We start from the raw sequence: 144,179 nt of genomic DNA, 5'->3' as shown, positions 1-144,179 counted from the left end.
CTGGACTCTCTTTAAAAGATAGTTCTTTAAAAGCTTCGCCACCGTCGTGCGAAAAAAACTAGCCACACTTTTGTTGGAAACTTGCATGCAACATCCAAACGAAAGGGTCGTGGCCTTCGTTGAGGAGATGAAGCAGCTATTTCCCCGCACGGACCCCGACATGACGGAAGAAAAGAAGCTCAGGTTTCTGATACGAGGAGAGAAGCAAAAACTCCTTGCTTGCCTTGACCACAACTCCCCTAAAACGGTAGCCGAATCCCCGTCTGATGCTCCCTCATTGGAGAAGACACCTGAAATTCCTACGAGGCAGTACGACAGCCCCATCACTGTACTAGCTTCGGAGACGATCCGTGCCGGGGCTATTAGCTCCGATACACTACGCGAAAGAATCCACGTAATCGTCAGGGACGAGCTTCGCGAATTTTTTTCAATGACGCCACAACCTCAAGTCACTTCCCTGACTGACGACATCCGAGAAAAGGTTCAAGAGACACTGGAGACTTCTACGCCATCCGTAGAACCCTTGAGCCACAAACTATGACCTACTCTGCAGCTCTTCGTCGACCCCGCCCTACTCCGACCCGTCGTCAAGAGGCCCCGCGGTACCGTCGTCCACAGTCGGCCACCCGAACCCCTGTAGTCCAATACCAGACGCCAAAGAAGACCGACGTGTGGGGAACTCCCGATAATCGACCGCTTTGCTGCCACTGCGGAGAGGCCGACCACATCTATCGCCGTTGCCCATACAAGATGCCCGGACTGCGTGGTTGCTTCGTCGACGCACCTCGCCCGCTCCCTGGCAAACGACCACGTGAGAGACCTACGAGTATCTATCTAAAACCAGCCGTGGCCCAGCCGATTTCAACCGTTCGCCGTCACCCTACGTACACCAGTCGCCGAACCGCCGTAGCAATGCTGAAAGCACGTGAAAGGTCCCCCAGCCCACACGGAGGAAAATAAAAGCAGCATATTCTGGTGGTGAAGTTGCTCATGGCGGAAAAAGGGAAAGCCTCCAACGAAGCAAGGACGCACCGAACACCGTGTCCACAGCCCGACGACCTGATCTAACCCTGACGTGACTCCCGAACATGACGGCAGTCCAACGGTGCGACGTGTACCCGACATTACCGGGCCTTCTGGTGAGAAGACGACGACAACGACGACGCATAGTGCCCCATCTTCAACACCCACAAGCCGAGATACGACATCCCGACGCACCCGGAACTCTAGGAAGGCGGCATCCGATGTCCAGTTGTCCATTAACGGCTTTGATGTATTCGCCCTCATAGACACGGGAGCCGACTACTCAGCAATAGAATAGGCGGATAATTTGTGTCGAAGCTGAAGAAAGTTACGACCGGATGTCCGCACACACGCACAGCAGGAGGCCGTCTCGTAGCGTCAAATAGAGCTTGCACATCACACGTCACCATAGACGGCACCACGTACCTTGCCGCGTTCGTCATTTTTCCAAACTGCTCCCGCGGCATAATTCTCCAAATGGAATTTTTGTAACGGCAACGGCGCACTAATTGACCTGCCGACCATCTCGGTAACATTTTCCTCCTACCTCTCAATGACGCCCGAACCGAACCCTGAAAACCATGCAGCTGTAAGCATCGCCAATGATCATGTCACCTTGCCACCCCCCGCAAGCTTGATGATCACTGTGTACTGTGAAGATGACGCTCCTGACGTCGACGCTACAATACGTTGTGACGAAAGGTTGCTTCTCGACCATGGTGTCTCTGTCGCCAGAGGCATTGCGCGTTTTCAGCAACGCAAATCCCTCCTTTTGGTCACTAATTTCACAGGGTTGTACCAGCGTTTAAACAAGCGCCATGCAATTGCGTTCCTCGAAGAAACGCAAGAAGCAAGGGACGTGATCGCGGTCGCCGACATTTAACACGTACCCCAAGATACCTTCAAGGTTCCGCATCCCTTCGACGTTCCGCATCCCTTCCGCATCCCTGAAATAACGTTTTATCATGTATTACTATGTTTTCTTTTAAGTTTCCTTAACACTTCGCCGAATTTATGCTCAAATGTCCGTAGTCGTGTTCCCGCAAGCCACAAGGATCAGAGACCGTTTCCAATACTGTTCATACAACAGGAGTGAGCATAGAGGGAAGAACACTTCATGAGGAAGAGCAATTAAAGCGTGAAGCGGAGGCGGCTGAAGCCTGTTCACATGGAATCCTGCGCACCCTACGAATTGGATGTGCCTTAGTTCGCGTGTTCGCAATCAACAAGAGATGGCGCCAGAGTACCAGCGCTGAGCTAAAATGGCCTGGATTACCCAACAATGTCTCGTTTTTTTTCATACGGCCAGTTATTTCGATCTCTGGCATGAAAAAAGAAGCATGCTGTTTAAACAAAACCGTGAAATACATAGCCAAAGGCTGGTGAGTGGCAGATGTAGTGAAATTTAGTTCACGCTGAAACTTTCATTCTCTGAACGGCGTTTGCGTCCGGAAGGCTACGTAAAGTAGGCGTAGGTGCCACTGGCTAACGCGGAAAACCGAATAGAAATACACGTAAATATCCTTCAGTTGAAGAAAGGAAACCCAGGGAATTTTGCAGGGAATTCTTGAGAAACCTTCTGGGAAAATATGCTAAAAATAGAGAATTTCTGAACCGAGTAATTGGAATTTTTCGCCCCGTTCCACCGCTGCCGGCGTGCCGGGGCCGGGCGGCGGTAACGTATTTGGGTACAACCTAAAGGCTCGGGTTCAAATCTCACGTTACCTAAAACAAGCTTTGCATTCCATCTTTCCGCGGCACCCATTTTGCGTACCGAGCAAGAAATGCAACGATTAATTACGATAGTCTTTCTAGGGCTACTTCGAGGCAGAAATTGATTGATTGATTGATTGTAGGGTTTAACGCGCCGACGCAACGCAGGCGATGAGGCGCGCCGTAGTGGAGGGCTCGGGATTAATTTTGACCACCTGTGGATCTTTATCGTGCGCCGAAATCTCGTACACACGGGCGTTTTCGCTTTTCGCCTCCATCAGAAAGGAGCCACCGTGGCCGGGAATCGAACCCGCGACCTCGTGCTCAGCATCGCAACGCCTTAGCCACTGAGCCACCGCGGCGGGTTTCGAGGCAGAAATTTTGGTCTGTCTGTATGCGTGTCTCCCTGCCTGTCCCTCTATTAGGCACCCGACCAAAGGTAACGCAGTTGTTGACCGAACCGTTTAGACCGGGCGGCCGTTGTATGGCACCTCCGTCACTTCAGTCAACAGCGTCACCAGTGGCGAACCGCTCGTCAGTGGCATGCCGGTGGCGGTCAGCGCCGCGTAGTTTTGCGTAGCTTTCTGTCGTTCTGCTGGGGTGCGGTTTGCAAACCGTGGAAAATCACAAGGACTTTTTTCCAGATCCGTAAATTTTGAAAGTAAAGGCGACCTTTACGAGGCATGCCATGTGTTTGATTTACCCCCATGCTCAGGAATTAGAAATAGCAGACGATGTAAGTCGAGCTGGAAGTGCAAGTTCGTTTGTTCGTTCTAAGGTTTCATGCCTGCATGCAGTCTGGCGTATCGAGGAATATATGGCAGTTAAATGCTCCTACAAAGCCGGTGTGTGAAGCCGATTCAGGAATACTGCGGCGCTGGCCTTTGGCAGCTGATGACGAAACGGCATCGTGCACAAGAGAAAGACAAAGTTGGTGGGTGCCTGCTAAGAGTTACCCCGAAACAGAAATTGCTATGTACGATGCTCCGTAACTTCAATAACTACGGTATAAACATGTCTAATTTCACAAAACTGCGTTTACTACAGCCACCGGAAATCATTTACAGAATAGATATCGCATGATATTAGAACGTCATTGCTTGTCGTCGAAAAGCATTGCTTTATAAGACTTGCAGTGGTTGGTGTCTAGTTGGTTAATGGTTTTTCAAAAAAAATACCTGCGTGGCTGAAGGACGAGAGACAAGAGGGAGCCAAAAACCTGCCCTCAGTTTCACAACTGAATGCTGCCGTTGGTTTACAATCTGCCGCCTACGCTTGAAAAATCATGCACTCCTCCGTCTAACTACGATGATGGTTTATCGCAAAGCTTTCGCGTGTGGGTTTTTTTGTTTGCCTTCTGGATTTAAACTTGACTAGTTGAGCTTTGCACTTGACCAGCACGCAATTTGGTCTTTTGATCACAGCGTCTTTGACCTTATCCCTTCTATTTCGCACGAAGAAAGCTTCGCGTTCAACCATTGTCGTCTCTAAAGGGAGGGCTGGATGATTTTTCTGTTTAATTTTGCACTTCCATGGCCCCTCCACAAATGCTAATTGCTTGAAGCTTGTCGGAAATGCGTCTATGCTGGAGGACTCCGGTGATGCGCCCATTTGAACCGACTAATCACGCGTTTTTCGTTCCTTTACAAGGTATTATACAATTTTTTCAGTACTCGGCCAAGAATACTTAAATAAAAATCACCGGCTGTAGTTAACACTGCCACACTTTTTAACTATCGGTGAAGGCCTTTATTCCACTAAGGGGGTAAAATGTGAAGGGGAGGGGGATGGTTTGTATCTTGTGCTGTTGGGAAGTTGAAAAATTGGCCGCGTATCTGCTCTTTTTGTTGCAAATGTCGTCAAAAGACGATAGTCTTTGTAGACATTTTCCAAGGAAATGCCCCCCCCCTTTGCTTTCCCGTTCACCTCTCATGCTGTTCCTGTTCCGTCGCGCTCATCCCAAGGTAAACACACTAAAGGTTTGATCAAGGCGATTTGAATTTACCGCGTTCAACTGCCACAGGCCGGGTTCCTCGATGCCAGCGCTGCAGTACGGCGGAGACGCGCCTGAATCGAGGTGGTGGACTTTAAGGTTTATAGAACCGCGTTGCCGTGCTCCACGTGCGTTCCAAGCAGAACGTGGAACCTAGCTAGTAGAACCTTTCGTTGCTGTTTCCGCGTGATTTTTCATATGCCGCCAGGAGGTTGCGCGGGCAACAGCAGGCGGTGGTTTTCTGCAGTAGATGTAGAATATTATTTGCTATCGCAAAGCCATGCATCCATAAATTTTTTAATAAAGGAATACTGTAAATGTCTCTTGTGTAATAATTTTCGGTCTTATATTTGCGTAATGTCTTGTTCATGTTCAACAAAGTTGACAAGTATGAACATATAAACCGGGCTTAGGCGCTCACATTCGGTGGTGAGTATATAAGACTATTGCGCAGTATACATTTTACTTTGGCTGGGTGGCTGAATCGAGTCACAGACAGACGGACAGAGAGACAGACAGACAAAAAATTCTGGGTTCAAGTAGCCTAAGAAAGACTATCGTCTTTAATAACTTTGTCTTAATAAAACGACCACTGCAACAGTGACAAAAGTGAGAGTACCGCTTCGGTCTGCAGGCTCACATGCTGTCACTGAAGAAAACCGAGGGTACAAAGCGTACGGCAACAGGAGGAAAGTGCAAACTGCCGCAACGTTTCACGGCCACACAATCAATCTCGTACGTAAGTGCCTTTCTCTAAGAGCACACGTATTGAGGTATCCCAGCGTTAAGGCTGGCATAACAACCCTAGTCATTGAAACCAGTGAAAATAATTTAAAGTGGTAGAAATGAACACTAATAAAAAAAGTTTAATTCCTACTCAGATAGCGCGGGCCAGGAACAGAGCGCTGCAAAAAGCACTCATATAAAGTGGGCCCATTCCAAACAATAAAAGCGTGCAATTAGTTTACGTAGCCGTTAGTGCATTTGAGAATAAATGAATACTAATATTAGTAGTTTAATTTGTACTCAGATCAGGTGGAGCCAAGCGTGGATTGCTGAAAAAAGCGCTCATGTCATTGTAGCCCATACCCAACTTCAGAAGCGTCCGACAAGTTTACGTAGCCGTTACTGCATGAACGCAACACATCTGTCTAGACTTCGTTTCACCGCGCATATCCGCTCATAATACCATTAAAACATTTGCGAAGCCCCGAAGCAAACACTGCAAGAACAGCGGACGGCTGCGTAGACCAATGCAACGGCTCATTCCACTAACGAGGGTAGCGCCGAGTGGTGGCGCCGCCCTTACAGATGCGCGGTCCCCATACGCAGAGCCATATCTGAACATTTAATTTGCTGCCAGTGGCCGTACTTGTCAACCGCGTTGAGCCAAAACAAAACATTACGCATATCTGATGCCAAACATCAACACATAAGTCTTATTTGCCGTCTAGGCAAAAACAGCTCAAAAAAAGACAAGGACAGAGAAAGATACACGACAGGAACTGTGTATATAAACGTCTCGGTCAACAACTGCGTTACCTGTGGCCGGGTGCCTAACAGAAGGGCTCAGCGCAGTCCCTGTCATTTTTTTTTTCTCTGTCCTTGTCTTTTTTTGCGCTGTTTTGCCTAGATTATGTGCCAACACGCCCAGTTTTCCACCTTATTTGCAGTGTACCTTTATTACGAATACATGGATGCTTGATTTTGGCGATAGAACATGAAGTACTACAGAAACTCTAGAAAAACACGTAGCGCACCACCGAGATACTCTTGGCGCAAAAACCATTTTCGGTGGTAAGCTCCACGGTTCGTATTTACTTTCTCTCTGGCTCTACGCAGCGGCGATACTGTTCCCACTCGCGTATATGTACTGTCGGTCCCAAAATAAATCGTACCAAGGCGGCAGTGAGCGATAACTATCGGCGCGACGCCTTCCGGCCGAGTGCCTGCTGTCGCTACAGCCTGCTATCGCTATATTGCAAAAATGAGCGGCGCACGCGTTCCGCGCGTAAGCGCATGCCACATGCTGCCAAAAGTTCTGCCGCTCTTTCGGAGCAGCCCGCACAGCGCCGCCGGGTGCCACGTTCAAAAGAAACGAAGCGTTGCGGACGAAATAGAACTAGCGGAGCTTTCGAAGTTAATCATTAAGCGTAAGACAGCTGACATATGGAAATATAATATAGAGAGGTTCGAATACGCTGTAAAGAACAGAAATACCCTGAAAGCAGTGAACAGGTGTGTTCACGTGGGGAAAAATCAGATGTATGCACTTAAAGACAAGCAAGGCAATGTCATCACAAATAGGAATAAAACAGTCACAGTAGCCGAGGAGTTCTATAGGTAGCTTGGACATTTAGGATAATGCCGAACGAGAAGGTAGTGCAGAGGAGACCTACATCCCACCATTAGCGAAAGAAGAAGTAAGGAAGGCTTTGAGAGAAATGAAAGGTGGCAAAGACCCTCATGAGGATTAGATAACAGCACACCTCTTCAAGGATGGCGGAGAAATTGTACTTGAAAAACTGGCAAACCTGTATGCACAATAAATAATAACCACAAGTGCACCGCAATCTTGGAAGAACACGAACACTATCCTAATCCATAAGAAAGGTGACATGAAGGCCTTGAAAAATTAGAGGCCGATCAGCATACTATCAGTCGTCTACGAGGTATTTACCAAGATAATCGCAATCAGAATTTCTGTAAAAGGGTTGAGAGTTACGCGAGTTGGTAATCATGCATCTCGAAAAACGAACTGCGCGCAAATTAACGGGCACAAGAACACATGAAGACGGCACCTGCGCTTGTGCCGTCTTCACGTGTTCTTGTCCCCGTTAATTTGCGCGCAGTTTGTTTTTTGAGATGCGACAGAATTTCTGCACCCTTAGATTTCAGTCAACCTAATGAACAAACAGGGTTCCGCGAAGGCTATTCAACAATGGGCCATATTCACGCGACCAATCAGCTGATGGAAGAGTGCGCTGAGTATACTGAACCCCTTTAAATTATGAGAAAGCATTTGACTCGGTCGAAATCTTAGCAGTCATTCAAGCACTATGGAACCTGGGTGCAGATGAGCATTATGTAAGAATACTAGAGGATATTTAAAGTGGGTCCACACCTACCATCATCCTCCATAATATCATCATCCTCCATCATCCTCTATCCTCCATCTTCCAAAATACCTAATAGGAAGGGCGTCAGGTAAGGAGACAAAATCTCTCCGATGTTATTCACAGCATGTTTACAATAGCATTCAGAACATTGGATTGGAAACAGGTGGGAGTAAGGATTAATGGAGAATACCTGAGTAACCTTAGATTTGCTGATGACGTTGCCTTGCTAAGGAACTCGGGGCACGAATTGCTAAGCATGCTTTCCACACTGGGCAAACAAAGTGAACCGTAGACTTGAAAATATTATGCAGAAAACCAAAGTAATGATCAATAAACTCGGGACAGCACAGCGGTTTGAGGTAGGTGGCGAGGCAGTGGAAGTGGTAAGGGAATATATCTACTTAGGGCTAATTGTGACCCCGCATCCCAACCATGAAGCCGAGATAATTAGAAAGATATGAATGAGGTGGAGTGCATACGGCAGACATTCTCAGATAATGAATGGCAGCCTACCATTGTCCCTGAAAAAGAAAGTGCATGACAGCTGCATCTTACCGGTACTCACCTACAAGGCAGAAACTTGGAGGCTCACTAAGAGGGTTCAACTTAAGTTGAGAATGACTGAACTGGCCATGGAACGGAAGATGATAGGTGTAACATTACGGGACAAGAAGAAAGCGGAGTGGGTTAGGGATTAAACGCGTGTTAAGGACATATTAGTAGAAATTAAGAAGAAGAAATGGAGGTGCGCAGGGTATGTAATTCGAAGGCAAGATAACCGTTGCTCATTAAGGGTAACAGAGTGGATCCCTAGAGAAGGCAAGCGTTGCAGGGGGCGGCAGAAAATCAGATAGGCAGATGAGATCAAGAAGTTTGCTGTGATACATTGGTCGCAGGTAGCACAGGACCGGGGCAATTGGAGAATAACGGTAAAGGCCTTTGCCCTGCAGGGGGTCTAGATAGGCTGGTGATGATGATGACCACAACGTCGTCGAGGTATACGAGACAGGTGTGCCACTTCAGGCCAGCTAGCACGGAATAAGGTAGCGAAATGGGCAAGTTGAAGTGCGTTCATGATGGTCAGCGCAGACAAAAAACCGGACGAGAAGAGTAAGGATGACACACGCGCTGTCTAGCAAGTGGACTTTCATTAGAATAAACACGTATTGTATGGGGAAAAAGGGAGATAAAAACACAAACGGCTCAAAAATATTAAGTCCCGCAACCCCTTAAACACCCGACTTGTCTGGGAAGACAACCTCATCACCTGTAAGCGTAATTGACGGGTGGCTCACGCACGTGTCTCCGTTCTTTATAATCTGATAAGCTTCAGCTATTTCCCGCATTCGCTGGCTCTTGCTTCTCATCATCACGATTGTCCGATTAAACTGCGCAGCGCAGCCGCACTCTTTGCAGTGACGGGACAAGTGCGAGGATGGCACGCCCTTCAGTGAAGCGGCATGTTCTCTTAGGCGGACGTTTAGGCATCGTCCCGTCTGGCCGATATACTTGCCACCGCAGGGTACCAGCGGAATATAATAAACGACTCCAGAAGAGCAGTTGGTGAAACGTTTTGCGTGCTTTGTGGCGCACATTTTACCACCACTAGCTGCTCCTCCTTCCGGCAACTTTCTGTCAATACCAGCACACACGCTCACTAGCTTCTTGCCTGCACGAAAGACGACATTGATGTCATATTTGCTGGCTATCTTTTTCATGCGGTGCGAGACCGAATGCAGATAAGGAATAACGGCGACATTTCTTCGCCTGTGCGGGAGCGTTTCCGCTGCATCCTGGCCAGAGCATTGTTCTTGCTTCCATCGATTCAGCAATAGTTGCGACACGGAAGCAAGAACCAAGCGCGGGAAACCTGCAGCATCCAATCCGGCAGTTTGGCGCGAAAAACATTAGTGCACAACACGGGCCCATAGCGCTGAGCCGACACACTACGTGGGCAACCTTTTTTTACAATCTTGGAATGTGCGGAATGAAAATTTAACAAGTGTTTTACAGATCGGGGGAAATATGACCAGCAAACATGATCCTTCTGAAACTGAAGAGACAAGTATAGGAATTGTAGTACATCATTTCTTGGAAGTTCACATGTGAAAGTCAAGCCTTTGCCCCTTTGTTTCAACATTTTCAAAACCTCGATCATTGACCGGGTAAAATGCAAATTGTCAACAAACACAAAATAGTCATCTACATATCTTGTGAGGGGAGCGCGCCTAGGCGCGATGCCTTCTGGACTGGAAGGTGTGGCTCGGAACGCTTCGGCGCCCCTGGCCGCGAGCTCTGCCCTCGGACCTTCTCCACCGCCAAACGCCCACCGGCCGCGCATGGCCTCCGAGATTCCCCCCCGCGCACGCTTTGCTGGGCCGCGGGACCTGGGGACGTAGGCACCCGAGAGATGGCGCGAGGGGACGTAGAGGAGCGGGCGGTGGAGTGAGAGAAGCGGGGGGTGGCGGGACTCGGACTCGGGAGGCCGGGGGTTTTCTGGTGTGTGCCTGTGTGTAGCCGGACGGGTGACAGCGAGGTGATGTGAGTAGAGTTTCTCTTGTACTCAACCGCAGTGTGCCTCGTTTCTTGGCATACCGTAGACAGCAGGCCCACATCTGGGGAGGAAAGGGCTGGACGGAGGAGTCGAGGAGTCGAGCCGCAAAGAGGCATCTCGCAGCGGCGCTTTATCACGCCCTAAGAACGGAGGCAGAAAGGAATCTGTCTTGGGGGGAGGTAGTAAGTAAGGAAGAGCTCATTGAGGCCCAGAAAGCAGACGGTCTGTGTCAGTGGGTGCTCAAAAGGCTAGCGAGCGGCGTAGCTTGCACCGGTAACGCTGAGGGGTTTAACGCGTATCTGCTGGGCTACGATGGCTTATTACTTCGCTACATTCCCCAACTGTGAGACGAACAGGCGGTTTTATCACCCTTTCGAGTCGTGGTCCCAAGGAAGTTGCGGAAACGGTACATGCGGCACTTCCATGACTCAGCGCTGGCAGGACATGGCAGTGGCAGTAAGACTTACGACAAGTTATGCCGTGTCGCGACCTGGCCAGGCATGAGGAGAGACGTGTTGAGCTATTCCCGCGCTTGCCCACTTGGTCAGGTAGCGAAGCCGCGCGCTGGGAAGCCTGTAGGTTTCATGAAGCCGGTGGAAAGGAGCTACCCGTGGCAGATTGTAGCGTGTGACGTAATGGGACCCTCCCCAAGATCCGCGTGAGGGAACCAGTTCATTCTGGTTGTAACAAACCACTTTTCTAAGTGGGTGGAGTTGTTTTCCCTTAGAAAGCTAGCGTCGGAGCGGATCGTAGAGAAGCTGTTGGAGACATTCACTCGTTTCGGCTTCCCCTCCGACCTGATCACTGACAATGCTTCGTATTTCACAAGCAAAGTCTTTTGTGACTGTTGTCGAGCGCTGCACATTCGGCACAGGAAAACGAATCCTTATCATGCTCACAGCAACATCACTGAGAGGGTGAACAGGAACCTGAAGTGCATGCTGGTTGCGACAACCAAGGAGCATAAGGACTGGGACGCGCGTTTGCCTGAGCTGGCTTTCGCGACTAGGACTACCGTAAATAGGTCAACGGGTTTGACACCAGGTTACCTAAACTTTGGTAAAGAGATCGCTTTCCCACTGGGAAACGCGCTGCTGTACGCGGCGGCGGGTAACGCCCCTTCTCTGTCGCAGTACGCGGCTAGGATCCGGGAACGTCTTTTGGCAGCGCAACGCACGGCTCGGGAGAATCTCGACGTGGCGCGCATGGAGCAAGCCGAGCAGTATAACAAAGGCCGTCGTCACCTTGTTTACAACATCGGTGACCTAGTGCTGAAGAGAACACACCCACTAAGCAACGCTGCACGCGGTTTCACCGCGCCGCTCGCACACAAATGGTAAGGGCCATACCGAATTACGGCGCAGACAACTCTGCTCACGTATGAGATGCAGTCGCTCGAAAGCGACGAGGTAGTGGGTCGTGTGTACGTTAGCGATCTCAAGGCCTATCACGTTCGCACTGGCGATGACGAACGGGTGGTAGCGGAATCAGAAGGCGGGAGTCCCTCTTCTGACGACAGAACGGCCGGCGATAGGGTTCGCAGCCATCGCTACGACCTGAGGGTGCGGTAGTGTCTACCCTCCACGGGTCGGGTCTAACGGGGTTCTACCACGGAGCAACCCGCAGCGCAGCACAGTTACCGCTTCAAGTTTCATCGCGCCACCTGTGTGGTGGTGCGAGGCGTGGTTTGTGACTGGCCGTTGCGATGCGAGCCTGGGCCTGCCGACAGCGGGCCTCCCGGCGCGACCCGGTAGCTTTGCGCCACCGGCCTGGTGGTGTAAGGCGGTACGTTTGTGCCTGGACGTTGCGAGTCCGGCTCGGGCCTGCCGAGCAGAGGGCCTTCCTGGTTCGACCCGGGAGCTGTTGGCACGGTCCGGGGGTCCTGGTGCCCTTCGAAAATGTGAGGCAGCTGCGGCTCGCCTCCTGATCCACGGCAGAGTCGTGTTCATGGGTTGGAGACCTGCTGAGCTCCTCGCGGAGCTGTAACCCCATGGCGTGGAGGCGCAGTGGGCGCAGAGCCTACAGCTCGTTCGGGGGCTTCGAGCCGCTACGAGCGCCCGTCAACCGGGTTTGCCCCGGGCTCATCGCGGCGCCTCCGGCTCTGGCGTCGGGCAGCCGAGAATGCGATTCTGCGGATGCCTACATGGTGGCGTTTGCGGCCGAGCGGGATGCTGCCGCACCTTGGCAGTTCCCGGCCCACAACGCGGCCGCACAGGGCTGCCTCAGACGCGGACCAGCGGTTCCACGTGCAATGAGACCCCGAGAACAATCTTTCCTGATGCACCCGTGCCCCGTGTTTGAGGGGGGATTGATGTCAATGTAGGGCGGCAGTAGACACCGAAATCAGAGCGGGAAAAGCGCTTGGACTCGTACATTCAGGCCGTTCAAAGAGACGTCCTGCGGGCTGATAACGCTCGCAAACCAGGGGCCCAGAACCTTTCTAAAGAGGAGCGCGAGGCACTTAAGGCACTGGGTGATCGAACAGACATTGTCATAAAACCGGCCGATAAGGGTGGAGGTATTGTAATACTTAGTAAACCAGACTACATTTAAGAAGGCCACCGTCAGTTAAATAATGAATTTTTCTACCAAACACTTGACGCAGATCCAACTGTTGAACATCAGGAAATAATAACAACAACACTAAATAATCTTGTCAAAATTGGGGAAATAGAGCCACGCCTCTGTAAAGCACTTACAGCAGCACACGCAACGCCAGGAAGGTTTTACATGCTGTCTAAAGTTCATAAAGAAGGGAACCCTGGTAGACCAATAATTTTGGGAAGAGGCACTCTCACCGAACCAATATCAAGCTACATAGACTCCCTGATTAAGAAAATACCCGGTACCCATTCGGCATATCTTCGTGATACTAACCACTTCCTACGGGAAATCGACAACATAAAAATCCCTGATGGCGCCTTCCTTGTAACTCTAGATGTAACTTCTCTGTACACAAATATACCTCACCGAGATGGGATTGAAGCCCTGGTTGAATCCTATAGCATACATCGGGATCACGAGTCGCCAAGCCCACAAGTCATTGAAACTTTGACCAAGCTAGTGCTGGAATTAAATAGCTTTCAATTCCACAATCAGTATTACCTACAAATAAACGGCACTGCGATGGGTACTCGAATGGCACCCAACTACGCTAATATATTCATGAACGATCTCGAAACAAAATTCCTATCAACCCGTAAAATTAAGCCATTTTTTACAAACGCTTTCTGGACGGTGTATTCCTTATTTGGACCGGTACGGAGGAAGACTTAATCGACTTCATCGAATGTTTCAACAAGGCCCATCCAAGCATCGCATTCACTGATACCTATTCAACCACTTAAATCAACTTCTTTGACGTGCATATAAATACAGACAAAGGAGAACTGAACCTACGGATAGGCAGCAGTATCTGCACTTCAACAGTTTTCATCCGCGCAACTGCAAAACGAGTATCCCGTACTAGCAGGCCCACCGATTTCGGAGAATTTGTTCCCGCAACGAGTACTTCGAGGCAAACGCAGAAAACTTGCGCAATGTACTCGCGAAGCAACAATACCCACCACCCATAGTCAACGACGCCATTTGCAAAGCGGCCAACCTTGATCGCCAAGAGTTGCTGCACCATTAAAAAAAACTAAACCAGAAAGGGAGAGGCACCCTGCTTCTGACGATCGAGGACAATTCCGAGAACATAAACAAAATCTTGAAAAAGCACTTCAACATGCTACAACAGAGTGAACGGCTTTCGAAAATCTTCCCCACACCTCCTCGGGTCGTATACAGGCGCCCCAAAAATAATAAAGATTTCCTTGTACACGCCAAAACTGAGAGGGCACCCAAGGGTGGGTGTCGACCATGCGGAAAGTCAAGGTGCCGCGTATATAAACACATGCAGACAACCACGGTGGCAGAAAGCACCAACTCCCATTTCAAGCATTTAATGGCGAATTCCAATGGGCGAACAGGAGCAAGTGGAGCGAGCAGCCAGAGCAGCACACGGGAGTAACGGGGACGTGTGCTTTCGTTCCGCGAATGAAACATTCGCCCTGCTCCAGGAGCAGTGAAAAGAGGGGGAGGGCGGGATGTCAAGAGACATGTGACCAAACGTTCCCCGCGCTCACGTCCCGGAGCATTTCGCGCGCTCGTGATGTCCGCACGCAGTTATTTCTCGCCAGTTTTGCCAGATACGTGCCGGAGGTTTTGTGTCTGCCTTCCGCATGGCGACGAATGAAGAAGCCGAGCGGATGTTCATATTCATGATAAAGGGGTCACCATCGTGTCTCCCAAAAATTAGCTGCGAACGATAACAGCGTCCGCCGTCTTTTCCAGATACGACTCTACCTTCGGTCGCTGCTCCGGCGGGGTGAACATGCAATGTCAAATCGTCGTCGTCGTCGCTGCTGCTGCTGTCCGATGATGAGCTTGCTCTTGAATCTGTGGTATTTTCATCATCTAAAAGTAGCAGCAATTCCTTGTCCAGACGGCCGCGCTTAGCTGCTGCCGTACGCACTGAGCGACTACCGCGACATCTGGATTCCGCCATTTTTCCTCCGCCACCCGGGGATAAAACCAGAAGTGATGCAAAAGAGGTCATGTGACTTCCTCGGCGTTCCCTGTTACTCCGCCGCTGGCGATGGAGTACCGAGAACTGCTCTCGGCTGCTCTCGGCGCCAAAAAAGTGCTCCTCATAGACCAATGAAACACAACGCCCCTGCTCCTGCCCGACCACTGGAAGACGCCAGAACTCGCGAGAGCACTTTGGGTGCAGTTAGAAGTGCTCCTGTTCGCCCAATGGAAAGCGCTATAATTCACGCGACACTCGACTGCGACTCTTCTAATGTGGTGTACCTTCTGGAGTGCGGTGTTTGTGGCATCCAATACATTGGCCAGATGGACACGGCAATCCGCATGCGCTTCAACAACAATCGCGCACACGTTCGTTCACTCCCGGATCTACCATTATCACGATATGTTAACTCCGAAAACCACCCGTTCGAATCCATCAGGGTCACACTTTAAAGAGTGGATTTTCTACTACAAGAGAACGCGAACAACGTGAATCTTACATTATTTACAAATTGAATACAGTAAAAGCAGGAATGAATGTTAGCCCGGGCATTATGTCGTCTATACATGCTATTGATAATCTGGCTGCAGAATAATCCCCTATCTAAATTGTAAGTCTCTGTGTTGTTTAAACAAGTAATCAAGCTATTCTTATTTTATTTATTCCCTTCCTGGGGTTTCCGCACAGGCGGCATATGCCACAAACAACATCGAGGCGCCCGCCGCTGTTTACTCCAACAAAGGACCCGCGCGACTACCGCGTGCGGTTAGAGGATTAGTTAAGCTCCTTTTCCCTGGTTAATGGTCAGGGACAACCCTGTCGGCTGCCCGGACAGGGCAGAAGAATAGAGCTAAGAATGATGAATGACGCTCGCCCGTCCTGCCGGTAGGCAGAATCGTGCATGCTTTGAGCCACAGTGCGGAGATCGTACCTACACTCTTAACGAGCCTTCCTGTTTGTTTGTAGGGTTGGCGTCAGTGACACATGTGTGCGGCTGCGACCGCTTCCTGTCAACTCTTCCCGTAATGTCAGTGACCATTGGAATTCTGTACCCCCAGTGATGGTGTGAGAGCGTCCCTGTTGTTAAGAAAGGGGCGGGCGAAGAGAAGCAGAGAGGCAGGAGGCCACCGTTCCGAGCAGTTTCTTCTTATTCTCTTTATTCCTCTACCTCTTTTTCTACATTCTCACCCCACCAGAAGATGGAGGTCCCATTTCTAGGAAATGAAGTGTCTGCACCGGTCTCTTAATTATCTTCCCATCCTGCGTCTTCAAGCTACAGGCCCGAGTGAGCCCGTCTCGTCCAGGAAAAACTTCTGTAACACGGCCCAGCAACCAAAGGCTCCTGGGGGTGCCAGTTGCCTCCACCAAGACCACGTCCCCAACTTGTAAACTTCGGTTGGACGCACTTGGATGATGATGAAAGGACCTCAGCTCAAGGATATACTCTCTTCTCCAGCGATTTCACAAGTGGTCCAAAAGCTTCTGCCGGTACCGAAGCTTGCTAATTGTGGTTTCACGTGTCACCTGGTTGATGTAGGAGTCGTCCTCATTGCCTGGGCCAGGTATGCTCAGCCAGGAAGTTCCAATGAGAAAGTGCGCAGGGCATATAGGCGAGGGCTCCTCCGCACTGGTGTACGTATAAGTAAGAGGCCTTGAATTGATGACAGCTTCTACTTCTGTAAGAAGCGTGGTCAGCTCCTCTGCGCTCAGGCTCGTCTTTCCAAGCACCTTCCGCAAGGCTGACTTTACGGAGCGAATCAGCCTCTCCCACCAACCTCCCCACCACGGCGCTGCTGGGACTATGAATTTCCACTTAATCCGGTTGGTGGCGAGAAATGAGGATAATGGAGAGGTGCCCATTATCCTCCGTGCCTCTTTGATATCTCTTGAAGCTCTTCTGAATGCGAGCGCGTTGTCGGAGTACAAAGTGCACGGTACCCCTCGGCGTGCCAGGAACCGAAGAAAAGCGAGAAGGAAAGCGTCCGAAGAGAGTCCGGTTGTTAACTCCAGGTGCACAGCTCTTGTGGTAGAGCACGTGAACAGCAATACATAAGTCTTTGAAGTAGTTGCGCCCGGGGTGTTTTTCACGTAAAGTGGACCGGCGAAGTCGAGTCCAGTTACCTCAAATGGTTTGGAAGCCAGTAGTCTGTCCTCAGGCAGCGGAGCATGTTGTACGTTAACAGGTCTGCTGCTGAATCGTTTACAGAGGAAGCAAGCACGAATCACCTTCTTCGCCTCCTGCCGAGCATGAATAACCCAAAAACGTTGACGTAACTGGGCCATAGTGCTCGCTACGCCACCATGAAATACACGACAGTGGGCTTCAACAACCATTAACCTTGTGAAGGCATGCCGCTTGGGTAGTACGACCGGATGCTTTTCCTCGTAGGCAGCTTTCATTCCCTGAAGACGACCACTTAGACGAAGAACTCGGTTGTTGTCGAAAAATGGGTGGAGGTTATGCAGGACAGATTGTTTGTCGACACAATGGCCACATCGAAGTTGCCCGATCTCTCGGTCGAAAACTTCATTTTGGGTATGCCGTATCCAGAAAATCTCGGCCCTGTCCATCTCCTCGGCGGTGATCGACGCAGGAAACGACCTTTGCATACGTCGACAACGTTCCATGAACCTGAAGACCTGTGCTGTGATACGCAGCAGCTTTTGCAGACTGCTAAATCTCTCGAGGCATAAAATGGGCTCTGAATTTCCCTGTGTCTGAAGAAGCACCCCTGCAAACTGAGAGACCTTATCACCCGGCTGTGGGGGCACCATCTGCTCCCCGCAAGCGTCTTTCAATCTGCTTGGGTCAGTAGGCCAGTCAGAACGCGGTTTCGGCAGCCATTATGGGCCTCTCCACCATATTCGACTCTCACGCAGAGTAGTCGCCGACACACCTCTCGTCAACAAATCTGCAGGGTTATCTTCACCTGGGCAATATATCCAGTCCTCTGGTTTGGTTACAGTTGTAATTTCAAGTATTCGGTTCCGGACAAACTGGTCTTGTTTGTTCAGATGCCCTCGGATCCAGTTGAGTACGGTTGTAGAATCCGTCCACATGACAACGCTCAGCGACAACGTATCCCACGATGTTCGCAGGTATTTCACCATTCTCGTTCCTACCACTGCGCCCATCAGTTCCAGTTCCGGAAGAGTCAAGGCTTTCATCGGTGCCACTCGAGATTTGGCCATAATCAAGGAAGTGACAACATGATCATTGGTGTCTGAAGCCTTGAGGTATGCGCACGCTCCATATGCTTTCAAGCTGGCGTCTACGAAAACATGAATGTCAGCAGCTTTCACTACTGTGTCAAGCCCATGTCTCACGCACCGTGGGATCCTAATCGAAACCAGCTGGAGTAAATCGGCGCACCAGGCTTTCCACAACATAGCTACATCGGTGGGTAGCTCAGCATCCCATGACACCTGCCTCATCCACAATTGTTGAAACAGGATCTTAGCTGTGACAGTAAATGGCGCGAGAACTCCAAGTGGATCGAAGATCCTGGCCGCCGTCTTCAGCAAAGAACGCTTCGAGTTAGATGTGACCGAAGCCAAGTACTGGGTTACTGCTTTGGGCGATAAGTCAAAACAATCATGCTCTGTATTCCAAAGCATTCCCAGCACGGTCCCAGAAGTTGATGCTCCGTCAACGTTTTCCTCTTTCTGGTCAAAAACCTTCTGAAGCTGCTTGTTATTAGTTTTCCATTTACGAAGATTCATAGCAGCTTTACTCATTATAGATTTCGATCCCTCGTAAACGTCCAATCCTTCGTTGTATGTGTCCGCTCCTATGAGTAAGTCATCCACGTAAAACGACTTCTTCAGTTTTCTGGCGAAGTCATGGTCGTCCTCGCTCACCGTATCCAGATGATGGTGGATAGTGGCCATGAGCCGAAAGGGACTTGAGGTTGAGCCGAATGGCACTCTCGTCATTCTCCATTCGACCATCTTTTCCGTGGAACTGGTGGGAATTTTCTCAAACCAGAGAAATCTGAAAGCGTCCCGATCCGTTTCTTGCACTTCGATTTGAAGGAATGCCTTTTCTATGTCCGAGTTTATAGCTATGGGATACCACCTGAACCGCAGCAGAACCTGACGTAACTCTGGGTTGAGGTTCGTTCCTTTGTCGAGACAGTCATTGAGGGATGGTACACCTTGTGAATGCGAGGACGCGTCAAAAACAACTCGCAGCTTGGTTGTCAGTGACTCCTCGCGCACGACCTCGCGATGCGGCATGTAGTAAACCACCCGATCGTCAGGAACTACTTTGGGTACGACTTCAGCATGGTTGAGCAACAAGTACTGCCTGATCACTGTGTCGTACCTCTGTAGCAGCCCTTCTTGGTGAGAAAGTCGCTTTACTAATCTCTGCAGCCGGTTCAGTGCGATGTCACGATTGTCCATCAAGGAATTCTTCCAGCCTTCTTTCCAGGGGAGTGCAACAGTGTACCTTCCGTTGTTCTTCTGAATTGCTTGTTTAAACTGTACCAGGCAATCAGTAGATTGTTCGTTCGAGTCCGCTATGCCCATTGATTCCAGTTGCCAGAAAGCCTGCAAGAGCTCTGACGCGGATTCGTCCTCCGTGACGCTGCTCACCCTCAGAACGCAGACCATGAGGTCAGTTCCCCCATCTAGGAATGCCTTCTGCCGAGACGGACCTTGAAGCGTCCACCCAAAAATAGTGTTTATCGCCGCCAGGCCTTCGATATCCGGGCTCCGAATAACTTCTCCCGTTAGCAAACGCCAAAGGTAGTCGGATCCAATGAGCAGACCGAGGCCGGGCTCTGAATATACTCCTATGAACATCTGCTGGTCAGCAAAGACCTTGCCCTGCCTTCGCAGATCTTCTACGAAAGAGATATCAGCTGATGGTGCTGATACATCTTGGCAGATGACAGGTACCACTATCGCTTCGATGGAGTGGACATCTGTAGCGTGTTGGCTCCGAAGGGGAACTTGAACGACTTTTCGCTTCTGCGCACACGGCGTAGAAGCATTGCCGAACGTGTTGAATGCGACCGTCGTCTCGTTCACAACCTTCAAACGCAGCTTGGTTGCGAGGTCTTCGGTGATGAACGACCTCTGGCTTCCGCCGTCGAGTATACCTCGAACGAGTCGGCTCCTCCCGTCGTGGCTCAACCATGCTCGGAACGTCTGAAGGTACACCCCATTGTCTTTAGAACGATCGTTCGACTGTTCGTTGCTGCTCTCTCCAGACGCTTGAACCGGGGCCGATACGCAGACCGTTGTTCCCGGTGCACCCTCGGTTGCATTATTGCCTTTGAACGAAGGGTCGCACATGGTGGTTGCATGCCTCCCGTGGCACGATGCGCAACTCAATCTGGCCCTGCAGTTTCTCGCTTGGTGACCCTTGGTCATGCACCTAAAACATCTTCTGTCCCTTGCGAGATGCTCTTTCTTAGTAGCCAGCGAGAGGTCGGCGGTGCATGAACGCGTGCTGTGCTTCTGGGAATGGCAAAAGAAGCACTCCTCCTTTCGGTCTTTGCGGGCAGTGACGTGTAATGCCGACGCCGTGAAGGGGCAACTTCGCTGCTTCTCTGGTCGGTTGCCAGCAACTTGTCGCTGGGGCAACTCGCAGCACTGCTCGCGGCTCTCTAGCTCCATCCTCACAAAGGTGAGCAGCTCTTTCAATTCATCGTCCGCTTCAGCTGACACTGCCAATGAGCGGGCTGGGAGTGCCTCGTCTGCTGGGGAAGGGTTCAGCTCTCCCGATGAATTGGCCGGAGGAGGGCCGTACCCTGGGGAGGAGGTCAGCTCTCGATGCCGCTTCTCTTTAGTAAAATTCAGCACAATATCGTGTGGGAGCGCGTGCTGCAATATATCTACGAGCATGGCAGAGAAGCTGCAGGTGGGCACCTTCAGAGAGTTTAAGCAGCGGCTATGCAGCTGCACCGCATCGTAGAGCTGCCTGAGCCCCCGTATGTCAGCAGACGATTTTACAGGCGACAGATTCCTCAGTGCGGAAAGATGATGCTGCTGAATCCTTCGCTTGTTCCAGTATCGCTGCTTGAGGATTTCTATAGCATCCGCATAACAGGCGTCCGTGGTCGGTAAGCCTGCGATTGCTGCAGCCGCCTCCCCCATCACGTAACGGCGCAGATAATAAAACTTCGACGTGGGCGTCAGAGCGTTGTTGTTGTGGATGGTTTGCTCGAACTGCTCCCAGAAACCCGTCCAAAGCTGAAGCTCACCTCGAAAGACCGGTACATCCAGCGGCGGAAGCCGAGGTCCCGAGGTCGTGGCCGCACTTTTCTGCCTGAACGGGACCATTTCGTTAACAGCCGGCGAATGTGGGGCGTTCTGAGCGGCTCGTTCAAGAAAGTCGATCTTGCATCAAATTTCCGCCAACGTGTCGAGGGTCCTATCATTGTATTCCTCGGCCGCTTGATACTCGATGTCTTGTTCCTCCGCCGTAAGGAAGGCCTCGAGCTCCTCGCTGATCTTCAAGAGCTCGGCGTGGTTGGCCATGAGTCGATCTTGCAAGCCCGTGAGCTTGGCGATGTCTTGACATCCAGCGTCGAGCAACGAGCGAGCTTCCTTTAAAAGCCTCGTATTCTTGGCTCTTCGCGGAGAAATCTTGCTCTTCAGTCGCTCCATTACGCGGTAGGCTGCACCTAATCGTCCCCCCAGCCGTGACGTTCCAGGACCACTTCGTTAAACGATTCCTCCCCCACTCGCAGCGCGAAGGGGCGGAGCAGATGAAAGACGGGCCCTTGAGGTCGTGCGTTGAAGTCAATCGTTGCCGCACGGGGTTTTCGGCACCAAATTTTAAGAAAGGGGCGGGCGAAGAGAAGCAGAGAGGCAGGAGGCCACCGTTCCGAGCAGTTTCTTCTTCTTCTCTTTATTCCTCTACCTCTTTTTCTACACCTGTTACTGCTTTGGGCTTTCGCTTCTTGAGCAAAGCGGCCCCCTCTGAAGCGGGCGCTACCTGTCGCTCTTTCTACAAGCTGACGAACGATGGAGGACAGCGTTTTGAAAGAGTTGTGTACTCCTCTCTCTTTTCTGCATGTTTAGGTTTGTTTTGGTTTTGTGTTTTCTTTCGTTTGCTCTTTTTGTTCTCTCTTCTCTCTCTCTCTTTTTTGCAAACCTTCACCTCACCTCGCCGGGAGTGTGCGTTTGTTGCTGCTTTTAAGTACAATGCACTTCTTAAGTGACCCTGAACCTGCGTCGACCGGCGATGTCCGCGCACGTGGAGATGGGCGCGCGCAGCCTGGCCGCTGACATGGCACATACCCACGTGGGGGATTGGCCAGGAATCTCCTCGTCTTCCTTGGCAACGGGGGGAGATGGGCGCGCGCTGCCTGGCCGCTGACATGGCACATACCCACGTGGGGGATTGGCCAAGAATCGGGCGTGAGAAGGCTAATGCACCTGCTTAAAGGAGTACTGACACGAAATTTCAAAGCTGAGATCCGCTCTAGCAATCAAGTACAACGACAACACAAATAGGTGTCTGTGAATAAATGCATCTTTCTTTCTTTGTAGTTGTGTGTGTGTGTGTGATCTCTCTTTCACGAACATTACCGAACCGCGCAAATCCAACTCGTGCATTCGCACTTTCACATTCTTCCCCTCGGGGAAATGCGGGGAATTTTTTCTCCCCAAATCCCCCCTCTCTCTTTTTTCGGTGTCGTTGGACGACGAGCTTATAAATACGTTCACAGAAATACGAAATGTTGTCTTGAGAAAGATCGGCATCCGATCGAAACGTCGACCAATAAACAGTTTTGTTAGAAGCTATACCCATTTTTTACTTTTTGCTACGGCAACCAAAGACAGACCTTCTCCAAAGTATATATATATATATATATATATATATATATATATATATATATATATATATATATATATATATATATATATATATATATATATATATATATATATATATATATAGCCACGATGACATGGTATACGGCGGCTCACGCTTTTATCAATCTGCTGCCGCCGCCAAGCGGCTGCATCGCTTTATGAGCGAGGGGATCGGCCTGGTTGTTCTGTGTTCTTCTCTCTTCTGCCCTGCGGCTGCGGGCTGTTCTGATCGCCGCTCTTCAATCATTAAAACCCCCTTCCACCTGGACTCGGCTTTGGGACGTGACATTTTGGTAGAGGTGCTGGGTAGCTGTCCATGCACTTTGATCCGGACGATTGCTTCGCTACTGGTTCGGCCTCGGTGGACACAACACCCGTCCACAAGACCAGCCGGCGCCTGCGTGGCCTTCATCCTGAGTTCGGCCGCCTTGCAACGCCAACCAGGGCCGCGCCGAGCAGGGTCGCGATGGTTTCAACGGCGAGCCAGACAAGTATGCAAGCCCCGCCAGTGGTGCTCCATACCTCGCGCACTCCGAGACCATTCTACTGTGAGAGGTTTGAGGACGCCGAAGATTGGCTGGACCGCTTCGAACGTGTGGCGGCGTTCAACGAGTGGGACGAGGTGCGGAAGCTCAAGCATGTGTATTACGCTCTCGAAGAGAACGCCAGGACGTGGTTCAAAAACAATGAAGCTTCTAAGAAAACGTGGCCAGAATTTCGGCGGAAGCTGCTCGCCACCTACGGTGACAGCGAGCGGAAGGACAAGGCTGAGCTCGCTCTCCAGGTGAGAGTGCAGAAGCTGAATAAGTCGGTTGCCATGTTCGTTGAGGACATGTGTTGGCTATTTAGGCGAGCCGATCCAAACAAGCCCGAAGAAAAAAGGTTGCGCCATTTATTGCGCGGCATAAAGGTACAGCTATTTGCGGGGCTTCTGCGTGATCCCCCTGCCGACGGAGCTGACTTCGCCAGGGAAGCGACCACGATGGAGCACGCACTGGAGCAGCGCTTTTGCCAATACGTTCGGCAGACTGACCCGGCAACTTCGAACTGCCATTCGCTGTCCACGGGTAATTACGGCACAGCAGATCTCCGGAGAGATTATCAGAAGCATCGTGCGGGAGGAGCTGCAGAAGCTTCACGTCGCCGGTCACCAGCCAAACGTCGACGCCATTTCCGACGTTGTCCGCGACGAAATTCGCCAGGCGATGCAAACCTCTACTTCATCGCAGAGCACTCCTGCTCCGTATTATGAAGCAGCCCCTGCCGTCATAGCGTACACGGACATGCCACGACCAACTACCCCCACGGTCCGGCACATACAACCCCAGCCTAGGCCGCTATTTCAGCGGTATTCCGACGGTGCTCCGCGAACTGAACCAGGCCATTACGCAAGGAAGGCTACCATTTGGCGCACGGCGGACAACAGGCCTCTATGTTATCACAGCCGAGAAGCCGGACATGTTCTTCGCCATGCCCATATCGCAAGATGGGCCTACGGGGGTTCTCGCCAGATGCTCCACGACCGCGCTACGGTGAACGTCCCCACAACATCCAAGAGTACCTGGCCGCCCACCTGCGCCCTTCTCCGCCCGCACAACGCCGTGAGTCTCGGTCGCCCTCGCCCCGACGCTTCATGTCACCTAGACGTCCATTCTCTTCGGGGACGACCAGCGGCCGGACCCCCAATCCTAACCGGGGAAACGAAAGACGGCGTCCTCCGGAGGTGGGACCGCCGCCGCTCAGAAAGGTCAACATCTTCCACGTATCCCACGAACCCGCTCACCCGACTTGACACCAACGATCCATACCGACGACTTCACCGGAGCCTGTTCAGAACCCGACTCGACCTCAGCGGTCCCCACCGACGACTTGACCGCACCAGCTCCGTCGGCGCGCCATCACGACAGTAAAATAGTTTCGGCCGATATTGCAGTTATGGTCGATAGTCATCACGTGACGGCTTTGGTGGATACCGGCGTCGATTTTTACGTGATGAGTAGCGAGCTAGCCACCAAACTGAAGAAGGTAACAACACCATGGGACGGTCCACAGATCCCTACGGCTGGTGGTCATCTGGTAACGCCGATCGGTGTATGTACCGCCAGGATCCAGATATGTGGCGTATATTTCCCTGGCTGCTTCCTAGTGCTGCGGGAATGTTCCAAGCAGCTAATATTGGGATTGGACTTCCTCCATGAGTACGGTGCGATTATGGACCTTCGAGAGCTACTCGTGACGTTCTCGACACAGGGAGCTGTCCGAAGCGAAGGGGAACTACCCAAGGCGGCGTTACGCGTTTGCGACGAGTACGTAACAGTACCGCCCCGAGCTAGCCTGTTCGTCACGGTAGAATGTGAAAGCGACGCCACCTGCGGGATCGCTGAAGGCAACGTGTCCCTCTCACTAGACCGGCAAGTTTTCGTAGTTTGAGGACTTGTGCAGCTTCGCGACCACCGGACCGAAGTTCTGATAACCAACTTCGGTAACGCACACCAACGCCTAGTGAAGAAGACTGCCGTAGCCCACCTGGACGAAGAGTATGACTGTACCGGACAACCTTCGTTCTTTGCGATCGAGGAAAATGTTCAGCAGCACACGTCGACAACAGCAGCCCCTCAGGCCGCTTCCAACTTAGGCATTAATGTTGAGGTTAACCCGGACCTATCGGAAGACCAAAAGCGCCGACTCCACAGCGTCATCTCTTCTTTTGCTGACTGTTTTGCTTCTTCGTCGAAGGTCCGACAGACAGCGGTCGCTAAGCACGCATAGTGACAGAGGAAGGGGAAAGACCTGTTCGTCAACATCCGTACAGGGTCTCCCCAAAAGAGCGAGATGCAATACGTCGCCAGGTCAAAGAAATGTTGCAAGACGACGTTATACAACCGTTGACGAGTCCATGGGCGTCACCCGTGGTCCTGGTGGGAAAAAAAGACGGCACTCTTCGATTTTGCATGGAGGTTGAACAAAATTACGAAGAAAGACGTTTACCCTCTCCCTCGGATTGACGACTCCTTAGACCGACTACGCCATGCCAGGTACTTCTCCACCGACTTACGCAGCGGGTATTGGCAGATCGAAGTGGATGAGCGCGACCGCAAAAAGACTACATTTATCACCCCAGATGGGTTATACGAGTTCAAGGTGCTCCCGTTCGGTCTCTGCTCTGCCCCTGCGACTTTCCAAAGAATGATGGACAGTGTGCTGTCGGACCTGAAATGGCAGTCCGGCCTAGTTTACCTGGATGATGTCATTTTTTCCCGGACCTTCGCCGAACATCTCGATCGCCTGCATGCCGTGTTGAACGCGATCCGTTCAGTGGGACTGTCGCTCAAACCGGAAAAATGTCACTTCGCATTTCAACAGCTCAAGTTTCTCGGTCACGTGGTTAGTCCTGCGGGTGTCAGCCCCGACTCTGACAAGACGGCGGTGGTTAGTGCATTCCCGACGCCCGCTGACAAGCGCGCCGTGCTCCGATTTCTGGGCCTCTGCGCTTACTACCGGCGCTTCGTGGCCTATTTCTCCAAGATAGCCGAGCCCCTCACTCATCTGACAAAGGACGACGTGCCATTTGTTTGGGGCCCTGAGCAGACCAATGCTTTCGATGAGCTGAAGGCGCGCCTGCATTTTAGGACATTTTGACGAAGACGCCGACACCGAACTTCACACCGACGCGAGTAACATCGGCCTCGGTGCAGTCCTAGTCCAGTGGCAGGATGGTGCTGAACGCGTCATTGCTTACGCAAGTCGCACGTTATCACGCGCTGAGGCAAACTACTCCACGACCGAAAAGGAGTGCTTGGCCGTGATATGGGCAGTCACGAAATTCCGCCCGTACTTATACGGCACGGCGTTTCGAGTGGTCAGCGACCACCACTGTCTGTGTTGGCTTGCCAACCTAAAATATCCCTCAGGACGTCTCGCGAGGTGGAGCCTGCGGCTCTAAGAGTTTGACGTGAAGTTCGTATATAAGCCCGGGGAACGCCACACCGACGCTGATTGCCTATCACGAGCCCCCTAGGAGCGAGTTACTGCTGACCAGGAAGATGATACACCCTTTCTCGGAGCGTGGGGACCATCAGCCCTCCCCGAAGAACAGAAGAAGGACCCAGAACTTCTGCCGCTCGTTGAGTACCTCGAAGGTCACAACTCGCGTTCTCCACGGCTCTTCCAGCGCTCGCTCTCATCATTTTTGCTGCACAACGGAGTCCTTTACAAAAAGGATTTGACCCTACAGGAGCCACCCACTTTCTTGTTGTGCCAGCAGCGCTACGCGACGACATCCTTAACGTCTCCCACGACGACCCTTCGTCGGGGCATCTGGGTTTCACCAGCACAACACACTCGCAAGGCTTCGTCAGAAGTACTACTGGCCAAAGTTGGCTCCGACAGTCAAGCGCTACGTCAAAACATGCCGTGACTGTCAGCGGCGAAAGACACCGCCCACTAAACCAGCTGGTTTCCTTCAGCCTGTTGATCCACCAAGCAGGCTATTTAAGCACGTCGGCATGGATTTACTGGGGCCATTCCCTACGTCATCAGCTGGGAATCGGTGGATTGTAGTCGCTACTGATTATCTTACCCGTTATTGCGAAACCAAGGCATTGCCCAAAGGAACGTCGGCTGAAGTTGCCCGATTTTTCGTCCATAACAATGTGCTCCGTCACGGCGCCCCATCAGTCATCATAACCGATAGAGGCAAAGCGTTCACCGCAGCACTTACTCAAGAGGTAATGAAACTGTGTCATACCGACCATCGCAAAACCACTTCAAATCACCCCCAGACAAACGGGCTGACCAAAAGGCTGAACAAGACCATCGCCTACATGATTTCGATGTACGTTGATGTTGACCACAAAAACTCGGATGACATACTGCCGTACGTGACCTTTGCATACAATACGGCAGTTCAAGAAACGACTAACTTTACTCCTTTCCGGTTGGTCCACGGCCGCAAAGTGACAACTATGCTGGATGCGATGCTGCTTCCGGATGAAATTCATGTGGTTACTCCAGACGCCACGGAATACGCTAAGCACGCCAAAGCTGCCCGACAACTTGCGCAACAACGCATCCGTCACCAACAAACGATTCATGCCCGCCGCTACAACTTACGGCACCGACAAGTAACTTTCCAACCTGGTGACCAAGTCTGGGTGTGGAGCCCTGTGCGACTCCGAGGACGCTCGGAAAACCTTTTACGCCGCTACTTTGGGCTCTACAAAGTGATACGCCAAGTAAGCGCAGTGAACTATGAAGTTCTTCCCGAAGGAACACTACGGTCAGTGCGTAGTAGGACACTCCGTGAAGTGGTTCATGTTGCCCGGATGAAGCCGTATCACTCACGTTGACAGTGGCCGCGAACTTTTTGCGTGTTGCGTCGTGCTGTTTTGCTGTGTGTGTGTTTTTTTTTCATTCTATCTACACGAGGTAAGCATCGAGACGATGCTTTGAAAAAGCGGGGGGGTATTGCCACGATGACATGGTATACGGGGGCTCACGCTTTAAGCAAGCTGCTGCCGCCGCCAAGCGGCTGCACGGCTTTATGAGCGAGGAGGTCGGCCTGGTTGCTCTGTGTTCTTCTGCTTCTCGCTTCTGGCCTGCGGCTGCTGGCTGTTCTGATCACCGCTCTTCAATCATTAAAACCCCCTTCCACCTGGACTCGGCTTTGGGACGTAACCATATATATATATATATATATATATATATATATATATATATATATATATATATATATATATATCAAGGTTGCAGTCGTCATTGCCAGTGCTATTCGGCTTTTTTCGAAATATATAATAGGGCCGAATGACGTGTGCTTGTCACGTTTCTTTGATTCATTGATAAATAAGCGAAAATATAAGTCGAGAAAAAATCCGCCGTTTTCCGGGAGCGGGACTCGAACCCACATCTCCGCATAACCGGTGCGGTGCGTTCGCCATTACGCTATCCCCACAGCGGCTTCTCTCTCGACTTTAAAGCGGGGGTTTATATTTACAAGAGCTCTGAGGCCGGTCAACTAGCGCCGCCCCTCGACTACCGCGGGAGACGTAGAACGTCTTCTTTTCCCAGCGGCCGCCACGTTGAACGTGGTCGGAGGTCGGGGTTAGCAATTGGCATATCCGAACTGCTGGAGCCAGTGCCTCGTAATGCATGTAGCAGAACAGAGAGATACGGGACGAGGGACTCGGTAAAGATACATATCAAGGTTGCAGTCGTCATTGCCAGTGCTATTCGGCTTTTTTCGAAATATATAATAGGGCCGAATGACGTGTGCTTTTCACGTTTCTTTGATTCATTGATAAATAAGCGAAAATATAAGTCGAGAAAAAATCCGCCGTTTTCCGGGAGCGGGACTCGAACCCACATCTCCGCATAACCGGTGCGGTGCGGAGATATATATATATATATATATATATATATATATATAGTGAAAGAAGTCGACCGACACATTTCTGTCTCTCACAGAAGTTTTTGTATAAAGGCGTAATGTGAGAAATTAAAATACAGCCCTGAAGAAGGAGTTTCTAACTCCGAAACTGTTGGCAACAAAAACGGGAAACGTGTCAGTCGACTTCTTTCACTATTTTTATACTGGCCCATCGAACCTCATGATCTCTCTCTCTCTCTCTCTCTCTCTCTATACATATATATATATATATATATATATATATATATATATATATATATATATATATATATATATATATATATATATATATATATATATATATATATATATATATATATCTGATCCTGTCACGCTAACGACATATGGAACTCAGCTAACTGCGTTAACTGTCTGCGGCATGATATCTACCTAGCCCCAACCTCAATAAAATTCCTGGGTTACTCCACCTTCGTACACCCTAATTATTGGTATTGTAATGTTAATTTCGACCCTTACAAAGTCTACTTGAAATAAACGTAGAACGTATTCAGAATTGCCTCACAGCCCAATAAATAAAGCCTTCTCAATAAATGGCTGCGTAATGAAGATAAATAAAGCACTTAGTCTTCCCTGCCGTCGGCATCGCCGCAAAATAAACTTACTCTGTGTTTGCTACAAATTATTTCACTCGCGGTGTTTCAGGAATCTCTCCGTGTGAACAGTTGACCGCAATTCCCGCTCTAGTCAACCTAGCGTACATTTCGGAGAATGCCAGAATAGCAACTTAATTCTTGATGCTGAGCTAGTCGGATACGGAAACGTCTTCCAAAACACTGCGCAGGCTAGGAACAAACCTGTGACAAACAGGAGGATTGTTTGTTTATTTTATTTAGTTTGTTTGCTTGTTAGTGTTTCTAGCTTTTTGGTGCTACTTTTGCGGAGTTATAGAAGGAGTTGTAATAAAACACATAAACAGACTATTTCTGCGCAAATAATGAAATAGATTCTCCTGCGTACTGGAGTTGACATTACCTTCGAACAATTTTGCTTTGAGCACGCTATTGAATTAATTTACCTGAAATAGCTATTTTGTTAAATCTTGATTTTTTGGTAATATTATTAACGCTGCCCCCTATTTTCAAGCCCTTTTTTGGGAGCTGCCCTCATGTAACACCCATACAGGAACTTCCTTGAGAAAACATATAGGCATATAAATAAACTTCAAATTAATTAATTAATCAATTAAGTAATTAATTAATAATGAATGAATGAATGAATGAATGAATGAATGAATGAATGAATGAAACAAATAATTATTCCAATGGCGTCTCCGAAACTAAGATGGTATATGCGATTTTCTGGGGCCATTGCAGATGCATTGACGCCAGGGACTGTAGCCGTACTTTGTTTCAATGCGACATTGAAACCACTACACCGCATGCACAAAACCAAATAAAAATGCCCCAGCTGCACCGTCAAACAGCACCTGTGCCGACAACCCAGATTTTCTATGAATGAGTCGCTGACCCAAGCCAGCGGAAACAGCAGTAACGAACGCCGTCCATTGCGCACATGTGTGTTGCGCGGATGTCCGTAGCCCATTTTCGAGAACAATACCTGGGAAATGCATGAGTCCCGTTAGAAAAGACACACGCCGAAGACAACTGCTTTGGAATGACAAGCAGCGAATATTGATTTTTGTGCGAACCGTGAGGAGGCCGCAGTGACCGCAGGGATGCTACTTCAGGTAAGAAACTTCCCGTCTATTTAGTTTTCATGACATTGTGGTTTAAATGAGTGGTAGACTTACCGTTCTAAAATATAACGCATTCTTAAATCTCAATAGGCATGCCATGAATCACTTTGGACAGGCTAAGCAGTGAAAAAGCCTTAGGTTATAATCGAAGGAGTTTATCGGAGTACAAGTCCCAGAAACGTTCTTTTTTTTCTTTCTGCCTGCTTTCCACTAAGTTGCTCTACAGCTCAAACACACGGCATACAAAGCACAGTCGCGGCACTGCACAATGTTTTACACTGCGAAGTCAACTATCCCACCCGCCGCGGTGGCTCAGTGGCTAAGGCGTTGTGCTGCTGAGCGCGAGGTCGCGGGTTCTACTCCCCGCCGTGGCGGTCGCTTTTCTGATGGAGGCGAAAAGCAAAAACGCCCGTGTGTACGAGATTTCGACGCACGATAAAGATCCCCAGGTGGTCAAAATTAATCCGGAGCCCTCCACTACGGCGCGCCTCATTGCCTGCGTTGCGTCGGCGCGTTAAACCCCACAATCAATCAATCAATCAATCAACTGGCCCTGCAAATACGTCGTCGCAAGTGTATAATATAGACCACGCCACTTTTCAGGGATTCATAAAATGTAGGCGGAATTTCGATAGCAACCAAATCATTGAGCTGTTCAACCGTACAGCAGAAAACGTGTCTTTTGCAGGTGTGCTAGAAATTCTATTAGCAAAAGTACGTCATCTGCAAGCCTCAAACGGCTCACGTATTCTCACTTTACCCGTACTCCTATATTTTTCCAGTCAAGCTCCAGACATACTGTGAACAATTTGGGACACCGTATCTCCTCGTCGTACGCCCTTTCAAAATCAGGAATTTGTAGCTTCGCTTGTAAGGGATCCTGCCCGTATATTCGATATATACGTGCCTTCTAGAAGACTTCTCTAGGTGTCCTGTATTGCCTGGTGTTTTAATGCTTCTAGCACTGCTGCGGTGTGCACTGATACAAACGTTATTTGAACCCACCGCGGTGGCTCAGTGGCTAAGGCGTTGTGAAGCTGAGCACGAGGTCGCGGGTTCGATTCCCGGCCGCGGCGGTCGCTTTTCTGATGGAGGCGAAAAGCAAAAACACCCGTGTGTACGAGATTTCGGCGCACGTTAAAGATCCCCAGGTGGTCAAAATTAATCCGGAGCCCTCCACTACGGCGCGCCTCATCGTCTGTGTTGCGTCGGCGTATTAAACCCTACATTCATCATCATCAAACGTTATTTGATAGTCTATAAATGTCATGGAAAGGTGTTTAGTGTACTTTGCGGATTTTCCTATTACTTGACTGACGGCATAGATGTGATCCCTTGCTTAGTAGCCTTTCTAAACCCAGCCTGCTCATTGGGTTGTTGGTAATCTAGCCTGTCACTTACGCGGTTAACCATTACTTTGGTAAGTAGCTTATATACAACTGAGAGAAGCCTACTGGGTCTGTAGTTCTTAAACTCTTTGGAGTCCCCTTTCTTGTTTTAGCGTTTTCTAGTCTATGGGCGCTTTTAGAGACCGTAAGCATTCTGAAAATAAATCCGCAAGTTTTTTCAGTGCCGTATATCCATTTTCCTTTAAACCATCCACGGATATGCCGTAGTCAACTGCAGCTTTTCCTCTTGATGATGATGATTATGACTCTCTCAAAGGTTTTGGCACGTACCCACAAGGGGAGATTGGCCAGGGCTCAATCAGTGTTTGAAATACGTGAGGCCCTCAAAATACTAATTTATTTCAGGAAAGATGCCGTAAAAGGAAACTTCCTTATGAATAAAACACGAATTACTCATTGATTACTAGCCTTCAGCAATTTTAACGACCTGAAGTACAAAGAAAATCTTGAATTCAGTTACATATGTTCCTTTTTGCATACCCCAAATTTCTTGCGAAAATAGATAATAAAAGTGGGATCGATAAAGTCAACCCCAAGCGCTCAATTGGGTTCTTAAAAAGCAGTTGTCTAGCTTTTCAGAAACGGCGACAGTCGACAAAAAAAAAATTTTGGTTGTTTCAGGGACCTGGCACCGCACACATAGTTCCGTAGGTGAAACCCCTGATCTGAACAGACAGAAATTTAGCCTTGCAATTCTGCATCGCCGCTCGGTGAAGGTCACTTCGCATTGCCGAGAACCACAAAAATGAAAATTAAATGTTGATACTCTTCAAATGATTGAAGTGAGTCTGAACGAGTAACTTCTGAAAGACAATATCGTCTTAATCTTGAAGATGCAAAAAGAGCCAGATTAGGTATGCCGAATTGAACGCGAGCTGTGACAGCGAGATTAGCTAAATTGTCCGCTAGCTCGTTGCCCCTGATGTCCGTATGGCCAGGGACCCAAGACAAACGTACCTCATACACGTGTCTTGGAACAAAAAGCAGTAGTGTGCGGTACAATGGAGATTCGGAATAGGAGGTTAATGCCGATATAACTGATATCCAATCGGTTGATATGATGATTTCTGATACATGCTGCAGTACTTTGCATAGAGTGAGAGCTATTGCTGAAAATTCTGCCATAGAAATGGGTGTGTAGTCCGGGATTCGTAGCGAATAACTCCAATCTAGAGATTGTGAAGGAATACCAATTCCAGCTTTCTCGCCATTTTTGGATGCATCAGTATTAATCACAGAAGAAGCCGGATACACGAATAAATATTCATTTAAAATAGCGGGTAATTGAGAGAATGAGAGAAGTTTTGCAGCCGAAGGGAAGGGGTTTTGAAAGAAAAACACAGTTATTAACTCAATAGTGGATGCCCGAATAACTTCGTGTAGTTTACCCGAAATACAATCCAGGCATGTTTGAACGAATAGCACTTGGGGCAAATATCTTAGTGATATCTTAGTTTAAATAAAGCAAACAAACGGGCTTGATCTGGTGATCTGGTGAGGCGGAAGGACACCCAGTGCACCACCAGGGTGACAGAGTGGGCACCGTGAGGCGGGCCTAGAGATAGGGAAGGCAAGACCTCGATGGAGAGGCTGACAAAGGAAGTTCGAACGCAAACTTTGGATTCGACCAGCGCAGGCTACGGGCGGTGGAGCTTAATGCGAGAAGCCTTCGTCCTTCGTCCTAAGAAAGCTGTTGTGGATCACAATGTTCAAAAACGCCCGGCACCCTCTAGTAGACGACAAACCCCATGAAGATGGAGTCCTCCTTATATCACCAGGAGCCAAAATTCCTTCGGTTCGTCAGCACTTACGTTTTACTAAAGGTCGTTCTACTAAGGACACTCCGCCAACCCATCCGTGTTTATTCCGACTTGTCTGATGCTAAAACTGCAATGGCGTTAAAAATAATCGGAAAAAGCAGACGTGGTACCAAACCCAAGATTATGCTAAAGTTTTATGTAGCACTGTGCGACTTTAGACCACTGAAACGCGCCCACAACGACTTCCTCTGGATTTCCGTGACTTCTTTCCTCAACGCTATTTCTTAATGTCATATACCGAAGCTCAAGTCGCGGGGCTATCAGACATATGAGTGTCTCTAATTTTCCGGCGCATTCGAGATTCCCCATACCGACTGCAGGATAGTAAACGAAGACTCAACCGATAACGTGGCTGCTCAAATTGATTCTTGCGTACTGTTTGCATCGCCACTTTCCAAGCCAGAGCTGGCTTAGGTAATACATGACTGGTGCAAAATAGGCCGAACCGTCTTGTCACGGCGCTGTCAGTAATTTCGGTTTTCTGTTAATGCACATAATTATGAGTGTTTTCTTCCTTGTGAAACATTTTAAAAATGACACTTTTGCACGCACAAAAATGTCGACTGCTTCAACCATACCTTCCTTGGGTGTATTGACTGATGGATTGCCCACCTATGTATTGTCCATGGGTGCTTTTCCCCGTTATGATGAGCTGCGAATTCCGAGGGATGCTTTTCTAGCCGTTTTCATGCCAACCAGGATACGAATATTTTCCTCCAGGCTCTTGCCACTGTTGCCAACCGCAGGGAATTCAGGCAGCCGTATGCATGATCGTCAGTGCTGGCTTTCAGCAGTATTTCAGCAGTGTTCAGCAGTATTTCCCGGGAAATAGAATGCATTGTATTTGGACTCATTTCACTTTTTTGCCACCACCGCAGAGGTCGAAGGATTGAGAAATCACAGATACAATAGATGAGACTTATACTAGACTGTCCAATTATGCATACACAGGATGCAAAAGTAGAAGACGCCTGTAAAAAAAAGAATAAATACTTCGTTATATAAAAAGGCGTGAAACGAAATGACTCAATCCTACGTTTAAATCTTGGTGTGCCATCTAGCGGAACTAATCTCAATCATGACGGTTGCATCCCCCGAAGAAGCACAGCCTAGAACCACCTTTCCGCCGCCATCGCCTCCATCACGGACATATATAACTGCAAGGCCATCAGCCATCAAGAAGTGCTGTAAATGTATTGTTTCCACACGTTCAGTTGTTGTCAAACCCCGCTTCTACTAAGAAGCGGGGTTTGACAAGAACTGAACATGAGGAAACAATACATTTACAGCACTTCTTGATGGCTGATGGCCTTGCAGTTATATATGTCCGTGATATATGTCTGTAACACCCTCGGGCCCTGAACGAAGGTAAATGAAATAAATGAAATGAATTATTATTTACCGAGCGTCTATCGAGGGTATTCGGCGAGCATAATTAGGGAGAAGAGGATTACGAATTATTTGGGAATGCGTAGACATTCTAAGGGGTCCAGATGACATTGTATGAGTATGTAGTAAACAATTGTATAAACAAAAGAAGGCGTAGGTTTGGTCCCCAGTATGGAAGCGTGTTTTTCTCCACTTTTTTGTGCTTTCCTAAGATTGAATAGAAACCTTTAACTACAGCAATACCAATATTATTAAAAATAAAAAATTCAACTATTCTTGGCATTCTTAACTTAGTTTTTTGTATTAATCAACAAGCCTATCATTCCTATTTGTATTACAATTCAAGCATAGAGCGGGGCTCGATTCTGGCATCCTTTATGGCAAAGGTTGCATAGCATAAGAGAGATTGCGTCCATTCTACTGCTCCGGGCAGGCGGCAGACGCTGTAGTCACGGCCCGCGGCAAAAGGGAGGTCGCCTTTACCCTGAGTTGTTAAAGGAGCCATGAACAGAAAATGCAAGTTGGTTTTATTCGAAAGATTTCGTGTTTTATAGTGCCCCCAGCGCTTGTCCGGATACAAACGGTGCTTTATTCACTAACAAAGTAAACAATTTAGGTCAAAATTTTGATTTTCCCGCTCAATCGTGCGTTTTCGTGGTCCCAAGTGACATCACGGGAACTGACCGCTCTGCAGCCTAGAGTACCTTCATTCACGCATCCGCCGTACAGGGTAGAGACACGTAACGCTGGCGCCGCCATGTTCGGTTGCTCGCTCACCGCCGAAGCAAGTCATTGTGTCAAAACCGCGCTAAAATTATCGCCGTAACGCGGTTTACTGAAGAAGTTTGAATCATATTGTCTGTTTCGCGTTGCTAGGTCTCGTGGGAAACTAAAAGAATAACGCGTTGAGCCCGTTGGCCCAATTGCGGCGGCACGGGACCGTTCAAAAATTGTCTCCACCCTGTACAGCGTGTTGGTTTGTTCCCGCGTTTCTTTACGTTCCGTAACCTAGATGGCGCCACCATACCGTGGCAAGCGTTTGGTTTGTTTTTGCCCGCATTTAAACCTGGCTTGTTTTTGTTCTGGGAGAAAATATTCGTTCCCTGAAACAGTGCTCGCTCGACAAATGGGGTCACGTAAGACACCGTTGCTTGCGTCAATCGGCCAGTGTCGTCTGAGACAACCCCAAGCCCCGTAGTGCTGTGCAGCTAAACCAAAGCATGCTGTCCGCAGTACGAACAGCAGAACGCATCAGTAGTTCTATGTTTACAAGTGCTTTGGTAACTTCCACTGTTTGTCCCATCATTCTTATTGCTTTGTAAAGAATGTGCCCTAAATTTAAGCGCAAATCGCTCGTTCGTCTAGTTTGTAAGCTCTACCTAATTTGCGTCTGCTTCTGCCAGCCTCCGCCAATCGCAGAGCTTAGCCCATGTGACATCACAGGTTCTGTTGCGGGAAATGAGCTGGTGGGTCGCATGACCATTCCCGTTTTTCCTAATTATGTAGCTTATTTGAGCGAAGTTTACGTTAAAAGTGGTGTCAGTATGATTCTAACGAGACAATCTTTTGAATGAACCAAACTTGTGTTTTCTCTTCAGGGCTCCTTTAAAGTGGCACAGGCTACCACCCTCAAGAATAGGATACAGCGCACTTAATAGAAGTGGCCAAAGGCGGCAAGAAACACAGTCGCCCAGATAGCCCAATTCGTAAGGCATCTTATATACAACGAATATAAATCGGGATTTCATAGTTCGGGGTAATTTGTGCGTACATTCCACTTCGAATTTATTGTGTGAATTACAACAGCGCTGTTTTGTCGACAAAACCTCTCTTGCCCTCTCTTCTTCAGATGCCTGTCCGAACGATATATCTAGTATATGCACTTCTCGGTGCGGTGAATTCGGCCGCAGCTGGAAAATACTACGCCAAGCCGCCTCACATTGTCTTCGTCCTTGCCGATGACCTGGTGAGCGACAGAAAATGTATCGTTCAAAACTAACTAAGTAGCCCTTTGAACGAAGTGAACTTGTTAAAATGACAGACATTGCATACCTTGAAAAGTATCATAGGCGTCAACTTCGTGGGGGCAACAGGGCGCGTGCCTCCACCGAGCTTCCCCGGTGGGGGCGTCGCCCCCACCGGGGAAGTTCGTGTGGAACTCTCTCCGTCCGGCCAGCCGGGGCCATCCTATTGATAGTTGGTGAAACCTGTAATGACCTCGCAGCTAGTGTCACTATACCGACCAGTACGCACCCGCTCTTTGCACGCTCTAAAGCGGTAACTACCCCTGACAACTGACATTTCGCCGGCGTTACAAGAGAAACATCGACGTCTCTCAGGCCCCTTCGACGCAGTGGCACAGGAAAACGCGTCTTTCAATACTCCCATACAAATTATCGGCCTTTCTGCTGGCAAGACCGCAAAGGTGCGGCTCTCCGCCCGTTGTGCGCTTAATTAAATTTGCGACATCTCGGTTTTCCCAGAAAAACAATAAAAGCGTGAACGTCTTCCACACAACCCTGGCTGGGTGCATAAGCGGTCCCAGAGACTGTTTTTTTTTTTCTCTCTTTTTTTTTTGGGGGGGGGGGGGGTGCGAATTTCGATACCGAAAAAACAGTAAAAAAAAGGACAGTAAAAACAGTAAAAAAGCAGTAAAGTCGAAATAAGAGGGCGATGCTCCGCATCATGCAGGTGTAGCGGTCCCCTTTTCCGAAATCAGTTAGGGGCGAAGAGGCTTTATTGCACCTCTGAGGATCTTTGACTTGTTCCCAAGCCTGCGCTCCGCGCATAAACGTGACGTCAAAGGTCGCACCCCCACTACAAATCAGTCGATGGCCTAAAACCGTTCGTCGTGACGCACGCGGAACGTCCCGAAATGCCGCATGCTGACAGGACCCTCCGATACCCAAACGGCAAACGAACACGCACCCGTGATGCCTCGGAAGCTGCCGGCGAACTGTTCTCGGAATGCGTCCTGAGCCGTGCGCGCACGCACACACACGGTTCGTAGAAACGGTGAGGAAGCTGGAAAGGAGGCGGCCGGTGGGGAAGCGTGCGGCCTTCAATCCAGTGGGACACAGGGAAGCCGCAGTAACCCAACGATCCAGCCTCCACGCAGTGTAGGCATCGGCAAAGGCGGAAAATGGGGCCGGCCGGCTGTTCTGCGGACCCCCCATCAACTAGTAAAGGAAGCGACTTCTTCGAAACAAGTGCACGTGGTTCGGCGGCCACGGTTGCAGCCTCGATAAAGAACCGCTCCCCTCCTTGCGCCACTTCTGCGGAGGAGGCGATAACCATGCCGGCGTGTGCGCGTATGCGGTGTAACCTTACGCGAGGGCTGCTAACCTCGCAACTACGAGGTTAGCGGCCCTCGTCTTAGAACTAAATTCATTTGAATTCAACAATGAGTACTTTCGGCAAGTTAGTGGAACCGCCATTGGAACCAAGATGGCACCAAGCTACGCCAACCTGTTTATGGGGAAGTTAGAGGCCACATTCCTGTCTGAACCCACTTAAAACCCCTCCTGTACAAAAGGTACATTGACGATATCTTTTTTATTTGGACCTACAACGAGGACGAGCTCCTCCACTTCATCGACTGTTACAATTCTGCACACCTGAACATCAATTTTACTCACACCTACTCTCAAGAGAGCATAAACTTCCTGGATGTGACCGTGTAAATTGAAGACGGTGAACTCACGACAAAGCTGTATCGGAAGCCAACGGATCGCCAGCAATATCTGTATTACCAAAGCGACCACCCACGTCACTGTAAAAATAGCATTCCTTATAGCCAGGCCCACTGTTTCAAACGAATCTGCTCAAAATCGGAAGATTTCACTACCAACGCCAAAAATTTAAAAACCATGCTGGAGGGGCAGGGGTACCCAGCGCGTGTAACTGATGACGCCATAAAAAAGGCCAAAGCACTCAACCGCGTGGACCTAATTGCGAACCGTCCCCCACAACGCGACTTACAACGAACAGACATATGCTTAACGTACAGCACCAACTTTCCTAACGTAAAAAACATCTTGAAGCGGCACTACAACATTCTCGAACAAAGTGAACGCCTCAAACGGGCGTTTCCGTCCGTTCCAGGCGTCGTCTACCGACGATCCCGGAACCTCAAAGACACACTCGTGAACGCATATATGTCCGCGTATAATGTCCGCGTATAATGAATGCCGGCCATGCCTGAAACCGCGGTGCCTTGTCTGCAAGACAATTTGCAACAGACAAGCACTGCTCAAAGCTCTAACTCAGGGTACTCTTTAAAAATTCGCGGGAACATGACGTGTGACACTTCCAATGTGATTTATTTGATTGAATGCAATGTGTGTCGAATGCAATATATAGGGCAAACAGGGACCTCTTTCAGGCTCCCGTTCAATAATCACAAAGCGCACGCCAAAACGCGCCCGACCCTGCCCCTCTCCAGACACCTCACCCTTCCAGATCATTCTTTCGATAAACTAAGCGTCACGCTCTTAGAGACGGGGTTCAGGTCGAACCGGGAACGAAAAAAACGTGAATCATACCTCATATACCGATTCACTATAATCAAAAAAGGTATAAATGAGGACCCAGGCACACTTGCAGCGATTAAAACATTGTCATCTACCTAACCGTATCAGTGGCGCTGTGTATGTAGCCGGAGCCGGACTCTCGAAATCACATGCACGTGAGCGTTTGTTCAGTGGATTTTTCCCACATTGCTGATGACTTTCCGTTTTGTTTTCATTTTTCTTCCTTCTCTCCTTTTCCGCTCTCGTGTTCACTCCTATCCTTTTCTCGTTTTTTTTAATTTCTCTTTTATAATATTGTGTTATAACTTTGGAAACCTTTTCTAAATCTCCATCACAATCTTACAATTAAGTAATGTTGCTTAGTACCGGTGCTGTTTCAGCAATAACTTCTGTTTACCTTCTCCCCAAAACACGTGTTCAAAAATTGGTTGTGAGATTTGAAACGTTCAATTGGATATGGCGCATAACATGGAAAATAAGCAATACAATTCTCTCGAGCGCACATATCTTTGCCGCTGTTATCACTATTCGCCCCCGCGGACTGGTTACATTTTTGACGGCTTGCAAATCTATTTTTCCCTCCCTTGCACCTACAGTCGTCTTCTAAGCCGGGCTACCCAAGGAGGTTGTATACCTCCTTGGGGCTACCGAACCACGGCCGCTGGATGAGAGCGCACGCAGTGCGCCTTTCATCCAGCGGCCGTGACCGAACCATCGCTTATGGTCAAAAGATCCAAAGAGTCAAAAGATCCAACGAGTCAAAAGATCCAACGCGTCAAAAGATCCAATATTGGACCTTTTGACTCTTTGGATCTTTTGACTCTTTGGATCTCTTGACTCGGAATCCCGAACCATCGGGGTTTATTTTCTCCGTTTTCCCCTCCATCCCGTCGAGCAGCTTGCGTTCTGGTTTGGCTGTTCCCCCGCACCCCCCCCCCCCCCCCGCATCCCCCACTCAACGGAGGGGAGACACCGACGACGCACGGGTTGTCGCTGAGCTGCAAAGTGGCAGCTCTTAACAAAGACCTGAAAACTCGGCCTAGCGCCCCGTTCTCGGAAGGCGTCCGTCCGGCGAGGGAACGGTGGAATGGTGGCGGACCGTTTCCTTCTGCACGACCACAAAACGTCCTTTAATTGTATCAGCTCCGGGAAAGGGCCCATAAACGGGGTGTAAAATGCCTTGTTTGCACTTTCCGAACATATGGCAGGACACTCGCTTTCAATCAACGGAAACGCGATCCCTCCGAGCGTCTGGGCGTTTGCATGGTGACGGCTAGCGGCGGAAAATATATTGCCTTCTCTCCTTTGTTCTACAACCCCACTTTCGGGCGCTGTTGATCTTTTCGCGTTTCCGCCACCACTCGAATTCCTGTTCAGTGCTCTTTCGTCTCCCTTCCTTACTTTTTTTTTTCAACTATCTTGGCGTCTCTCTCTTCATTGTTTATTTTTTGTTCATTTTTTGTTCATTCTTATAATAAGGAAGATTCCCGCTTCGTGTTTGTGTTATTCACGTATGTTTGTGTGTGGTATCGTTTTCCATTCGTAAACCCGGTTTCCACTCTCGACATATATGCTCTGTTCCGAAGCGACCGAAGCCATCATTCCCGTAGAAGACTTGTCTAGATGTCGAAACGTCGAAATAAACCCTCCGCTGTTGCTGTTACCGAGGTTTCTTACTTTGTGTTCACCACGCCTTCGGCCCCATCGCCAGCATGCCAGTTATATATATATATATATATATATATATATATATATATATATATATATATATATATACTCAAGATGAAGACTGGTCCCGCAGTCGAAACGTCAGTAAACCACTGTTTTTGTTTTTAATCGTGCGTCTACCATTTTCTCAAGTATTTTTTCTGGCTCCTCGAGAAGTTTTCTTTTACTGCTTATATATATATATATATATATATATATATATATATATATATATATATATATATATATATACACCTGTGTATTTGCCCCCACCGGGAAATTGAAAACGCTACGCCTATGAAAAGTATGCCGGCTCCCTTGAGGGTAACGAAATGGCTTCCCCACTTTAGGGCATTTAAAGTTTGCTGTAATCAAATACGTAAAAGCGACGAAACTGAGTAGAAATTACATGAAACTTGGATGCCTCGTGGACTTACCGATATCGGCCATAATCAAGGGAACCAGAATTTCAGCCGTTGCATGCAACTATGGGAATTGCAACTTGACGATGAAATACCTTGAGCACGATGCCTCTCGCGTCCACATAAACTACTAGGAAGCCCAAGCACTTCTTATTGGTTGTGAAAAAGAGAAAAGGTTTTAAGGGGGACTCACCTGATGACGCTCCCACGGGACTAACAAATTCGTGACACACGGCCTTAAAGGGACACTGAGGTGAATTTGTCAAGCTCCGGTTTGTCCTGCACTGCGTACTCTGGTTCAAATTACCACACTTTTTATCGTTTATCCGGTTTACAATTCGGCAATTATTTTATAAAGCTGCAAAGAAAAAAAACTACCATGCGAGGCCTGTGCCGGCCAACGACAAGAGGAGATGCACCTTGATTGGACGATGTCCAAGGTTAGCATTCAAACAAGCTTCGGTTTCGGTTTCGGTATGTAGAACAACATGTTTGACATCCGACGGCATTGTTGTATGGGCATTCTCGATATCTTAGTAATCATCGTAACGCGCTTCTGCCATGTTTTCAGTTCTAAAATGCCTACGATAAGCCTCTTAGGACAGCTTGGAATCGCAGCAATCACTAGCCGAGGCCTACGCGGTGTATGAACGCCCTCCGCGTCACCGCAGACGCTCAAATGTTATGCGCTTTTCCCGCATATTCGGAGCTTGCCTCACTCATGCCTGTATCGTAAAAAGCGTGCTCGCACCAGGTCAAGAATCTGCTTATTCTGGCCTGTGCCCACTTCCCACAAGTAGTCGGTGCTTGTGGCAAGAGCACGCCAACGAGAACCCGCTAGTGGGTCAGAGTCGGTCTGCGTGCGTTCTGCGTACTCGCTCGTGGGGCAGTGAACGTTACAGCCCAAAAATGGTGAACTCAATTTAGAAAACATCGGCCGCAAACTAAAAAATCAGCTTACAAAAAAAAACATATACCCTCGGGGATTAGAACTCGCAACTTCCAAAACAATATCCCTAGCGCTTCGGACCACTCGGCCACGCGCCAGCGCTGCCGAGGTTGGATATATAAGGCACATAATGTACAACTAGTTTACACTTTTATTTAGTTTTAGCTTTTCAAGTATCTTAGGTGACTATTTTCTGTTAGCGCCCGTGCAGTAAGCGTCCCCCAAACTTCCACAATATCGCACGTCTAGCCATTGCATTTCTTAGACGGAAAAGCGTTCGCAGATGTCAGGCCATGCTGCTCACCGCTGTGCTTGTTCACCCAGCGCAAAAAAGTGCTTCCTGCTCTCTAGTTTTGCGCTGTACGGTAAACGTTTCAGTTGATTTTTTTCCTTTGTACCTATACTGACTTCGCTGACTCTTCTCCCGCCTTCAAGTGGCCTTCGATTTTCCTACTAGCGTACTGCAGTCAGCGAAGCGTCGCATGTGAATTTGTGCAGCGCTTGTTTGGAGCGACCCGGACTCGGAGCTTGATACAGTGTACAAACTAACAAAGCAAAGAAAGGCACATTTTTCCATTCAAAAACGTGATGTGGCTTAGTTTCAATTGAGCGAGCGAATTGCGACGACCCGTCGGCCGCCAGCGGACTAAACGCTGGGCCGACCGACTCTGTCGGAAGGTCGGCGAGCAGTGCAGTAGCGCAGCCGATTGCCAGCTTATCTCCTCCTGACGTCACACCAAAGCGCCACAGAAAATGGGCGAGGGTGCTGAGAGGCGGACAGCATTTTCGAATTGTTTTTTATACTAAAACTTGGCCGCGTATCTGCTCCTTTCGTTTCAAATGTCGACAAAAGACAATAGTCTTTATCGACTTTTGCAAAGTAAATGCCTGCCTTCGCTTTCCCGCTCACCTCCCACGTTGTTCCTCTTGCGTAGCGCTCCTGCCAAGCTAAAGACCTAAAAACGACAAAGGTTTGCTTAACTCATTTTAAATTTACCGCGTTCCACTGCTTCAGGCCGGGTGTCTCGATGCCGACGCAGCCGTACGGCGAAGACGCGCGTGAATCAAGGCGCCCTACTTCAACGTTTATAGAACCATGTTTCCCTACTCCACGTGCGTTGCAACCAGAACGTGGAACCTATCTAGTGGAACATTTCGTAACTTTTGCCGGTTGATTTCTTGAAATGGCGCCTGAAGCTATAGTGGCGCGGGTGACAGCGCGCGACAGCAGAGTGAATTCTTTTTCTGCAGTTCGTGAAGTATTTAATTTCGCAAAAATCAAGCATGTATGATTTGTATAAAGAAACATTGCAAATATCGTTTCTGTATTAATTTTTTGTGATATATTTGCTTAAATTCTTGTTCTTCTTCAACAATGTTGACAAGTATGAACATTACACCGGATTTAGAGGGGTAGATTTAGCTGTGACTATATAAGACTATTGCGCAGGCATTGTTTTACTTTAGCCGTGTGGCTAAATCGAGCCACAGACAAACAGACAGACAGACAGACAAACAGACATACAGATAGACCAAAATTTGTGGGTTTAAGAAGCCCAAGAGAGACTATCGTCTTTAATAAATTCGCGTAAACCATCTTACAGTGGTCGAAACATGGCCTAGGGACTCCGGATTGCAGTTTGCGCTAGTAATGCCGCAATGTTTACAAATCACTTCACTGTCCCTTTAAAAAGCGTCGTGTGTCAATAGGAGAAGGTATGCAATTCTATTGTAATGTTCCAAACGGTGTAGTTTGCTTCTTTTCGAGATTTACCACTTATATAATGAAATGAAAAATAATCAACAATCACATTGTGGTACCTGAACTTTTTACTAGATGGCGCTAGCAGTCTGGCTAGTGAGATTTTTAAGTACAGAGCACTTAAAGGGGTCCTGAAATACCTTCCGCCGATGCATGGATCTACATGTAACCAAATAAGACAATGTATCAGCAATCTCCTCCCGCAAGAATTTTGTTAAAGCGATGAGTATTAGCTGAGAAATCGTAAATCAAAAACCGCGCATTATCGTCGCGCCGCGTTTCCTCCTCTTTTCAACTGTTGACGGCGCGCGAGCACTGCCTCCCATGATGCTGCGCTAGTCAGCGGTGACGTACTTCCGCATTACGCTCCTCCGACTGCCGTCTGCTACGGGCAAGTTTTGTTGACACCATGAATTCCGCACTCCGCTCAAGGATGGATAAGCGAACGAAAAATCTGGCCGCATGTGTGCGGTGGCCTGGCCTTGCCCTTTCGCGGTGTGCGTTGTTGCAGTGCAGCACGTGACTTTTAATCGGCGGCGAACTCGCAGCCGCTGGGGAGGATCTTGCGCTCGGTCCCTTTCATGCACCGCGCACTGTTTATCCAAAAAGCGCTGTATCAGATGTGGCCCCGCTGGTGCCGGGTCTTATTTTGCGGTGGTGGTAATTCCTGCCGGCGCCATGTGAAAAAGACATTTTAAGCCGATACAGAACCCGTGCACAAAACGCTTCAATCATGTGACCAGTTCAGCTTGGGGCGACGCGTGGTGGAGAGCAGCAACGTTGGCTTACATGCTCCGGCGCGGCTCTGAGCTTTCTAGCGCTGGAGCGAGCGCCTTTCTTTGACGATCTCAAACATCGGTTGCCTTGGCAACAAGGCACAAACCGCCCCAGAGGTCAATTACGGTTGCGTGATCCCGGTTCAGCTTGGGGCCCCACCTCGCGGCATATGGGCACTGCAGGCATACTACTCACTCTCATTTGGAAGTGCGAGATGCGTTTGGCATTACAGGAGGCGATGGTGTGTGTGTTGTGGACGCCTTTGTTTCGCGATTGAAATGCGACGTTGTGCTTCTGCGGGTGGATAGTGCTTCCCATGGCCTGGATTATCTTTCTCGAGCGACGTACGACTCAACCTCGCATGGGGTATGTGCAGTGTGCGTGGCTAAAAGCCATCTCGGCTTGCGCGCAAGAGTTGAGTGACTTGCTGTTCGTCCCCGCAAACCGCGCGCGAGGTGAGTGCCGAATTTACGACGGGCAGGAGGAGGCAACCCATCGTCTGTCAATCGCGGTTCAGACTTGCAACGCATGTTGTGACGTTGTGTTCGTTCGAAACGCATCTCTGGATTGTTTTGAAGTGGAATAAAATGTATCCGTCAAACCCGGGCATTCGGCTCAGGGCGTTCTCTGCGATTTCACGAAAGAAGTGCCACGGGGCTGCAACTCTTTCTTTATGGGACGTACTCCGGTAAGAGAATATCCATGTCGTGTTATGGCCGTGTTGCATTCAATAAGAACGGTTAAGCGTTTGTTTACACTTGTTTTGTTTGTTGTAAAATGTCCAAGCACTCCGGCACTACGCTGGCTGATCAGCCGGCGAGTCGACGCTGAGCAGACGACTCATCTCTTTGCCGGAAGTGCGTGAAAAAGCCGCCCAATAGCAGGATGTCTAGCTCATGACGAACATCGGGGAATCGATGATGTAGACATGTGAAGATGGCGGCGTCCAAAAACACGAAGGAAAGGGTGAGAAAAAAGCGACAAACTTTGCAACAAAAGTGTGAGCTTTCCGCTGCGCGTAAAAGAGTAATACTTGGCCCAGATGACCTTGACGACCCAATCTAACGATTGCGCTACTTCATTTAGTGTGCTCAAAATGCCTTTCAGGGCCCCTTTAATGGGCTCCCCTTGTGGTCGTAGCTCGCTAACGGTCGATAACGGACCCAAATAGAGCCTGGTGTACCGTCGTCAGGAAGTCACGCCGAGGCTTCGAAAATCACGCGGTTTAAATAGTCATAATCGTTCTAACCTCGTGAACCGCTGGCGCTTGTCATACATCTCCACGTTGTTTAGCGCAAAGAAAACTGCAGGTGCATTTCAGGCAAACCCGGTGTATATAACTGGCCGCCCCGCGTTCATTTAGTTGGAAATGCTCGTTGCCTTGGTTTTACGATAGTAAGCGAAAAAAGCGGCTGCGCAAGTAAACATTACGCGTTCGAAATGACACAAAAAAGCTCCACCACACGAAATTAAACCAGCACAAAATGAACAGAACTCCCGCCGGAGCAGTTTCAGGCAGGGGGCGCGCGAGCACTGCGAAGGCGGTAAATTTGAATTTCATATTAGATACAACGCATCTTTTTAACTCGCCTTGTCCCGTGTCGTTGTCGCGGCGTAGTCCGCATCCCTCCCCCATTCTCCTCGCCGAGGCAGCTGCGCGCTCCGCCGCTCTCACCGCAGCGCCATCTGTGCGTCAGCACAGTCAGCGCGCAGCTTGCGCTCGGTTAAAAATTTACATCTTCCCGTGAGGGGAACCATGGGGTAGATGCGACGCATCGGGGGTGAACATGCTGCGTAAATAGGATACACAACAACAGCAATCCACACGCTGACATAGCTAACATAACGGAAACGCAACGGCAACCCCCGATGCGTTGCATCTACGCCATGGTTCCCCTCGCCGGAAGATGGTGTAAATTTTCATCAAGAGAGGAATGAGACGGGGCGGCGAAAGGCGTGTTGGGTGGCAGCAGTGAGCGGATAACGGCGCCACCACCCATTATGCCGAATCACTGCTCTGCACTTCTGACGGCTTTCACATTTAGTGGAACAGCTGTAATTTTTGTGCATTTGTTTCAGAGCAGGAGACAAATTTTCCTAAAATAAGCAACTATGGCGTTGTGAACATCTGTATATATCTGCAAAACCTTTCGTATTCGTGCACGAAGGTTTTTAAGCCCGTGGGTCATGAAGTACTGAGCCGGATAGGAATGTTAACAAATGAACGCCCTTATTACAAAACGAAGTTAATTCCAAATCCAACAACGGCCATTTCAACACTAGAGACGCTTGGTGTCGGCCTAGCCTTGACGAAGGGCTTCGCGAAAGGGCTGTTTTACGGCCTTTACTTCGCCATAAGCCGAAGAAATTGTGGCCTTGGCGCCTTCGAATGGTTTCAGCCAGACCCTGCATGTTGCCCCCCTGCTCGTTCCTACGGCCATGTAACAAAAGAGTTCACAATGTTGGACTTCGCTGCCTGTCTGTTCCCATTTGACCGCACTTTTCTTCTACCTTATTTTAACAACGGTGCAAGTGCGTTGACGGCCACTTTGGTACGGCCGAATCCGGCCTCCCTGTTTAGAAAGCCTCGCGCTATGAAACACTTCCAGGACACGTGCATAATACCCCTGTCACACGGGCACTTTCAATCGCGATTGAAGTGAATCGCGATCGAGTTTTCGAGCGCGCTCGAAGCACTGCCGCTGCTACACGGCCCGTTTCAATCGAGATCGAAAAGTTGCACGGGTTGCATTCGTGTACGCCAGATGGCGCTAACAATGTACTTTTGGCCGGCGTCTGGTAACTTCGCGCGGTCATAGGTATACGTAACTATGTAGATATTACCTCACGCTTATTTGGGTCAAGTTATTTGACACAATTTGTGGCGTTAGTTGAAGTTGTCACATTCTGTGCAATTACTGAGCGGGGACGAGAGTATCGCTGCTTTCGTTCGATCGCGCTTGGAAGCCTCGATCGCGCTTGAGAAACCAGGATTGAGTTCGAGCGGGATCGAGCTCGATCGCGATTGAAACTGCCGTGTAGCAGAGGCCCGATCCGGATTGAGCTCGATCCGGATCGACTCAATCGCGATTGAAAGTGCCCGTGTGACAGGGGTATAAGGCGCTGTTTCATGGTTTCCACCGGTGACGTCAGCACGTACGTTCACGCTTCGTCGTTTGTTTCTAACTGGGGCCCCTTATGTGTTACCTCTAAAAATGGCACTAGCAGAACATAGGTGGATTCACAGGAAAACGCAACAGGTAAAACCCGGAACAGTAATTGGTTTATGCGCATTGCACCAACTCAGCGTAAGAGCAATGCGGGCGTGTCGAAAACCGCAGGTCTAGCACTGTATGTGAAAGCAACCAATCTTTTGTACAAATGTTAACGCTTTGTATAGGCGCAATACTTAAATGTCATGGAAACCGCACCAGACGTAATTGATCTTTTGTTATAGTTTTGCGAGTAAGCTCAAAATATTAGGTACTGGTGAGTAGCTATTTTAATTCAATGATATAAAAGTTTTTAGGTGAACCGCTGCGGGTAGCAAAATCAACAGAACGGCTGATGTAATGACGTTGAACAACGGTCATAGCCTATCACCGAGAGAGCCTCGCATGTTTACTTTTCAGTATAGTAGAAACTATGAGTCGACCTTACGGTACGGTTCGAAACTTCAGTGTTGCTTAGCGTCCTCTTTAGCGAACAGCTTCCAAGCCTCCCTGTGAATTGGAGGCAGGTTTTGCCAACCCAGTAGCCCGAAGTTTTCCATGACGGCCCGGTCTTTCAAGTGATGCGCGGGCAGCGCAAAATGGCGATTGGGGCTTTTGTCCTCTCCCATCATAACTGCCCATGGCCCTTCGTCGAAAGACCGCCCTGCTCCTGTACGACTACAAACGCTACAATATCAACTTGGAAAGGCCGTTTTTCTCAATAAAATTGCAGAGTCAGCATTGAAAGCCGCACACGACGAAGAGTTATAGTTGAACTCGTAAAAATGACGATGAAAAAAGAGTCAACACAAACACACATCAACGCACCTCAACAGCACAACAAAATCACACAACACAAAACACATCACAACGACATAGCCACAACAACAACGCTAGTATTGCGTGCACCAACTCTGCTTGCCTTGCTTCGTTTTCGATGTTTCAACTCTAAGTACATTACAACTCTATTCAAGCAAGTTATTTTCTCTGACGACAGAATAGTAAACACGGCTACGTTTTAAAATACCTACCTATTGAAACTGACTGAAAATTATCGTTCGTGGTCTACCATCTGCTATACATTGCGGGGCATAAATTTCTTATGTGCGCGGTTGTTTTACAATCACCGAATAATCAGAGAATTATTTACAAGAACTCCCCCGTTATCCTGTGCCGAGCTGCAGCCACCTCTTGCGTTAATGCAACTGATACAACAGCCAAAATGCAGCTCTTCGTGGTAAAAGCTACCTCCGCCCATAGCAGACACCCCCTAACCGTTATCATACGAGTTTTGACAAGCCAGACATATATCCTTTTACTACGAAGACTGGCCGCCCAGGTGAAGACACAATCACGTCACACATACGATTTGATTAGAGGATCGCTAGGCTTGAAAGAAAACGTAATGCCTTCGTATGTCGCGCCTTGTCCGCCGTCTCAATCACTACTCTGAATTATTTCTATTGAAAGCTGGTATGAGAGGAATGCGGCTACATTCCTTGGTCGTTTTTGCAGGGCGCACATACGCGCCAATACTGAGGTGCCATTCTACTGCGGCGTGTTCGTACGCACTCAGCGGAAGACGTTTCACCAGAAAACTGCATTTTTCCCTATTAGGTATGCATTAGGCCTACCTTAAAACCACTTTGCAAACTAGTTACGTGGCTGATTTGGTAAAGTCAGAATAAAAAAAAAACGCAACTGAAGGCACCTCAACAGGAACAAAAACGCAAAAATTCTATTTTGGCTCAGAGAATACACAAGAATTCACATAATTCTTGTACACATAATGCTTTGTACAGAGACAAATGCACTACACATAGGAACTGCCGAACGATCATGAAGGAGGTTTTCTGCTTCCTTTTACTGCGATGAAACTTGTCGGAATCGAAGAGAGCCGCGATCCCCGGCCGGTGCGCGCTTCCGGGAGATGCGCAGCACTCGAAAGCCGGTCCGCCGCACCGCTAGTTCGGCAGCACCCCGGGAGATGGCACCAACGGTCCGCGCGCTGGCTGCACGACCTTGTGCGCGAGGAAGACAGAGAGAGAGAGAGGAGATCTGAGGTACGGTATGGGTGAGATCGGCGGAACAGCACAGCGACGGTGGACCATGTGCCTGTCTCCCGTTCGCGATCAGGGCCAGGATGGCGTGATTCGTGAACGCCGTCGAGCTTTGTGCTTGCATGTTTTGGAAGTTCCCAAATAAGCGGCTGGGTTTCGGTACTACTGTCTACTATGTTCTTGTACGCGGCGAACATTGTTGGGCTGCCGTAGGCGCGGGAGCACACGTGGTTGACACGCCGGGAGCTAGCGTGGTGGCCTACGACGGAGAACAGGCCTCAAGAACCCCACAAACTTGTCGCCTGAATTATTCCGCATGAACAATGAAAACTTCCGCAATCTGCTGGAAGAGTACATTGTTACGAATCTAGAGCGTCAACTTCCTCGTTGTGTGAATTGTTCTGATCACCGGTTTTGCTTGCAAACAGGGCCGGGCCGACGTGAGCACTTACGGGTCGCCTCAGATCCCCACGCCCAACATGGATGCACTGGCCAGGGCGGGGGTGGTTCTTAACAACTACTACGCACAGCCTATGTGCACGCCTTCGAGAGCCAGCCTCATGACGGGCCTGTATGCAATACACACAGGTTAGGAATGACTTGATGCTCTCTTACAGTTTAGAGTGGGGGATGATGCCCCAAGTTGAAGAAGGGCCTATAGTGTGTGGCTATGGGAGAGCCACCACTGCCCGTATCAGCGCAGTTGGTGGGTGACGTGGCATCGTATGTCATAAGCTGCGCTCAAGCTGTAACTGCTTTGATCGCGTGTTTGAAGAGTGCAACTTGTCCGCTGACTTCTTCACAATAGCATAGGTACAAAAGCGTGTGTATTATAAATCATATTCCGACCCCGGGGCCCTGTGCACAAAATAGACAAACGAGGAGCGGTGATAGTGTATTCGATTGTCGACATCCCTATGAAAAACCAGGTTAGTGATTGTAAGATACGGTGAAAAAGTATTTCCCAACATCCTGCAACTTCGTGATTTATCTTGATGCTCACTCTAAAAATTGGACCATAAAAGTCCATACACACTTTTTTTTACTGAGACCTTTAGCATTTGATCGGTTCAAACAACCGTTTGAGAACTAAATTCAGAGATATTTGGCGAAGTCAGTGCTTATAAATTTTAGAAGGCTATTTGAAATGCTTGTTTTGAAACAAATATCAAGTGGGGATGCATGTTGTTACCCGGGCGGATATCGAAGAGTACATCCGCCTTCGTGTTCATCATATAGTAAGGCTGAAGAGAGCATGACGGAGTCTCGGCTGGCCGGGAGGGTGCATTTGGAACAAAAAAGAGATGCCGACGAGTTCAAACAAAAACCTTCTTGACGTTTCGGCTTCGATCATGCAAACCCTGTTAGCAACACTGCATTATGAACCAGCATTGGGAACAAGGCCTCGGTGCTGGAAGCCGGAATCTCAAGAACACTTTTGTTTAAACCGGTTTACCGCCATTTTTTTGTTTCTAACATAACCAAGCTCCGAACTACTTTCAGTAATAATCGCCATCAAGCAGTTTTGTATGCACAAGAGCGGTGGCGCTACTGGCCCGATTATCTGCAAACCACTGTACAGACCCAGCGACTAACAGAGTTTGCACTAGCTTAAGCGCAGCCCTCAGCATAGCGTTTCATGGTACTATGTACAGAAACAAAAATTTGGTGCACTGTCTAGGCGAGCCGCGCTTGGAGCCGCACAAAGTGTTGTTTTCCTCCTCTGCATGGCATTCAAAGACAAACAAAAGCTGCCAGTAGCCGCAAAAACCTTAATACTGTCTAACCTCGTTACAGCGAACACTGATATAGCAAATTATCGGATATAGCGCACTAAAAAGAAGTTTGTTTGGTGACGCTTCACTTCAATGACACATATTCCTTTATAACGAAACCGAAACCTCGAGAGCCGCACGACATCGGCTGTAACGAAGAAATGTTTGCTTCCCGCGAGGCTCCAAACTTGACAGCTAGCTTAATAAAACAAAACAATAAAACAAAGTGGCCTTGGCCACCAGGCCAAGGCCACATCCTTCGTCAAGTAAATAAGAAGGTCAGCCTGTTTTGCCGAACGCACTTTGTTGTGTTGTAATTGCACGTTCTCACGTACCGGTCTGTTAAGTTAGAAATGCCACAAGGAGACAGATAATGAGTACCTCAGCAGGATGGGAAGTTGGGCGAGTTGGTAGGTCATGCTAAAGAAGTGGTTTATCTAGCATGTAAAGAGGCTACTTTACATGCTAAAGAAGTGGGTTATTTTACTTGTGGATGACATTATGAAGTAGCAGACTAGTTTCTCCCTTTTTTTATCGCTATCAGTGTTGGTATGGCACAGATGTTAGCGCATGCGTCGTTTTAATGTTTTTTATGTATATATGTCTTTCCGGTCAAATAACATTTTCAGTTCTGTTTTTACATCATATTGAGTACCTCGTTTAAGTGGGTTCGAAGCATAAAACAATGTGTTTTTTTATCTAGGATTGTTGCGCGAGCCAGATAGCCGAATAATTAGATCCTCTATTTACCTCGACGATTATAACAAATATCGGACATAACGCACTAATTTATTGCCCCTATAATACTTTGTTATAACGAGGTTCGACTGTATTTTTATTGAGGAACTTTTTTTGAAGCCAGGTCACGTGACCATGAAGCACTGCGGCTGCTATGGCGGCTACCATAAATTTTCGTGACTGCATCGGCAGGTCTCTTGACTGTAGTATGTAAAACTGCCCATATTTAGTTAGCCGACCGCCCGTTTCATGAAATGAGAAACGCTATCTTAAGGAAACAATAAATTATATAATAACGGACCTTCTGCCGGTAGACTACACTTGTGTAATGCAAATATTCAACTCGTGGCAACAGCAGGAGCTCGTTATTGCAGCAAACAGTTCTCACACCACCATATACCCATTCCTGCTCTAGGATTTGGGGCTTTTGAAATCGTGAAGGTTGAACTGGGGTTTGTAGAGTTTGTTTCTGTGGTTTCCTGGAACGAACGTGGAAGAAAGTACGTGCTAATTTCTAGTAAATGTGGGCGAGGACTCCTGCTTGGGACGTATTTAAAAATGCATCAACTTCCCCCCGTAAAAATTATTAGGCCGGTTCCTTTGCTGCGCTTCCCGTAACATTTGTTTCAGTCTTGATTTCGGGACATTGTTTGGCGAATTTGTAAGTACCGCCAGATGACATACGCGCGTGAACGCAGAAGCTCTTGCCCTTTTTACTGTGCGCGGTTATTAATATACAAGAATGAGAGGCATAACTTCGACGTCACTGGAGTGTCCGATCATTAGCTTCCCTGCTCGGAAATCACACCATCAGTTGCTTCTCCTTCTCCTAGGTGGCAGCCTCTGCCTTGGTAGAAGCTTTTGACGTACTTTGTTGGCCGTTCCTATTTACCATAAGCGACTGCATCATCTGCGTTATGCGAAATTGCAAAACCTCGAAGAGAGTTACGAAAAACAATTCGAAGCGCCCATAAAAAATTCTTAAAAGGCGTTACCGTGGTACGCATAATTGGTCAAACTCACCTCCGTCCCCTGCGTTATACAATCTGGACAATCCGCTTAGGCATATTTGAATGGTTGAAATACAAGCATTGATTGATTGATTGATTGATTGATTGATTGATTGATTGATTGATTGATTGATTGATTGATTGATTGATTGATTGATTGATTGATTGATTGATTGATTGATTGATTGATTGATTGATAACGCTCATTCACCCAATCCGGCTTTATAAAGGTCTGCAACACCTTACTCTCATGCCCGGAGAGCCGTCTGGCCTGCCACTCCACTTGAAAATACTCCCGGAGCACCTGAGAGACTTGGGCTATGAAACTCACTGCGTGGGAAAGGTCAGCATTCTTTTAAATTATCTTTAAATAGTTTACACGCTTTCCTTGTGCTGTGTCTACGGCCGACTGATACTTGTTAAGGGCGGATGCGATCAGCAAGAATTGCCCAATGTACCGGGCACTGTTCATTGGAGCTACCATAGGTCCGACGCGTCCGTCAGGTACATATGTTTAACGATAATTTAAATAAAAACACACGTTATAAACACCTATTTTTATTTGCTAATCCGTCTAGACATCGTAATGAAAAAAAGGAAGCCGTGTCCCCAAACGCGGGGGTGCTTTGCAATGCACTGCGTGTACAGCGGATCGGAATACCTTTGTGCATTCCAATGCCGGGCATTTGAAATGCCTTTCAGCTATCAAAGCACAGAACACAACTGTAGGAACAAGTGCCAAGAAAGGTATTGTAAGCAGGATAGTAAAAGCAGCTGCCCTGGGAACGCAGATTTTTTTTTGTTTATTCCATTATTATGCACACGTCCTCTACGCGGCAGGAGAGAGTGGATGCCGACCGTGGTTAATAACGTGGGTTAGTTCATCGACTCCTCCTACCTAGTATCTCCAATCCTGTTGCCGCGAAGCACTGGAGAGATAGCGAATGTACAAGGTAGCGAAGCGAAGCCAAAAACAGTGCGAAAGCTGGCATTATGATCCACCACGCGGCAGCAAACATCCTCTTATCCTCGTATTTGTCTCTTTCATCAATTAGCTCATAGTGGCAGGCCAGTCATCATTGCGGTTCCGTATATCACTGCGCAGAACCAGTCGCGCCATCATAATCATCATCATCATCACCACCACCACCACCAGCCTATGTACGCCCACTGCAGGGCAAAGGCCTCTTCCATTATTCTCAAATTGCCCCGGTCCTGTGCAACCTGCGACCAATTGATCCCACCAAAATTCTTGATCTCATCAGCCCATCTAACTTTCTGCCGCCCCCTGCAACGCTTGCCTTCTCTAGGGATCCACTCTGTTACCCTTAACGACCAATGGTTATACTGCATTTGCATTACATGCCCTGCCCACATCCATTTCTTCTTAATTTCTCCCAACACGTTCTTAACACGCGTTTCTTCCCTGATCCACTCCGCTCTCTTCTTGTCCCTTAATGTTACACGTATCATTTTCCGCTGCACTGCCCTCTGAGTCATTCTCAGTTTAAGTTGAACCCTCTTAGTGAGCCTCCAAGTTTCTGCCCCGTAGGTGAGTACCGGTAAAATGCAGCTGACATACACTTTCTTCTTCGGGGAAAATGGTAGGCTGCCATTCATTATCTGAGACTGCCTGCCGAACGCACTCCACCCCATTTTTATCCTTCTAATTATCTCCGCCTCATTGTTGGGATACGGGGTCACAACTTGGCCTAAGTAGATATATTCGCTTACAACTTCCACTGCCTCGCCACCTATCTGAAACCGCTGTGTGTCCCGAGGTTCTTGATCATTACTTCAGTTTTCCGCATATTAATTTTCAGGCTCACGGTTCTACTCTGTTTGTCCAGTGCGGTAAGCATGCTTTTCACTAGAGTATTGTTGCTCAAGACTCGCAACGTGCGCAATGCCTTAAGACGGCCGAGCAAACAAGTAATGCACCGGTACGATTTCATACGCTACGTGCTGAGCTTTCGACGACGCTTGAATATGGCCATTGTAGCTCGTAGGGAACCGAGTTTACACCCCGCGGTAGGCATGGCTGCCTATAAAATCACTACGAATTCATTACGAAACCGGAGCAGCGGTGGCGCCTCTTGGGTAGCCGTTCTTTAAGAAGATTATGCCGTTTTTCGGGTGAACGAAATTTTACGTTCTACATCGGCCCTTACAGTGTTGGTGCAGGCGTATCACTCCTCAGCTGGGACTCAAGTGCGCTACGGTAAAGTGGCGCAAGCGTGATTCAGAAGTTAAGGTTGTCAGCCGACAGTGTTGAGGCAAGAAGTGTGGGCGCTTTTCACATATTGAGAAACAAATCAAAAGAAACCGCGCAGGGAGGGAAAGTCTGTGAGGGTCTGGTACAATTTTGCGGTTTTGAAATGGCTTTCTGGGGCCAGTAAGACGTCTAAACCTTGCCTTTATTGTGGCGCAAAGACAAAATGCAAGTACGGTTCATTCATAAGAGTTTTTGTCCCGACGACAACAATTACAATAACAAGAGTAGCAACTCCCTAGCCGTTTCTTGGAAAACTTTTTATGACGTCACAGAATATTGTTTTTGCGACTGCCAGTCGCTGACTTTAGCCACTGTCAAAAAGATGACTGCTAGAAGATAGCATGGCTTCATGTTTCATTTGACGATATCACTTGAAACCATTTCGATCATTCATCATCTTGGCCATTGATCATGTAACCATATTTCTCTGAAAAAACGGGCTCTGATTTGAGTTATATTTATCTTCGCAAGCAATATTGTTCCAGGACCTGTTTGTTATAAAAGCATTCGTATGGAGTGTATGTGACGGCTCAACAGGTTTTCCGCAATAACTACGGAATCTTTAAAAGATAAAATATTGCAAATGCAACTTGTCTCTTTCCAGTGGGGAATAGGATATGCAAGCCTAGATTCCACACCAACCTATCGTGGTTTCGACAGCTTTTATGGAATGTACAGCGGACCAGTTGATTACTATTCACATTACATTGAGTGGGTACGTATACAGGCGTCTCATATTTCTACTTATTGATTGCTTCAGATATCGTTTACTGAGGGCTTCGTGGAAGTCTAGTGAAAGTAGTCCTAGCGTATCGCGACATGCTGCTGCCTTTGTAACACGGATGCCAGCAGACACACAAGATTCAGCTTCTGCGTGGATAGAAACACTGCGGGCGCAATCTTTATGTTCATGCGGCTAGCAAATGTGCATATCAGAATCGAACATGGGCACGCTTTTCGGAAACAGAATCGGAGCTGGGCACGACCCAGGGTTACAAGAACGCTGAATTTATATATTCAATATGCTTCCTTTACAAGTCTTCCATACGTGCATTTGTGTATTTGGTTTATATTTAACGTATATATAATACTACGGGAGATTTTCACTCTTGATTGATTGATTGTAGGGTTTAACGAGCCGACGCAACGTAGACGATGAGGCGCGCCGTAGTGGAGGGCTCCGGATTAATTTCGACCACCTGGGGATCTTTAACGTGCGCCGAAATCTCATACACACGGACGTTTTTAGCTTTTCGCCTCCATCAGCGAAGCGGCCGCCACGGCCGGGAATCGATCCCACGTCCTCGCGCTCAGCAGCATAACGCCCTGTCCACTGAGCCAACACGGCGAGTAATTTTTACTCTTGTGGTGAAAATGGTGTTCTTCGTTTTGTGCACAGAAAGGTCACCGGGGGTTGGACCTGTGGCACAATACGGAGCCACTCAAAAATGAAACGGGCCAATACCTGACAACCCTCTTCCAAGAACGCGCGGAACACATCATAGCGAACAGAAACAAGACAAAGGTACGGCAAATGTCTTTGATTTCTAACAACGTAGTTCAAATAATTTGGGGTTTGCGGTATCAAAACATGATTCATTTCCATGTGCATTCATACCTAGCCCAATAGAAACAAACCATCGGAATGTCTCGAGCTGTGTTGAGCTAGAAGCGTAAAAGCCTGCTTTCTTTGCGGATGGAAACGTCGTGCCACTTCTAGGAAACAGATTCAAGCGTTCTAGCAATCAATTGCAACATAAAGCAAAGCAAAAAGAAGTTTTTTTAATATTTATATACTTTGAGGGTTAAACGTGTGGTATCGTTTTATAACGCCCACCTGCATTGCAGGGGCTTGGGAAATTTCTCTTCTTCCTACACAAACACAAGCGACACGTTTTAAGAATCATTATAATGACAACACGCTGGCTGATTCCCCGCCCACCCAATTGTGCATATTTTGTGTACACGTGCCCCAAAAAGTAAACGGAGCACGGGTTGGGGGTTTTGGGGGGATTCCTCCGCCATGTGCCGAGGCAGCAACCTGTAAGTGACTTTTCAAGAAAGTCATTCTAGAGTGAATCTGGCCGCACTTGCTGGCAGCCGCATTCTGGCAGCTGCATAAAATAGAAATTATTCGAATTTCACGAAGCCGTTCTCCGTTTATTTTTAAGGGCACCTGCACTTCATTGCACACTCGATTGAAATCTATGTTACCAATTTCCGGCTGTTGTTGGCCCCCACTGCTCCTTCCCCGATTAAGAAGTGATAATACCTGCAATCACTTAGGTTGGTACCAGTTGCGACCGCACACCTAGCCTACTGTGGTGGGTTCACTCTGAAGTTAGGCAGCGCAGTCTCTCAGGCTAACTTCAGCCTATTTATAACGAGACGTTGGCATCCACATGTCGTCGTCTTCATTAATCTTTTATTTATTAGGCGCTTAAAATTTTCTACTGATCAGAGCTAGGCAGGTAAGAGAACATCGTTCTAAATAGTTTTTTTATGACTTGCATATTACTGTAACCCAACTAGAAGAGATCCCTACGATGAGGGTTCAAGGTTTGCGAACCGTACACCTAATAAGCTACGTAAAGACCTACCCGGAAGCATCGTTAGCCTTTCTAAATAGAGGCCTTCGTAATACCAACGGCATTCTTTTATTTTTCCCAAGATTCAATCGTTTCCGCATCTTTGCCCTAGGCGGAAGTTATAATATATATAGTGCAACTGCGCCACCACGCAGTTACCCCAACCACGGAGTTACGGGTTGTGACTGACCAGAACTGGCATTCAGCAGAGTATCGACTTGGAAACATACAATGTCGGCCAACTGGATGAGGAAAGGCATTAGTTCGTAGCCTGCGGAGTATTTATTCTTCTTCTTTGCAGGGTGCAGGGTGAGAGGGAGGAAAGTGTAGTCTGTCGAACCGGTTGTGCTATGTTAAGAGAGAGATGGACTATGTGCATCTTAAAAATCAAACTGCGCGCAAATTAACGAGGACGTGAACACACTGAAGACACCACAAGCGCAGACTCACAACTGGTTTATTGTTACAAAAATCAGAACATTAAATACCCAGGCGCCCCACATACGTCACATTCTCAGCGCTATCGGCTGTACACACAAATAAAAATAAAAAACTCAGAAGCACATGAATGACAGATAAAGCTGGTTCAGATTGTATTAGTCACCCATCTATTGCCTTGCTTAGTCGCGAAGTCGCCTACATAGATGGGCACTAAACATGAATTTGAAGCCTCTTCAGGGCATGCGTGGTGAAGAGGCGGAGGATATTTCATGTGTGATGGTGTTATCGTCGCGGAATTATCTGTCATTCATGTGCTTCTGAGTTTTTTATTTTTATTTGTGTGTACAGCCGATAGCGCTGAGATTGTGACGTATGTGGGGCGCCTGGGTATTTAATGTTCTGATTTTTGTAACAATAAACCAGTTGTGAGTCTGCGCTTGTGGTGTCTTCAGTGTGTTCACGTCCTCGTTAATTTGCGCGCAGTTTGATTTTTAAGATGCGTCAATACCAACTCGCCCAACTTTCGACTCTTTTATGGACTATGTGGTCTCCTCGGAAGCTTGTAAAAAGAGGGCAAAGTCTTGCTGGTGAGCAAAGTTATTGCCCGTCAGTGAGTGTGAGCACAATCCCAAACTTCCGCCTCTCCGATCCCCTCTTCCCACCCCTGAGTTGTGGGAGAACCTGGTGACCAGCTGCCATCTGGACGTCCAGCAACTCTTGGTATCCATAGCGAAGGCTTTCTGCTCACCTCGTGAATTCCCGTACTAGGGAACTGCCCCCACTTCTGAGAGCTCAAATAAACGTCTCTCGCTCTCTCCCTCTTTCTCGCTCTCACTCTCCCACCCCAAAACGTCGACACGTCACGACATGAGAAGCGGCTTTCGGCCATTTTTTTTGGACACGACACCAACGCGCCCAATGAAGGTTGCAGCCACTTTTCACTGTACGGCGATAGCCTTGCTTGGCGTTATCTTCACAAAGCTTGATGCCACCACAATAACAAAGGCACTTGCTCTGACGGAAAGGAACCGTTTAGGGTCCTTGCCGCAGTATCATCACGGTTTTTTACATTGCATAGACCCATATATCGGAATGCGGCTGCCAGAACGTCTACCACGCCACTTGGAGACGTTGTTACATATGCTTCGTGTTAATGCAGCATTAACAAATTCCTATCTACATCGGATCGGCCAGACGTCAAGCCCATATTGCGATAATTGTAGTTCTCTTGAAACTCATGAACAATTATTGCTGGATTTCACTGCTTATGCTGACTGATGGTGTCGTTCTCAACATAAAATTGATTTCTTCCACCCTGGAGCATTGACACAGAGATTGGTACTTCGACCATGGTTCTCTCCCTCCGCTCAGCGCAAAACCCTGTCCGCCTTATTCGAATTTCTCTAGCACATTTGTGTGAACGAAATTGTAGCCGTCCCTCCATTTCAAGAAACTTTAAAGTCAAGGCCATGGAAAAGGACCGCCTTTTATTTTATTTTTTTCTCTGCTACTACTCTTCCCTCCTTCACTACACCTACTACCTTTTCCCCCGCCTCTTTTCCCCGCAGAGTAGCGTGCCGGCGAACTGATCTCGGCAAACCTCTCTGCATTTTCCTCTTTAATAAAGAGTTTCTCTCTCACCTTGTGACGAAGAAATATTGCTGTAACTGTCTGGCGCTGGATTCACATCGCGCTACAAAAAAATGAAAGAATCGCTGCTGCTACGCGACGTACACATAGTCAAGGCAGTTTAGAACCAAGGAAACTACTACGTATCAATTATATCGTCCACACTGTTCAGCGCAAACAAAACTTAAGGCATGTTATGCGCCAAATAGAAGTGCATAAGCTAGAGTACCAGGGTTATGCTATACATAAATACATGTTGGATTTCGTTTTAAGAGAGCAAATAAAAATGCAACTCGTTAAAAGCGGTGTCGAAGTGACACAAGAAAAACTAAACAGTGCAACAAAAGATGCTGGCTCAAGCTGTTCAAGAATGGCCAAATCTGAACGTCTAGAACGCCACTGCGAATGCCAGATAATTGAAATCTCAAACGTTCATGGTATTCATCATCAAAAGTACATAAGAGCTGGGAGGTAGTAGGGTAACGGGGTTTTTCTCGCAGGGACAGCAGAAGTCTGCCGTCTTTTGAAATAGTTGTAGCGAAGCAATTAGATGATGATGATAGTGGATTTTTATGGCGCAAGGCCAACTGGGGCAAAAAGCGTCAAATCAGTGGTTTTATATGAGTGGCGAAGTATAAAACACTAAAATCGGTCAATGAGAACGAAAGATCAGTTGGACAATGGTGGAGGCTGGTGTATAGGGCCAGTGTTGATTATGCATGATAGGAAATGAGGTTTAAAAACTTAAAATCTGACAAATACTTAAAGTTCAGGAGAGTATTGGTTTGGGCGAGTTGGTACATCTGGCGTACTGAAGCACAGCAAAGACGAGGACAGGAACACAGACGACGACTGTCGTCTGTGTTCCTGTCCTCGTATTTGCTGCGTTTCAATACGCCAAATACTTAAAACACTTTTAACGGAAACCCGTAGCATCGTCACCCAAAAACAACGATGGGTTGAGCGGAATGTGTTGTCTGTAGAGTTGGGAAAGTGTTTGTGTCGTGTTGTGTCCAGTTCCTTGCATTGAATGAGTATATGAACTACGGATAGAGCCTCTCCGCGCCTGCTACACAGAAGTCTTGAAGATACCGTGAGCGAATCAGTTAGATTCATGGCCTCTTTTTTCTCAAGCAATCGTACACCCGGCAGCGGCGGTGTAAATCCGAGCGTAGCTGTTTCCCGCGTTCCAAGCATCATCCCCAGGCCGTGTATTTTGTATTTTTACAAGCGAGACCTTCTGTGGCTTGGCGATAAAGACGTCCAGCGGTACAGTGCACACAGAAAACTCCGTGGGCGCAACCCACTGCGCATGCGGAAGAAGTCCAGGTTGGAGACGAGTTAGAAATAAGGAGGGCGAAATTGGCCTGGTTAGCAGATGACGTAGCTGCACCTTCGCAACTACCTACACTGGAAATTGTGAACGGTGCAGCAGAAGGTACACACCGTTAAACACTGGCCGCACGTTACGTCTGCGCTGGTAAACCATCTGTACAGAGTGCATGGGCTCAATTTTATGGTTGTGCTTCTCTTCGCTGTAGCTGAATATATTTTATTTCTATTCGGTTTTTATCGCGCTTCACTTCGAGGCCGTTGGTTCACTCATGTCTTATAGTCACTTCTCTCAGGACCTCCCCACATTTCTAATTAAAAGATCCCTTGTTTTTCTGTTATATGCGGAGGTTTTTCCTCAAATATGGCAAAGATTTTCTTTGCACTCATGGATATTTCAAGACCTCCCACCTCATTTCTAACTTGAAGAGCCGTTGTTTTTCTTTTGTGTAGTGGGTTTTTCCTCAAATTTGGCAAAGATTTTCATTGCGCTGAACCCTGCAGCCAGTTATGCGCCGTGTCACGATGGTTGATATATATTTAAGGGAGGTGTTACACCTACACCCTCACGTTCACGCTCTTTGTGCTGGCAGAAATGCTTGTCACAAAACGTGAAAACAGCTCCTGACGTCGAAGAGGGAGGAGTGTACAAAGCCTTAAAGTCGGTGCAGAAATCCTCTTCTGATGTCATGCGATGAGTGCCGGTGCGGTAGCACGGTTACTTCTATGAGTCAAACGATCAGCTCTGAGATGCTTAGGCGCCAGGAGAGCTCAGAGTGCACACGTCTTCATCTTCGGTTGATCTTTATCGGCCGCCCAGAAAGGTGAATGGGTGGTAAATTCAGTTCTCCCGGAACGCTGATTGCGTCTTTCCTGCTGACATGACACCCTTTGTATCCCCGCATGGTGTTATAATGGACAGATATATTATAATGGACACCATTTATATAATTATAGATTATAGATTATAATGGACATCATTTCTGAAGCAAGCGGCGGGATACACCCTTGAGTAATGCGGGATGCGTTTACATGGATTCCTGCGCTTGACCTAAATTCAAACAGACACCGTCAAGTGCTTTCGCCAACTTTCCCTCATAAAGAATAGCCTTAAATGGAAAAAATTAAAAAAAGAAGCCGGTGCCTCCCTCTTCAAGAATTCTCTTGCCTTCCCCAGAAAAACTAACGGCCCGTGATGACAGCTAGTGCTGTGAAAGAAACTGGTCACACATGCCAGCCTTCGCCACCCCGCGACGACCCCAATAGGGAGATACCTACGTAAACGCTGATGCCGGTAGATGCACTCTTCTAAACTGCGCACAAGTTTTGACGGATTGCAGCGCTTACCCTTTCATCAAGCATACACAAGCAGATTAAAATGGCGCCCCCAGGTTTCATCAAAAGAAGCGCCGCGGCAAATGAATTCCCTTTCTTTTTGCCTGGTGTTGTCCCCGGCAGCCTTACTCTGTTACCTACTTGATTTTTCAATCGCTCTTCGCATTGTCCTGACATGACAGTGGCCTCGGTGGTTGCGATTAATTCACCAAAGTGAAATATTATTCTGCAACACCCCCCTCACCATTTTCTAATTCCCAATTGCTCGTTCAGATTGCAGTCCGACGTCCAGTGTGTTGGCAGCGCAAGCCAGGCTACTGAGGATAGACTGAACCTCTTAACACTTTTTGTGCAATTAGGCTCCCTTTTTACGCCAAATTCCTTCAGGGCCCTTGGGCACGTGCTTCGTTGTCTGAGTATTTGCTGGAATGTGTGCGCAAGCAAGGTTTGCTAACGCTTTTCTGTCTGCTTTGATGCGCACTTTTCACGCTTCGTACATACCATTTCTGCCCATTCGAAACCTAAACACAATATAATGCGAGTGGTTCACAAAACGTGCCCTCATGACAACCTACATTATACAGAGGGTACTTACCAGATTCCGGAATTATCATCTGAGGCCCCAGGTCAAACCGTTGGCGGTGAAGCACAGTCACTGTTTATTCTGATTATGGTAAATACTAAACGTCGTTTTTAATATGCGATAACCTTGCTTCAACATCTAGGCACCATAAACTGCCAGTAGTTTCGCCGATATGGTACTCGGTAATAACTTTTTTTCAGAAGACACGCCAATTATATAACTGCGATGGCCGTTCTATTGAATAATATTTGTTCAGAAGGTACGCCAATTACTATTACTGGATAGGTCGTTTTAGAAATTAGGCGCGATACTTAGCTTCTTTTTATGAGGGCAGCACCAACGTGTTCTTTTTGCAACAGAAATATTAGGACATGTGACCAATCATCTGACCCTGCATTCACAAGGAGCGAATTTTTCATCATATCTACTAATTTTATTCGGAATATTTGACTGCTTGTCTTTATCTTGTTTCTACACAGCCCCTGTTCCTGTTTTTAGCACATCAAGCCCCGCATAAAACGTTTGGAATACCACCAATGCAAGCTCCAAAGAAAAATGTTGAGAAGTTTTTGTACATCGGAAAGGAGCAGCGGATGCTGCACGCCGGTGAGCAGTCTCCAAAGATTGGTAGTGAGGTGCGGCAATTCGTGTGGCGCCAACTTTCTCACACGTGTTCTCCGAATCAAACTCCTCCTTCGCCATCCCTAGGGATTTTGTACGCCTTGAAATCGACCTGCTAAATTTTCCAAAACTGCGCGGCACGAAAGAAAACAGAGTTCGCTTTTTTTAGAGAATTACAGGTAACCGTATTGGATTTAAAAATTGAAAATGTTTTCTAACATTTCCCATGGTAATAATAGATTGATTACAGGTAACCGTATTGGATTTAAAAATTGAAAATGTTTTCTAACATTTCCCATGGTAATACTGGATTGCAGAACGAAAGCAAGCTTCTTGAAATCTATGCTTGAGGGACACCGCTAAAAAACAGCACCTAAGAAAGCTACGTTGTACAAATCAACAACACAAGACCTATATCTCGTCGGAGAAAGTTGTAATAGAGTTTGAATTCGCATAGAATCTGTCATTCCTTTAGGTAAATACACCCGAGGTAGTGGGCACAGGAACGCGCTTAAGTTGGCACCACCCATATTGCCTTGTTGCAGAGTAATTTCATATGTGCCTCCTATCTGCGCACTTTTATTTTCAAATCGTTGAAACATTCGTTAAATAAGACAAGAATGGCATGAAACACAAGAGCTTCCTTTTAAAGAGAACTTTAGAGGGCAAGGCGAAAGCGCTCCTATTTGCTGAAAAACCTTCCGTGGCAACCCCATAAGCCTGCATGAATGAACCACGTTGAAGATGAGTGAGAAGTAAGGGAATAGAGTTTGGTTGACTTTATCTCGCTCGTAGAAGAGCGGGCGCTCAATGAGCTTTCGCCTGAAGCTCAGATCAAGCCAGGGCTGCGTGCCCGGGCGCTTGGTAATTCCAGCGGAGCAACGTCAACGTGGCAAGTCGAAGTTGCCGGCAGCTCACCTGAAATCAGCGCGCAGTATTTTTTCCTCCCTGGTGCGCACCTTTTATGATGCATAGTCTGCCAACTTTTTAAATGCCGATAACGAAGCCATTACAGAGGAAAACACAAAACAAAGAAGTCCAGAATGACCCCATACCAACTTGCCCTGCTCACCACTCTGCTTAAAAGTAGCACACGTGTAAACACCATCCGCACGTTGCAGGTCCACTGGTTATCCACACGCACTGGTACGCACTGCGTGGGGACTGTTTTTTATCTGACAGGCAACGAAACGGACACGACGCAAGTTGAAATCCTGGTTAGAACCTAACAAATGGTTACATTTTAGGTCACTTCGTAAAGGTAATGTGCCTAGGCCATTACCAATGGTTTGGAACTGGTGTTATGTGCATGCAACTTAAATGTTGAAATGAACATACTCGTGCACGAAAGACGCAGAAAAAGGTGTTTAAAATTTTAGTCACAAGTTTACCTACTTAAGTTACAAATGGTTCATAGTCTTTACGCTGTTGGTATTACGCCTGTCTCACGCCCGGGTTATTAACGCACATGTCTCATAATTTGTTCACCCTCCTGCTCTGCGACGTATATTCCACCTAGAGCAAGGCTTGCATTTCATGGCTGCCATGCTTCTGCTCTTCCAAAATTCCGTCCTATTGGTAATTTTTGCAATAAACCCATCGCGAACTAAACATTCTGAAAATGAAATAAGCAGATAGTTAAACAATGGTACTGGCCCCAAGGTCTGGACTGTTCTCGCTGATGGTAAATATTAGTTCTTTTATTAAAAACACACTTATTGATGCCGCACAGCATTTTAATCGAAACTATAAATATTTAAATCAGAATACGAATTGTGTTACAGCCAGGATCTGTCATGTATATCAATACATGTTACGCAATTACTCAACGAGATATTTGCCATGTATGCGACCAAACCCTGCCAAACAACGAGATTTGGGTACCAAAGTGAGAAACTCCGAAGCGGCTTGAGATTTTCGTCGAAAGGATAATATTTAAGCCCTTTGTTCTGCGTAAAAAAATTGCGGTGGGGCGGAAAGAGAAAGCACGAAGTATTCAACGAGACAACTGTAACCACACGTGTCTACAACTCGCGCAAAGTTGCATCCAGCCACAGTTTTTCAAGTGTTTCCTGTATTACGACCATAAATTGTGGAAATGTGCCTATTCTTGAAACAAAAAAATGGCTGCGGCTTCGCTCACCTAACCATAGATATGCAAAGAAAAAGCTCGGCTTAGCCGGGTTGAGTCTTGGTTTCGCTTGGTTAACCTTTGATGCAGCTGTGTTGCCGACCACGGCTCAAAGCAGTTCGGTCCCGCGCAACGCTCACAGGAGGAGGCCAGCCCGAGCTCTCATTGAGGCCTAACGCGGCGTTCCTCTTTCACGGCGAACGCGGCGCAAGACGATTCACGTAGCCCGAGACGACCCAGTGACGCATGCGTGGGAGGCTGTGGGGTTGGTCCGCTGCCGATCACCTGAGCGGCCGCTCCCGTCGCGGCCGCCGCCGCTACTTGATCAGAACGACTGAAAACGGGGCCTTGTGCGCAGCGCTGACAGCGGGCCCGGCGAGTCACGTGACGCGCATCAAGGGTTGGGTCGCAGGGGATGTGTCTGCGGTCAAAAGGTGAACTTGCGCTTGTGCGGCGAAACAGCTGGACGAAAGTAGTAAACGCGCTTCTTTAAAAACGCGCTTGATCACGTCGAAGTCAAAGAAAGAAATGCGCCCGCGCACTCCGACCACATGGCTAACCATGCGAACCTCAACGTGCGGCCAATGTTTCGTCGCTCCCTCCGATGCGCCCTTCCCACTTACCATTGTCGGTCGACGCGAGAGTATAGCTACGTCATCTATGAACCCAGCCAATCTATGTTCCTTTGCTTCTCACTCACCCACAACCTGGCGTTTTCGCGCATGCGCATGGAGTTCGCTCCGGTAATACTCACGGTACCGCCGCATTTTCTTTTCGCCGAGCCATTTCAAGCTCCGCTTTAAAAAGACACTTCTACGCTTTTTGAGCAGTGCAAATAAGCCTGCGCGATGTTTAGAATACACTGCCAGGAATGCTTGAGCCAAATATTACACGGGCACATGAAGCCGTGAGCGTGCAAATCGCTCTGAAAGACGCAGTAAAGATCGCTTCCCCGAAGTCCGGTGTCGATCAGGAACCCAACGCCCGGGCTCCGGTTGATTTGGCAGGAGCCTGGCTGGGCTATGGTGTTGAAGTTCTGGGAGACGGCGGTCGAATTGACGAACTCAAGGCGTTGGGGTTGATTAAATGAAACGAAGGGTTTATACACAGCTTTTTATAGTAGGAAAACTGGGTACATAAGTAACGAAAAGAAAAACTTCAAACTTCAGCTAAACGCTAGCTCCGAGTGCGCACAAATCACTCGAGTTCCACAACTTCGTCTAACTCTCCTATTCTCGGAGCGTACACAAACCGCTCGAGAAACAACGGCCGAGACCCTGTCTCGCCGCAAGATCCGTCTAGTTGCCCGGTGCGGCGCTGCACCCTAAACCTCCGACGCGATCTTAACCTCAACGGGGGGGCTCACAAATCCCAACCTAGCGTTAACGGTCAAGACTCCTTGTCCCGCCGGGAACTGCCAGCTCACCGCTCAGACAAGAACGGTTTTCAACGGCCAAGTTCGGCCTTATAAAATCTCGAGATCACCTTCTCTCGGGAACGCCCCTGTAGCGTTCGTACACGCGCAAGGGAGTGCCTAAATTCACGTAGACAGCTGTCACTCAGCACTCCACGGAGTATTCAATCAGGCGCCGCTATCTTCAGGTCAACGGCACGCCCACGGACGAGCAAGTTCGCGCGACCCCGCGGGGTGAAAGCGAAAGACGGCGACAGTGCGTCATGCTGACCAGGGCGCAACAACAATAGAGACACGCCGGTAATCCCACCACCTCCGCGCGTCGAGCGGACATTCCTGGAACCCGGCGGCGCTATTTGCTTTCTCAATGGAGGATTATCCTTTAGGTATGCGGTGGGCCAGACGATCCGTCTCCCGTGCACGCCGTGACGAATTAGCGGCAGTTGCAGCGCAGTGTCGGCAGTGCTACGTCGCTAGACAGAGCGGCGGGTTCTCACGCGCAGCCCGGGTGCCTGGCTCCTAATCTCATAAGTGGACCTTACAACTCCCCCCTTTAAGAAAGTGAAACGGAAGTTAATGTACAGCTATTTACAGTAGGATAACTGGGTACATGAGTAATAGAGAAAAAAAACTTCCAAGTGCAGCTAGACGCTAGCTCCGAGTGCGCACAAATCACTCGAGCTCCTGAACTTCGTCTAACTCTTCCTATTCTCGGAGTGTACACAAACCGCTCGAGAAACAACGGCCGAGACCCTGCCTCGCCGCAAGATCCGTCTAGTTGCCCGGTACGGCGCTGCACCCTAAACGTCCGACGCGATCTTAACCTCGACTAGGGGGCTCACAGCTCCCAACCTAGCGTTAACGGTCGAGACACCTTGTCCCGCCGGGAAATGCCAGCTCAGCGCTCAGGTAAGTACGATTTCAAACGGCCAAGTTCAGTCTTATAAAACCTCGAGATCACCCTCTCTCGGGAACGCCCCTGTAGCGCTCGTACACGCGTATGGGAGTGCCCGAATTCACGTAGACAGCTGTCACTCAGCGCGCCACGGAATATTCAATGAGGCGCCGCTATCTTTGGGTCAACGGCACGCTCGCAGACGAGCAAGTTCGGGCGACCCCGCGGGGTGAAAGCGAAAGACGGCGACAGTGCGTCATGCTGACCAGGGCGCGACAACAATAGAGACACGCCAGTAATCCCACCACCACCGCACGTCGAGCGGACGTTCCTGGAATCCGGCGGCGCTATTTGCTTTCTCAATGGGGGGTTATCCTTGAGGTATGCGGTGGGCCAGACGATCGGTCTCCCGTGCACGCCGTGACGAATTAGAGGCGGTTGCAGCGCAGTGTCGGCAGTGCCACGTCGCTAGACAGAGCGGCGGGTTCTCACGCGCAGCCTGGGCGCCCGGCCGCTAATCTCATAAGTGGACGTTACAACTCCCCCCTTTAAGAGGGTTACTGGACCTCTTGGTTCAGTCAATCCGAAACGAATTTAAAAGGGCCACTCGTTTCATCTCTCCTTCCGCAATAACAGCGGAATAAACAAACAAAAAAAACACGTGGAAGGGGCTAGGTATAATCACAAATGAGCCCCCTTCTATTTCTGCAGCTGACCCGAACTCTCTCTCGCCTAAACTACAAACACAGCCTATTCACTAGCCGTTCAACAGGGACGGAATACTCTTGCAAACCGGGAACACCAAAAAAATGCTAAAAACGCTAAGTGCGAGTAAAAAGAAATTGGGTCGTGTCTCCGGGGCGCGTAAACGCCACGAACAACGAGACAGCTCAACCTATAACACTGATGCGCGCTATTACTGCAAACACGCACACACATTCCGGCACTCGACAACAAGAACAAAAGGAATAAGGACTGGCAAACCACACGGGCAATTTTGCAGTCAACCAAAATGAAACGTTAAGAAAGTTTGCACTGGCAATATGCGCCCGCGCGCAAATGTCCTCCTTGACGGCGTAGCCTGATAACGTTCCTTCAAGAATGTTCGGCTGCGCTTTCGCTCACTTGCGGTGCACAGAAAGTTCAGTTCAGTGCGCGGATCGGTCAATTCGGTGCACGGATCGAGCACTGAAGGCCTTTCGTCGCGCACAACCGCGGCACACACACACACACGCACCACCAACGAAAAAAATCAAAACATCCCCCTCGCGAGGGGCACGATCAAATGCAGAGCATTTCCGCGGGGGGCGTGCCTGCCAGTCTTATGGATTACGTATTGGTTGTTGTTGTTGTTGTAATTGTTGTCTTCCAGCGTAGACATTGTCGATGAAGTCGATGGTGAAACGTGAAACGTGCCGTGAACCCCCTGCCGCGGCTATTACGCAACGTGGAGAGGCTACGACGCAACGTGGCGCGGCTATGACGCAACACAATCCAACACAACCCACTTTAATCCAACCCAATCCAAATCCAAGCCAAGCCAAGCCAATCCAATCCAATCCAATGCCCTTCGCGAGAGAGTGTTATAGCGGCGAAATCGCGCCACCACATGAACGCGAACCGAACGCGGCGAGAGAGGGTGTTGCGAGCGGAGAGAAGGCGAGCAGGACGCGGGGGAGAGGGCGCACGTGTGGCCGACGGTTGAATGAGTCGCGTGCGTAACCTTCCATTCTGTGTCGGCTCCGTGGAGCAGTCGGTAAAGTGCCGTGTACCTTTCGTTCCGCCCGCAGAGTCGTGGGATCGAAACCTGGCGCCGGAAGGTATTATTTCTTTATATAGTGTAGGGTGCGGACTACGTAGTGATGCGGACTACGGACGCCAACGCGGGTGACATCGTGAGTTACTAAAATGCTCTGCATTTAAAAGGACGGGTGAACGGGAACGTTCACGTCCGTCGTGGCGGTGTTAAGGCCCGGAGGCAATTCAATACTAGCCTCCCTAAGCAACAATCTAAAAGGAGGGGAGTGCATTTGCGTACTTCCAGCCCCCTCTGCAGATGATCCAGACCGCGTAGCGTTGCCATGTCAACGCAAGTCTCGACAATTTAGCCCCATGAAGCGAACACAACTTCGGGGAAGACGGAGTGGTATTTCGGCAGCACGGAGTGGCTGTTCGGCAGCAGTGCACCACCGGCACAAGCGTAATCGCTGTTCTCTGCTCTTGCGGTCTGCCGATAACGGAGCGAGCCACCGAAATCGGGCCTTCTTCGGCCACCGACGCTGCCACCGCAACCACGGACAAGCACGCCTGCGCGTAAATCTTTCCGTAACCTCGGAGCCAGCGGACCAAACGAAGTGGCAAGGCATAAAAGCTCGGCTACGAAGACGACAACCGGCTGTTAGGCAGCAGTGCACCACCGGCACAAGCGTAATCGCTGTTCTCTGCTCTTGCGGTCTGCCGATAACGGAGCGAGCGAGCCACCGAAATCGGGCCTTCTTCGGCCACCGAAGCTGCCACCGCAACCACGGACAAGCACGCCTGCGCGTAAATCTTTCCGTAACCTCGGAGCCAGCGGACCAAACGAAGTGGCAAGGCATAAAAGCTCGGCTACGAAGACGACAACCGGCTGTTCGGCAGCAGTGCACCACCGGCACAAGCGTAATCGCTGTTCTCTGCTCTTGCAGGTAAGAGGGTTCACTCTCCTTGCAATCGACATAGCCATCATAATTTGTGCACTGCTGCCGAACACAGCCAACAAGTGTTGTTTATTCTGTGCATGAGGTGTGTTCATGATGGTGGGAAAAAACGGAAAAGATGCGAGAGATGCGACTGAAGTTAAAGACCTGAAAGACCTAGCTAAGCAGCTGGATAGCTTCAAGCGGGACGCCGGAGCTGAACTACGCGACTTGAAAGAGAGCATGGACTTCTTCTCCAAAGCTTGTGACGGGGTTCAGGGTCTAATGGCGGAGATAGCCGCGTTACGCAAAGAAGTTAAGAAACTAACAAAATCTAAATACTCACTGGAGGCTGAAAACGCGAGACTGTCCCTCAAAGTCAACGAAATAGAGCAGTACCAGCGTATGAACAACCTAGAAATCAAGTGCAACCCTGATGAGAGCGAACCGGTAGAAATAATCAAACAGCTTGGTGAGGTAATTGGCGAGACAATTCAGGAGTATGACGTTGACACGTGCCACTGGGTGCCAACAGCGAAGCAAGGGGAGCGGAACATCATTGTTCGCTTTGTACGAAGAAGCAAGCGCAATGCTGTTCTTGCAAAATTGAGGAAAACGAAGGTAAGCAGCACCGCTCTCGGCTTTCATCCTGGCAAACCAGTGTTCGTGAACGAGCACCTAATACAGCAGAACAAGAGACTGCTTGGCCTGACAGTACGGAAAAAGAAAGAGGCACAATGGAAGTTTGTCTGGACGGCTGATTGCAAAATATTTGCTCGCAAACACGAAAAATCGCCGGCTATCCGAATTGTAGTCCTTGCTGACTTGGAAAAAATTCAGTCAGATATGGCCTAGCGCTCTTCCTTATCGCCTTAGAACCACCATGTAAAACGCTGACTGAGTAGCAAGATGACGTACTTCCAAGACGAAGTCCCATATTACAGTGTCTCGACCTTCAATCAAAAGTTTCCTTCAGGAAACAGCCTATCGCTTCTTCACATAAACTGCAGAAGCATAAGAAACAAGCAAGACGAAGTAAACACACTACTTCAAATGCTAAGTGTAAAATTTGACCTTATCCTACTCACAGAAACCTGGCTAACCGTAGATGACCTACCCCACCTATTGCCTGGATATCAGTTTGAGCACCTGTGTCGCGAAAATAAACGAGGCGGAGGTGTGGCAGTTTACATAAAAAATTCAATCAATTACGCCATTGTTGAAGAATTTTCCACGGTAAACAGCTATATTGAGTGCTTCACGTTCTGCATGACAAGCACCGCAATCTCTGTACCCTACAGACCACCGACCGTAGATAAAAAAGAGTTTTCCGATTTCATGGAACAGTTACTTACATCTAGTTGTTTCAATAATATTGCTTTTATCCTCATGGGTGACATTAACATTGACATGAGCTCTTCTGACTTTTGGTCTTCAGAGCTTAACAATTTATTCGCAACCTATGGTTGCGCAAATTATATTAGCATGCCGACCAGGCTCACAGCAAACTGTGAATCACTTCTCGATATATGCGTATCTAACTTAAACCAAAACGATATTACATCCAGCATACTTTCGGCCGATATTAGTGACCACCTTCCCATTTTCTGCTTCGCCACATCAAAAGCCCAACGAACACCAAAAAATACTAGCGTTCTGCGCCGGCAAATAAAAGATGACACACTCAACCAGTTCAAGATGCTTGTTGAAGCCATTAACTGGTCAGATATATATAACTCAAAAGACCCGAACGAAGCGTACAACAAATTTCTTCAGTATATTCGGGAATGCTATGATCTGGCGTTTCCCCTGGGAGCCATAAGAAAAAATGAAAAACTACGCAAGCCATGGATTGACGCAAATTTGTACAAGCAAATCAAGAAAAAACATTCAATGTATCACGACTATGTGCGCACGAGAGAGCCTGATCTCTTATCTAAATTTAAAAAATACCGAAACGCCTTGAACAAAACCCTAAAAGCGACTAAAGCCGAATACCACACGCGCATGTTCCAGGACATTCAAAACGAGCCGAAAAAGGTTTGGGACGCTATCAATCGGATAACAAACAGAAAGCCAACTAAAAAAATCCCACAGGCGATAACAGTGAATGGCTGCCTTTTGCAAGGTGCCGACCTAGCAAATAGTATGAATGAGCACTTTATAAAAGCTGGTGCCTACCCAGCTGAAACATCATTAGAAAACAGAGAACTGGTAACGCTTACACAAGAAATAAGTGAATCAATTTTCTTGCGTCCAACCAATGCAGTTGAAGTAGATACATCGATAAGGAAACTAAAAAACCACACTGCCCCAGGAGCAGACGGAATCAGTGCGCGCCCAATTAAGCATGTTAGTGATTTAATTAACGATGTCATAGCTTATATAATAAACTTGTCCCTTACCACTGGGATATTTCCGGATGAACTAAAACTGGCCCGTGTAACGGCAGTTTTTAAAGGGGGAAACAAAGAAAAGTTCTCAAATTACCGTCCAATTTCAGTACTACCCATCTTTTCAAAAATATTCGAGGACATAATACTTGACAGGCTGCAAACTTTCTTCTCCAAGCATTCTGTAATCGAGGAAAACCAGTTCGGATTCCAGAAACAAAAATCAACCGAGAAAGCTCTCCTGCGTATAAAAGACCAAATAATTGAGAATATTGAACAACGACAGTTCACTTTAGGGCTTTTCTTGGATATAAGAAAGGCTTTTGACTCGATAAGTCACAGAATCCTAATCAGTAAACTGCAGAGGTAGGGAATACGGGGAACTGCGGATGACTTGATTGACAGTTATTTGAACGGTAGACGACAGTTCTTGCAGACCAGATCCATCTATTCTACGACCCTGACACTTCAACAAGGCGTACCACAGGGGTCAAAATTAGGCCCATTGCTATTTTTGATTTATGTGAATGACATTGTAAACCTACCTAATTCTTCGCAAATAATCATGTACGCGGACGATACCGATGTGTTTTTTAGGTCAGACAGAATAGACGACCTTGAAGTTGAAGTAAATAGGTACTCGAATTCGCTATCAGTCTGGTTAAAACAGAGCCAACTACAACTAAATACTTCCAAAACCACGTACATTGTATTCCACCCCATCAATAAAGTAATAAAAAGGCCTCTTACGATTAAATTTGGAGAATCTGTGATCAGTAGGGTCAAGATGCAAAACGTTTTAGGCGTATGGTTTCAAGAGGATCTAAAATGGAATACACATGTAAACCAACTTTGTAGTGAATTACCTAAAACCACTGGAATAATGCACAAAATTGCGCACCTTATTCCTACTTGGTTGAAAATACAACTTTACCATGCTTTGTTCTATTCTAATCTATGCTATGGTGCAGTGGTATGGGGCACAACAAGTGCCCACAACTATACCAGGATAATTAATTTGCAGAAAAAAGTTCTCCGAATCTATATGAATTACAACGGTCCTATGATCAACTTAAGAGCAGAGCCCCTCTTTTTAAAATATAGCATGCTCAGATCAGGTTTATTCTATTCAGAGCAGATCAGGTTTATTCTCTAAAACTACTACAAATTGTGTACAACGACAAGTTGGCCTTGACAACAGACCCTGCATCAGCTACGTAGTACTCACTCCGATGCATAACAAGGCATGCGCCCAAAGCGAGGACAAACTACGGCAGGCAAACCTTCTTGTTTCAGAGCGTCAGCATAATTAATAAAACTATAGGAATAATAAATTTCTCTTGCGCTCCCGGTGTGTCTAAGAAACAAAAAAAATCCATATTAGAAAATAACCTATGTTATACGTTGTAGAATACTAATTTGTGTGAATTTACACTGTTACCGTAACAGTGGATATTGTGGTTTTTATTTCTTTTTATATTTGACTTACGCATGTTATTCCGGATCTTGTATGTCATGATGATTATCCAAATTATTTTATCAACCTGTGTAGAAACAAATTTAGTGCTGTATAAGTGGGTGTATATTGAACTCGTAAGTGGTTATGTATGGCACAAGATTTATTTTTTCTGAGTGATTTGTGTTTCATTATATGTGTACTTTATGGCTGATGGGAGGCAATGTGACGCACGCGATATCTCGCGAGTGCTTTTTCAATTGTCTTATATCAAGGTATGTAACCATGCTCCTGTGTCCGGGGCAGTTGCCTCGTCAAGCCGCCTTAACCAGCGGCTTCTTGCGGCTGCCCCCTTCTTTGTAAAAAAAAGGAAAAAAAATAAAGATAAAGATATTTGAAAAAAAAAATGCGACTTCGCTTCCTGTCCCATAGGCCAAGTGGCCATGCCTCTCCAATGCCCCAACGTAACAACGGTGCTACCCTTTGACTCCGCGCTCGCTGGAACACTTTTCACGCTCGCTTCCATATCCATGCAGCTGTTCCCGGCTGAGCCGCTCGGCACTTGTGCGCAGCCACGCCCGCTTATCTCGTTCTCGCGCTGCTTCAAGTTGAAAAACGAGCTGGCTTCATTCAACTCTGCTGCCAGTGCATAACCGGGCCCGCCCGACGGGTTCTGCCCTATGCGCTGCAGCTCCATCCCCAAACTTTGCCTGTGAGGCTGCTCGTCATGTTCGAGCATCACTTCATTACACCGCTCTACGGTATCACCGGCCGCGCCTACCTCGTCGCTCCTCATCCCAATGTCCATCTCCGCGCGTTCGACATCGGCGGAAATGCTAGCCTCGTGTAGGGAGTCACGGCTGCTTGCTTTGTCATCGCAACGTACAACCTCCAAACACTGGCCGGAATTATTCAACTTCGCTGTTGCTATACAACCAGCTGGGTCTGTGCCCAATTGTTTCTGCTCGCGGGTGTCCGAGCGCAAGGGCGTCTGCCTTCTCCGCTCTAGCTCCAACTCATACCTTCGCAACCGCTGTTCAGATTCGAGCTCCAGCTTTTGCATGCGCTCCTTCGATTCTCGCGCCTCTCTTCTTTTTCGCTCCGCCGCCTCTCGCGCTCTTTCCTTCGCTTCGCGCACTTCTTTTTTCTCTCGCTCCGCCGCCTCTCGCGCTCTCTCCTCCGCTTCGCGCGCTACTTTTCTCTATCGCTCCTGAAACTCCAATTCCATTCGTCTAATATTCATTGCTTCGGACTCCACTTGGGGAGATCCTCCTGCTGCCGAGCCTCCTTGAGGTGCCACCTCGTCTGTCTGACCATTTCCGTCTCCTTCTGCCATGCTCGCCAGCATGCTCCGCGTGACTACCATGCAACCCCAGACCCAGCCTACACCGCCACAATGAAGCGCAACAAGAAATCCCACTCACACCTCCGGTGGTCGGCTGCTGCGTCGTTGGCCCCGTGCGCTGGTTGGCTCTGCCGCTAAACTCCGTGCGGAGCTCGGCTGCCGCCGATGAAGGCGGGCTTGCGTCTGCTTGCTGCCGCTGGTTGTGGCCTGGTGATTTCTTCTGCGAAATCCTGTCGACTGCGCCAGTAAAGATCGTTTCCCCGAAGTCCGGTGTCGATCAGGAACCAAATCGCCCGGGCTCCGGTTGATTTGGCAGGAGGCTGGCTGGGCGATGGTGTTGAAGTTCTGAGAGACGGCGGTCGAATTGAGGAACTCAAGGCGTTGGGGTTGATTAAATGAAACGAAGGGTTTATATACAGCTATTTATAGTACGAAAACTGGGTACATGAGTAACGAAAAGAAAAACTTCAAACTTCAGCTAGACGCTAGCTCCGAGTGCGCACAAATCACTCGAGTTCCACAACTTCGTCTAACTCTCCTATTCTCGGAGCGTACACAAACCGCTCGAGAAACAACGGCCGAGACCCTGTCTCGCCGCAAGATCCGTCTAGTTGCCCGGTGCTGCGCTGCACCCTAAACCTCCGACGCGATCTTAACCTCAACTAGGGGGCTCAAAAAGCCCAACCTAGCGTTAACGGTCGAGACTCCTTGTCCCGCCGGGAACTGCAAGTTCACCGCTCAGACAAGAACGATTTTCAACGGCCAAGTTCGGCCTTGTAAAATCTCGAGATCACCTTCTCTCGGGAACGCCCCTGTAGCGTTCGTACACGCGCAAGGGAGTGCCTAAATTCACGTAGACAGCTGTCACTCAGCACGCCACGGAGTGTATTCAATGAGGCGCCGCTATCTTCAGGTCAACAGCACGCCCGCGGACGAGCAAGTTCGGGTGATCCGGCGGGGTGAAAGCGAAAGACGGCGACAGTGCGTCATGCTTACCAGAGCGCGACAACAATAGAGACAGGCCGGTAATCCCACCACCTCCGCGCGTCGAGCGGACGTTCCTGGAACCCGGCGGCGCTATTTGCTTTCTCAATAGGGGATTATCCTTGAGGTATGCGGTGGTCCAGACGATCCGTCTCGCGTGCACGCCGTGACGAATTAACGGCAGTTGCAGCGCAGTGTCGGCAGTGCTATGTCGCTAGACAGAGCGGCGAGTTCTCTCGCGCAGCCCGGGCGCCCGCCTGCTAATCTCATAAGTGGAGCTTACCAACTCCGCTCTATTCAATTTCCCTGATTATGCACCACTGGCACCGCCGAAATGACGTCATTTGTTTCGTCGCTGTCTTATTGGCTGTCGTGGGTCACCTTCACGGCTTATTTGTCGAATTTCCTGTGTCGATCTGCCGCCGTAGGCGCTGGGCACCAACCTCCTCTATGCTTGAACCTGTACCAACAGTTTTGGCGCTTATTTGGTTTTGAGTGTTCGCTGAGTTTCAGTGACGAACTCAATACTTCCCTTTCAACCCTATCACTCGACGACAAACGGTTATTGTTTCCAAAACACCCTACCAGCCTGAATGCACGCTGGCGAGCAGGCGGCCATGCCTGCTTTTTTGTTGCTACAGACTGGAAATGGACCCCTCCACGTTGCAGAGAAGAGGAGAAAACTCCCCGGCATGTCATATATATCGAAGGCCACTGAAGAAAACGCCACGACCCGCCGCTCCCTCCGGAAGAGAGCACGCAGCAGCTTTCCTCGCGTTGCATCCGGTCGAGTTGAGAGGGACCATTAATGGCGACTTCTCATCTGGTGTAGTTTCGGTTTCAGTTTCAGTTTCATCTTCAGTTTATTTTTTGTGTAATAAACATTACACAAGGTTATCAGGAAAAAAGCTGGGAACAGCGTGACGGGTAAGTAAGTAAATATTGTTGAATAAGGCGGACTTAGCCTTGCATAGCTGCTGGCAATTGCTCCGCCTAATCGTCCCCAATACCATATCAAAACTCTCAAAGTCATCACACCTCACTCAGTCATAAAATAACAGACACACAATGTCACCACACCTCACTTAGTCCTGTGGACTGCAAGAGTCCGAGTAGGAGATGAGACACCTCTCTTCGCACAATCCAGTGGTTCCTAGGAAAAATAATGTCCTCCGATGTAGCATGGGGCACTCCTAACTTCTGGAGATCACGAAAAAAGTTCGTCCGCTCAGGGTTGGTTTTGGAGCAGTTCATAATGATGTGATCAATGTCACCAGACACACTGCACGAGGGGCACAAAGGGGAAGAAAAAATGTTGATTTTATGTAGCCAAGCTGGTGTACGGGATGAGTATGTTCTTACTCGGTGGAGCAGACAGGCTCCGGTTCTTTTCAAGCCTTTCGTCACGACTGGTTGATGTACTGGTCGCCACAGCTGCCTAAAGTGCTCGCGAACGGTCTGTTTCTGTATGCGTTGGAAATCGCACCGCGTTTGCGATTGTAGAAGATAAGGCGTCCTTGTCTAAGCTGTCAGCATGTTCGTTTCCCACTACACCGACGTGCGACGGGATCCACTGGAATTGCACGGTGAAGCCTTCATGCTTAGGCCGCTTTAGTTGAACTAGGGATCGCTGACAGGTCTTTTCAACAGGTATACCCTGCTACAACAGGTGAAGGGCTGACTTTGAATCACTAAATATTGTGACTTTTTGCCTTTCAAACGATGACAGTTGGCGCAACGCAGTTTCTATGGCAACACACTCACTCGCTGTAGATGAAACCAAAGGCGTTACCCTTGCAGCCCACGAAATATTCAAACTGGGTATGAAAAAAGCCGCCGCGCACACCCCACTTTTTGCGTCAACCTATCCATCAGTGTATATGTGCAGAGAGTACCCGTATTCCGGTTCCAGATTCTCCAGCACCAGCGATCGTGCTTCAGCAATAGATGTACAACGCTTCGAGCGCGAATGATGGATGGTCAATGCACAATCCACACTCTCGTGGGAGAAAGGCGGGTCCAAAGTAGCCCTTTTTCCATGCTATTTGGGACACAGCTCTCCAAGAGTGTTTAGGGTTGCATGAGCACGAGACTCTACCCTTAATCGTAGATGCCGCAGTAATGCTAAGCCAGCACTTGTTTCGCCGAGGCACAGCACTTGCATAAGCAAACGTTGAGAAGCCTGCAGACGAAGAGGTGTTGACTGCGCCTCATGGAGCATCTTGTTGTTTCCAGCTGCTTGAGGGACGCCAAGAGACAGCCTAGGCCCTTTCCTGTGTGAGGATTCCAACCGCTCGTATTCTTGTCTCTGAAGGCGATATGAGAGGCAGCTGATGAAGCATGCCAATCAAGATCAAGGCTTCGTGCAACTAGACCATAGAGGCTGGGTGATTTCCCCACCTCACACTGGCAATTCTCCGCCGTACATTAAGTCTGGGCGCCACAGCGGAAACCATAGAGTCGACGGCCTTTCGCCAATTTAACCTATGGTCGAAAACAATTCCTAGAAATCGAACATGAGTAGCTTGGCGGGTGGGGATGCCATTCATTTCTATCCTGAGACGCGCAGACCGGCGTCGTACGCCAGAAAATAGAACAAAACACGATTTCTCTTCTGATATAGTCAGCCCTACTGTTGAAAGATACGCCTGAACAGATCAAAAAGCATGTTGTGCTATTACACGCAATCGCTGTGTCTGGTATCCGGTGAGCCCGATGCAGATGTCATCCGCATATATTGACAGACGAGCTTTTGACCGATGACTCTTCAGCGTAGAAGGCAGGGCAGACATGGCTACATTGAAGAGAATGGGCGACAGAACACTGCCCTGTGGTACGCCTCGTACTACAGTTCTTTTTGAACTAAAAACAATCTCTATCCGCACCTGCATGAAGCGGTCGGTCAAGAAGACTCGAATGAAGCGGAGTAGGTGTCCTGTCACCCCCATTTCTTGCAGATGACTCAAAATAGCACTTGGCAAGACAGAGTCGTATTCATTAGCCGCATCAAGAAACACCGCAACGGAGGACAAGCCATCAGCTCTATTATGTTTCAAGTGGCTGACCAAATCCAGCCCACTGTCTTGGGCGCTCAGCCGCTGGCGGAAGCTGATCATGCAGGCAGGAAGCTTTGTCCGATGATCTAGCCACCACACCAGTCTGGCACAGACTAGCTTTTACATGAGCTTTGAGACCCAAGAAGTAAGCGACACCGGCCTGTATGATGAGAGATCTGCTGTTTCTTTGTTAGGTTTAGGCACCGGTACCACCCAGGCCAGCTTCCACGACGACGGAATGTCGCCTTTCGTCCAAATATGAGCTCCGATTACCCATGGACAGTTTCGGCAAACAGGGCAGTAGGCATGTCTACATAGTCAATGCATCTTCTAAATTCTTGCTGGAGGAAATTGCAGGAACAATTGAGTGTACCCTGAAATACATTCCGAATAGTAGATGGCAAGTGCTGCTGGGTCCTTTTAATATCAGAAAGAGTTTAGAATAAATTGCAGTAACACTGAATGGCGGGCTACTTGGTGAGAATTCATAGCTGCAACTTGAGCGCACAAAAAAACGAGGTCTGAACGAATACACGAAGACCAGCGCAGACTAACAACTGAAATTTTATTCATCACTCCAGACACATATACCCGAAACATATATACATATATACTTAATATCTCGAGAGCACAGACGTGATGTTCAAAAACAAGATGTACATTCAAAAACAGGGAGTATGCATTGGATCGAAAGTGGCCCCGGTGTTGAGTGCAGTGTTTTTGGGTAAGGTGGACAGACTTGGAAAAGCAGAGTTAGAAGGAAGTGTGCTCAGAATCTTTAGATATGTTGACGATTATTCGGTACTAGGCAATTACACAGAAACAGAAACGTTCAGTGCCCAGGTAGTTGACATATTCATCTTAAGAGGGGGAGGGCTAAACTTCAAATATGAGATGCCAAAAGAAAAATCGTTACAATTCCTGGATGTGCAGTTCACCTTTGAAGAACACCACTTGTGTTGGCAGTATTCACCACGAACGGAGAAACCACTCTTAGAGTGCACGTCTGGCCACTCAAGGATAGTTAAGAATGGGATAGTAATTGGGTGTCTGAAATCCGTTCTCGACAAAACCTGCAAACACAGAATGGAAGAAGCGTTTGGTGCGCAGAGGCACCGTCTTGAAAAGGCAGGGTACCCAACGGCGATGTTGCTAACAGTTAGCGAAAGGCTACTAAAACGAGTAAAAATGGAAGGAAAGGAGAAGGAAAAAAGCGCCGAAAGCAAGGACAAGAGCATGTCAGTAATTCCTTACGTGCACGGGTTGTCTCACAGGCTCAAAAAAGCCGCTGCCAGGTACAACGTGAATGTGGTTTTTTCTGCCAAAAGCAAAGTGGGACGCCTGTGCCCGGCGGTTAACAGACTGTACGAAGAAAGGGCTAGCAGCAAGACTACTAAATGTACTATGCGTCACACGTACAATTTTTTCGAATGCAAAAAAAAACGTTGTGTACAAAATTCCGTTCACATGGGGGAACCAGTACGTTGGGCATACGAGCAGATGCATAAATGTAAGGCTCAGGGAACATATGTCCAGCCTTAAAGGTCGGCCATACACGCATCTGGCTGCGCACAGTGCGCAGTGCACAACAAAGAAGTGCGAGCCCTTGTTTGACCTAGCGACGACGGAGTTCCACCACCAAGACAGGACTACAAGAGAGATAGTGGAAGCCTGGCAGCTGTCGAAATGAAAGGGAAAGTGCATAAGTAAACCGTCAGTAGCCCTGTCGGATTAGGAAATTAAGTTGTTAGATGACATGAGATAATGCAAATGTTACAGTGTGTTTTTTCTTGGGTTTGTGTGTATGACGAGATGCGTACGCATTTGAGCATGCGCGGGTGATGTCAAAGAGGGTATATATGTGTCGAGTGATGAATAAAATTTCAGTTGTAAGTCTGCGCTGGTCTTCGTTGTCTCCGTTTAGTCCTCGTTTTTGTGCGCAAAAGTTATAGCTATGAATTTAGGGTAAAGAATATTAAAAATGTGTAACTCATTGTTTTCACTGTTACTTGCATATCTGAAACGTTTCACCAAACTATGCTTTGTTTGCTATGCAGGAATGGTGGACGCCTTGGACCAGTCCATCGGAAGCCTCATGGAAGCCCTGGAAGCCGCCTCGATGCTGGAGGACACCGTGCTCGTATTTAGCAGCGACAATGGCGCCACTCTGTTCAGCTTGGGGGGAAACTGGCCACTGCGCGGACTCAAGGGAAGCCTGTGGGAAGGGGCCATTCGGGCTGCAGGTTTCGTCTGGAGTCCGCGGTTGGAGAACAGAGGGAGAGTATCTCAGCAGCTGATGCATATCAGTGACTGGCTGCCTACGCTGTACTCTTCGGCCGGTGAGTGAACCGAACGAAACTATGCTCACCTCACGAGAAAACATTAGCGAAAGAAACATTTGAGTGCGCCTTCAAACTTAGTTTTAAAAATATGAGACGAGGCTAGGTGTCGTTTGAGAGAATTTTACCGTAATAAAGTACAACTTTTACTCAACAATAAAATAAAGAAAATAATTGTGAATTAGGTGTTTTCATATTCGGTGCACAAATAGAGTTACAAAAAGAGCCCTTGCTTTTTTTATAAAAACAAATAACGGAGATATAAACTTTATTTGAGTAGAGGTGCGGATGTTAGGGCACCCGCCCGGTGGGAGGCATCATATACCTCTGGATACCACCGGGATACCTACGGGATATACTCCGGGATACCTCGTACCGTGCTGGCCATGCGTGCCCTCTCCACCGGAGGTCGTAGCTGGCGTGCTATTCAAGGAAGGTATGCGCAAAGAAAAATAAACTTTGCGCATAGCTTTCGCCTAAAACCTGAGTTAACTATGTGTTCGTGTGCTACAAAGCGTCACTGGTCATCCACCTTCACGCAGCGAAACAGCTCAATTTCTTTTTTGCGTGCGCATAAACTGAATGTGCGAAGCGTTATCTGTAAAAAGACGTTTGCGCGCCTCTATATTTGTCTTTCAACGCTGCGTCCGCTTCGTTCACACAGCGCATAACTCGCCGATTTCATACGGTCACTGGCTGAGGCACGTGCCATGCAAGGGGGGAGCTATATAAGATAGGTTCGACGAAGGAGGCTGTGGGGAAGCCACTGGATGCTCGTGGCTAGTTCGGAGCAACTAGAAAAAAATGTGGGCAAGCAGCTTCTGCAGCTCTTGTTGTTCTTTAGGGGTTGGGTCCTTGTTCAATGCGAGCGTACGTGCAATTATCTTTTAAAACTGACTGACTGACTGACTGCAACGGCTTACTTGCACGAATGCTTTGCTCTGTGGACAGCCAATGCACTCGCCATTTGTACAAGTGCGGCACGCACACACACAGCTGGCTGGCGCCCCATCTTTTCAAAGTGCTACAAGTTGTGCCGCGCCTCCGCCAGATGGCGCCACGGGTCCCGCGACCGAGAGAAGACGCAGTGAAACATCCCCCTCGCGAGGGCCACCATCAAATTCAGAACATTTCCGGGGGCGCACGACGTTAAGTAGTTTGCGGTACGTTATTGTTGTTGCACTTGTGGCAACTGCTGACGAGAGAGCGCTCGTCAGCAGTAATTTGAATGAGTCAACGATATAAGGCGCGTTCTTAGCGTCCCATTCTGTGTCGGCTTTGTGGCGCAGTGGGTAGAGCACCATGTACATTGCGTTCCGCCCGCAGGGTCGAGGGATCGAAACCGGAAGCCGGATAGTATTTTTTTATATAGTAGGGAGGGTGCGGACTACGGACGTCAACGCGGGTGACATCGTGAGTTACTGAAATGCTCTGCATTTAAAAGTGGCAGCCTCTCCACTCCGTGGGTGATGACGAGGGTGTGGAGTACGGGGACTCGAAGTGACATCCAAGTTACGCCCCGAGTGACATCCGATTTGCGCCCCGACCATCATTCGATCTGGCCCGTGAGTTGCACCCTGATTATTCCCTAAATGAAACTGCAACTCACGGCTCAACTGGAATTTCGCGGGATTTTCCCTTGATGGTGGTGTTAGCACGGATGAACGCGGACGAACGTTGGGGGGTCCTAAGGTACTCCGCACCGTTACAGGCGAGGGAGTAAGCCGTTTGGCTCTCGGGTACTAACTCGAGGTCGTAGCCCAGTGGGTACGACGACTGACACTAACTCTGTCTGGTCTACCAGACACAGGCTCCTGCAGTGCCGGCGCCTGTGTGATTCTTGGCTATTGTAAATGCTATGCACACCGACGCGGACGGACTTACTGCGGTCCTAAGGTACTCCGCACCTAAAAGAATAGGTTCTTTAGTATATTTACAAATTTCCAAATAGTTCAATTCAGGGCTCGTCGTTGCTCAGATGTGGAACAAAAGACTTGCTAATTCACGTAATGAGGCCATTTAAGATCTCAAAAAAGAGATCAATAAATTTTAGGTTTAATACAACAAAAAATGTTGTAATATGATTCTTCATAAAATACTTACAGACATGCACCCGGGTTCATGGTGAACCGTTTTAAGGGCAACGGACCCCCCGACCTTGGTGTGAGACCAGCAAAAGGGAAGACGAAAATCGCAGGCGCCCGTGAACGAGATGCTTGTGGGCGATGCGTGAATGAAGAATGAGCTACTAATGGTAGTGTACCGGCTGGGTCCAGGTTATGGTGAGATTGGCCGGTGCAGGAATTTATGTTTGGAAAAGCGCTTGTTTGTAACTCAAGGGACAAACGTAGAGCGAAAGAAAACCAGACAGAACTAGTGAGGCGCTTCATTCGTTCTGTCTGGTTTTCTTCCGCTCTACGTTTGTCCCGTGTGCTAAAAACAAGCGCTTTTCCAACCATGTACAACTACCGATACCAACTAGCCCAACAACAAGCCTTACAGAAATTTAAATCTTGAAAGACTGAAAGAGAGTGCTCACAAACATTTCCCATGCTTCTCTTATATACGCGAATAGCAATAAACCGAAAAACAAAATTAATCAGGTACGCCTTGATGGGAAGCGCGCATGTTCGTTTAGTTATATAAGAATATCAAATGTTTTTTGTTAGATTCATAAAGCAGTTTGCGCAGTCAAGAAGCGATAGCAGTTTGCATAATCGTGCAGGATATGCCATTATCCTGCACGATTTGGCCAAAGAAGAATACAGGTGGCCTAAATGTGATTAAAAAACACTTGGTTTCTGACAAATCACCCCTAGAGGTACATTTTCATGACTGCGGTGATACGGGAAATAATGCCTCAAAACTGCAGGCTGGAGTTCGCGCACAAAATATTGACGTTAACGAAGAAACTTGGCAAAAGCAAACACAAGGTAAGGTAAGTAAGTAAGTAAGGTTATTTGTGCACTGTAAATTACAGACATTCCTAATTCTGGAACGCTTAAGCACTAGCGTGCTTGAGTGTGGCACAGACAGCCGGCATAGTTAACAGCAGTGAAACAAAACACGATCACTCACGTACATAATAAAGTTCAAAACATTCGAACAAATAAATATTTGAAGGCACCAAAAAATTGAACATATGCCCTCGATATTACATACAAAAAAATTCCCCGCATTTCCCCGAGGGGAAGAATGTGAAAGTGCGAATGCACGAGTTGAATTTGCGCGGTTCGGTAATGTTCGCGAAAGAGAGATCACACACACACACACACACACAACTACAAAGAAAGAAAGATGCATTTATTCACAGACACCTATTTGTGTTGTCGTTGTACTTGATTGCTAGAGCGGATCTCAGCTTTGAAATTTCGTGTCAGTACTCCTTTAAGCGGGTGCATTAGCCCTTCTCACGCCCGATCCCTGGCCAATCCCCCACGTGGGTATGTGCATGTCAGCGGCCAGGCAGCGCGCGCCAATCAATCTCCCCCCGTTGCTAGGGAAGACGAGGAGCGCGCGCACCCGCAGCTGTTGCTATGCGGACTACGGCGGCGGACGATTCAGGCTCGCTTAAGAAGTGCATTCGCACTTAAAAAGAATGCAACACAAATAGGCATTGTGTGAAAATTACCAACAGTGGTGAATAACAACACTCAAAATATATCACAGGTGTACAAATGCATATCAATGAACTTGTTGAAAAATAAAGCACTTTTCATTGATATCTTGCTATATTTATCGTATTAAGAAAACATAACTAAAGTCGAAAATCGCAGTTAACATTTCCGTACAGAGTTCATATTATTCCATAGGGACGCTTAAAAAAAAACACACGCAGCAAGTACATTTCATATCGTTTCCAGGCATACATTTTTCAACGTGAGCTTCGCTCGCTTCAATGATGGAATATGCAATGCGTCAATTGGTAGCTTATTAAAAAGAGAAGGAACATAATACAGTCGGCATCGCTTCCCATAATTGGTGAAAATCCGTGGTACGCTGTAATATTCACTTTTTCTCAAACCAAACGTACTCTTTGGTTTGAACACTTTAAACCGGTTATCGTAATAATGGTTTACATAAATTACGTAATCGCGTAACTTTTCCACTGTAAGAAGATCTACCACTTTCAATAGGCTTTTCTTGTCTAGATCATTTTAATTGCTACCGTAACATATATACTCTTTGCACACTTGAAGATTGTTTTGTTTATTTGTTTTTCGAGTGTGTCAGAACAAAAAGTGGAAAGCGAAATTCCGTATCTTAAAAGCGACTCCCCCAGTGCTTGATAGACAATCTTTCTTAACTTAACAGTCGTACTACTTTTAATTTGATACAGCTGAGCGGCAACATAACGTAACATTTTACATATGCTCTCTACATGAACGCGCCACGACAACGTCTCATCTAATTCTAATCCCAAAAATCTCGCAGTAACACTTGGTCCCAGTGGAACACACGAACAGCCCTTGCAGTTTTTAGAATGCAGCAACACGGGTTTCAACTCATCACGTTTTTTATGAGGATCGTGAAAACAAACCAGTTTTGTTTTGGATGCATTAACATGTATGTAGTTTTGTTCAAACCATGACATAATTTTATGTATGTCAGACTGAAGATAATTTGTTGCGCCCTCCAAAGTCTGATGCGTTACGAGAAGGGCAGTGTCATCAGCGAATTGAAATATTTTGGACTGAAGGTTCGGCATTCCGAGGTCATTCACATACAAATTAAATAACAAAGGTCCCAATGAAGAACCTTGGGGTACTCCGTATTTTTCCAATCCTAATTCGCTGTAATTAGCGTCAATTTTCACAGTTTCTTTCCGGTAGGATAAATAATTTTTAAACAACGCAGTGAATGGTCCTCGAAATCCCAGACCTTCAAGTTTACAAATTAGAATGTCGCGGTCAATCGTGTGAAACGCTCGAGTGAGATCCAAAAATGAAGTTAAGGCAACCTCATTCTCGTCAATTTTGGCTTGTACATGGTCACAGAAATCTTCTAGCAACGTCAGGGCACTTTGCCCTTTTTTGAAACCATATTGGGTGGGCGCCAATAAAAAAATTATTTTCACAAAAGCTGAACATTATTTTTGCCAGATACTTTTCCATTATGTGGGTTATAACAGACAAAGTAGAAATCGGTCTATAATTATCAATGCTGTACTGAAACAAAAACTGGTGAAGCTTGCACTGAGTCGTTTCAGGCTAGAACTATAGCGAAGCTGCAGGAGTTCATTAAACGTGAGCCCTGAAGGACACAACACCGCGCATTTGTACGAATTTGAAATTGTTTATTCTCATGATCCGTCGTCCTTGAACTGTGCTGTGCTGGTAGTATTCATCCTCATATGCATCGATATCGTCCGGTTCTTCATGCCAAGCGTTACATATATGCTGTAGCACGTCACAATAGCTTTGGCGCAGGGGGGGGGGGGGGGGAGGGGGTCGTACGTGCACAACGCATGCGCGGCGTTACTGAAGTCGCGTCGTGTTCCACGAAACAGGTGTTGCACCAGCTGTGGCGTTAATCGTTGCTAGGCAACTCGAGGATTTCCGCCAGTTTTTTTTTTTTTTTTGCTAAACCACCTGTACTGGCCAGGGTCGCTCGGCGATCGCCGCGAGGCACGCAATCTCGAACACTTGGCCTTTTCTTTGTAGTTTTAATCGTCAAGGCCCAAACACATGGACGAGAAATCACGCGTCGTGGAGCGTCGGCGTCGTTCGGCGGCACCACGCGGACACGCAGGAGAGGGCGAGTAACAGCGTAAGACCGGCGAAGTCACGCGTCAGCCGCTGCGTCGACATGCGCTGGTGCACCCGTTACTATGATCTCTGCTATACTTATCTTTTAGGGTGCAGCCCTTTGGCCCCCGTTCGTGGGCTGAGGGGCGTCGCCGTCAGTGTGATCGAGCGAACGATGGCAAGTCCGAAGAGTGTAAGATAGCAGCGGAGGAGACTGTCGAGAAATTGGGAGGGGAGGGCGGTTCGGCGTTGGTGGCGCGAGACGCTCTTCCGAAAGTGTACGGGTGGGAGGGGTCACAATGCTGTGACCGCACGAGACGCTCGACTGCGCGACGCTTGGCAAAAACGTGAGGGGGGCGTGCGCGTGACGATGATTTGCGCTCGCTTCCTAAGACACAGTTCCCGCTCCCTTCCTGAGACGCACTTCGCGCCGCCGACGGAGAGGCTCACCATAGCTGCCGTCGAGAGAACGCGCGAGCGAGTGCTGCCGCAGGGCACTGCAGCCATCAGGAGTGAGTGCTGAACTGAGAGTGAGGCAACCGGTCGTGCGCTTTGTCAGCCGCTGCAGCTAAACGAGCAGAGCGGAGGCCCAGCACCACCCACGCCAGAACCCCGAGTGAGTGCTGAACAATGAGCGAGACAACCGGTGCATTTGCTCCATCAGCCACCGCAAATACAAGTTTCCTCTAACTATAAAAATCTGTCCGTCTGAAATTCTTTGCTTCATCATATTTTGCACAGTCAAAATAGCTATACAGCTGCGCCCAAATATCGCATTAGGGAATATCGTAATCGCCAGCTAATTTTTTAACCGTTGATGAGCAGTTATGTTTGATTGCCTAAATGAAGTAATCAGGACCCTAGATTTGCCATAAAAATAACTTTGCCCTACTTTATTCATTGCTACGAATGCTTGCGGGCCAATTTTGAAGTCCTGCAATATGTATTTGAAGATATCGCCGTCATATCTGAACAAAATAAGCGACCTTGATAAACAAAAACGCACTTAGAACAATTTATTCCCTTGTAACTCGGTGCCCTACCTTGATGTTATGTGCAGACTGCTTCATAAGCGTAAGCAAAAAAAAATTCAGCGCTGCCTTGCCACTGAGGTTAGAGTCGAACGTCACTTGTAGATTAAAAGGCAAGGTAAAAAAGGTGATCAAACCCTTACCGCAATAAAAAGAAAAGAACAGCGAGGTTTTGCCGAGATTCGTACCACGGACTTTCAAAACTGAAAGACAAATTTCAATCCATCGACTCCGGTATTTTTACAATGCCAAACGCATCAGCCGGTTCCCAATGGGAGTGAGTGGTACACCTGCAGTGCCCACTTGTGGCAAGTTGGGGCCGCGATCTTAACCGGGATCACGCGACCGTAACTTAATTCGAGAGCGGCTTGTGTCTGGTTGCCAAGGCAACCGATGTTTGAGATTGAAAAAGAAACGGCGCTCTCGTCAGCGTTAGGAAACTCAGAACTGCAGCGCATAGAGTTTATAAGTAAGTATACTAGATGGGAAACGGCGCCTGGTAATATTGATGTCGTCGTGGGGATAGAGTTTCTTAGAATATACACCAGCGAGGAATCTGGCGCTAGCGTCTATGCGGATCACATAAATGTTTGAAAACTGCGCTTGAGGTTACTAAGGACACACTTGAAAGGAATACAAACGGACGACGTGGACAGCACGAGCGCAAGACCGTCTGTGTAGTCATGGACCGCCATTACATTCTGCGATCGCCTTAGTTTCATCATTGGCTTGGAGTGAAATGCTTTAGTGGCCGTTTGTTCGAACACATGCAGTGCCACAAAAAACGCAAAACACTGTGTTATTATATAGGTGGATAATAAAACAGGCTGCTTTAAAGCGGAGGAAAAAGGAAGTGACGCGTATTTTTGCAGGAACGGTTGTGCCTAGTATTCTGCAGGGCCAGCTGGTAGTTAACAACAATGTTAATATTTTGGGGGAACTCGTTAGAGACTCTTATTTTGTTAATGTTACCAATATTTCAGATAAGTTCTTTGAAGAGTTGGGAAAGCTTTTTGACCATGCCTATGAAAACTTCGCCTTCGTGGTAAACAGGTGCACCGACCGTCAGCTACAGTTTAACAAAATTTGTTTCTGTGCGAGTTGGTTCATACTTGAATAAAAAATAAAATGTGGCGTTAAACAGTGGTTGACGACGGCAAGATAGGACGTATACAGGCGCCCGTATCTGTGGTATTTTGTCTTCTTCGAAGTACGTTTTGTTTATTTTTTTTTCGTCAGCTACAACTTTCGCGGCGGCATATTACCTGCTCAGGCATACATCCTTCGACTGCGGCCTGACCAACGTCAGGTACGATCATGCACTGCCTGCCTTTTCACCGAACACGGCTACCACAAAACAAAGAGGATTTCGGCTTCCTCGCAGCTCGTAGATGTGTTAATGCATAGTTAAGAAAGCAAATCCCAAAGACCGCTTAACTGTCCAGTTGTCATGCCAAGCCTAAGCCAAAAACGAGGAGGGGGGGGGTCTTTCCATAACTCCCCATGACGACATGGATTACCAGGTGCAGTTTCTTCTCCAGTATAGTTACAAAGAAACTCTAAGGTCGTGAGGGCTTCTGGAAAGACGCCCCCCCTCCCCCCACCTCCCCCGCCAGCTTTTGGCTTCGGCTTGGCATGACAACTGGATTCTTAAGCGGTTTTGGGAGATTTGCTTTCTTCACTATGCATTAACACATCTACGAGCTACGAGGAAGCCGAAATCCTCCGTTTTCTGTGGTAGCCGTGTTCGGTGAAACAGCAGGCAGTGCGTGATCGCACCTCACGTTGGTCAGGCCGCAGTCGAAGGGCGAATGACTGAACGGCTAATATGCCGCCGCGAAATTTGTAGCTCACGAAAACAAGAAACAAAATGTACTTCGAAGAAGACAAGATACGACAGATACGGGTGCCTGTATCCGTCCTATCTTGCTGTCGTCCACGACTGTTTAACGCCACGTTTTCTTTTTTCTTGTTAAACTGTAGCTGACGGTCGGTGCACCGGTTCACCACGAAGGCAAAGTTTTCATAGGCACGCTCAAAAACTTTCCGAACTCTTCAAACAACTTATTATTTGAAATAATGGTAAAATAATAAAATCAGAGTCTCTACTTAGTTCCACCCCCCCTGAAATATTAACATTGTTCATAACTACAACCTTGGCCTGCGGAATAGCAGGAACGACCGTTCCGGCAAAAATACGCTTTACTTCATTTTTTCTTAGTTATAAAAACAGCCTGTATTATTTCCCCCTTATATATTTGCACACAATTCTTCGCGTTTTTATGGCACTTTGTTTAAATTTGCTGTCACTAAAACGTTTGAATCCAAGCCAATGATGAAACTAAGGCGACTGCAATAAAATGGCGGCCCATGATGACACAGACGGCCTTAATGTAAGCGGCATAGACGTCAGCGCCAGATTCCTCTCTTGTGCAAGAAAATATGCTGCGGCGGAGCACGTTTTGCCAACGTTGCCAACGTTCCACCACGCGTCGCCCCAAGATTAACCGGTCACATGACTAGAGCGCCGGGAAGGCTAGAGTGGCCGGAGTGCAATGCACGGGATTGGTTGGCCGCTCGGGGCTGATGCGTGTGACAGTGTAATACAGGAGGCGATGCTCAACCTCTCGACTACGCTAGGAGAAATTGCGGATGCCGAGAATTCGGCATAATAAGCTAAGCTGCCAACGAATGTTGTCGGGTGTCTTTTGTTTTGGCCGTATTTAAGAAATTTGGTACGTGATAACGCTTATTTCTTGCGCACCGATATCAAAGGCGGTGCCAATTATGGTGGTACTACAAGCGATGTAATCAAGGCTTCCTCATCTGGGTAAAGAATAGCTATCGCACATTCCCGGTCTCCCCTAAGCAAGCCGCGAATGGAACGGACTGTGCCGCTAGAATTTTAATCACGCTAATACTACAAGCGATGTGGCCAGATCTCCTTTATTCTATCGAAAATCCCTATCTCCCAGATGAAATTCGAGCAAGCCACGAAAAAAAATGCGTGCTTTCGGACAAAAATAGCTGGCAATTTCTATCAAGGCAGCCTATTACCGCGTGGTAACAAGACATTGATTGTTTTCCGCTGAAAGGGATGAACCCGAACTACGAGACGGACAGGAAACCCGGGCGCTGCCGCCCGTTTTCTGAAGCTTTCTCTGGCTGCGTCGACGCGAATATCAGGCGAGCATAGACATCGGCGCTGCTCGCGTGTCGGCTCGACAGGGGATGACGTCGACGCGCGGAAACGCGGAAAGTACGCCGCACGTCGTTTGGCCTTTACGCGCCGCACATTACGGCCGGCTCAAAAATCAAACTGTTACACGTGCCTCAGTCATTGATGAGACAGTGGCAACGAGTCGTAGAATGGGTAGAGTGATGTGGCTTCCTACATTCATTGTCGATTCGCAAGGCCAGGCCTGAAGTGGGGAGCGGCGATGAAATACAGCCCAGGCACGCAGTCGTGTTCATCTCTGTGATGTTGTTCGTCGCATCAGGGTTACCAGATCGTTGGAACCACAAACCTCCAAATCGGCGTCCACAATAGCCCAAAAGTAGCCCAATGCGAAAATTTTAAGTAGCCAAAAAGTAGCCAACAATCTTTTTTTTTTTTTTTTTTTTGCAAGTGATTTTTTGCGCGCATAAAATTACTCTTCCGGAAGGACAATTTATTTAACCAGTTATGACATTTGAGGTGGGAACGGCGGGGCTATCTCATCGCGCGCATCATGTGTTTGTTCTAGGGAAAACACCATTACGAAGGCCATGCACTACAGGGAGATCACCGGGGTCAGAATCCATGGCGCCTAACTGGCCACCCTACTGTACGATTCTTCAACACTTTTGCGGTACATTGTCGAGTACCGTGGATCAAACTGAACTAGCGGAGCTGTCAAAATTGATAAACAGAAGTAAAACAAATGACATTCGTGCGTACTGTTGAGGAAAGAGAACGAGGATGAACATAGGACTATCACCATCATTAGCGAGTGGAGGAAGGAGGTGGAATAAAGGCGTTCTGAGCGGTGCCATGGCCCGGGGCCCAGTTCCTCAACATTTGGTGCCGTGAAACCCGGGAGGAACGGCCCAGTGGACTGCCTTACGGCGCAGCGCGTCTCCGAGGCTTGCAAGGCCTGGGAAACTCCTGGTTGGGATACTTTGTGATCCCTTCATCTCGGAGGCCTTGCCCTTGGGCAGCGCCCGCCATGGCCGGCTGCTCGACGCTCCACACCACCTACACTGAACCCGGAGACGACGCAGAGGACGCGGGCCAACTGCTACGGCTCAGAGATACCCTCCGAGTACAGATTTCCGACCTGGTCAAAGCGGCAGACCACGCTATGGAGCAGCGCCCTGTGAAACCAGGTACGCTGAAAACCCTCTACGAATCCGCACAGCAAAAACAGATCACCCTCGTACAGCTCGACAATCAGGTCAGAAACCTATTGGATATTGATGATTACACAAAAGAATATGAAGAATCTGATTTATACCTCGGAATGATTTTTCGAATTATTTTCCTGCTTCGAGACACGTTATCAAAAAATGGCTACGTGCGCATAACCCCGCAAGACAGTAAAGGCAAGACTTCGTGTAGACCCCTGAAATCGTCACTAAAGTTGGATCCCTCCGAATGACACGCAGCGTTCCACTCGCCTCTTCAGTTACCTTTGTAGAACCCTTTGTCCCTGCCAACGAATCGCTGACAGGAGCGACCCTGAAGGCACCCACTAAGTCTTCGGTATGCGTCGCAAACTCAGCGTCTTGTGTCGCTCTGAAGCCGCTGAGCGAGCGCATACCACAGGGAAATGAAGAGGCCGACAATCTAGGAACAGAACCCGTCGAGTGTGTGAAGGAGCATTCAGCTCTGGCTCCACTGGATGGGAAAGGTTCCCTCGTGAACACCGTGTCAAATCGTCGCAGGACAGAAAAGCTTAATCGCAGGGACAGAAGACAACGTAGGACTGGCCGACTTGAGGTTCAGACGGTAACCACAGCTGAATCCAAACAACGAAAAGGGCACTCATTCCCTCGAAGGAGTGGGATGTCGGCTGCTGCTTACTTTTACCGAAGGAAACGGCGACCGAATAACCAGGAACCGAGCGGGAGGCGACAAGGATGGCGACCGAGACACCGGGTACCCCAGTCAACCTGGTGTTGCAAGAAACATGGCCCCAGGATAGCCCACTATTTGGCCGATACCGCCGGACAGAGCTTTTATGGACTTCCGTTGCCCGCGTTCAACAGAGCAATTACTAGGAAGCGACACCACAGCTCAAAGCATCGTTGGAGACGGAAGTGACGGACGAGATGAGACCGACCGGACGAAACTATAACAACTAGAATGCTGGACTGGCCCTCATTTAGTTTAGTGGTGTTTCCTCCACAGATTCTCTGAATGTCTGCAGAAGAACTGTTGTCGCGGGCGGGAGTATGTTGAGGAAAGAGAACGAGGATGAACATAGGACTATCACCATCATTAGCGAGTGGAGGAAGGAGGTGGAATAAAGGCGTTCTGAGCGGTGCCATGGCCCGGCGGGCGGGAGTATGTTGAGAAAGAGAACGAGGATGAACATAGGACTATCACCATCATTAGCGAGTGGAGGAAGGAGGTGGAATAAAGGCGTTCTGAGCGGTGCCATGGCCCGGGGCCCAGTTCCTCAACACGTACAACATCGCGGCCATCGAGGAAACCTTAGGAAGAGAAGAAAGCTTCAAGGCAACAAGGAGGAAGCTGGCTATTGGCAACTTAGAGATGAACAGGGTAACATCAAGCACAATATGGAAGAGATAATAAAAATCGCAGAACGGTTATACACCAGGCTATGCGCCAGCGACGCTGGAGCGAGACAAAGTACCGAGCCTACAAGTGCTGTTTGCGATGTTCCACCACTAACGAAAGAGGAAGTAGAAAAGGCACCTACAGGCATGAAAAGCGGAAAAGCTGCAGGCGATGACGGCATAACCATAAACCTTCTTAAAGAGGGTGAAGATATAATACTAGAAAAGCTTGCTGAGCTATTCTCAGTATGTTAAAGGACTTTTAAAGTACGAAAAGCCTGGAAAAACGCCAACATAGTTTCAATTCACAAGAAGGGAGATAACAAAGCTCTTAAGAACTACAGAACCATCAGCCTTCTGTCGGTTGTATACAAGCCATTTACCAAGTTAATACTTAATCTACCACGATGGCTCAGTGGCGAAGGCGTTGTGCTGCTGAGCACGAGGTCGCGGGTTCAATTCCCGGGGGCGGCTGCCGCTTTTCTGATGGAGGCGAAAAGCAAGAATGCCCGTGTGTACGAGATTTCGGCGCACGTTAAAGATCCTCAGGTGGTCAAAATTAATCCTGAGCCCTCCACTACGGCGCGCCTCATCGCCTGCGTTGCGTCGCCGCGTTACACCCCACAATCAATCAAAAGTGGGAGGCCTCTATCCCTAAAAAGAAGGTATTCAACCAATGCGCCCTGCCTCTGCAGACATAAAACGGGACAAAAATTCTTGATCCGGTTCAACACTCTTGCAGCAGCTTCTGTTCCTGGCCAGACCAAACTTCACGTGAAGGCGAGCTTCTAAATTCTAGTTAGACATCCTATTTCGAAGGTCGGCTTTACTAAGCGAAACTTGACTGAACACTCGTTCCACGGCAGCGTTTGACACCGGCAGTGATTGCAAGGAAAGTGTCAGCTCAGACTTCGAAGGGAAGGTCGGCTTTCCGGCAAAGGTTTTCGCGTTTTTCGAAGGTCGGCTTTACTAAGTGACACTTGACTGAACACTCGTTCCACGGCAGCGTTTGACACCGGCAGTGATTGCAAGGAAAGCGTCAGCTCAGACTTCGAAGGGAAGGTCGGCTTTCCGGCAAAGGTTTTCGCGTTTTTCATGACCACCCAGAATTCGATCATGGTCTGGGTACCCTCTGCCAGATCGTTGACTTTCGTTTGGAGCGAGCGAAACTCAGATTATTGAGCGCGAAGTGAATTTTTCTCTGTAAAATCACCGAACGAGCAGTACAAAAAATCTGATGAGTAGTGGTTTTATTTTTGTGGTTCAAGAAGCTGCAGGTCACTCAGAAGCTACAGGTTCACAAGAAGTCGCTTCAGCACACTTTTGTACAAGCTATAAAAAACTTGCGGCACCTTTCCAACAGAAAGACTTGGTCAGAATCACTGAGCGAAGAATTCTGAAGACAGCTGAGCAAAAGAACTCCAAAGCCGCATGCCCTGACATGAAGCATGTGCTGATCCCATTCCGTGTTGTCAGGCTCTGCATAGTCAGGCATTACAACTCTTCCCATAAGCGTTTTCACAAATGAAATCAATTCCTCATTTAGCCTGACAGGGTCCTTGTCCTCGCACTGAAAGAGCTTGTTCATCCACTCGAGTTCTTCAATGATTGGGCTTAGAAATTAGTGAATTTTGCGGGTCAATGTACATTTCGCTTAGTACCTTTGCTGCATAGCGGCGTTCCCTACTTTTCGTTGTTTCGAAGCGGGATTGCGGTGCATTTCTTTTATTCAAGATTGAACGCAACGCAAGTGCAATGCTTAGCCATTTTGTCGCACAGACACCTGCCAGTTTATTCGGGATATCGCCCGAGGTGATGGCAGCGTATCTTTCCTTGTCTTCTTTCTGCCTTTCGAAAGGGTTTTATTCCGGGATGCACCAAGATTTCACTGAGATCATATGCGTCACGGCAATGACGCCAGTACAACGAAGCAAGCGGCCTGTAAAGGGTGCACCCCTGCACACACGGTCTTATTGCGGGGAAGCAACCGTTAGTACTAAAGAGTACGTTATACTTAGGGTTGTTCGTTTTCGGGTTTTATATTTTAACACAACAGTGTCTTATGCCGGGATACACCAAGACTTCACTGACGTCCTATCCGTCACGGTAATGGCGTTAGTACACCTTTGCCGAAGAGACCTGCCAGCATGACGTCGCTCGTCAAGCACATCCACCAGACAGCCGCCGACCCGCAAATCATGCTCAGCTGCCGATTTCACTGCGCGTTTCTTGTGTTTTACCGATTCCTACGACAGAGGAATCAACCACAGTTTTTTGGAGAATGCGCAAACCAGCTGAAAGTTTAGCTTCCAAAATATTCAATGTGCGTGGGTAGCAAATCGATCGCTTCATTACAGGCTAGCTGCATCGAATGGCACACACACTTTACAAGCACAAGCCGACAATTTGCTGCCTTCATTTTAGTGTAAAGGCGTTTGTTGTGACGAGCGCGTGATGCCCGTCACAATGTGAATTAATTAATGTGATGCCCGACTCCAACGCCGAATCACTGAAGAACCCACTGATCTCGGGAGCCAGGTGGTCAGCAGTCAGGAAGCTCCCGTGGACGGAACGTATCGCTAGAAGTTCCATTATCTCTGTTTCCTTACATAGAGCAAGTTAGAGTTAGGGGCTCACCTCCCGTGCGCTAGGAGATGAGGCCCTGGACTGCAGCCTCCCGGCTCGGGAACGAAAGAATGTAAGTCGATCGCCGCTGCAAGGCTCGTTTCTCCGCGTCGGGCTTGCTTCACCCCCCTCGCCCCCCCAAGGCCTTAACTCAGAAATGCGGCGGTTTCGCCAGAAGGAGGCACGCGCCCGGCCTTTCCTTTTGCGCTTATTGTTAGCACGTGAAAGCCTGCAGACGGAAAGCCTGCCAATACGCCGGTAAATCAGTCTTACATGCACCCCAGCCTTAGAGTCACCGGTTTGGTCCCCGGAAGGTGCGTTGTGGTGGAAGGGGAGGGGCAAGTAGTTCTCGATGTCATGTAGCCCAAAAATAGCCACATAGCCAAAAGAAAAATTTCGACGCCAACTCAAACAGGAAGTAGCCAACTTTGGCTCTTAATACACCGATCTGGTAACGTACCGCTGGCAATAGAGCTTCACACTAATATATCCTAGAGGGAAATCTGGCGCCACTGTCTAGGGAAGCCCCGCTTCAGCGAGTGTTGCGTCATGTACCGGGCAGGCACGTTCCACTTGTCCTTGGCATGGCTCCTGAACAGGCTGGGAAGTTGGCTCTGGCTGCAAAAAGCAACAATATTACGGAACAAGTTCTTCACATTTGTTTTGTCATTATAAAATTGAAACTCCAAAAAGGTAAATTTGTCAGTAATTATCTAGCAGCTTCACGTACAATGAACAAGAAAAAATGTTACCCTTTTTTTTTATTGTGGCTTCCAGACAAAAAAAGAAGCCACAAGGCTAGCTAAGCCAAGTAGGCGAGGAACATCGCTAGCGGCAATGGCGCCGCACACGGCGGCCCGCCAGCGGCATAAAACTCTATGCCGCTGGCGCTGGAAGTCACACAGTCCTGATGATGATAACGGAATGTTGTGGATAACGATGATAGTAGCGCTGAATGCGCATGTTGTTGGCGCCACTACAAGACCACTAGAATTTGGAACAAACAAGACAAGAGAAGCGAACATGAAAAATACAAGAAAAACAAAACAATAAGTTTTGCATTTTAAATATAATTAAATAGCAAGATTTCATTATTAAGCAGTGAAATTTTGAAGCTGAAGAACAGTAACTATTGCGAAACTGATCCAACTGCGGAAAAAATACAAACAAACGCCATTTTAGTGCTGCAGCTCCATTTTAAATAATCAAAGTGTTTACATGACTGCGATAGAAGGGCATAGCATCGTACTAAGCGCAGCAACTAGATAACGCGTCCACGCGTGCTGACGTTGAGAGTTCGCTGCGACTTCGGAGAGCAATATGTTGTTTATAACACGTCAGTAAGTGGCTTCCGTACGCTTTTGTCACAGCCAATTAATCGCGGTCAATGAAATCCGATGCAGCGGACTAAGAAAGCGTTGGGCGAGCATTTTCATTTTGGGTACCCGAAATGAGACTGGGAGTGCTGATGCTACGTAACGAAGGAATATTTTAGGGAAGCATTCCCGACCCCAACTTCCGGCTGCCGAACACGGCGTGGAGAGACACGTTAACTTCCACCCCCTGGAGAGAAACGATGTGAATACAATGTTTACAGGCGGTAGTCAGGACTTTGGGATTGCTTTATAGACGACCGTCTTGCGGTTGTATAAAGCACGGGCCGCATTCCATTGCCAGGGCAACTTCAGGACCTCCAGTTGCTAGTAAAAGCTTGGAATAGCACTCATCTTAGTCCTTAATGGGACTTGCACTTTTTTATATAGTCGCCGAGACCGCCATCGATTTCCTTCGTTTATAAACACACCATTAAATTCGCCTGTTTCTCGGTTTGTATGTTCCGGGGAGAGGAGTCCGTGATGTGAGGGAAGACCCCGCGAAAATCATCAAATTTTTTTATTTTGATTTTGGTGCACAATTTTCTTTTTACATTTTTTAACTGTTGACACCACGGAACCTGGGAACGCCTATTGGTAGAAGAGAATAATTTGTCGTTCCTGATAGAAGTGAACACGTGCGCCTCCTTACCTCTGAAGGAACAATTTTATATCAAGAGCCGTTTTGTGCCTATCTTTTATTGGTGTGCAGGTACACAAACGTTGGCTGCGTCGATTCGGGCACCGTCGTACAGGGTGGAGACATGCTTTAAACGGTCTCGTGCTGCCAAGGGCACCACTTATGGTCATGGAATTATTAGTGTTAATTCTATACTTAACGGGATCGGCCATGCGTCTTACTGTGCGTGGTCGCTTCTGGGGCGGTATTCTCGAGTTTTGTCCCTTTTGCGTCCCTTTCAAAAGTGTCCCTTTTGGCCAGCCCTGATTGGCTGAAAGCAAACAACCGGAAGTGACGTAACGCAAGCGCGGCAAACCTACTGCCACCCTTGCTCCATGCTGCCAACGTCCACTTCTTAACCGGAAGTACGTCACGATGAAAGGGACGCAAAAGGGACGTTTTCAAAAGAGACAGTTACGAGAATACCGCCCCTGGTGTGGTGCTCTAGCGTAAACAGTACTTGCAAGGTGTACTAGGTTGCCAGTGAGAAGTTTCGCATGCGCAGTAGCAACTGGCTAGGGCGACCGGCCGTTGCATTCCGCTGTGCAGCGGCTCGACAACGTACAAAACAGCTTTCGTTTCAAACAAGACCCAGCAACGTAAAGTAAAAATGGCTGCGCTTAGCTCAGCTAACTTAGCTCAGCAAAGCAAAAGCCTGGCTTAGTCTGGTTGAGTCTTGGCTTCGCTTAGTTAACCTTTGATTTAGCTGTATTGCCGACCATGTCTCAATGCCGTTCGGGTGCGTGCAGCGCTCACAGAAGGAGGCCGGGCGGCGTATTTCCAAACCGTATCCCGTAGGGGCCCAGGCCGACCACACCCCCTAGGCAGGGGCGCAGCCAATGAGGTTAAAAAATTGCATTTTTAACCTCCTTGGACGAAGCACAGTGACGTCACTACCTGTATGTGCGCGACTTCATGCGAGATGGAATTTTTCTTTTTTCCCCCTCCCCTCGTTTCGGCTGCTCTGAGGGTGGCCGATGGTTTCGCTCCGTGGGCGGGGCTGGCCTGCGGCGGTTGGGAAGCTGACGCACATGTGGTAGAAGTTAACCTTTTGTGCCTGAGCCCCTAATCTCTCCGCGCTCTTCTTGCGCGCCTTCAAGTTGACGCTGACCTCCGGTCGTGTTCCTAGATAAGCGCTCAGCTCAGTGCTCGAAGTGCGCGCGCGCGGATGGAAGCTTCCACACGCATGTGGCAATTATACACTTTCCGAAAAGCAAAAACTCTCATAAAAATAAAGACAAAAATTTGTTTTGATCATTTGTGATCGCGCTGCTTCGCGGCGGCCGATGGTTTTGCTCCTAGCGAAAGCCTGGCGTACGCGCTGCGAAGATGAAGCTCGCTCTCCACGCTCTCTTGTGCGCCGTCAGTCGCTCGTCTCCCATGCTGTTCCTAGTTAAGCTAGCGCTCGGCGCGTTGCTCAAAGTGCGCGCGCAGATGGATGCTTTCGCACGTACATATGTAGTTATTGTTTACGTTCCGGAAAGCAAGCACTCCCAATAAAGTGAAGGCAAAAATGCCTTTTTTTTTTGGTCTTGGGTGGTCCTTTGGACTCCCTACCGAAGCGCAGAACGTTTGCTCTCATTCGGTCGAAAGCACACGCGTACGTCGGTCGCTCGTCTGCTGCGAACATCAGCGAGCGTGTTATTCGCCATACTCGTCTGTGCCTCGCACTGGCGCAGAACTGCCCATCACAAGGTCCGTTCTCATAATTGTGTCTGCCACGCGCGTCCCCGCGTCCCCCGCGCATTCACGCGATGGTCGCGAAGCTTATAACTTCTGCTTCATGGATAAGCACGAGCTCGAGGTCGTCGGACCCGCCGCGGTGGCTCAGTGGCTAAGGCGTTGCGCTGCTGAGCACGAGGTCGCGGGTTCGATTCCCGGCCGCGGCGGCCGCTTTTCTGATGGAGGCGAAAAGCAAAAACGCCCGTGTGTACGAGATTTCGGCGCACGTTAAAGATCCCCAGGTGGTCAAAATTAATCCGGAGCCCTCCACTACGGCGCGCCTCATCGCCTGCGTTGCGTTGGCGCGTTAAACCCTACAATCAATCAATCAATCGAGGTCGTCGGAGATGACCTCGCGTCAACAAATCATGAGTCTGTGTTCCGCGCGAACCTGCATGATGAAGTAGCAGTCAACGCTTTCATGGACACGTAGAACGGGTGCACCAACACAACCTGGATTGTCCAAGAGGTCCAGAAACGGGGTGAAAGGTATGTTTTTTTATACGAAGCATTGTAGTACGCGAGGCGGCGTTTTGCCACTTGTGTTGTACTATTTATGTTTTCATTGTTGCTCTTTCTTGTTTATACATTCGTACACTTTTTTGCGTGTGTGTGGCTTACAGTTGAGGCGCGAGCTGTGACGCAATGCGCGCGAATTAAAAGGCCAGACACTACAGAAATCTATATATGTGGTAGCTAACAATCCGTCGCAGGAAACAGACACCAACTGCTCGTCTATACCCACCAGTGGATCTCGAAAAGCGACAATTTTGTGGCGCTATTTGGACTCCCAGATCACTATCGCAAAAATAGTGCGCCAAGAAGATAACTTTTTTTTACTTAGTTTTATCTCTGCTGCGACTACCGTGACTTCAAGCTCACGCGCAACTACTCATTAGTCCCAGCGAAAAGAATATACGTATCTGAGTGAGTGTAACACTTTATTAAATTAGAGGCCATGGGGCCCTGGGGGAGCAAGGATGAGGGGAAAAGGGGAAGGTCACAACTCGCACCATGAACACAGTTGCAGTCTTCGGGTCCTCGCAAAAGGAACACATTAAAGTCAGTCAGTGGCACCAAAACGCACAGTTCACACCTAAATGTACAGTTCACACTGTAGACAACGTGGTTCACACTGAAAACAGTGCACGCTGCAGACAGTTCACATTGTAGACCGAACGGGGGAGTCGGCCAGGCTGCTACAACAATTTGTAGAGTCCGTTTTCAAGGGCGGACTCGGTAATTGCTTCTAGTGCGGTGGGATCGTCGTGGACCCGGCTGACATGTTCCTGTTCAGTCGCAGGGGCCGGACCTATAGAGTTAAAAGCTGGTGGCGATTGCGGTCGAATAATGGACAGAGCCAAATTAAGTGGTAACGATTTGGTGTGCCTTCCCGATTACAGAGGGGGCATCAGCGCCATTCGGATCCTGCTGGAGCTGTGTATTTATAAATAACGTATCTTATGCACCAAAATTTCTGTGTGCATGAAGCACAAATTGTTAAAAATAACTAATCGGCATTGGCAACAGTGTGAGTGGTAGCACGCATGATTACTGATATCAAACTGCGCCCTTATGGCTTCAGTGAACAGACTGTGGTCAATAGCCCTGTACAGAAGACATATCAAACTCCTCGAGTACTTCAGTACCTGTACAATCCAAGTATTATTTAGCCGTTGGTTGGTATATATTTTCGATATTGTTTCCCTAAATTGGTATGACCAGCAGTGCAAATTATGTAGCGTTCATGACCGAGTTGTACGTTTGAGCTGATGTCTTTCTTATCAGCGTATCACCCTTGAAAGAACGATTCACACCTTCCATTGCTGTTCACAAAATGTCAATGGTTTCCTTGGTGGCACTGTTCCTGATAAAGAATTATGCAATGAAGTCAATGTTAACGAAATTCAATGTAATAGTGCCTATGTAAGTGCCAAAATATAGCAGCTCATGCAGCTGTAATATTTCGCAAGGGTAGGACAGTTTGTAAATGTAGTCATGGGTAATTGGCTGCCTTTCTTGTAATCCTTACCTGCAGCACCGAATCGTGTTTTGAGGAGTGAATATAGTGAAAGAGCACCCAACTCAATGGTATGCGCTTCTGTGTGTTGTAGTATGAATTTTCAATGAGGGTGTTTGCTTTCCAGAACGTGTATAATTGCCACATGCGCGTGGAAGCTTCCATCCGCGCGCGCGCACTTCGAGCACTGAGCTGAGCGCTTATCTAGGAACACGATCGCAGGTCAGCGTCAACTTGCAGGCGCGCAAGAAGAGCGCGGAGACATCAGGGGCTCAGGTACAAAAGGTTAACTTCTACCGCATGTGCATCAGCTTCCCCAGCGCCGCAGGCCAGCCCCGCCCACGGAGCGAAACCATCGGCCGCCCGCAAACCAGCCGAAACGAGGGGAGGGCGAAAAAAGAAAAAATCCACCTCGCATGAAGCCGCGCACATATAGGTAGTGACGTCACTGTGCTGCGTCCAAGGAGGTTAAAAATGCAATTTTTTTAACCTCATTGGCTGCGCCGCTGCTTAAGGGGTGTGGTCTGCCTGGGCCCCTACGGGATATGGTTTGGGAATACGCGGCCGGGCGAACGCGCCGTTCGCCGGGGCGAAAGCGGCGAGCGCACCGTTCCTCTCGCCGGCCGTGAGGTGAGTCACGTTGCCCGCGACAACCCAGCGCCGCATGCATGGGAGGCTACGGCTTTGGTCGGCTGCCGGTTAGCTGAGCGGCCGCTCCCGTCACGGCCGCCGCCGCAGAACCACTGAAAACGGGAGCCTTGTGCGCAGCGCCGACAGCGGGTCCGGCGAATCACGGGATGTGTTTCGCGGGGTGTGTCGCCGTGGGTGTGTCTCCGGTCAAAAGGTCCCCTTACGCATCCTCGAAATCGCTGGACGAAAGTAGTAAATCTTTGCTTTGATAGGAAGATTGAAACTTCCGTGACACGGCCTCCAAGCACGATGGGTCTGCGTGGCGTAGGACGCCAGTCGTCTAGGCGCGCTGTAGGGAACGAAAGAATGAGTCTTTATTGCGCTGGCGAACAACTAAACTTCAGGACATCACGTGTCGTCTACATTGGGAGCCACAATTTGCGCCTGCTAGCTGGCGTGGCGGTAAACGCCGAACACTGCAAGACGATAACAGCTAACAATCTACGGGAGTAAACCGTTCTACAGCGAAACTTATAACGTGCCGTCTTGCTTTAGCGGTGAGCGAGTGACCCAAAATGGAGGCAACAACGTAAACGTGCCTCCACCTTGTGCGGTGGTGACGAGTGTGCATTGATACACCCCATACAAATGTAAATATGCAGTACCTCTACCGGTTGCGACTGCGCACACATGGTCTATTTACCTCAAAGCCATAATAGTTACACGAAGTGTTTTAGTGATCCGGGATCCTTTAACAAACTTCTCAAAAGTGAAGACAATATTCAGAAGATCAGGGCGGTACGAGCTGGCCATGACATAATGGTTCGTAAAACTGTTCCCTCATTAAGCTTGCAATTAGACATGTCGGCCACTTTTTTGACACACAATTTTGCACAGCACTTTGCAAACTGCCATTGAAAAGTATGAGGTATAGTGAAGAAAGCGGGCTGTTTCGGGGCGAGAATCTCGCGGGAGCCGCAACTGTCGTGTCACTTGCGGACATGAAATGACTGTTGGTCGCACTCGCATTGCAGCTGACTTGATATTTGTTTCGTTTTGTCTCGGCGTATGTCTTATTTGATTAGTTATTCATCGCATTCTTTCTTTCTGCACGACTAATTTAGAAGACCGACCTCCAATAAAAGTAGTACCCTCCTTACGGGACAATGAATGAAAGGTAAAATTCTAGAAGTTTCACCAAGAAGTTTTTGTGAAGATACCTATTATATCAGCACAGTTTTTAACAGAGCGAACAATTGCATTCTTTTAGGATGCGTACAATATTCGGATCTCCCTCTACCTTGCTCTACTGCAGATTAAGTTCATTGTTGAGTACTTATGCTTCAACAGAGAAAGCACGTTTCCAAATTACATAGACACTCCCTTGAAGCGGCTCTTCTTTCTAGCCACCTACCTGTTCATTCTTACGTACTCTCTGCACGGTTAACCCGTACCACGCACTACTGTTGTGCGGGATTTAGGTGTAATACTGGATGGTAAACTACTTTTGAATTCGCATGTGAACTACCTTGCCAACTCATAACTTCGCACGCTTGGCGTGATCTCCCGGGCGACCAGTGAATTCACTAAGCGCTCATGCTCGGTCTCAGTTTACCGCACCATAATTGGGCCTAAGCTTTCCTTGCACGTGGCAATTTGGAATTGTTTAAGCTCTTCCTCGTTCCTTCGACTAGAAACGACTCAGAAGCTCTTCTCAAGAACCGTATTTCTTTGTTACTCAGCACTGAGCCGTTATGTGTACGGCGGGCTGCTCAAGCTTATAAATCTGAATGAGCTGGCGCTCAATACATGGCCTGGGTTTTGTTTTTAACTGCATTCATTAAAAAGTTTACTGCCCTTCTCTTCTAAGGTCTGTTTATCTGCGAGTGCCGAGCGGACCACTGCGCCCGCATGGCTGCAATTATGTGAACAAAACACTTAAGCGTGGTACCAGCTAGCCAATGCTAACGTGCGTTCAACAGCCTGTTTTGTAGCGTGAGCTACACTGGCCTAGGTTGAGCAGTTTTGCGTGGCTCCTGGAGAGCCGTGCTGTGCATGCGCCAGGAGCAGTGACGTCACACCGCGCACACAACGTTGCTCACTGCCCGGCGCCTCTCACACATCCCACGCGCCCTGCTTCATCGCCGACCTCCGTTCCGCACGTGAAGGCCCGGTCCACTTGATCACTCGAGGGGTGGTGGGTGTGGAACCGACGGCTCGCGCATCGCAGTGAGTGAGTGAGTAAAGACTTTATTGAATCGCCGGCTGTGGTGTCCCTAATGGAGCACCATGACGTGGCCTACGCCATCCTGTCAAATACCCTTTACTCGGCAGCCGCCTCTCTACTCCCCTCGAGGTACTTCAGCCACCCCTGAATGGGGGCCGAGCACTCTCGGCTTTCGACCGGCTTCTGCCTTTCAAGGGCCGCCAGGATCGGCTAAACGGCCTAAAGTTGGTCGTTCTTGTCGTTGCTCCGCGCCGCAGCCTCGAACCACGGCGGGATCGTTGTTGCTGTTGCCGCTTCGCTGGGCCTTGCCGTACAGTCCCACAGCAGGTGGGCCGCAGTGGCTTGCGCACTGTGACACACCTTGCACGTGTCGTCCTCGTACTGTTCGCGCGGCACACGTGTTTCATGATGACCGGGATCAGTAGCGAACCCGCCTGCATCTGTCTGAACACCACCGCCTGTTCCCGAGTCAGACTCGGGTCGGGCGGTGCCCTTCTCCTCCTGCTTAGCCTGTAGTGCTTCGTTATTTCGTTATATGTGGCCAGCCTATCCTTGGTTCCCCCCCCCCCTTATTTCGCAGACGGGTTCGCTACGGCCGAGCGGCCTGTTAACTCTGGCGCGGTCGAGTTCGCCGTCTCGTTGTGGTTTCGGTAACGTTCCGAGACTTTGTTCCCGGCGTGGGCCGGGAGCCACTTAACGGTCACTTCTCTGTCCTTGAGGTCCAGCGCGGCGAGCACTCGCACTTCCCCACAACATACTCTGTTCTTGGCATAGTTTCGCATTGCACTCTTAGAGTCACACAGCACGGTCTTGCAGTCCGGATTCGAGATGGCTAAAGCAATCGCCACCTCCTCCGCGCCTTCTTTGTGCGTACGCTTGCCGCGGTGATCGTACCGCCGGTCTTAGCGTCGATGACCACCGCCGTGAATTCCCCGCCTTCTCGATACTCCGCGGCGTCGACGTACTTCGTCCCCGGCAGCTCCGCATGCAATTCCACCATTGCCTTGACTCTCGCCGCTCTCCGTTCACGGTTGTGTTCGGGGCTCATGTTCTTTGGAATGGGATAGACTCTCATTCTCCTTCCTACCTGGTCCGAGATCTCTGCCGTGCGGCCGTAGCCGTCCTTGCTCGAGTCGCAGTCTACGCCCAGTCTCTTCACGATGGCCCTTCCGGTTTTGGGCGCCGCGAGCCGCTCGAGCTGGGCGGCTCTCTGTGCCTCTGAGATCTCCTCGACCGTGTTGTGCACGCCGAGGTCGAGCAGCTTCTCTGTGCTCGTGCAGTCGAGAAGTCCGAGTTCCATCTTGTGGGCCTTGTGGATCATCGCAATCATCTTATTGCGTTCGTCTAGCCGCCAGTTGTGAAAGGCGGCGACGTACGCCACGTGGCTCATGGCGAACGAGTGAACGAGCCGCAACAGGCAGTCGTCCCGCATGCCGGCCTTTCTGTTGGCGACCCTCTTCACGAGGAGCGTGGCAGCAGACACCTTGGCCGTGAGGCGATTGATCTTTTTGGCGCTGGTTCAGTGTTTCTCGAATAACAGGCCAAGCACCCGGATCTTCTCGACCTCGGGAATCACCTGGCCGCTGCTGGTTCTGATCTTGATCTTCTCGTGCTCCGTTGGCTCGGTCTTCTTTCTTGCTCCCTTCGGCTGTAACACCAGGAGTTCTGACTTGCGAGGAGAGCAGATCAGGTCCGACCCGTCAAGTTGGTCATCGATGGCGTCCACCGCTCTCTGTAGCGATGCCTCGATTAACCCTTTGCTGCAACACCGGCGTGCGCCTGTGGAACCAGCTTAGCTCTGGGGCAATCGTGACGCTGCGCCGGAGCCGCTTTATAAATATACATGTGTCACATAATGCGTATACCGTGTGTGTGTCATTGAAACAGCAGTAGGCATGATAATCAAGCTAATCCTAGACAACCAGAAAAGGTAAGAATAACGAGCTGAACCTTAGCTCACGCTACGCATATCCTGGCATAGCCGGGCTAAGCACTGCTAATTTTTGCGTTCTGTTGACATTTTTTGCGCTCACATGATTTATTTTGGCGCTGCCTAAAATATAACATTTTTCATGTGCATGCTGTGGAGAGGTCGCACCTGCACTTTTACCTATGTTGTAAGGCGTCTTATAGGGGCGTCTTATCTTTGTTATGCTTGTATAAGTTTACTAATGCATACTCTACGCCAGACCGCTTCGCTCTAGTTCTTCGGAAATATTTTCTGTAGTCCTTGATCACACACTACTTCTGTATATATCTACACATCTTTCCTTCACCATTTCTGACTTACTACCCGTCTTTAGATGCTTCCTCTTACATGCACTGCTGCAGTGCACTGCAGTGCACCCCCGAGAAGACTCAGTGCTGTTGGTGAGCACTTACAATAAATAAAAGCTACATGAACACCACATACACGTTTAACTACTCTCAGTTTGCGTTTTATAACGCAAATAAATACCAGATTAGAGTAGCGTCCCCGCTATACCACATCCTCCATCGGGCGCGTCGTAGGCGTGAAGAAGGCAGCGTGTTACTCGCCACGGCACCTTATATCTAGGCTTCATAGTTCGCTAGTTTGTGCGGCTAAGGTCGTACCACCCTTCGGCTGCAAACTACTTGCCCACTTTTCGTCATTCGGTAGATCCAAACATGCCAGGAGGGAAGTTGAAGGTTGCTAAAGTAAGCTTATATTAGCAGATATCATGCGGACTTTAATTATCACGCCTTGCATTGGCGCCTTTCAGACTCGCTTTGTCCTCTTCATGCAACGCCCCTTACATGGTGCCTTTGAGGCATAATAAATAAATAAGTAAATAAATAAATTGACCGCGGTTTCCTCTCCTTCGGGCGCGCTGCGCATATATAGTGCCTAGAATATAACCGGTGGGCCGCTCTCCCGCGGCCTATCGGTCGACGGTTGCTCTCCGATTGCGCTTGAACCCCCTCAGCGTCGCATCACACCCGGGTTCCCGCGAGGGGAGGTGAGCGTAATTTTTTATGCTGTGAGCAACAACTAGCGTGATCTGCGCGCCTTCTGTAGAAGGAAGCTAAAACACAGAATACACATAAGAAAGCCCACGCCTAACCACGGTTCATAGTTGGCAACATAGCTTCCCACTGAGGGTTTCTTTCGCAGATTTCAGGACATACAGTAAGTAGTACATGACCGAGCCTTACAATCTTCTTTCAAGTGAAAATACGCATTGAATTGGTTGCTATTGCAATAGCGTAGTCCCTATGTCGCGGAGCGACGACCTTATTGCTGTTTAGCCGCCAGGGGCCGGAGCCGTGAGACCCCCGTTTGAACCCCTGTAACGGCGGTGACTGACAAATTTACAATGATGATGTTGCGCGATGTGCCAGGAGCTACGGCTCTCTCTTCTACTCATTTCCCAACGAACTCCGACCACAAAGAGTAGAACAACGTCCACATGTGGCGAATGGCTCCGGGCCTAAACACCGCACCACCATTAACTGTAACAATATAACATACAATCCCGTTCCGCCTAGGCCGTCCTTTTTTCTTTTACGATGGCTTTCGTTCGATCTGGTTCCTTGTTTTCGTTCGGTGTGCCCAGGTGGGTGACCACGTTGCTTCCGACGTCTTGCAACACTGATTATTCAAATACCGGAGGCAGAAGCTGTAGCCAATCAAGTAAACGTGAGCTGCTGCAACCGTTAGCGAAGATGTTCCTGCTGTAGATTTGAAACATGTCCATTCCGTCTCTTCGTAACCTGCCCCACTAGGTTTAGGAAGCATTACCAACGTAGATGTCTCTGACCTAAGAAGTTTGGGGCTTTGTCAGAGTACATTCCTTGAAAGGTAGAGATCCGCACTTTTTTATTGAGCAGAAGATATCATCCGTATTCGTGAGGCTTGCATGCCCATTGTCTTGTCTTTGGTTGTGTAATGCTGGGGGAGGGGGCGAGCATTACAGAACCAAAGACAGGCTCTCACAGAACCCACTACTCCAAGATGCTATCCCTCCATCGAGGATCTCCCATACACGGCATTCCGCCTCATGAAAAGCGATGTAGTATTCAGGTGATCATGTTGGGTGAATTCATTGTAGTCTCAGCCCTCCGTCTGCTTTCTACAGCTGCTACAGTATGGATATGCATCACTCTTCGTATTGAAAATGGAAAACTCGCTGTTATTTCTTACTACGCTAGGACGATATGCCATCCGACTTACAGGGTTTTTTTTTCTATAATTAATTGAACAGCGCCATTCTGCTAACATCGGAAACATTTGCACAGCTTCGTTCATCTTTTATTTTCATATCTACTATATTTTCTCTTTCCTTATTACTATTTAACACTGCTATCCAGCTTTTTTAATGGGCGCAGTATCTCTCACTGCCCAGCGGAATTCGTGAGAAGCAACGTAGCGTTCTCGTTTTCCTTTCAAGGTCCTCTACGTGATGCTGGCCAAGCTGACGACCTACAATGCGACTGTTGTGCCGCCAATAAATAAGCCTGTCGACCTCAAGGCCTTGCCAGAAAACCACGGCGGTGTCTGGGCACCGTGGATCGCGAGCCAGTGACTTTGAGAAAGGACTTTGGGCGAATACCTCCTTTGAACATCAACTGCGAAGCCTGGACATGAAATCATTAAGAAGAACGAAAGAATAATAATGAACGTTTCCGTACTGCCGCTAAGTCTCGTGACCAGGTGGCCAACTACTGTATTTTCTGGCATTGTATTACTACATTTGATTGCTACAACCTTGCAGTGAGGTTGCAATGAATTTTGATGGAAAACTATGACAGCCTCTAACGTGTCCCCAACTTTGTAACCAGTGGGGAACAGGCCCGTAAAAAAGCAGTTGTACAGGATTATGACTTATTATTTTATATTTAAAACCTACTTGCGCTAAAATCTTTCCTGATGTTTTTTTAAAAGGGGCCAACGTGGGATATCAAAAACGTTTATTTACGCCGCTGGGAGAAACGCATAAGAAAATTTGGTTCTAAAACATAGAAGAGATACATAAAGGCCAGAAGGGAAAATAAAAATGAATTTATCTCTATCTACAAGGAACAGGCGATGTCTAAACAACATATATAGCATCGCGCAGCAGTACAGGAGGTAACCGGAGGGGCCACCTAGCCGACGACTGCCCCACACTCTTAACAAAAAAGCTCTTAAAGGGTAGTAATGGCTGTATTTACTAACTCCTTACGAACTTTACTACCCCCCAAAATGGTGTGTAGGTCCTTCCACTAATAGTGGTACCTTTACTAGTCTAGACCATTCATTTAGTAACTACTGCTTGTTTGATACTAAGAATCAGTGACAGTAACAAAATTCTGTGAATTATTGAAAGTAATAACTACAGGACTTTTCCCACTCCAAACCACGATTAAAAAGTTTTTGCAAATCCGCATGCTGACTTGTATATGCTCACAATAAAATGCATAATTCTGAAATTATCGCTAAAATTGTTTATTTTTCTGACAAGCCCACTAACTCTACCTGAGGACCTTCCGCTGCTGGCTTTAAATGCAAAAATACAGATGTATTTTTATGGTAACTAAGTTGTACTCGCACTCCTCGTGCATCCTTCTGGCTTTCTTGTTCAATTTATTAGTTGGTTGTCTAAGTGTGATATGTGCATCTTGAATGTGTCTATGTCCGGCTGAACGCTCAGCCGATACACATTGTCGCGCGTAGCTTTTTACTAGGTTATGCATGGCCTGTTAGTAAAATTCACTAAGTACCTAGTTTATACTGGGACGAGTTACTGGTTTCTGTTCTGTTAGTAAGTGCCACGACCTTCTGCACGTGCACGTACACTTTAGCTAACGGAAATACCCCGGTTTTGCGCAGTTACTGCAACCAACTGCAAAGAGATATCACGGAAGCATTTTAGTCGTGCAGAGAGGGAGAGAGGGTGAACAACTTTACTGTGTGCCTGGAACAGGGTCGAAGGAAATGAAACAGATTGGAGATCCACTCCGGTCTTACTTCTCCTGGTTAGGCGGCCGCTAGGAGTCCGTGTCTTCCGATGGCTTCTTCAGCCATCCGGACTACTTGGACGTGCACTTGGGTTCGGAACTGAGCAGCGCGGTCTCCCACTGCTACACGGTTTTAATGTCTAAGAAAGGCCGTCCCTTCTGCTGGACCTGTTTACTGATGAAGGGCCACGACCAAACCATGTGCCGGAGGTGCGCTCTGCCTGTACTACGTGTTCATTCATCTGTGCACAGTCCAGGGTACCAACGGATGTAGGCTACAGGGTTCGGGAAAGTGCTGGCAAGCACCTGTGTCAGAACCCCTTCAGTGGCATTTTAGAGCAAAAAAATACACTTACTGAAGGGCTATTTAACGTCATAGGTAGATTTTTTTGCATGCGCCGTTGCAGTGTAATGCAATGGGTGTTTAGTAACAATAAATAGAAGTCTAGCATTTGCCCGTGTATTTATATTTGTTGCCCCGTCTTTCAGTGCTTGTACCCCGCACGGGGCACCTTGAGCAATCTTGGTGACGGTGTTGGCGACACCGCGGTCCCCGAGCCCCCATACAATAGCTGGATCCAACCGTGGCGATGTGTTTTAAGGTGAAGGGTAGAAACCTCAAACGGTGGCCGTCGGAGCCCAGGTCAAGCTCCGGCGGATGGGCTCCCAGTCTGTTTACCAGGCAGGGAGCTCCGGGACCTCTCTCGGTATCAGGGTAATCCGAGCGAAGGAAGTATTACCTGCTTTTTCCTATGCCATATGGTAAATCAAAAACCCCCCCTCCAAACCTGATTAGAGCCTCAAAAGGGTCCGCACCGAAGTATCTTTTCCACCCCTTCCTGCCATCAACTCCCCGAAACCTGACAACTCCCCCCGTTTTTTTATAGTTGAATCGGTTGACAAATCCAAGCCTATTTCGTCACAATCCGTATTCCTTGTATCCAAGTTTCTTGAATCTATCCTTGGCAAGAGATACAATGCTAAAAACTAAAAACTGGTGAGTTCTTAGTTGAGGTCAACACGCAGCAGCAAGCCACAACTCTCATAAGCCAAACTCGCATGGTAGACCTGGATATCACAGTCACACCGCACCGCAGCCTCAACAGCTCCCAGGGTGTGATATCTGAGCCAGACCTCCTAACCGAGACCGAGACCGATCTGCTCGAAGGCCTAAGAGACCAAGGCGTGACAGCAGTAAGCCGCATCGTCATTAGAAGAAAAAAAGAAAGAAATAGCCACAAAACACCTGATACTTTATTTTGACCGCTGCACTCTGCCCGAACATGTCAACGCAGGTTTCATCCGTTGTTCTGTCCGTCCGTACATCCCGAACCCGCGGCGCTGCAGCGGTTCGGGCATGGTACCAACTCCTGTCGCGGCAGAACAACATGTGCCAAATGCGCCCAGTATGATCATCTCTCCGACAACTGCACTGCAACCAACTTCACCTGCCCCAATTGCCAGGTTCCACACGCAGCATACTCTCGCGCTTGTGAAATGTTTCATCTTGAGAAAAAAATCATTACGCAAAGGTAACCGAAAACATCACCTTCCCAGAGGCGCGGAGGAGGTTCGCCTCTTTCCCTCTGGGAAGGTACGCTGACGCAGCTCGCCGGGGGCGGAGCGGCGTCTAGTTTCGGTAGGGACCCAGTACTGCGCGTCGGACTTGGTACCGCCCCCGCCCTCCACCGGGTTGCCTCTAGCAGCCCAACCCGGCTCCGCACCGCTCGCTGAGGCAGCAGCGGTTGTGGTGGCATCTACGTCCGGTGGGAGTGATGCTGCATCCTCGACTTCCGCTTCACCGTCCCAAACCACATGCGAGGGCACGGAGAAGATGGAGATGGGGGAACCAGCGGCAGCTCCCACTTCCACCGCACCGCCTGCGCCATCCGAGGCGTTCGTGAAACTCTCGGCGGTTGCTGGCAAGGAAAAGCGCACCCCAAAGGGTCCGCGGTCCAAGGAGCCTGATACCCTCAGGCGCTCCGAGGACATCCGAGGATGAAATGGACGTCGGGCCATTGTTGTCTGCGGTGCACCGCAAGGAACGTGTCCTGACGCCAAAACCTCCCGACAAGCCAAAAAAGGCGAGAGTCACATCCCCGAAAGACGACACAAAACATACACACTCCAGTAGCTCTCACTCATACACACTCCAGTAGCTCCATGGGAAGAGAAAACATAATTCAATGGAACTGTAGAGGCCTTCTTAAAAATCTTGACGATGTATATGAAATAATGCAAGCTAATCAGAGAAGTGTGATGTGTGTTCCGGAAACACATCTGAATTCCAAGCACACAAATTTCTTGAATAGTTACATAGTCTTCAGAAAGGACAGGGATGGCTGCACACACTCTCCTGGCGGTGTGGCCATAATTGCCCGGAATTACTTAGCCTCCCACCCTGTCACTCTGAACATTGTCCTTGAGGCTGTAGCAATTCGAACAATAATATTTAATAGGCTGATAATGGTATGCTCCATACATATTCCTTCTAATATTGCACTTTCGAGCTCTGACTTCGAGGCGCTGGTTGAGCAGCTACCCGAACTACACGTCTTAACAGGTGACCCTAATGCTCACAATTCACTTTGGGGCTCTTCTCGTACGGATGCCCGGGGTCGCCTGATAGAGAGGTTTCTAACATCCTCTGGAGCATGCCTTTTAAACAATAAACAGCCTACATACCATAACATAGCACACAACACATCTTCATATTTTGACTTGGCTATTGTCTCCGCAGTCTTCTTTCTTCTTCTCGAGTGGGTTGTGGGCACTGACCCATATGGCAGTGACCACTTCTCCACCTCACTAACATATATAGATAAAGGCACAAGCAGTTCATCTTCCCATGAAAGGTTCAATGAAGCAGGAGCTAACTGGAACACATTTACAGAGACATCGAAACTACACTACACAACCATAAGACACCTACACGTAGACGAAGCCGCTAAACTCCTCACGGCGCACATCCTCGACACCGCCGAAAAGTCCATTCCCCACGACTCTGGTCCCCAGCACAACCAGCGGAGGCCGTGTTGGAATAAGGACTGTAGGCGAGCGCGAGAGGCCCAGAACAAGGCGTGGGGTATCCTCCGTCGGTACCCCACCTCGGCAAACCTCATTTTGTTCAAACGGGCCAAGGCGTTAGGAAAACGTGTTCGCCGTGAGGCAAAAAGAGATAGTTGGCGCTCATTCATAACATCCATAAACTCATACACAGACACACGCAAGGTATGGACACGTATACGCAAACTCAAAAGACAACAGACACACCGCCTGCCCCTGGTCAGTACAACAGGGGACACACTGGAAGATCAGGCTGACACACTGGCACAACACTTCCAACACGTGTCCAGTTCAGCACACTACACGAACACTTTCTTGAAGTGAAAAGAAGTCCCTACACGACAACAACAAATCACAGACAACAACTCCCAGTTTTCACTACACGTGCTGAGGGCTGCTCTGAGCACGTGTAAACCCTCAGCTCCAGGCCCAGACAACATCACATACACAATGTTACAACACTTACACGCAGGCACACTTGAAACACCTCTACATCTATTTAATAAAATATGCCTTTCGGGGCACATTCCAAAGTCTTGGAGGGAGGCGATAGTAGTGGCTTTCTTGAAGGAGGAAAAGGACCCGTCGTCCCTCTCAAGTTACCGTCCTATAGCTCTGACGAGCTGTCTGTGCAAGCTCTTCGAAAAGATGATCAATCGCAGGCTCATGTACTTCCTCGAGTACAACGGTCTTCTCGAGAGCTGCCAGGCAGGCTTCAGGGCGGGGCGATCTACCAACGATCAACTCGTTGCGTTGGAATCCTACATAAAAGATGCCTTCATTCACAAACAGTCCTGCATTACTATCTTCTTTGAGATGGAAAATGCCTACGGCACGGCATTGCGATACGGCATCTTGTGTGACTTGAAGTTTTTCGGTGTTTCGGGCAACATGCTTAACACTATTTCTAGCTACATGTCTGAACGAACTTTCCGTGTAAGAATTGGTAGTGGACTTTCTAATGTACATGTTCAGGAAAATGACGTGCCTCAAAGCGGTGAAGATGTACTTGCTTCGTAAGGCATTGCCACCAACCATTTCTTGTTCAGTTTATGTAGATGATTTCGAAATATCTTTTAAATCATGTAATATGTGTGATATGTGTGATCATGTAATATGTGAACGTCAAGTCCAGCTCGGCGTGAACAAACTTGCTGGCTGGGCGGTCACAAACGGTTTCAAGCTGAACCACGTAAAAATACTTGTGTTGTGTTCACGCGTGTGCGCGGGATCCATGTGGACCCTGACATTACTATAAATGGCGTGTCGATTCCTGTTAAAAAGGAGCACAAGTTTTTAAGCCTAATATTCTACAACAAACTAACATTTCTTTCGCATCTGAAAATGATGAAGCAAAAATGCCTAAAAACTACGATTATCCTTAAAGTCGTCTCTCACCAATCGTACGGTGCAGACAAGCAGCTCCTCCTGAGCCTTTATACTGCCCAGGTAGGATCTCGCTTGGACTATGGCAGCGTCGTGTATGGGTCGGCAACAAAAACGGCACTTAAAATCATTGACGCAGTAATTTGGGGCTTCGCCTTGCTTGTGGCGCCTTTCGCACCAGCCCTGTTGAAAGCCTCTATGCAGAGTGCCACAAATGGCCCCTGTATCACCAGAGGATATACACTGAAGTGTTGTATGCCTCTCAAATCATGTCTCTGACAAATAATCCTCTTAGCTCGACCATTCATGATGCATCCTCACAGCAGCTCTTTTTAAACCGTCCATCCGTTCCCTCTCAGAATGAGAGCAGAAGCTTCTGAGCTAGCAGTGTCATGTTCATACATCCACAAGACATCCATCATTGATTTTATTGCACCATGGCAAGCCAGGGATGTTTCCTGTGACCTGTCCTTTGTGCAGTTCGACTTCCTGCAGGATAAGCACCAGTGAGCTGAGTTTTACTCCGACTCATCAAAGACAGCTGATGCTGTGTCTTGTGCTGCGCATGGACTGAACTTTAACGTGGCAAAAAGAATGAACTCCCACAACAGCATTTTTACGGCTGAAGCACACGGCATTTTACTTGTTTTACATCACGTCGTTCAACATCAAATTTCAAGGTCCACATTGTTTACAGATTCTCTTAGTGTTTTGCGTGCACTTTTATCCAGAAAACGCTCAAAAAACTGTGTAATCAATCTTGCTTTCAGGGCCTTTATGTCGGCATACGCCTCAAGTCTTGAAATAAAAATATATTGGGTTCCCGGCCACTGTGGAATAGCCGGGAATGAAACCGAAGATCAAATGGCCACTGCTGCTGCACTCTTAAATACAGTGGACATAGCAACAGTGCCGTACACAGACTTCAAGCCACACATTACACACTGTGGAAGACGTCCAGAGAGGCAAGGGAGGAGGCCGTCGTCTAGAAAAAGCCAATATATTTACATTATGTACAGGGAACCGTTCATTTATGCAGCCATCTCGTCGCCTCGCCTGGTCGTCTTCATCTCTGGGTCTGCTGCGCGCGCTGCTTGCATCGTCCTCATCGTCGTCGAAAGTTCCAACATCTTCCCGGCCCACAAGGGTTCGTACGAGCGGTGGTGGTGTCCATTCATGTCCAGCCGGTGTCTGAGTTTCTTTTTTTTTCTTATTTTCGGCCTCCTCTTTCGTCTGGACTTCGCCTTTCTTCTGACTTTTGATCTGTGTTTTTTCATGATAACTACGTCAGGTGACGAGTCCAAAGCATAACATTTCTTGTTGTTCAGAGTGCGCACTGACTTCAGGTGTCGTTTCATTGACGTGTTGTCTTTGTATCCGATGCACCAGTTGAAAGCGTGAACGGTTACATCTTTTCCAGTGTGAACCGCCTCAGTACCACATTCTCCTGGCTTCTTCGATTTGTGAACACATCTAGTAGCCTTCTTAATCATCGTTGCCATGATGCCGGCAGCAGCATTTTTACCTGAGCTCTTCCCTGGAGAAGGGGATGTGCGGTCTTTCCGGGCGCCTCTCGAGCCGAAGTGAATGTGACCGGTCGTCCAACGGGCCTCGATTTTACGAAGAGCGCATTCACTCATGTCGCAGCCACAACTCTCCAAAATACGGGCAAGCTTGTGTCGTAATGACCAATCGTAATTGTCTGATGAAGGTTTCCTGACTTTCCCGCGGTGTCCAACGTGTTCTCTCTTGTAAAATTCTTTCTGCACACCGTCTTCAGAACATCGCATTGCCGCATACCGACATGCAAATGAGATTTCGAGCGCTTCAGCCGTGGGTTCCTCGACGATGACACCTGCCGAAGCAAGCTCCTCGTCCCGGCTGTTTTGTTCTGATGCAGCTGGATCTCGCATAGATGGTGTAAGCTCCTCGGGGTCTCTGTTCTGTTCCTCATGTGGTGCTTCCGGAATCTTGGCGTTTGGAGGCCTGAGCGAAATATGCACAGTTTCCTGGCGTTCCTCAAGCGCTGTCTCAGTCGAGTTGTTATTCATAGGGGCACTTGTCGTCGGGGCTGGTGATGTAGCCAAGCTTGAAGGGTTGGAGGGTTGACAACGGACTATCGGAATTCCCAACGAGGTCACTGAAGTATTTTGGTTCTTGTGGGTTCCGGTCTCTTCCTCGGGTTCATTTCTGTCGCTGGTAGGACTAAGTTCATGTTTTGGTAGGTGTAGCCTTCTTTCTTCTTTTATGAGGTAGGGGTCCTCAGGGGTAAGTTCCTTTTGTCCGCAAAGTCTTGCTTTGAGGTAGCGAATAATTCTGTGCGCTTCTTTAACGGACTCTAAAGCTTCATGGTGTTGGCCGTCAATTGGGGTTCCGCAAGCAAGGGCATCCAGCTTCTCGCTGATAGCAGCAAGTCGGTCGGCACTGTGCTGGAGCCTCGCCATCAAAACAGCGGCCTCAACGTCTGTTGCTTCCTCAAGAGTGGGCGTCAATTCGGCGATAAGCTTTCTATGGAATTCGAGAAGGCTGTTCTGGGCAATCCGGAGCCGGTTCGGCTTCTCGACGCCTCCTCCTGGCTTCGGGGTGAGCATGGCGGTCGAAGAATTGAATTCCGCTGCATGGCTCACCTCGTCGTGTCGCTTGACGTCCCGGGTTTCGGCACCATGTGGAAAACGTCCAGAGAGGCAAGGGGGGAGGCCGTCGCCTAGAAAAAGCCAATATATTTACATTATGTACAGGGAATCGTTCATTTATGCAGCCATCTCGTCGCCTCGCCTGGTCGTATTCTTCATCTCTGGGTCTGTTGCGCGCGCTGCTTGCATTGTCCTCACCGTCATCGAAAGTTCCAACACACACCAACTTCGCAACGCATGGAAAACACTAGAGTGAACTGACAGATAACCAGTTACACGTAACAAAACCACACTTGGGACCATACACTACTGACTCACGCAACAGACACTTTAAGTTCCTTAGCTAGGTTACGGATAGGCCACACACATGTAACACACTCACACCTGCTCACTAGCTCTCCAAGACCCGGGTGTAGCAGGTATGGGGAGGGCCTATCCGTAGTCCACATTTTAATCACATGCAGGCACTCGACACAACAAGACACAGACACTTCAAGGAACTACACAGACAACACATTCCGCTACAACCTTCCTTGTTTTTGGGTGATAATGCCATGGTTCTGAGCAACGCGTTTTTAAATATTTGTCTGATGTGAACTTTTTAAGCCTCATATGCTATCATGCGTAATCAACACTGGCCCTGCATAGCAGCCACCACCATTGCTTTTAATTGACTTTACTGTTATTCTGGCTTACACATTTTAGTAGCCACAGTTTTCTGTTGTATACCTTTGTTTAGCGCTCTTTTCCCCAGCTGATCTTGCGCCAAAAAATCTAACCATCATCATCACCATTCAGTGGTTGTAATACGACTTCAGTAACCATGTCTGCCCTCATCAGTTGCTGTAGTAGCTTTGGCACGCCTTTGCTCGAAATTCACAGTGGTCCGGCCGGTAAGGCGAATTATATTAACTCATATTAATAGCTCAGCATATTATCCGCAAGACGATTGAAAAGTGTACAATGCAAATGCAAACGCTACATTGTTCAGCATTGCTTAGCCAAACTGTTTCGCTTCGGATGATGTCGGCATATACGATATTATTCACTCATGCAGGCGCCGGCCTACACCACAGACGTGCTTATTAAAGGGACCCTGGAACACTTCCGAAAAACGCTTTCTCTCTTTATTCCGCGTGTGGTATCACTGTGGGAGCTATAGTTGTCGCCAGCCCGGAGCGACACTGCGTGATTTGCTCTTGGCAGCAGATCCGCCTTCCGTTTGATTTGCTTTTGTGACTTTTTTCGCTAATATGGCTATCGAAATCGTTAATTGCTGCAACTGAAAGAGACCCGGCTAATAGCTCTTGCATTGCTCTAATGACGTAATTTGAGAGCTTGAAGAATGCCAGAACCGGAAAAAAAACATTTTTGAGCCAACATCTAGGTTACCTAATGGGCATAGAGCAGTAATTTCTGGTTGTGGTACTTCGTGACCCTCTATTCTAAGCGCTGAATGGGTTTGTTGGCTACGTCCTGAAAGCGTTTAGGATGTATAAAAACTTAAAGAAAGTGTTTCAGTGTATTTTTATTAAATGGAAATTTCCTAACGTGGCTTGGTCGGTCTTCAGTCCTGTTTTGTGACACGAACGTCATCTCGCATTTGTGTCGCCTGACCTGTAGGTGCTCCGCCTTTTAAAAAGGACGTAATGCCATAACACAGAAATTTACACCAGCATTTTTAGAGAACGATCTCCCCAACCTGCTCAACTGGCACCCTTCTGCTGTTGAGTGTGGGGCCAACTACGCGACTGTGCAAGGCAGTGTGATGTGGGCTCCGACTGCGTGTGCCCGGACGCACTTCAAAGGAGAGATACGAAATTACGACTGGAGTGGTGAAGAATGATTTAACACCATAAATTTTACTTTTTGATTTTTTCGCATGACCAAGTACCCAACTGGGGCATACGGGCTTCTTAATAGAGACATTCATTCATTCATGCTTTTAATATCAATCACACCTCATACAGAAAGCATCAGATTAATCTAAGGTTAAGGTAAACATCATAACATCGCCATTTGCTGGGAGGTTTTGTAAATCTTGATTTTTGTTTAATCACGGTGGTCATTATTTTTCGTACTGTCGGTTGAACGTCAGACACCATGTGAACCCTTGTCTAACTGACTGACTTGTGCCTAGCAAAATTGCTCGTACAGTCGAAACAACGCAGTGTGTGACATACATATTGGCGTAAAGAGCAAAATAATCAAAGCAGTTTCCTTGCACACACACTATCGATGTAGACTCAATTTCAAATATTCTCTTTCCTGGCATATGAACTCTTTTCAACGTAGTGTGATTTTTAAAAGCAACAAAAACAGCCCACGTGTACTGTTTAAAAGCGCATTTCCTAAAAAAACGTAATTTGCTGTGACAAGTAGCGTCTCCGGCGTTTCCTTTGCTGGCGGTGTCGGCTCTGGACGTTATTACTATCACTTACACTGTAAAAACAGATGACTTCCTTGTAAGATTTTAAAACACTGTCAACAAAAACAGAAGCCCTTCTAAATACCTCGTTCACCACCAGCCCTAAAAAGTGGCTTTCGTGCAGGCGAGACATAAATTGAAAATGTTGTCAGATGAAAATTCACACTGCAAACAAGTAAGTACAGGTTTTTAAACAAAGATTGTGATAACCTAATTAAAAAAGCGAATAAATCAATTTAAAACAAGTTCACCGGCCAAATTTCGTGCGTTTACGATTTTTGATGCAAGTAACAAAGGTCAACCTACATGTTCCGATAAAAAGAGAATCCTATTATCTTGAATGGGTTGAAGTATCATTCGGGGTCCTTAGGTTTTCTTATGCGCTTTCAATGTGGATCCTCGCAATACTTATGGACAACTTTTTACACCTACATCTTATTTGCGTTTCTTTCTTCCTTTTGGTTTCTGCGTTTATGGCGTGAGTTACTTCAACCGGATTCTTTTCAGCTGCAACGGGTACGGTTGTCTTCGTTTTTGTTTCTGCGTCTTATAGCGCAGCTCAGTGGCTAAGGCATTGTGCTGCTGAGCACGAGGTCTCGGGTTCGATTCCCGGCCGCGGCGGCGGCTTTTCTGATGGAGGCGAAAAGCAAAAACGCCCGTGTGTACGAGATTTCGGCGCACGTTAAAGATCCACAGGTGGTCAGAATTAACCCGGAGCCCTCCACTACGGCGCGCCTCGTCGCCTGCGTTGCGTCGGCGCGTTAAACTCTACAATCAATCAATCAGTCTTATAGCACAAATTACTTCAGCGAGGAGACTGGCACGCCCCACGGCCTCCCTATAATTGTGGTTCTGTGGAGCTGGTGCGTGCCTGTTCTACTAAACGAAGCTATAGGATAGGGACATAGGTACGGACCTCTTTTTTTTTTACAGCGAAGCTGTATATTTTTTCATTTTTACATATACCATGCGCCGACCAATCGGCATAGAATAGATCGGAACTGCCAGGAAGCCAATTACATCGGAAATGATTTAAACATAATTGCAAGAAAGTCTTAAAACGTTTGTTAATAGGCTGTCAATATAGTAACTATAAGAATCTAAATCTAGTTATGCATTTATACAGGTTCTCTGGAGTCCCCCCTCGCCATAGTACTGCAAGGGCTCGAAATATTTTGCGCTGTTCAATTTTTGGAAAAAAAAAATTTCAACCAACGCCGCAGTTTCCCGCACGGATACCTCCTGCTGCGCTTGCCTGCTTGGTGCAAGAAACACACCTGTTTCAGACGTAGCTATGTGATTTTCGGTAATATTTGGTTATTGGACCATGATGCTTTCGTCGTGTTCATCAGAAGTTCTTGAGTGTTTTGGGGTTGTAAGCAGCTGGTTGGGACCAGTTGAGTTGATTGTACCTACCTATGCCAGATGCAAAACGAACCACCACAGCTGTGGCACTATCATTTGAGCAGGCTTATGTAAGCGAAAAGCCGGAAATCCGTCTTGCGGAGGTCATAGGTTGAATGACGTTATGACCCCACGCACGTCGTTCTTAGATACCAATGGCCACTGCGCAGATAATCAAAAAACAAGCACTGTCGTTGGCTCAAAGGAACATAATATTGATGCAGAAACACCCATGGCTGTTTAACAAGGACGCAAGGATTGAAATCCTGCAATGAGCGGGGCCATTCCCTCGACGAAACTTACGTTCCCCAAGAGTACACATAAGTTGTCAAATTTAACAATAATTCGATTTCGGTTCCTCATGCATGATGAATACCATAAAAATTCTGTGGGCGCAACATTTATTTCAAGATATGGCGAAAATTATAAAACTTTATTCATGGCGCAGCGTGCACCGTAATCTGTTTACTCCCTCGCAATGTTCCTACACTAGAAGAAACCCCGTCCTCCCTTTGCTCCAGGAATTAGAAAATCAAGAACTACGAAAGTGCACTACGACGTTTTAAAAGAGTTGGCGAGTACGGATGGCGCTTTAGGGAAGTGATTGTGATTGTTATTCGTGCGTGCAAGCGCAGAAATTAATAACGGAGAGATATTTATTGGTGTATCTCTAGGAATGCAGTGAAACCTGGATGTAACAAACTTCTATGTAACAAATTTCTTGATTTAACAAAGTTTTTCAATTCCCCGTTACCAGCCCCATGGAAACCCTTGTGTTTGCGAGTTATATGTAACGAAGGCGTTGCGACGGTTAACCTTGATGTAAGGAGTTCGTTGCGCTGAAAAGCCGCTGTTTTTTCCACTTTTTCTGAAAAATCGGCTGCAGAATGGCACACATTTAACGAATTCCGCCCGCACCGTGAACCACCGTCCCTTTCCACGTGCCAGGCGTGACTTTAGGCGTGTAGTCGCACGTCTCGAATGCTATCTGTGGTTTCGGTTGGTGGGTGATGGTTTCTGCTTCCTTTTCAGGACAACTCCCAGATTTGAAATGCTGTCTCCGTCGGAGAGAAAGAAGGACGTCGCCTCCCGGTACAGTATCCCAGCTAGCACCCTGTTCCCGATTTTGACTTCAGAAAAGAGCATCAATTCTGCCAGAAGGCGTCCTTTCAGCACAGCATAGGTTTGGTTCTGGAAACGCGCTAAGGCACCTAAATGTGTCAAAAGCAAAAGTTACACTTAGGTAACGTATGTGAATACGGAAGTAAAGAACCTCGTTCTTTTAGGTGCCGTGTACTGACTAAGCTCGTGAGAAAGCAGCAGATGGAAACGACGTAGTTTGTTACTGAAATAAACCCTTGATGAGTGAGTTTACCGGCACTTTAGTTTCGTTTCTTGTTTATTCACGCGAAGAAAACAAACAAGAAAAGGGCGTTTGTTTTGATTTTTCCAGTTGTGCCCAGTGCCTAATCTGTTCCCTCAACTCGACACCTGCATCTAGCGAAAAATTGCTAATTTTGTCAGCTTCGTTATATCCAGGTTTCACGGTACGTGAGCATCTCATCCCTCTTCCTCGCGAACATATAGCTGGGTGCTATACACACACGCCTTGCTCCACCTTTAGAAGTCCGCCGCACTGCATTCCTCGCACGTCTCTCGCATACCGCGACAACCATGCTTTGCGTTTTAACCGTCTGTACGGTATCGTCTGGTCGCTTTACCAGCGGAATGGCCTGCCTGTCACTCCTGTCGCTATTTCCGAGTATCGGAATTTCGTCACGGTCTTCCACACTGCATTCTCTTTCTCGTCTGTCCGGCGTTGCACTTGCTTCACACTTTGCTCTATAGAACTGTAGGGGAGTGGGACGTCGAAGGCAGCTGGAAGCAAGACGCCGTGACACCTTGAGCGACAGGCGAGCAGCCACCCCTAGCGGCTACGGTTGACGTCTTCTTTCTCCGCATGTTTCTCTGTCGTTTTCTGTTCGTCGGTAGGGTCCTGTCCACGGATCGACGGCGCATATACCTGGAGACATCAAATATCGATTTCCGTCGAAATAAAATAGAAAGTTTGGAACGTTTTACCACGTACTGTATTATTACCCAGTTCCCATTTCTTGAATGTAAGTGTCGTCTTAAATGCTGAAGGTTGGCATCATTTTAAAGCATTTTTTTTCAGTACCATTGCATTGCATTAAAAGTCTCTATTTCTGTCCCCTGTGGTGGATCACAGGACACACAAAGTTTTTACATCTGTTTTTGAATAACCTTTTGACTTTACCTCGGCTGTTTGGACATACAAAGTCTTGGAAGGTTTTTCGTTATATCCTCAATAATGCACACTATTGTTAAAATGAAGCCAATGAGCATTGCGCGAAATATTTATTGCAGCGAAAGAGCGAATACAAGGACTGCAAAAAGCTGTTAGGGCCTCGACAAGGGCTCAAGAGCTAAGTATAACAGTTTATGGCTACAACGCGCCAATTCAAACGGCACGGCAGAAAACATGATGTATTTGAGACCCCCAGCCATAAAGTGTCCCAAAGCATGAAGACACTTTCGGTTATATTTTCTCTGCGTGCATAGTGCCATCCGCCCCCATCCCGGTGTACTTAGGACCCTCGTATTACAAACCGAACAACCTGAAGAGCAGTTATTCTTACGGCATGCTGAAAAGCTGCCTGTGGTCTTTTAAAGTTCAGTCATCACATGCATTCTGGCAAATACGTTGTTCGAGGTTATTTCGCTGTTGAGGCTGTGGAGGTCTGTCGACGGATCTACGGATCTACGGAGGTCTGTCGACGGATCTAACCGTCTGACATTGACGTTGTACATCGCGTGCCAACGAAGGAGCGCGGTAGTACGAACGTCATAGTACGGTTTGTGTCCAGAACAGCACGAGACAATCTAGTGCAAGCAGCAAGGAAAAAACGGTTGATCGCTAGGCAAATTGGATTCGAAAATGAAACTCCAATTTATGTGAATGACCACTTGTGCCCGGAATACAAGGCCCTACTCGGCATGGCGATCGCCAAAAAGAAAGAAAAAAATTGGAAATTTGTGTGGGCGCTCAGTCAAAAATTCTTGCGCGGAAAGCTGAAAACGGAAGCGTCGTGCACATTGCCACCAGAGATGACCTTGCTAAGATTGTGTAAATTCCCCTGAGGCTGTGTCGCTGAAAATTGGTCGAAATAAGGCTAATGTGCGGTGACCAAATCGACACACTCAATCTACTTCATTGCAACGTTAGAAGTCTCAATCGAAATTACAACACGCTGGCAGCCTTGCTAACTCGGCTGAAATTTCGATTTAGTGTAATAGGTTTATCGGAAACATGGCTGAAGGGTGACGAGTTTGTGAACCTGCCAAGCTACAGGTTGTTATCATTACCAAGGGTGTCTGATTCGAGAGGCGGTGGCGTGGCGTTTTACCTATCTGAAGGAACAAGCTATGAAAAATTGGATGACATGACGGAAACAAAAACTGGCGAATACGAAATGCTATTTGTTGAACTGAATACCAAAGTCAGTGTAGGTGTAATTTACAGGCCGCCAACCCCTCGGATGCAGGCGTTCTTGTTGAAACTAGAAAACACACTTCAGCGCTTTTCTGTTTCGAATAAGAAGGCAATATTATGTGGTGATTTTAACATAAACATAGCTGACAGCTCTGGAACAGAATATTTGAACCTTATAGCTTCATATGGATTTCATAGCCATATTGTCGACCCAACTCGGGTAACCCAAACCTCCTCCTCTACAATTGACCACATTTTGTCAAACTTCGATACGGAACCAATAGAAGCCGGAGTTATTCCCGAAAACGTCGCGGACCACTTTCCAGTCTATATTATCGCTGCTAACCCTAAGCCACTGCCCGATAGACCCCGTACACATAATATGCCACGAGTAAACTTCGAAAAAAGAGAACTCATACAGGAAATAGACTTCACTCAAACCATAGTCGGCGATGTTAACCACGCGTACGAACAGTTTTCTGAAACCTTAAAATCTAGCTGTGTTAAGGTAAACTTTAACTCGCACAGAACCTCCTATATTACACGCCCGATCTGCCCTTGGATGACTGCAGAAATACTGGAAGTAATAAAACTAAAAGAACACTGGCGACAACAAATGAGGGAGCATAAAGACAGCACGTACTATAAAGAACAGTACAAAGTTACACGCAACCTATCACTCACCTTAATGCGCAAACAAAAAAAGAAATATTACAGCACCCGCATCTTGAAAGCGAAAGGAAATTCAAAAGAAATATGGAACATCAATTATTCAGTTACGAAATCATCCCAGAAAAGGCGCGTATTGCCTGATATAGGCGTTCTTGATTGCAGTCAGGCAGCTCTTGCTGAGGAATTTAATGATTTTTTCGTTAACATAAGCAGCAGTATTACGTTCAATCTTGATCAGAATGAGGATATTTGTCTGCCCAGTCCTTTACAAAACAGCGTTGTTTTTAAAGAAATAACTAGAGAACAGATTATTGTTGTTACCAAACAAATGACCTCGAATAAATCCGTAGGGCATGATGAGATATCTTTTAATATTCTCAAGGCCAATATCGATATTTTGAGCGATCCACTACAGACAATATTTAATCAGTCGTTTATGAGTGGTGTTTTTCCAGATCAATTGAAAGTTGGGAGAGTTGTCCCAATCTATAAAGGCGATGATCCCAACGACGTGGAAAATTATCGCCCAATTACAATTCTACCAGCCGTTACCATTTTATTTGAAAAATTGATAGCTCGTAGAATGATAGAATTTATTGAAAAATACCAAATATTGGCATCACAGCAACATGGCTTTCGCAAAAATTTTTCTACGAGCACCGCAGTTCATTCTGTTACCGAAATAGTTCACCAAGCACTCGATACAGGTCAGATTACCCTAGGCATATTCGTTGACATAAAAAAGGCGTTCGACTGTGTTGACCACAAAATTTTACTGAGTAAGCTAGAGCGCTATGGGTTCCGAGGCCCAGCAAGTTCATTCTTTAGAAGTTATTTAACCAGCCGTAAACAGTTTGTGGACGTTTTAGGTGAAAAGTCGACACTGAAAGACGTCAAGTCTGGAGTCCCACAAGGCTCGGTTTTGGGTCCTATTTTATTTTCTTTATTTGTTAACGACTATGTTACTTCTCTTACTTACGCGAAAGCAATCCTGTATGCTGATGACACAGCACTATTAATCAGCTGTAACTCTGTGGCCGAAGCTGAAACTCTGGCAAATGAAGATCTCGCGAGAACATTAACGTGGTTCAACACAAACAAATTAGTAATAAATATTAAAAAGACAAAATTTATTATTTTTTCTTCGCGTCAAAAACAGTTATCCCACCTGTGTAACCTTCAAGTAGATGGAAAAGCAATTTGCCAAGTAGATGCATATAAATACTTAGGCGTAACACTGGACACATCAATGCACTGGGAACAGCACATAAAAACCGTTTGCCAAAAGCTATCTTTTGGATGCTTTACCCTTATCCAAGCACGGAAACACTTCACCGAGAGAACACTGCGCCAAATTTACTTCAGTATTTTTCACTCACATTTATTATACTGTGTGGAGTCATGGGGATACACTTACACATCGTACTGCACACCTATCAACATCTTGCAAAAGAGGGCCGTGCGCATAATAGCATCAGCAGCGAGAACTGCAAAATCTTCGCCAATTTTTAAGGAGCTGAACATCATGCACTTCAATAAAGCACGAGATTACAAAACAGCAATACTGATCAAGAGGGTCATAAGTACTAACACTCCGTACCACTCATCTATCTTAAGCTTTCCTAGTAGAAATACTAGGCATGCTAACAATAATAACCTGAACCTACCGAAGATATCAAATGTATATGGGTGTCGAAGCCTTCCTTTCATTGGCACAAAAATATGGAATAGCCTCGCACCAACAATAAAATGTATGACACAAAACGATCAGTCAATAAAAACCTACATTATGTCTGACACATATAGTTCACCTAGTTGAAAGTCTGCTCTGCAGCCCATAATACGTATTTTCCCTGATACCATGTACAGTTCCTAAGTGTATGTACCGTTATTCTTGTTCAAAGTTTGGCGTTTATTTTTGTAATTTATCAACACATCTTCCTTGTTACATGTATTGAACACCTGATATGTTCCTTGTTCTTGACTTGGATGAAAAAAAAAATGTGAAATTTTTTGTATGGATCCAAAACTAGCCTTGGAGCTATGGATCCAGATGCTAATCACAGCACTTGTATATATGAAAATTTCTGAAAAATAAAAAACCTTCTTCTTCTTCTTCTTCTTCTTCTTCTTCTTCTTCTACGACAAACATTCACATTGCTTCCCCCTCCTCGTTTGAAAACACTGCAGGTGATCTGTCTAAGTAATGCTTAAACGACCACATGAAATGGCGATTTGCCAGAATTCAACTGCCAACACCATCCATGTACCATCAGGAAAGCTGCCGTTTTTGCAGTATTAGATTCACTAAGTTGGTTCCCTGTTTAAACACCCATTTTCGTTTAATAGAGGCACAGCTCTTAAGGCGCAACTGCGGCTTACGGCATCGGCAGATGAATATTGAAGCGATAAATAACCCATCGATTGAATGCGGCCACGCACTCCGTACAGATGGTCAGCCAATAAAGCTCTAACTGTGGAGTAGCAAGCCAAGCTCACGGCCAGGCTGACTTCTTTTCATCATTAAAGGCATTCCTCCTCCTTAAGCTCTAACGTGCGGTCGGTGTTTCCCGTATTTCGCGCGGCCTACCCATTTCGAAGCAATGTGCGGTCGTTTTTTGCCATTGTCCGGTTGGCACTGCACCGCCCCTGCCCGCCGCTGTCACTTGAGCGGCTCTTCACGCAGTAGCTCCCTTGGCACACAGTGCGGCGAGAGTCTCCTTTTCCGCTTCCTGCGACGCGCCGCTTTTACCTACCACTGTTCTTGTATGGGAGATGCTTACGTCATCTAATTACCCAGCGAGTACCTCTCCCTTTTCTTGGAACTTTTCTCTAGCCTGTTCTCCTTTTTGCGCACGGGCAAGGCATTGTGCGGGAGTGGTTTTCTGCGTACACAGGATAGCTGTATTTTACCTTCACTTAGCCACATGAGGCTTTGCTTTAGAAATCCACCGTTTAGAAAACAGCTACAGATGACACTTCAGTTTGCTGACGTGCATTCAACGCGAAATCATTCTACCAACACGAATCGGGGCATTGAACGTCACCCTTCGCCGGAAGATGTAAATTCACTGACCGATGCCCGGCAATAGGCAAGTAGGAATCTCATTGAACTGACCAGCCGTGAGCCTATGACGGCAGCTGTCATAGTATACGCCCGTCCGGTTTAGTGCTAAGTGGCCACTGCACAGAAAAATTGTAACTAGGTGCTGTGAAACTACTAATCTGCGTTATGATTGTTCCACGGAACCAGCATGACACGGATACGATACGGCCCGAATGCATCGTGAGCTGAAACAATATTGTCACGAATGACACTCGGTACTTCCAATGACCAAGGCTATCAAGGAGATTCATAGCGTCTAAACTCAAAGCTGCAGCCCAGGGCCCGTGAGGACAAGCGCTTGTTGTTGTTGTTGTTGTTGTTCCTTTGTATATTGGCGCATACCCAATCAAGGGATCGGCCAAACATCAGTCGTTAATTCGAATGAGATTCAAAGAAAATTAGAAAATTAGAACGATTCAAAGAAAATTATAAAAATTTGGAAGCTTTTCTTTTTCTTGTGTTGGAGGAATTGAGTTTGGAATTTGGTTAATATTGAAACAAAAAAAAGGAAATAAGTAAATAAATAATTAAATAAAGAAAAATAAGAAGAGGAAGAAGAAGAAGGAGGGAGAGGAGGAGAATCGCTTGCCCGAGTGTTCTCGTCTTCCTTTCTCCCTCGCTGATGGTGATAGCCGCGGCCTCTCTTCCCTGAGTTGCTGGTGATGATAGTCGCGGCATTACTAGCCCCCCCCCCCTTCTGAGAGGGCATCGACTCGATGCTACGGACAGCGAAATGACATTGTTCAACGCGGATCACCATCTGCAAGACGGTACACTTCCAGTTCGATACGTCGGTGCGTAGTCCATGCCTCAACGTTGTAAGGCTTGAGCCGCACGACGTGTACCACGGATCGTGGCCTTCGACAGGAGGCTGTACGCGCTGTGTCAGGTTTGACTTCATAATTGAGGCCACCAATGCGGCGGAGTATTTTATAGGAGCCGAAGTACCGCTTCATAAGCTTCTCGCTCAGACCACGGCGCCGTACAGGTGTCCAAACCCAAACTCGATCACCAGGGGTGAAATGTATGTCTCGTCGACGAAGGTTGTAGCAGTTAGCGTCGACGGATTCTTCATTTTGAATCCTGATCCTTGCGAGTTGTCGTGCTTCCTCAGCGCGCTGTGCGACTACATCCGCTTCTTCGTGGGTATGGTCGCTGGGCAAGTGGAGCAGCACTGCGTGGAGCATGGTGTTTACGTGCTGGCCGTGCGCCAAATAGAATGGAGAAAATCCCGTCGTTTCTTGGATCGCAGTGTTGTACGCAAAGGTCACGAATGGGAGCACTTCGTCCAAAGTTCGGTGCTCGACATCTGCGTATATGGCGATCATATCTGTCATGGTCTTATTGAGGCGCTCTGTAAGTCCATTTGTTTGGGGATGGTACGGCGTTGTTCGACGGTGGCTGGTGTTACTCAAGCGGAGTACGTCCTGCGTCAGTTTCAACGTGAACGCTGAGCCGCGGTCAGTGATTAACACTTTGGGAGCTCCATGCCGCAAAACAATTGGCTCAGTAAACAATTTCGCTATTTCAGCGCTTGTTCCGAGCGGCAGCGCCTTAGACTCTGCGTAGCGGGTTAAATATTCCGTCGCTATCACAATCCACCGATTGCCTGAGCTGGACATGGGGAATGGGTCGAGAAGATCCATGCCAATTTGTTCGAAAGCTGTTAGTGGGGGCTGGATAGGACGTAGAAATCCGGCCGGCTTTGTTGGCGGTTTCTTCCGCCTCTGGCATTCTCGGCATGTTTGCGTGTAATGATAGACTGATTCCGGAAGACGAGGCCAGTAGTATTTTTCTCGTATCCGGAGTGTGCGGCTATATCCAAGATGTCCGGCGGTGGGGTGGTCGTGAGAAGTTTCGATGATTTCGTCGCCAAGGTCGTCTGGCATAACGAGAAGCCACGACCTGCCGCTTGAGTCAAAGCTCTTTTTGTAGAGGACGCCCTGTCGAAGACAGAACGAGGAAAAGTTACGAAAGAAAACTTCGGGAAGGTCAACTTGTTGGCCTTGAAGGTATGCCGTAAGTTTTTGAAGCGCAGGGTCCTGTCGTTGCCGTGCTGCCATATCAATTTCAATTTCTTTATTTTCCCAGAGGTTTCTTAGAAGCTTCCTGGGCTAAAAGCTGTTTTACACAGCTTGACGGGGCCCGGGAAGCCATTACAAGACAACAACGACGGAGCAGTACGTACATAAAAAAATTTAAAAAAAATATACGAACGATATAAGAATGAAGACCAGAGAGAAATACGGGGTGTACAACTTCATAACTAACGGAATTAACTTTGATACAGGATTAAATACACACCTATTGTACGAGAACCACAGTTAACCACATAGTTAAATAAACGCTCTTTAAACTGCTACTAAAAAAAATCGCGCCAATCCACCCCGTGAATGTGGTTGGAAAGCAAAGCTGTAAACGGCACCCATAACGATTACCCATGCGACGTCCCTTATATTCACTCACATCGCTCTACAAATAGTAAAACCAGAGAGAATTAGTGAAATGCGCTTAACCACACCATTTATTACTTCAAAGAGATATTCATGGTAAGGTTAAATCAATGCATGATGCATGAACGGTGTTTTGTTGAGTTGTATTGGTGTAGCACAAGAGTGGAAACTTCTTTTATAAAATTAAAGTAAGCTCCAACCCGGTGTTATAGACGTTCTGACTTCTCCGTCTCTGCGCCGCGGACGGAGGCGACGAGATTTGCGGCAGAGAAGGAGGAGGCGGAGGAAGAAATACTTCTGTTCATATTTCTGAACGGCCCAGAGTGCAGCCCTGGGGAGTGATTCCTTCTTCTGTGGGGCCCATATGCAGTCCGCGCGGCCTGTGTTCTGTCCACCCGCTGATGCTGGGTAGGTAGAGAGGGCCTGGACAACAGCATCTTCCATTGCTCTTGTTGGCTAGTCGACGGAAAGAAAGGAGGGTGCTCAGGACTAAAGTCGCACACCCCGATTACGGGGCGGAGTGTTCCTACTTCTGAGCAAAATTTACATTCAGCGTCGTAGCGATTCGGATGCATTAAGTGAAGACGCGTAGGCTGTGGGAAGGAGCCCGGATTGTATGAGCCGTAGGGTAGTTTGTTGTTCTCTGGAAAGGTCAGGGTGAGGCGAAGGTACGGTGTCTCAGAAGGCGATAATGCTGGGTTATCTCCCTGAACGTGACAAGCCGTTGACTGTCCTCGTGCAGCTCCATAGCACGGGAGGTAAAAGCGCAGGCTTGTTGTGTGGGCGTATTTGTTGCCCTCCATTGAAGCGTGAGGGGGTGTCCAGATGAGCTGAATGGAACCGTTTGGGGAGTGGTTTTTTAACACGCGCAGTGCAGGTCAGGACACCCAACCCGACTGGTAATTCCAGTAGGCTTACTGGGAATCGGTGACTACCATCCGAACCCGTGGATGAGTGAGAGTCCAAGGTGATGGCTCCCTCTTCTGCTGCCGTCATTTCTTGGGTCCTAAGCGAGGTACACGCAAGGAGGTTGGTTCTGGAGGTAGCCACGATGATGGCGTATTGCTGCCCTCGATGTTTGGAGGCGTCTGTGTAGATAACTGCATGAACCCCACCGAGGGTGGTGTTTAGCGCTTGAGCCCGTGCTTTTCGGTGACCCTCGTTATGTTAGGGGTTCATATTTCTAAGCAAAGTGAGCATCTTTAGTTTTAGTCGCCAAGAGTCTGGGAGTACGTCAAGCGGAGTGACAGTCTGGGCTGCCCAGCCAATCTGGTGAAGCATGCGGTTATCCACCGTAGTTCTGAGTCGGACCTTCTGGTTAGAAAGATGGCCTTTTATCAGGTCTTACACCGTGTTGTGGAGCCCCGTGCTAAGCAGCCTCTCTATGGACGCACTCATGAGAAGACCAATGGCCGGCTCGACCGCCTTTCTAATCATTATATAAAGCATCTCTATGTCTTCCTTGTCGAGAAGAAGAGAGGGGGTTGACGTAAGTGACTCTCGAGGGGACAAAAGCTTCAATTAATCGAAAGGTACCGGATTCCTTTAGGCCTCGCTTCTTGGTAGCAACTCGCCTGATCATGTGTATGATTTGATTAAATGCTGTTTTTGAGGCGCTGCAAGGTGACGCCACTCTTGGTGTTAGCCTCGAGATGTAGGTCCAGGATCTTGATGCTGCGGATTGGAGTGATGGTCTGGCCATCAAGGAGTATTTGAATGTATTCCTTTATTTGGCGTGAGGACGGACGACAAGGAGCTGTGATTTTTTACGTGAATACTCGAGGCCACAGGCTTTAGCACATTGGCGTACTAGAAGTGAGATGCCACGCATTGGTGTGAGCTTCCTTTAATTTTTGTAACTCTTAGCACATGATCAAGGTGCGCACAGGGCCGCTAGACGGGCGTGAGTGGTCGCGTGACGCTTTCACGTGGCATTCAGCGAGAACGCAGGGGGTAAACCCGTAGATGTGCTTGGTGGGTACACCACCTGTCGTCCCCGTCTTCGCGTGGGCTCGTAGCTAAATCGGTAAGACAACGGGCTCTCGCTTTGTTAGTCTATTAGTTCCAGGTTCGAGTCCCAGCGGTGCCAGTAAATTATTTTATTTGTTCGCTGGAGTTTTCTGGTGACACCAACGGTCGCGAAAGAACCCTTGGGGGGTAGAGGTAAAAAGCTTTGCTTTAAAATCTAAATGCCACACGAAATATATCATAACATTGAACATATCAAACAAGCTATACACGCGAGCAGAGCAACATCCATTTACATGCTTACAAAACATTGTCGCATATCTTTTAATGATAAGAAAGTGTAACTGTTTAATATAAACGGCAGATTATGATGGGGCATCTGAAATTTGTAATTGGTTGGAAACCTGGGTACAAACCATTCATCTGTGCTTCGTGTAGCAACACATTTCATAGTGGGAGTCAAAGAGGCAGTTTCTGCCAAAAACATTTGTGCGTACTGGATGAAAAACAAAACATGCGCAGTATTCGGAAGTTGTACATGTTTTCAATTTTAACAATATTATAAAAGGGAAACAAGGTACACGTTGAGGACAGATAACCAACATCAGCAACGTTGCGAATGATTTTCTTTTGCAAGATTATAATTTTTTCGATGTTTTCCTTCGTAGTAGTCAACCATACCAAACTGCAATAATTAAGATGCGAAGCAAATAAGGCTTGATAAATGCTGAGTTTTGCGTGCAGTGGAATTAAAGATCGGCAGCGCGACACAGCACCAGCGGCTGCGGATAATTTAGAACAAAGGTGATCGATGTGCGCATCCCAGGCTAAATTTGAGGAAAATGTAACACCAAGTATTTTATTTTCATCTACGACCGCTATCTCCTGACCAGCATAAATGAAATGCTTATGTAGTTTAACTTCCTTATTCCTTGCGCGGAAAATAATAATTTTAGTTTTGGAAGGATTGATTCTAATGCAGTTGGATTGCGACCACAGGTGTAGTTTGTTAAGAACCGCGTTACACTCTCCGATCACGTCATCAAGATTCATTCCGGAAAACAGCAAGGTACAATTATCAGCGGCTGTATTTTACGGCTGTGTCAATGTTAACAATGTCATTAACGTAAAGGTTGAATAAGATTGGCCCTAGTACACTACCCTGGGGTACACCACATTGTAACGGAAGAAACGATGAACGGTAACTGCCAATGCATACACACTGATGCCTATCCCCTAAATAAGACGTTAGCAAGGACAGAGGCAAACCACGAATTCTATAGTGAGAAAGCTTATCTATTAGTATACGATGTTATAGGCAATCAAAGGCTTTGCTGAAATCGATGAATAGGTCAACGGTATACAGCTTTTCTTCGAAATTACACAGTACTTGTTCTTTTAGTGTTAGTACCGCCGATTCCGCCGAGCCGTGTATCCCAAAAAGGCGTCGTCATCATCGACTTCCGGCTGAGAGCTTTCCACGGTGGTCCGAGAGAGGCAGTCTGCATCACTGTGTTTGCGGCCCGACTTGTAAATGCTGGAAAAATCAAATTCTTGAAGGCGTAGTCCCCAACGAGCGAGTCATCCGGATGGGTCCCTCAGGTTGGCAATCCAGCACAGTGAATGATGATCTGTGACTACACGGAACGGACGACCATACAGGTAGGGACGAAACTTTGTAACTGCCCAAATGACTCCAAGGCACTCCTTTTCGCTAGTTGAATAGTTTTGCTCCACTTTGGTTAGCGTACGGCTCGCGTAAACGATGACTCGCTCAGCGCCATCCTGCATTTGGATAAGCACAGAAGCAAGTCCCGCGCTACTTGCATCGGTATGTACTTCAGTTTCAGCCTCCTGGTCAAAATGGCCCAAGACGGGAGCCGTTTGAAGAGTGGATTTTAATTCCTCGAATGCGCGATGTTGTTCTTCATTCCACTCGAACGGGACCCGTTCTTTTGTGAGGTAAGTCAGTGGGGCAGCTATCTGGGAGAAGTTCTTGACGAAGCGGCGATAGTAAGCGCACAGGCGCGGGAACCATCTCACTGCCGACTTGTCAGATGGTGTTGGGAAGGCGCGAACCGCAGATGTTTTCGCTGGGTCACCACTGACACCTGCGCTGCTAACAATGTGGCCTAGGAACTTCAGCTCATCGTACGCGAACCGACATTGTTTTAGATTGAGCATAAGGCCGGCCGTTTCGAGAGCCTTCAGTACTTCTCTAAGTCGTTGTAGTGTTCGTCGAACGTACTTGCGAAGATGAAGACGTCATCGAGATAAACGAGGTACGTCTGCCATTTAAGGCCGGCGAGAACGCTGTCCATTACACGCTTGAAGGTCGCTGGTGCTGTACATAGCCCGAAAGGCATCACTTTGAACTCATAGAGCCCATCTGGGGTAATAAAGACCGTCTTTTCTCGGTCCCGCCCGTCGACCTCAATCTGCCAGTACCCACTCTTCAGGTCTATTGACGAGAAGAAGCGGGCATGGCGAGAGTGTCATCAATGCGTGGAAGCGGGTACAGGTCTTTCTTGTTTATTTTGTTTAACCGCCGACAATCTACGTAAAACCGCAGTGTCCCATCCTTCTTCTTTACAAGCACCACTGGTGCAGCCCAGGGGCTGTTAGACGGTTGGATGACATCGTCATTCAGCATGTCTTTCACCTGGGTTTGTATTGCCTCTCGTTCTTTGGGCGAAACTCGGTACGGCGGTTGGCGAGTTGTATGTGTGGCGTCATCAGGCAAAATCTGGTGCTTAGCAACGGTGGTTCGGCCAACTCCGGACGGCGTAGCAAAACAGTGACGAAATTCATCGAGCAGTGAAAGCAACTCCCTCTTTTGTTGACCCGAAAGTTTTGAGTTCACGTCGAGTTCCAGACTTGCTGCCGTTTGCGGCCGAGACGATGTACCAGCGTCGGACACCACGTCAACGGCTGAGATTTCGGCCGATACCTTCCACGTGGGCCACGTGGCCCTTGGTCAGGTGCTGCGACTTGTTTCGAAAATTTGTGACCAGAACTTCTGCGCATCGATTTTGAAGCCGCAGTAGGCCACTGGAGGCCCCGATTCCCTTCTCCTGAAGAAGCTGGATATTTCCTTCTAAGAGTGCTTCCCCATCAGGGAACGTGTCCTATTTGCACCAGCAAGAAAACACTGGCCAGCGGAGGCAGCTTCAAGTGCTCCTATAACACCCTGGCCGAGGCGAAACATGGCTCGGAGTAGCTGCGTGGGGCATCCGGCATCCGCAGCGGGAGCCTGTTCGAGCCCAGGTCAATGACGGCACCGTATACTCGTAGAGGAAGTCCATACCTAGAATGATGTCTCTGGAGCATTTCTCCAGAACGACAAATTTCACAGGGCATGGCTCTCCGTGGATCCGACGCGGGCAGTGCACAGTCCAGCAGGCGTCACCAAGTGTCGTCCGTCGGTACGTATGTCCGGGCCATCCCACGCTGTCGTCACTTTACGTACGTGACGGGAAAGCCTACCGCTCAGAACGGAGTAATCACCACCAGTGTCAATGAGCGCCGTCACGTCGTAACCGTCTATAGTGATCGACGGGTTGTTCAACGGCGCAGTAGTACCGATGAAAGGGTTGCTGGAGTTGGAGTGGGAGCTTCGCGGCGCTTGCGGAGGTTCTTGATGGCTTTCGTCGTCGGCAACACCACCTCCAGGCGTTGCTGTACTTAGTTTTCCCGACGAGGCACGGGTGAAAGGCTTTCTCGGTGAGACGAGCGAAGAGGCGAAGGTGGGCGACGGGGTGACGGCGAACGGGGTCCACGAGGAACGGCTGGGAACGGCGGCGTTAAGCGTCGAAGGTACTCTTCGATTTCGCGGGGTTTGTGACCGTAACTGGGGCACGGGTCGCTTGGACGGAACCCGGGAAGTCCAAGCTCACGGTAGGGGCTGCGGCGAAAGGTATGGTCTGGCTCCCCACAGTGGAAGCAGAGTGGTCGGTTATCCCGTGTTCGCCAGACATCCGTTTTTCGCGGGCGAAGCTGCTTAGGCCCCGGTGAGGGAATATTCGACGACTCACCGGCCACCCGCTGTGGCACTAGGTTTGAGTAAGGGGCGGCGACCGACGAGGGTGGTTGGGAAGCCGGCGCGACGTACGTCACAGAGGGACGTTGCGGGACAACGTCGACCAGAATTGTGGGTGCAAAAGTCCGCTGCACTTCTTCTCTGACAGCCTCCGCAACCGATACTGAAGCAGGCGCTCGCGCGTTGGGAACAGCCTCTGTAGCTCCTCTTGGAGCACGCCGCGGATGATCTCGCGGAGACAACTATCATTATTGCTGTTCACGTCGAGGCGGGAAGTAGTAGTGCAAGCAGCAATTGTGGGGAAAGCCACTAACCTGTGGTAATGGTTACTCCTCCTCGGTAGCACCTGTTCAATATTTGTGGCTTCCGTCACAAACTCATCAACTGTTGTCGGCGGATGGTGAACGAGCCCTCCAAAAATGTCGCTCCTTACGCATCACATAAGGGACCGCACCTTGCATGGTTTCCTCAGTGGCCAGCGGATTCGCTCGTGTGCTCAACTACAGAACTTCTTCCACGAAGCTCGTCACGCTTTCGGTACCCCCTTGGGCCCGGGTTCTTAAGAGTTCTTCGGCCCTTTGACGTCGAAAGCGGTTAGGGAAGGCTCGCCGAAGGCCCTTGAAGGACTCCCATGACGTCAGACGCGCCTCGTGGTTATTGAACCAGATGTGGGCAGTTTTCTCCAAAGAGAAGTAGACACTCTTGCGGCACAGGTCTTCCGTCCAACCATTGTGGCGAGCTACACGCTCGTACTGCTCAACCCAGTCTTCTACGGCCTCGAAGTCTTCGCCATAGAACGGGGCAGGATTACGGGGCGCCATCGGCCAGAACATAATCGGAGGCCCGAACGCGTCAGTCTGCTGTGACTTCGATGTCATGCTAAGTGCACGTGTCAACTGTGTTCTTTTGGGAACCGTGGTCAACTGCCCGAATTCCGGTGCTTGGCCTTGGAGACGTCGACTGGTGCGAACACCGGGCTTTTCGAGGAAGGCTCGCCGGCCCGGACTCAGTATCGGGCTTGGCTTACGGGGCCTCGAGGGGGTACTCAGCATGAATGGGGTCTACCCCGCACCTTCACCACAAATGTCACGAATGACGCTCGGTACTTCCAATGATCAAGGCTATCAAGAATATTTCATGCGTCTAAACTCAAAGCTGCAGCCCAGGGCCTGTGAGGACAAGCGCTTGCCCGAGCGTTCTCGCCTTCTTTTCGCCTTCGCTGATGGTGATAGCCGCGGCATTCCTTCCCTGACTTGCTGGTTATGATAGTAAGCCCAGTTATGGTATCGCGGTACCCTTTGTTTTTGTGGCGCAAGTGTGACTGAGTGGTTATGAAATGTGCCCGTAAGAACGCGCCCGTGCGTTAAATTCCCGTTTCCGACACTTTTCCGTTATGCCGTAAGCATATTTTTCAGATATCCCCTTCGCCCCAAACGTGTAACGTCTTGTAACAAAATAAATGGCATAATTGGCGAAGTTAACGTATTTAATCGTTATAATAGGGCAAAGCGGGTTTTTGGTTGAAAAAAACAAAACATACAAAAATTGATTTTATTGATTGTAGTGTCTAACGAGCCGACGCAACGCAGGCGATGAGGCGTGCCGTAGTGGAGGGCTCCGGATTAATTTTGACCACCTGGGGATCTTTAACGTGCACCGAAATCTCGTACACACGGGCATTTTTGCTTTTCGCCTCCATCAGAAAAGCGACCGCCGCGGCCAGGAATCGAACCCGCGACTTCGTGCTCAGCAGCGCAACGCCTTAGCCACCGCGGCTGGTAAAATATACAAAAATAAAAAAATCATAATGAAATCAAAACTATTGCCAGACAAAAGCAAGAAGAGTGAAAGCAAACCTAACTACAAAAAAATTTGAAAACATTGCCCAACCGTGCAAAACGCGACAGCTGCACCACATGCCTTCAATGGTCAAATTTAGACATTTTATCGTTTTAATAACGTACTTGAGGAAATTCGATAAAAACGCGTCTAGTAAAACCGAAATACGAAAATAGATACCTAATGAAATTAAATAGCGATTTCAGAAACGCGCATCACACGCATACCGTTTAAGAAATGAAGACAAAAACCAGAATGTGCCTCCACCGAAAAAGCCACTGAGACAAGAATAAAATGCTTAGAACACGGTTCCACCTTGGAAGCCCTCCATCTTCACAAAGGTGGATAAATTGCGAACTTAGCACCTTTAATTGTTTTAATAACTGAAATTTACATAATTGGCCAGAGTATAATTTAAAAAACTAAGTAAATGAAATGAACTGAAGTCGTTAAACGTGTTTGTAATGTACACCGCCCTCAATTACAACAGCAAAAAGTTGTCCGAAAAAAACAACCAAACGAGGAAAAGGAATTTAAAAAACGCGCCCTGTTTTTCCACAGAAATGCGTGATTGCCGCACTACACCCTTTGCGTCACCAAAAAAGAGCGAATTGAGATAATTTGGGGAAGGAAGTAACAAAAATGAAAACACCAAAAAGATTAATCGTTCGGAATGACCACTCTTTATTCCTATTAAGCTTGAGAGCGACGTTTCTGCTAGACCTAACTACTGCGGCTCCCCATTTACAGATTGCTTTTTTAGTTCCAGTCTTTGACTGTTATTGTTTATTCCCTTATTTGATAAACCTATTCTACTTTTTACCATCTTAGCATCCAGGCCCTTGAGCTTTACGTATCAATATTTACAGAGAAAAAATCCAACGTAATTTTATTAGCATAACATTTCTGTAAATTGAAAATTGGCCTATTCATGGGAAGTTGTGGCCATAACTACACCAAGGTGGCCAATCCTGCTCTGGTGAGGGAGTTCGTTACAGGAAATGGTCGCCGGGGTCTGGCTGCACCCCAAGCCTCATTCTGCAACTCCATCAATACGCAGATTATTTTAATCCGGTGGGCATTGTCCGGCACTGGCATTCAAACCACGGTCCTGCATGCGAGGCGGATGCTCTACCTCTACGCCACCGCTACGCTACGGCTAATGACCACGAGTGTACCGGAATCTTGTAAGAACACGAACACCATTCTAATCCATCAGAAAGGTGACATGAAGGACTTGAAAAATTACAGGCCGATCAGCTTACTGTCAGTCGTCTACAAGTTGCTTACCAAGGTAATCGCTAACCGAATTTCTGCCACCTTAGATTTCAGTCAACCTAGAGAACAAGCTGGGTTTCGTAAAGGCTATTCAACAATGGACCATATTCACATGATCAATCAGGTTATAGGGAAGTGCGCTGAGTATACTGAACCCCTATATATATAGCTTTCACAGATTATCAGAAAACATTTGCCTTGGTCCTTCAGGCCTCGGTCATTCAGCAGTCATTCAGGAATTACGGAACAAGGGTGTACACGAGCATTACGTACGAATGCTAGAGGAGTTTTACAATTGGCCCACAGATACCATCATCCGCCATGAGGAGAGCAGGAATGGCGCTCGACAAGGAGACACAATCCCTCCAATGTTATTCATAGCTTGTTTACAAGAGGTATTCAGAACGTTGGATTGGGAACAGGTGGGTGTGTGGTTAGTGGAGAATTAATTCCTCAGTGACCTCTTATTTGCGTAATATCTTGTTCTTCTTCAACAATTTTGACAAGTATAAAAATTACACCAGACCTAGACGGGTAGATTTAGCTGTGACTATATAAGACTATTGTGCAGGCATTGTTTTACTTTGA

The 144,179-nt window shown here is 48.1% G+C and overlaps 1 protein-coding gene across 3 annotated transcripts; it reads left to right on the top strand.

The window, feature by feature from the left end:
* The first annotated feature begins 30,756 nt into the window (after positions 1-30,756).
* LOC144141202 (arylsulfatase B-like) lies at positions 30,757-126,084 on the top strand. Of its 3 annotated transcripts, XM_077672766.1 has the most exons (10): positions 30,757-30,943; positions 37,169-37,276; positions 37,420-37,536; positions 51,420-51,579; positions 54,745-54,857; positions 57,394-57,504; positions 58,189-58,314; positions 65,177-65,303; positions 83,725-84,006; positions 125,755-126,084. In XM_077672766.1, exons 3-10 carry the CDS (start codon positions 37,420-37,422, stop codon positions 125,850-125,852), a joined length of 1,134 nt encoding a protein of 377 aa, XP_077528892.1. In that variant the 5' UTR covers positions 30,757-30,943; positions 37,169-37,276; the 3' UTR covers positions 125,853-126,084. The 3 variants fall into 3 exon arrangements, with proteins under 3 accessions (XP_077528892.1, XP_077528891.1, XP_077528893.1); XM_077672765.1 differs by lacking the exon at positions 37,169-37,276; XM_077672767.1 differs by lacking the exons at positions 37,169-37,276; positions 125,755-126,084 and adding an exon at positions 112,257-113,277.
* Positions 126,085-144,179: the final 18,095 nt, after the last annotated feature.

Source organism: Haemaphysalis longicornis, unplaced genomic scaffold, assembly GCF_048455015.1.
Source record: "Haemaphysalis longicornis isolate Haplotype H1 unplaced genomic scaffold, Haemaphysalis longicornis Haplotype H1 scaffold_6, whole genome shotgun sequence".
NCBI classification, from domain to species: Eukaryota; Metazoa; Arthropoda; class Arachnida; order Ixodida; family Ixodidae; genus Haemaphysalis; species Haemaphysalis longicornis.
The sequence above is the reverse complement of the archived record's forward strand: the minus strand, read 5'-3'. Positions and strand labels throughout refer to the sequence as shown.

Bases quoted from the DNA above. Each gene is read 5' to 3' on its own strand.
- LOC144141202 (XM_077672765.1), top strand. The intron at 37,537-51,419 runs GTGAGCGACAGA...GCTTGCAAACAG, and splicing joins TCGTCCTTGCCGATGACCTG to GGCCGGGCCGACGTGAGCAC. The intron at 65,304-83,724 runs GTGAGCAGTCTC...TTTGCTATGCAG, and splicing joins GCAGCGGATGCTGCACGCCG to GAATGGTGGACGCCTTGGAC.